This window comes from Canis aureus, chromosome 12 (assembly GCF_053574225.1).
Source record: "Canis aureus isolate CA01 chromosome 12, VMU_Caureus_v.1.0, whole genome shotgun sequence".
Classification (NCBI taxonomy): domain Eukaryota; kingdom Metazoa; phylum Chordata; class Mammalia; order Carnivora; family Canidae; genus Canis; species Canis aureus.
In genome coordinates this window covers 57,702,942-57,843,813 of record NC_135622.1, presented here as the reverse complement: position 1 = coordinate 57,843,813, position 140,872 = coordinate 57,702,942, and the positions used below count along the sequence as shown (strand labels likewise).

Genomic DNA, 140,872 nt, shown 5'->3' with positions numbered 1-140,872 from the left:
TGCCGACCAGAGGACGTCCCAGGGGGCTCCCCTGGGCCTGCATCTTCCCGAGCTGCCTGACTCATGAGGATTTCCAGATGACATGCCTAGTTTTGGGGCTCCCTGCCTGCTGGCACCGTACAGCTTATCTTGCCAGGTGTGGAGTCGCTGCCAAACAGAATTCCCCCCTGCGCAGGATGACACCAGCCTTGCCCCACAACAGCTGCCCTGCGTGCCCACCACCCCCTCGCTCCGCCCTCCATCTGCTCCCAGGAATGGGCCTTTGCGAGCTAGGGTTTCCTTAGCTGCCCGGGGAAAACCTGCCAGTGCCCTTTCTCCAACAGCTGAGGATTGGCTGCACGCCAGGTCTTGGGCTTGGAGGCTATACGCGTGGAAAAGATAGCCTCCCTCCCTCCTTCCCGGTGCCCACAGCCAGGTGGGGAGGCAGGCCCGTGCACAAACAGTGCAACAGCTTGTCCCCGGACCAGTCCACGGGTCCTGGAAGGAAGACCCGAGATCCACCTGGCCTCCCAGGGAGGCGGTGAGCCGAGGCTGGGCCCGACTGCTCCTCCTGCAGCCTGCAGGCTGGCCTCGTCGGGGCTCCGCCTCACCCCTGCCCCCAAGCCTGTCGCAGCTCTGGGCTGACATGAGCTGGCCCTCGGAGCCGTCTGCAGAGTCCCCCATCAGCGATCATTATAATCCAGTGTCCCTGACTCTAAAAGGCCACCTACTGAAAGTTGCACCTGCGATTACAAAAGAGCGTGGGGGGAGGGACAACCCAAATGTAGCTGGATTAGGATCAGGATTTTAGAAATAGCACCACAGTGGGGGCAGGGGAATGAAGCTCAGAATCAAGGAGATGTGGCGAAGGAAGATGAGGCATGAAGCAAACCATACCACGGAGAATGTAGTACAGCGGTTCTCAAAGTCTGGCCGAGGGGCACCCCTGGGGGGGCTCTAAACTGGCCTCAGGGACCTGCAAGTCAAAACTATTCCCGTAAAAAGAGCAAGACATTATTTGCTTTTATTGTTCTTGTTCTCTCCTGAATGTACAGTGGAGTTTAAATGCACAATCCTCTATCAAGCCGAACATTAAAGATTTGCCAAAATGTAAAAAATGACATTTTTCTCACTAAATTGTTTTGTTTTGAAAATATAGGTGCAGGAACCCTGGGTGGCGCAGCGGTTTAGCACCTGCCTTTGGCCCAGGGCGCGATCCTGGAGACCCGGGATCGAATCCCACGTCGGGCTCCCAGTGCATGGAGCCTGCTTCTCCCTCTGCCTGTGTCTCTGCCTCTCTCTCTCTCTCTCTCTGTGTGACTATCATAAATAAATAAAAATTAAAAAAAAAAGAAAATATAGGTGCTTTTTTTCATTTAAGATGTTACTATGCTAGCATGTAATGGGCCCATTTTAAAGTGGATCAACAAGAAATTTCCTGAAGTTGTTGTTCTAATTCCTAACATAATATCAATAAATATAACTCTACTTCACAAAGCATCTTTTGGGGTCCCCCAATAATTTTTAAGAGCATAGAGGGGCCCTGAGACCATACAGTTTGAGAATGCTAATCTCAAGCTAGCCCCAAAATACAAGCTATTGAGACATGACATGGGGAGGGGGGGCGGGGCAGGGGAGCTGAGTGGGAACTTAGAGCAGGATACGAGGGCTTGTGGGCTCTGGGCACGTGGTTCATCTCTCTGCCCATCCTTCTCCTCTGCCCGGGATGGTAATTCCACTCTACACTCAGAGGATACGTGTGTGTGTGTGTGTGTGTGTCAGTGAGGGGGGGACATGGCTTCAAGCTGAAATTCTGTGCAAATGACAACTTTATCACCTTTCCCATTGCTCCTTCTGCCTTCCCTGGGGATCAGGAGTACGTATGGCCAACTAGAAGCCCAACTACGGAAGCGGCATAAGCGGTAGACAGGGAGTGGTTTCCTTTTTTCTGTTATACACACACACACACCTCTGTGGGAGGTTGCTCAGGTGCTAGCCTGTTTCTGGCCTCCAAGCTTTGGCAAAGCCAGGTGAGCCAGGTAGCTGGCTCTGAGAGGTGTGGAGGGCAGGTAACGGTACAAGGAGCAGCAGCTGGCCAGTGGAGTGACTTGGGGCATGTCTTTCTTCTTCCATGGCCTCAGTCGGCCAGCTGTGAAATGGGGGGGGGGGTTGAAATCTGCTCTGGGATCTGGAGACTCTATGGGGGGGGGGCTTGCCAGGCTTCTACTGACTTGTCCAAGGGGAAGGTGCCCAGGGACCAAGCCCATAGGACTGCCTGGCTCCACCTGGCTGACCGGCCAAGGGTGTCAGCCAGGTCCTGTGAGCCATGCCAGCTGGCCTCTCTGGTGCCAATCCCCTTTCTTGGGCCAGTGCAGGAGCCTTATCAGGGTAGCCCTGCCCAAGACACCCAATCTAGAGCTTGTAGACCTGGCATCTCAGGCTGAGTGGAAAGCATGTGTGTGTGTATGTGCACGTTTACTCTCATGCTCTGCCTCTGTTTACGCCAGAAGGATTTCTCTAATTGGCTCTTCCTAGACCTCAGGAAAAGGCAGCGCCAGAGGCCTCCCAACATATCAGCTCCTGCCCCAAAGGGAGGGCTTGTCCCTGAGATGCTGTTGAGGGTGGGGGAAGGGAGGTGCTTTCTTAGAGCCCTGAATGCCAGGCAGGGGGTGTGGGCTATAGGGGTTGTGACCACACTCCCCTACAAGAAAGAGGTTTTGAGGAGTGCCTGAGTGGCTCAGTTGGCTAAGTGCCCGACTCAGTTTCAACTCAGGTCATGATTTCAGGATTGTGAGATTAAATCCCGCATCAGGTTCCTCTGCTCAATGGGGAGTCTGCTTGAAGATTCTCTCCCTCTGTCCCTCTGTGTTCTCTCTCTCATATAAATAAATAAATCTTAAAAATAGAAGTCTGAACCCAAAGAAAACAAAAAACACTAATTCAAAGTGCCCCTAAGTTTATAGCAGCATTACCTACAATAGCCATGATATGGAAGTAGCCCAAGTGTCCATCGACCAATGAATGCATAAAGGAGATGTGGTGTGGAATATTATTCAGCCATAAAAAAAGACCGAAATCTTGTCATTCTTGGCAAGGTTGAGTGCAGCTAGAGAATACAATGCTAAGTGAAACATCAGGCACAGAAAGACAAATGCCATACGATTTCGCTCATATGTGGAATTCAAGAAGCAAAAAAGCAAAGGAAAAATGAGAGTCAAAGCAAGAAACAGACGTTTAGTTATAGAGAACAATCTGATGGTTGCCAGAGGGGAGGTGGGTGGAGGGATGGGGGGAACAGGTGATGGGGATGAAGGCGGGCACTTGCGATGAGGCACCAGGTGATGCGTGGAAGTGTCAGTCACTATCTGTACACCTGAAATTATATAACATTCTTCATTAACTAAGTGGAATTAAAATAAAAACTTGGGGAGAAAAGAGAGGTTTTGAGCATGCCCCTTGCTGTGTTCACCTTTATTCATTTGTGTATTATACACGAGTGTTCCTGTATTAACATATATTACATAAATTATAAAACATTCCCCAAAGAGAAATGTAAAGGGCGAATCAAATCATGCAGAGAAGCTATATTTTCTAACGTGGGTGGTTCCCTACCCCCACCTCAGGGGGGTCTACATTGCGCTTCGGAGACCTTTGGAAGGATCCGTCCTTTTAGGACCCAAGCCTATTCTACTTGTGGACTCAGGCTTTGCCTCCCCCGACCAGGCAGCGTAACCCTTTCCAGACCCATATCCTGGCTGTCCCCTGAGGTTGGCATTTTGCCAGGAACACCCGACCCCTGAAAGAGCCCCCAACCTGGGAGCATTTCAGCCTGTTTGAAGCCCAGAGTCCGGCCCTGATGGTCAGGCTCTGTCCTGCCCCACTTTAGAAGCAGAGGCTGACCAGCTCTGTAGGACTCTGAACCCATTCTGGGAGTGTGTGTACACTCTGTGTGTGTGCGTGCGCGTGTGTGAGCGTGTACCCTCCCTCTGCTTCCTGTAAGGGCTTCCGTTGTGAGGTTTAGCTCGTGAGAAGGATCGCTTATAACCCGCCTTTTCCTTCCCAGATGCTGGAGTCAAACACCCACAGCAGAGCTGGCAAGAGGAGACAAATCGAAGTTTCTTTGGAAGGGCGACGCTGTCACACAGGGCCAGACTCCATATATGCGGCCAGGCCAGGCCAGGCTGACAGCCTCCAGGGAGGCAGCTACACGCACACACACACACACACACACACACACCCCTCCACCCACCCACCCACCCACCCACGCATGCACGCACACATCCCTCCCTGGGCTGGCAGGGGAGAGACTCACAGGGCCCTGCTTTACTCTTTTCTTCAGACTGTCTGGCCGATTCATATTTTCCTAAAGTCCTAGTGACCTCACCACCTCTTTATCGCGCCTGTGGTTGTGGCTGGGTTAAAATGTTTTTCCAACTTCCTTTTACTCTTTCCAGCTGACTTAACTTTCCACGCTCAAGGCCAAATTACACACCAGTTACTCCCAGTGAGGAGCAGCAGTATTGGTTCATGCCTCGATGCAAGGTGCCGGGTTCTGAGGGGGAACCCCCCCTCCCCAAGCCCTGTTCACAGAGGTGGGAGCTGAAGCCCTGAGAGGGGAGAGGCAGGGCTGGGTGGAGGGGACCCAGGGACCCAGGGACCCGTTCTAAATTAGGAGGGCTTCTGCTTGAGCCCACATTCCATGCTGATGGCCAGGATCCCTCCTTCCCCTCCTAGCCACACAGAGCTCAGCTCCACGCCCCGCCCTGCCCTTGCCCAGGACATATTCCATCTGTCAGGACCTGGTTGGGGCAGCGCCTGCTCTGAAGCCCACTCAGATCTCCCAGGTTGGATTTGCTGCCCTTCCCCCTCTGGTTAGGGTTGACTTCTGTCCCCTTCAAATTCATACCGTGAAGCCCTGAATACCCACCCCAACTATCTCAGAATATGGCTGCATTGGAGACAAGGTCTTTAAAGAGGTAATTAGGGTAAAATGAGGTCATATGAGTGGGCTCTGCTCCAACAAGACCAGTGTCCTTAGCAGAGGTGAGGACAAGAGAACACGCAGCGGGAAGACCGTGTGCGCACGGGGAGAAGGCGGCCCTCTGCAAGCCAAGGAGAGAGGCCTCGGGAGAAGCCTGCCCTGCTGGAGCCTTGACCTCAGACTTCCTGCCTCCTGGACCGTGAGAAAATAAATGTGTGTTGTTTAAGCACACCCCCTTCCCCCAACTGTGGTATTTTGTGGAGGCCCCAGACAAACTAATACCCTCCCTTGGGGTCTTGCACCTCCTGGCTTCCCTCCGCCCCACTCCCGGGAGCACCTGGCTGAAGTACTCCCTCTACCTTGATGTTCCCCTCCCCAGATGGCCACTTCCCTGGCGAATTCAGCTCCTGTGGTTACCTGGATCTTCAGGTGCTCAGGAAACACTTCTTGGAGTGAACTAACCTTTTTTGGGGCCCAAACACACAGCCTTCGTACCGCTCCCTGGTTCACCAAAGGAATAATGGGTGGACCTGGGATCAGAGACTTTCCAACCCTCTCAAGGGCTCCAGGGGCACCAGATGGTACATCTGGGTCTATTCATCTCTTTCTGACGAGGCCCAGAGCGCCTCCAGCTCTCCTTGGCCTGCCCGCGTCCCTGGGCAGCTACAGCTGGCTGTACCTGACCACCTGTCAGTTGATTATGGTCCCAAATCCATTTATGTTAGTTACGCTTATTATTATAATGACATTGTGTAATTCAATATACATAAAATGATAAAGTAGGAATTCAAATCGAGGGTTTTTTTATGAACACTAAATTAAATGCTTTGAAAAAGATTCATTAAGGGCGAGTTGCTTTAAAAAATATTGCTGCTGAATTAAGTTCTGTAGGACAGCCGGTCTCCATGCTGGGCCTCCCCCCTCCCCCTCCACCTGGGGCCGGTTGCCTCTGGGTATTTGCACCTTCTTGGAGCATCCCCCACACTGCGAGACCCCAAGGATACAGTGTCCACAGCACTGCGTGTCTCCCACGGTGGAGTGTAAGGCACTGCGGCGCCTGCCTGACTGTCCTAGGTCATGAGGTAATGAGGTCATGAGGCTGTCAATACCACGAGGACACTCCAGCCTCTTCGGAGAGACCCAGTGGGCCCAGGGCAGGGCCCATACCTACCTCCACCGTGGGAGGGAGCAGGTTTGCAAGCTGACCTGGTAGCCCCAGGCAATTCTTCTCTGGAGGGCAGCCCTGGGCACCAGCTGGGCGCAGCCCCTGGAGAAACCTTGAGCCAACCTGTTCAATTCACCCAGTACCGGGCCACTCAGTACCGGGGTAATTTGTTGCGTGGCCAGAGGTAACTGGCACACATAGGGGAGGCCTCTGTGAAAGAATCATAGAAGAACAGTAAACATCTAACTGGAGGGACGCCCGGGTGGCTCAGCGGTTGAGCGTCTGCCTTTGGCCCAGGGAGTGATCCTGGAGTTGGAGGATCGAGTCCCACATCGGGCTCCCTGCATAGAGCCTGCTTCTCCCTCTGCCTGTGTTTCTGCCTCTCTCTGAGTCTCTCACGAATAAATAAATAAAATCTTTAAAAAAAATCTAACTGGAGCCTGTATTTCAAAAAATGGTAAGTAGGAGTCAGGAGTATGGTGTGGAGTGCGCTGATGTTAAGAGGGTCTGCTCATGCTCCAACCATGGGACTTCCACTTAGAGAAGCCTTTGCCTCTATGTTGACTGGTGAAATACTTTTGTCAGATTTAAGTTAAAAATAAAAATCTTAGGGGCACCTGGGTGGTTTAGTGGTTGAGCGTCTGCCTTTGGCTCAGGGCATGATCTCAGGGGCCTGGGATCGAGTCCTGCATTGGGCTCCTTGCAGGGAGCCTGCTTCTCCCTCTGCCTGTGTCTCTGCCTCTCTCTCTGTGTCTCTCATGAATAAATAAACACGATCTAAAAAATAAATCAAAAAATAAAAAGATAAACATTTTAGAGGTGCCTGGGTGGCTCAGGCAGTTAAGTGTCCAACTCTTGGTTTCAACTTAGGTCATATCTCAGGGTCTCAAGATCCTGCCCCTAGTTGGCTCCACATGGACTCAGCAGGGAATCTGCTTGGCATTTTCTCTCCTTCTCCCCTTCCCAGGTCCTTTCTCTTTATCTCTCAAATGAATAAATACATCTTTAAAAAAATTTAAAAATACAAGTTTTAAGATATGTTTAAGTTTTTAAAAATCATTTTCCACTTCAGCCAACTTTTTGATGAATTAAAGCAACACCAGCCCCAGAAGCTTGGGACAAGCCCCTGTTTCTGTGGACTTCTGCAAATACAAGTAGCTATCTCTTTGTGCAGTGACCTGAAAGGCTACATGTCAATCAGCCTGGAAACACTTGAATTCTACTTCAAACATCCAATCAGATGCTTTGCACAGAAAGGCCCATAATTAATCCTTTGACCTAATTTGAGTGCAGGTCCCGAACACAAGTAGGCTTGGTGAGGAAGGAGGATTCCTGCAGAAAGCTGTTTTCTGCTGGTTCCCTTGTCCCTCCTGCCCTGCTCGCTTGAAGAGTTTCTTCCTCTATGTTTTCATGAACTGAAAGAGGGTTGAGAAAGGGCCTGGCACCTCCGCCAACCACTGGCTTTCTGCTTTCCGCTGGCATCTGCCCCACGCTGCTCCTCCCACACTCAGCCACCTCCTCCTGGCTGCCACCCCCAGCTGTCCCTGCCCCAGGCCCGGGGCCCATGCATCCAGCCACAGGCAGGGCATCTTGTGTGCGCCCACAGCTCTTGCCATGACCTTCTCTCCCTTACCCAACGCTTCACCCCTCTAGAGCCCTCTCCCAGACTGCTGCCGTCGGCCCCGTTTCTGAGCCAGGAGCCTGGGCTTGTCGCCTCTTCTCTTTCCTGCTCACCTCCAGTCACCAACCTTTCTGCTCTCATGGCCCAACGACCCACCAAGAGTAGCTGCCATGGGGATCAGCACCACCCTGATGTGCCAGCCAGGAAGAGGGCCCCCACCAAGAGCTAAATCTGCCAACACCATGACCTTGGACTTCCCAGCCTTTGGTACTGTGAGAGGTAGTTGCCTAAGTGATACCCCCACCCTGCGCTGCGATATGTTGTTCTAGTGGCCCAAGCGGACTACTTCAGAGACCAGCCCCAAGGTCTCAAGCTCCATCAGGAAAGAAGTTCAGAGACTGGCCATCCAGTGTGGGGACGAAGGTGATTCCCTCGTATCTGCCCTTCTGTGTGTCTCTCTCACACACAGTGTGGTAATACCACTGTCCCCTGACATCCGTCTCCTGGGTCTGCAGGATAGGGTCAGCATGTGTCTGAGCCCCAGCCCTGTAGAAAGGAAGCAAAGGTCAAAAAGCTGCTTCTTTCTTTGGAAAGCAGAAGCTCAGTGCTACAAGGGTGAGGACACACCAGAAGCAGGCAGTGAAAGGGGAATGCCAAGCCATGATGCAGGATGGACTGTGACCATGCCTGTGCCGACTGCTGCTTCCTCAGCGGGCAGCCAGGAGACACAGCAGGCTGCTCAGCGGGCATCCTGCACCCCCACATGGGAAGAAGGTCCGTGTCTGCCAATTCCAGCTGATCCGGGTCACCCCACAGGGAACACCCGTGGTCCAGGGTATGACGGCCTCTGGGAAGTGGATGGCAGGTTCTGCAGGTGCTTCAGCCAAGGTGAGCGTGCACCCGGCAAGGATAGTTGCCCCGAAAGACAGGGAAGCAGCTGGAGGCCCCAGAGCCTCGGAGGACGCAGGTGTTCTGGGCTGAATGGCCCCCCCACTCAGCTCCTCTGTTGAAACCCAACTTCAGAATGGCTCCTCCCAGGAGAATGGGCCTTGATGGGGGTAATCACAGCTAAGTGAGATCATGAGGTTGGTGCCTTGATTGGAGAGGACCGGGTCCTTAAAAGAAGAGACACTGGAGAGCCCTCTGTCTCTCCTCCCTCCCTTTCCTCGAGGACACAGCGGGAAGGCTGTCTCCCTGGAATCCTGGGAGAGCTTCCTCACCCGAAACCAAATCTGCCACCAACTTGATCACGGACTTTCAAGCCCCAAATCTGTGAGAAATAAGTGTGGGCTGCTGAAATCACCCACTCTGTGGTATTTTGTTACGGCAGCCTGTGATATTGTGATTTTTAATAAGGAATAGATATATTTGGTCTTCATTTCTCCCACCCCTCCCCACCCTACTTCCTGGCACAGAGCTCCTAAACCCTAGGAATTTCCTAAGTGATAAGAGAGATAAAGCCTCTTTCAACCACACCTGAGTTCATGTTGTTGAGGTGACTTTTAGAAAGCCCCTGAGGATGGGGGCTAGTTGCCAGGGAAACCAACCAAACCATTAGAGGCTTGGAACTCTGGGAGGGGATGGGGCTGGAGATTGAGTTCACTCACCAATGGCCAATGATCGAACCAATGATGCCTCTATAATGAAGCCTCCATAAACCCCCCAAAGGATGAGATTCAGAGAGTTCCAGGTTGGGGAACCTGTGGAGGTGCTGGGAGGGTGGTGCGTCTGGAGAGACCACGGGAGCTCCACACCCCTTCCCGCATCCTGGCCCTGGGCATCTCTTCCATCTCGCTGTTCTGAGTTGTATCCTTTTACAACGAACTGGTAATCTAGCAAGTGGACTATTTTCCTGAGTTCCATGAGCGGCTCTAGCAAATTCGTCAGCCATAAGAGAGGGTCATGGGAACTTCCAGCGGCTCGGTCAGAAGTGCAGGTGACAGCCTGAACCTGTGGCTGGTGTCTGAAGGGGGTGGGGGTGGTCTGGTGGAGCTGAGCCCTTAGCCGGGTGGGACCTGCCTCTGTCTCCAGGTAGATAATGCTGGGATTGACTTGTCGGTGCTGTAGAGGTGCTATAGAATTGCTTGATGCGGGGGAAACCCATAGGTCTGGGATTCTGGGATGCACAGTACTCTGTGAGCAGATGGAACCGAGGATTTTTTCTGAGACACAGCCAGGGTTGTGACCAATACCGTGAGCATGGGGTCAAATTCACCTCTGCTTCTTGCACAGTCCCTGACTGGGTGCAGGCCTGAAAGTGTCCAAAGGAGGAGATGAATGAGCTGTGTCCCCGCTCCTCCGTGGGGAGGAGCCCATCCATGTGCAATGAGGGCTCCAAGGCCTTCTCCCTGTGTGTTCTCACCCGGCACATCCCGGGGACAGGAGGGCCTCAGGCCGACATCAGCTTGTCAGAGGAGCTAGGAAAGGTAGGGAAAAGGTGGGGGGGTTACAGCCCCATGAAGCCAACAGAGCCTTGGGCTGCCCTCCAAGGGCCCCCACATCGCCTCTCTTCATCAGCCGTCCCCCACTAACTCAGCTGTCAGGAGGTGTCACCAAGCATCACCCAGCTAGAAGCCTGTCATCAGCCCAGGCCTGGCTGGCTGATATTCTGGGCCCTTCAGCGAGGCTTCCGTAAGAGCCAGTCTGCGGGGAAAGGTTTGTTCCTCACGGCCAGCTGCTGGACCCCCAATCTCAAGGCCCACTCATGGTCTCTTCCCCCACAAGAAGCTCCTCATCCCCACTCACCCCTCCAAAATGGGCAGCTGGAGGTGTGGCGCCTGTCTTGTCTTTCACCCTTGTCTGTTTTCTCTTTCCACCTTGAAGCCCTATTCTCTCCTTTTTCTTTCACCTCAGACCCTGAGAGCCTAGATCCGCCTCTCTACAAAGGCCAGGATGGCTTAACTTCCAGACACTTCCTGGATATAAGGGAAAATATTTGCATTTTCTCCTGGGTGGTGCATTCAACCCCGAAATGGGTTGGATCCTTTTTATGCAACAAAGAAAATGAAGAGGAAAAAAAAAATCATAGTTTCCATATCAAACTAGGTTGTACATTTATTTCCTGTCTCACGTCAGCCAGACATTTGTTGTCAGGGCCCTAACAATAAGCTGGGGCTACGAAGGAGAATAAGAGCAGTCCCTGCCCTCAGCTCTCCTTGGGCTGAGGCCGGCATCACAGCACAGGTAGTGCTGGCTGGAAGGTTCCTCTGGGCCCCAGCAGCTCTGGCTGGCCCAGCAGGGGAGGGGCGAGGGCTTCCCTGGCCCTGGGTGGGGGGTGGGGGGTGCCTCATGACCCCCGGCCTTGAAGCGCAGAGGCAGGAGGTGCTTCAGCCTTTCGGGAGGGGCAAGCAGGGCGAGCAGGGAGCCGAGGCCTGTGATGGGTTTGCTTTGTGAGAGCCTGGCACAGATGCCAGGGTGAGTACAAAGCCACATTGTGTCCTCTGGCAGGAGCTAATGGACCCCGTGCAGCCAGCCGAAAACAAGAATGGAGCTGAGGGGGGCTGGCACCGGTGGATGGATGCTTCCACCAGCTCCATTAGCAGCTAAGCAGCCTCCCTCCCCACCCCCCCCACCCGAGATCTGAGTACACCACCCCCCAACACACACACACACACACACACACACACACACACACATCCTGCCTGCACGCCTTGCAGCCACCACCAGCCCCCCGCCGCCGCCGCAGCAGCCTCAGGACCCAGATCCAGATTGTCCAGGATGAGCACCTTTTCCCACCATCAGTCTGGGTGTCCTGATTCGGGGTTTGGAAAACACAACCACCATTGTGCCCCAAGACCTGGACAGGGAAGCAGGTCACATGGGACCTGTGCAACCTATTTATCTCAACTGCACTAACCTTTGCAAGCTTCCCTCTCACAGAGAACCTTCCAAAAGGTGGACTCCTTTGCTCCCCACAACGCCCATGAGAGGAGGCCTGTGCAGTCAAAGCCGCCTTCTGAAGCCAGAGATGGACGGAAGTGAGGGCTCTGCCTCAGGGCATATGGCAAAAGCAGGAATTTATGTTTGAGTTTGAACTTCAGTGAGGGACCTGCAGGCCGTTGCTTTTCTTTTGCCACCACTGAGCCTGCCCTCTTGTAAGAAGGAAAACTTGCAGGGCGCCTTCCCTGGGCCCTCCGTGGGGACACGGCAGGGCAGGCACCCAGAGGGGCACCAGGGGATACCTAGGGGCTATAGGGAGAGGGTGCACAGTGCTGGGGAGCCACACCTCTGCTCGTGGGGACACAGGGTGCTGGGGAGGAAGGTTCTCAGGGACTCTCGCCGGATGGGCTGCCTGGAGAGGCCACAGCAGGAGCACCTCTGCAGAAGTAAGAGAGCATGGCACCTGCAGACAAGGGACAGGACATCCAGGGCAGAGGTCATGGTCACTTAATTCCTGAATCAGCTCCAGGAGGAATGCTAAGACCCAGTCCCTACTTCCCAGAAATGAGCAAACCCAGACCCAGAGAGGTTGTGCAACATGCCCAAGGCTACCCAGCTGCAAATGGTATGTTGGAAGCTCAAGTCTGGCCCCTGGTTGGGGGCTGGCAGCCCCAGGCCCTAGAAGGCATGAGAGCTCCCTGCTGGCTTGGCAGGAGGAAGTGGCCGGGGTTCTCAGCAGGAAGCCTGCCTCCAGTGCTGAGTCACTCTGGCCCCTGGCTGGTACGGGGGCAGGAGGAAGGGAGCTGCCCAGCAGCCCTGTGGGGCCTGTGCTGCTGTGTACAAGCCAACCCACGCACCCCTGCAGGGCCTCGGGAGGCCCGACCCGGCCTCCACTGCTGCATTTTTACTGGGTGAGGGCTGCTGCATGCGGATGAGGGAGCCCCCACCCCAGCGTGCTCTCAGGATGATGGTGGGGGTATAGCCAAGTCACCGGGTATCACAAAGCCCAGGCCAGGCAGCGCCCTGGCTGCAGGAGAGGTGCCTAGGGACGTGGCATCCAGCTCTGAGACAAATTCTGCGGGGTGAAAGGTGCTCGATAAGTAGGGAATGTGGGGACGGCGTTTCGGGCAGGGAGGGGTGGGGAAGGCTGGCGTGGGCCAGCACAGAAGGAATTCCAGGGTGGGCCTGAGCAGAAGGGCCTGCGGGGGGGGCAAGGGAGAGACGAGGCCAATTCTCTGGCCGCCCGCGCCTGCCGTGGTGGTGGGCCCTGAACCCTCAGCCACTCCACTCTTACCAGGGCTGGGTGGGCTCTCGAGCAAGGAAGGCCGGCAGGGCTCTGGGCAGGATCCGGACTTGGAAACGTCTGCAAATAGTTTCCTGAGCTCAGAAAACAGTCTTGGGTGCGAATCCCCTAGGGGCAGAGGGTTCCTACCTTGTAGGATCTTTCCTGGATGTACAGCTCTGGTGGGGAGTCCCTTCTGGAGAGGCCTGGGACAGGGCCCGGGCCCGGGACAGGGCAGGGAGAGTGCCAGGCCTTCCTGCCTCCCCGCGGGCAGGCCCTGCCCTCCACTTGCCTCTGCTCTCAGCTGGGGCAGTGAGGCCCGGGGCTTCAGCCGGTCCGTGGGCACAGTCTCCTGCTCTCTCTGGGCAGGTGCATTCTCTGATAAACCAGGCCCGTGGGGGCGTCCTGGGAAGGCCGTTGAAGCAGGAACAGCCCCTCGAATGCAAACCGGCAGATCACCTGTCACCAGGGCATTCCGAGCAGAGCCTGGCACCCTTCCCGCTGACCCAGCACAGTCTGCAGCCCTGAAAAGAGAAACAAAATGAGGTGTTCTATTGCCTGCAAAGCTTTTGAGTTCCTTCTCTTGCTGGTGTCTTGTCCACACTCCTACTCGAAGACAGTGATGGGGAGACAGCATCTGCCCTGGGCTTTGGGGCAAAGCAACAGAAGGAGGGCACAGCATCAGGTGGGGAGGACCAGCCGTAGGCTGGGTGGGATCCAGAGCCCCAGTCTCTCAGCTACAACCGTCACTGGCACAGGGAGGGGCCTGGGTACACTCATCCTCTTCCACCTGTGACAGACATAGGTGGAATATTCCAGACCCAGACTCCCTGGAGCCGCCTCCTGTGAGCCTCTCCACCACATGCCTGAGACGTTCACACTAATATCTCAAAGCTGGGGGTTCTGGTGGCACCTGCTCTGAATCCAGGGACACTGGGCATAGAAGGGGCTGTCTCCTCCCCGAGGCAAAACCCCCCGCTGCCCAGCCAGCCCAGGCCAGGCCGGAAGATATAGCCTGGCAGGGCCCACGATGCCTCTCAGCCTCCATGCAGCTTTCCCTGGGAGCTAAAAGGAACGTAGGTTACTTCTTTGTTTTACTTTCTAGGACGTGGGGAGGGCAGGCAGGGAGACTGGGTTTTCTGGCTCTGTTCTTTCAGTGTGGAAGGGAGGATTGGACAAGAGCGGGTTGGTCTGCGACAGCCTGCCGCTGGCACAGCCTGTATCCAGGCTCTAGGTATAGAAATGAACTTACAAGAAACGTCCTGCCCCCAGGGAGCTCACAGTTTGGTGGTGGAGACAGGCAGATGTTGAGCATGTGACAAAGCCGCGGGACAGACTCCCAGAGGAGCAGGGCAAGCGCAGAGGGAAGGCTTCCCACGGAGCCAGGGCCTGGGCAGGGAGAGGGAGACGCTCGGCTCACGCCCAAATGTGAACGGGCACCGAAGACTCACCAGGACAATTCCATTTTAACGTCATGTTTTGAAAACTCCAAATTGATGTAAAAAAAAAAAAAAATCCATGGTGAATAAAATGTCAAAAATTTAAACAGAGACCGACTGCTGCTTTTCGTACGAACCTACGCTATTGAACAATGGAATAAGTGTGTCCAATCCACCCAAGGTCACGGCCATGTCACCTTGTCCCCTGGACAGATTGACAGTGGCAGAAGGACTGAGCCACTCAAGGCTCTCCCCACAGCCATGGCTTCTGAGTGTAGAGCTTCTCTTCCCATAGGCATTCAGAAATGGGAGGGATCGTGATGAGTGTACAGGGGGACACACATCTTCCCTTCAGCCCGAGGCTGTGGTGTGGCTCAGGACTTCTGAGGAGCTTCTGGAGGCTAAATGGGTTTCTGGGTGGAGGGGGTACTGGGAGTGCCTCAGGCAGAGGGCACAGGGCCTGCAAAGGCCTGGGGACAGGAATGCCATTGCAGGGGACCTGCCAAGAGAATACAGGAACCTGAAATCATTTTTTTTTTGGTAACAGCTTTATTGAGATATAATACACAGTATGCAATTCACCCATTTAAGTGCACAATTCAATGGTTTCTGTTGTTCACAGAGTTGTGTACCATCACCACGACCAATTTTAGAACATGGTCATCACCCCAAGAATGAAACCCATCCCCTTTAGCAGTTAGCCTGCATTTCACTCTGATCACTGCCTCCAGCTCTAGGAAGCCAGAAGTTTATTAAGAAAATAAAGTGATTTTTACTTTGGATGTTTGATCTTTGCAGATCCTAAACCTGTCTCAGTGGTATAGATACGGAGTTATGCTGACATTTTGATCTTGCACCTTCATTGGGAGAGCCCTGAGACCTTCCCATGGTCAATTTTCTGGTTTGAAGCTTTCCCTTTTAAGCATGCAACATATTCTTTTATTTAAAGCATTTTGTCATGGAAATCTTCTAAGATATTGTGAAAATGGGCCCAACAGTGATTCCTCTTGTCCCTTAACAACAGGATCCCAAATTTATTTGGAACTGCAAAGACCCCTTTAAGAGCTACACATTTTCCGGCTTCCTTGCTGAGGTGTATGACTGCGTTCTGGCCAATGAGATGTGAGCAGAAGCATTGGTGGCACTTGCCTTCTCTTTAGAAGGAAGGGCTGGCCCTTTTCCCTTTCTTCTTCATTCTGCCTAGACAAAGGATATAAATGCTGGAGCTTTTGCAGCTGTTCTGAGCCATGAGGTGACTTTAAGACCAAAGATCAGGGAAGATGGAGAAAACAAGAAAAGAAGAATGAATTCCTGTCATCTGGGACCATTTTAAGCCCAGACATCCTGTTTCTGGACTACTTAGAAACAAAAAAAAAAAAAATCAACTTTAAAGTTTTCTTGTACCTCTTTACATTCCATCTTTGCTCCCCCAGATCTCCATACACCCGTCCTGGGCACCACCTATCTGCATTTTGTCTTATGGAACAGTTTTGCCTTGGGTTGCTTCTTCTTCTTCTTCCTCTTTTTTATGATTTTATTTATTTATTTGAGATAGTGAGTGCATGGTGAGGGGGGTGGGTGTAGTAGGGGCAGAGGGAGAGAGAGAAACTGAGCAGGGAGCCCAGTGTGGGGCTTGAGCCCCAAACTCTGGGATCATGATCCGAGCCAAAGGCAGATGCTTAACCAACTGAGCCACTCAGGTGCCCCACCCTGGCTGCTTCTAAACAAGGAAGAACTAAATATCTATTTGCCGAAGCCAATATTTTTGGGATCTTTGTGATTTGCAGCTGATTCTAACATAGAAGTGAACATAGATATATTACACGCAGCCTCAAAAAGAGGCTCCTAAACACATTGTAATATTGTCTTGACCCTTGTTAGAGATCCCATGTCCTAGATTGTTCCCTAGGAAACAGATTTGGAGATGAGATCTTCGAACCAGAGGTTTATTAGGGAGTGCTCTTGGGCACACACCCCTGCAAGAAGGGCCACAGGGTGAGGGCCGCTGCATCAGAGCCTCAGCTGTCCCCACAGGGAGCTCTGAGGCTGAGGGAGACCTTCAGAGATGTCCTGGGCTAGGTCCCCAAGTTGCCAGTCACTGGGTGGGGGCTGACCCTGGGGAGCAAGGAACCTTAGGCCAGGCAGCTCTTTTCACTCAAGGGCAATTTCCAGAGAAGAATCAGCCAAGAGCCATGAGCAGCCATCACTCCCAGCAGCTGAGGGGTGCATGTCTCAGCCCTGATGGGGAATCTGGGAGGCATGTCACGGCAGCCGTGACACCGTGAGTTGTCCTCAGGGGTTCCTTAGCTGTGTGGGAGCAGCCTGTACCTGCCTGCAAGACCTCATGCCATTGATGGGGCAGATGCCTGGCTCTGTCCCTCTGCAGGGACAGCTCTGAGGCTGTCCCTCCTGGCTTCCCTCTGCACAGAGTCCCCTCACACCTGGGAAGCTGTGGTGTCAGATGATTTCTCTCCCTGTCTCTCCAGCTGCCCCCTTGCTGGGCTGTCTCTCCACACATTGACTTTGGCAGTGCCTCCCTGTGTCCTGGCCCTTCCTTATTTTGAGCTGCACATTGATTTCACTGGTCTCTAGTCCAGAGACATGAGGTTTAGCATCCTTCTGAGCTACTGGCATTTCTCCGCTCTGAGAATAGCTCACCGTGTTCCATGATTCTGCCTCATTTTACCTACTAAGGCTGAGAGGCATCTACAGAATTCAGGACCTGGGCTGCATAATGAACTTCCCCTCCATGGCAAGAGCTCTTCCCTTTACTTGGTTTTCAGTGCTGAGTTCCCAAAGTCGGGGTTCCTGGCACTTTGACTTTTAAATTCGCTGGGCACGATCGTAAATTAGAATCCAGACTTCGAGACAGACAAAATGAGGGACAAGAGATACTGTTCGTGTTACTTTTTTTAAAATGAGAAATATTGTAAAACACAGATAAATATAGAGAATAATATCTCAGACACATACATATCTGCAACAGAGTTTCTATCTGAACAGATTGGCTTCATATTTTTAGAAATACTGCACGTCAGGTACCCTGGATTAGCACTGTACTGTACTGTACTCTCTTTCCCATCTTGCCCTGGGCCAGGAGCAATCACTAACAGGAATCAATGGGCTCCCTTTCAGTCCATTTTGATACTTTTGCTATGTTTGTACACATTTACACAAATGTACTTTGTATTGTTGTAGGTGAACATTAACAGTAACATGCCATTCTGTTTCCGTTCCTTATCTTTTTTTAAAAATCTGATTTTTTTTAAGATCTACCCATGTCGATTCAGACGTATTGAGCTGATTTTACTGCCATTTATAGTAAACCCTCGTATGAATATCCACCTGTTTTGTTCACTCCATCCCCCCCACAAGGCACATTGAGGCTGCTTCTCACTCCTCCTATGTTGTGATGTGTTCTTGCACATGGCTTTTTGGCTTACACACAGAAGTTTTCTTGGGGTGAGTAACCAGAGTGGCTGAAGGGTATTTGTCTCTCCACCTTCACCAGATATTGGCAAATCATTCTCCAAAGCAACCATTGCCACTTATCCTCTCCCCTAGAGCCTCTGAGGGCCCTTACCCCCTATCCTCTCCATTACTCTGTAGCTATTGTGAAGAGTGCTGCTATCAACATTCATGCCCAAGTTTTGGAGTGGAGATGTATTTTCCATCCTCTCCCGTATACACCTCGGGGTAGAACTGTCAGGTCACACTGTAAACTCTAAGTTTAACTTTTGGAAGAATTGCCAAGCTGTTCTTCACAGCCAGCACACTGTTTTATGTTACCACCAGCAATGGATGTGGGTGGGCTCCAGTTTCTCCAAATCTCTGCCGACATTTGTTATTGTTTGTCTTTTGGATTATGACAACCCTGGTGTATGTGAAGTCGTCTCCCGGAGTTTTTGCTTTGTATCTCCCTGGTAACTAATGATGTTGGCCATCTTTACACGTGCCTACTGGCCCTGTGTACATCTTCCTTAGAGAGACGTCTATCCAAATCCTTTTCCACTTTTAAATTGGGTCATTTGTCTTTTTATTGTTGAGTTGTAGGAGTTCATTATATATATGCAATAGAGGTTCCTTATTAGATAGTTTGCAAATATTTTTTCCCTTTCTGTGGATTGTCTTTCATTTTCTTGATGGTGCCCTTTGAAGCACCAAAGTTTTACATTTTGTCGACTTTTCCTTTGATTGCCTGTACACTTGCTGTCATAAGGAGCCGTTGCCTGATCCGAGGTCCCAAAGATTTATGCCTGTGTTTTCTTCTAAGACTTCATAGCTTTAGCTCTTACATTTAGGTCTTTGATCCATTTGGAGTTACTTTTTGTAAGTGGTGTGAGGTAGGGGCCCAACTTCATTCTTCTACAGGTGACCATCTGGGACCACCCAGTTGTTCCAAAATGACTTGTTCGAAAGCCTATGCTTTCTCTCACTGAATTGTTCTTGGCACACTTGTCAAAACGCCAGTTGATTATAAATGTGAGGGTTTATTTCTGGACTTTTAATTTATTCCATTCATCTATATATGTAACCTTATGCAAGTACCACACTCTCCTGATTACTATAGCTTTGTTGTAATGATATAGTTTTCCCAGATGTAAATTATAAAGCATGTTTCGTCTGCCTCAGAAGACTGCGGAGGCCAGTGGTTCTCAAAATGTGGATTCCTGACCAGCAACATGATCATCAGCTGGTAATTTGTTAGAAATGTAAATTCTCAGGCAACACCCCAGATTTTATGAATCATTAACTCTGGGGGTAGGACTTAGCAATCTGTTTTTTTGTGAGCTCTTCAGGGGATTCTGATTTACACTAAAGTTGGGGATCCATTGCTCTATATCTGCACCATCCAGATGACAGCCACTGGTCGCATATGGCTATTAAGCACTTGAATTGCGCTAGTTTGAATTGAGATGTGCTATAAATATAGAACACATACTGAATGTCAAAGACTTAACATGAAAAAAAAAGAAGGCAAATATCTTATTCATAATTTTTAGAGTGACTACATGTTGAATGACATTTCCTATACATTGAGTTAAAAGAATGTATCATTAAAATTAATTTTGCCTGTGTCTTTTTATGTTTAAAAATGTGCCTGCATATGTGGGTCACATTTTCTTTCTGTTGGAACTTGGACAGTTGGCTAGAAGGTGAAATGAGAGACAAGCAGGGCTGTGGGGGTGTTACTTCCACTCCACATTAGCCGCTGAACTGTTTCAGAGCGGATGCTCACCTACTGCCCTGCTCAGGTCATGTACCGATTTCTCAGGCTCCAGGAGCTCTAGTTCTCAGAAGAGAAGCCATCAGGAGCAGAGCTGGAAAGGCAAGAAGCCTTTTCCGGTTCAGACTGGTTGGAAACAGCGGTCAAAGCCACTGTTTGTGTTTGGCTTTGGGTTTCTTGCTTTAGCAGGAGTGTCAAGCAGCCAAAAAGACTCTTGGCTGCTTCCCTCATGGTTCACCAACATGGAAAAGATGTCAGGCCTGGTGTGCAGCTCCCCAGGTGGGGGGCTTTGGCTTTACATGCGGGGGGCGGGGGGGCCTGGCAAGCTGCTGCTGGGGTGTGCTCCTTTTACACCAGGTAATCGTGCAGGGCACGGACACAGGCCCCCATCGATCCAGTTGCACAAACCAGCAAGGTACCCCTGTCCCAGGGGCTCCAGTCCAACGCACCATGACCACTCCTGGTGGAGCCATGACTTCAAGATCAGCATTCACAGAACCAGGCAGGCAGGCAGGCAGGTACTTCAGCAGGGTACCAGGCCACCATCTGACCTCCTCTTTGCTCTGGTCACCTGAGGCAGTGCTGTCCTGAGGAAACAAGCTCCCGGGATTTAGGTGTCTTATTCAGGTGACATAGCCTGAACGTGTTAGAACCGGGACTAGACCGGGGGTCTCCTGAGATTCACTGGGATGCTTTCCTCTATACATTTGTACTGAGTCAGTCCGTCTTTGATGATGATGCTGACGATGTAAAGGGAAGGTCCTTATCACTTACTGGGTACCGATCGTGCCTTGGGGTCCTTTACACTCATTGCCTCTTCTAGTCCAAGGGAGACACGAATACCCACATTTTATAAATGAGGAAATTGGAACCCTGGGTTAGGACTCAGTTGGGATTGCTGGAGAGAATGTTCTGGATTTGCTAAAGTTGAAGGAGGAAGGAGCAGGAAATGAAGGAGGAAGGAAGTTATTTCCAAGGTCCCGATGGCGGTGACTGCAGGAACAGACCTGCCTCTTGGTCTGCCTGACCCGGAAGCCCCCTCACTGCCCCTGGACCTCAGCAGCAGGTGTGCCTTTGGTGATGCTGAGAGACAGCCCAGCTCCTGAGCCCTTACAGGCAAGCCGGGCTCCCTCCCACCTCACCCCCTTCCCCAGGGAGCAGGGGCAAGTGGAAGAGGCACTGCTCTAGGTACAAAACAAGGTCCTGAAAGACCCTGGTCCTGAGGACTGGATCCGGGGGACCCACCCTTGCAGCTAGAGGCAGGGGCAGCTGGGCAGCTGGGCAGGAAACAGAGGATGAGAAGATATATTGGCATGTCTTAGCTTGTGCTGCCATAACAAAATCCCAAGGCTGAGGGGCTTACCGAAGACATTTATCTCTCACAGCTCCAGAGGCTGGAAGTCCAAGATCAAGGTGTTGGCAGATTCAGAATCCGGGGAGGGCTCCTTTCCCGGCTTGCATATGGCTGCCTTCTCTCTGTGTCCTCACAAGGCCTCTGTGGGCGGAGGGAGAGATCTCATTCCCTCTTCCTCTTCTTACAAAGGTCCCAATCCTATTGGATTAGGGTCCCACCCTTATGACCTCATTTACCTTAATTACTTCTTAAAAGCCTTCTCTCCAAATACAGGTGCTCGGAGTGTGTCAGGGCTTGGGGTATGACTTTTGGAGGGACATGCCTCAGTCCATAGCAGGGGAGTTGCTCTAGGAGAAGGGTCAATCTAGTTTACCTTGACCCCTTGGAGCTTTGCAAGGAGGAAGGGGGAAGGGGGAGCCATCTGAAAATGCTCTGAGTCACGCTCCCTAGGTAAGCCATGGGTCACAGTATCTGCTTCAGGGCCCTCTGCGAACACTGGTGGACCTCAGGGAGAAGCAGGCTGGCCTCATCATCCAACTTCCCCACCTCTGATCCCTACTGACCTGAGGCATAATGCAGCGATTCCAGAAATTCTTGCTGTTGGTGCTGCTAGCAAGTTCTCCGGCCATTTCCTCCAGTATGAGGTTCTGGGGTGAGGGGAAGGGTGTGTAGCCAGTGGTGCTGCCTCTAGCCTAAGGGAACACGGCCCACTCCAGTCCCAGCAGCCACACTTCTCCCCTCTGTAGTTGTAAGGACACAAAGGGACAGAATCAAAAAGAGGACCTGGAGACAATGGGCCTTTACTTCCCGAAGCATTCAGGAGCAGGGGTTTGTGAGCTAGAACCATGTTTATTGGAAAGAACCTCCTTAGTAGGATGTGCATTCAAGTTCATCAAAGGACTGTGAATGTTTTTTTTTAAAATAGTTTTTTTTAACTATATTTTTAAATTATTTTTACTATTTTTATACTATTTTACCATTATTTTTAACTAGTATTTTTCCAAAGCCTGTATGGGCCCAGCCCAGTGACACTGAATCTGTCTTTTGGACTTGGCTGCCCCTGATGCTAATATGTGTCCTTGGACATTTCCTTTCTCCAAGAGTGTGATCTCATCTGTAAAATGTAGTAATAATCTCAAGAATGTTGGGAATAGCATATGTAAAAGTGCTTCGAGAACAGTAATGTCATAAAACTAAGTCAGATAGTATTAAGAATAGTCAGACTCACTCCTGACTTTTAGTGTTTACAGCCATATAACTGTAAATAGAAGGCACACTGTATATACAGCATGCCACCTGTTAGGTGTTGAACTGTTCCCCCATAAAGATGTTGAGGTCCTAATCTCCAGTACCTGTGAACCTGACCCTATTTGGAAACAGTGTCTTTGCACGTGACCAAGGCCATTAGAATGGGCTCTTGTCCAATAGGACTGGTGCCCTTATTGGGAAGAATTGGAAACAGAGGCAGACACACACAGAGGAAAGGTATTATGAAGGTATGGGGAGAAGACGGCCATCTCTAAGCCACGAAGCACCTGAGCCTACAGGAGCAGGGGACAGGCTCGGGAAAGATTCCCCACCAGGTCCCTCAGAAGGAATCAACCTTGCTGACACATTGATCTCGGATTTCCCAGCTTCCAGAACTCTGAGACAACACGTCTTGGTTTGAGCCAGCCAGCTTGTGGTACTCTGTCGTGGCAGCCCCAGGAACCTAACAGAACACCATACCCCGAATTTGTTTTTTGCTTTGCTCTAGTTCATGAAATTCAAAAGTACTTATCGAGTAACTACTATGTGCCCTTCCTCTGAAAGAATAAAAGGAAGAGGTCAGGTTGTATCTCACCTGAGGGAGACCCTGCTCCTTTAGAAGTTCAGGGAAGGGGGAAAAAAGTTCAGGGAAGGGAAATGCATAGGAGCTGAGAGGTCAGAGCAGGTGAAATCTGAGCGGAGCCCTGAGGGGTAGGTGGGTTCCAGATGGGTGGGAGAGAAGGGCCCAGGCAAAGGCCCCGAGGCCCACTGATAGGCGGGGTCCAGGATGTGCCTCTACCCACCTCTGTACTCCCTGAGATTCCTCTACCTGCCTCGCTCGGGATCTACTGAGCTTTCCCCTCCTCCTTATATTTCAAGACCCAGTGAAACCGTCACCTGCTCTGTGAACCATTCCTGACCCTCTCCCCCATGAGCTGATTTTGCGGCAGGGAGAGGGGGCACGGCGAGCTATAGCGCAGTCCTCGATGACGGTGTTATCATGCCCTATATGGATGTCTGTCTGTTGCCCTGTGACTGGGCTGGGGAGACCCGTGCTCTGAATCTGTGGCAGAGACACTGTGATGTGCTCACCCAAATGACCGTTTCCTCCTGGGCACAGAGGAAGGCTGTGATTGCCGGACCCCTTGCAGCCCGGTGGCACCAGTTCTGGTCATTGACTGCGGACCCATGTGATGTGTGCCTCCTCCAGGCCTGGCTCGCAGTGACCTCCCACCCCCACCCAGAGACCCCCAGCTCGCACTATCCCCTCCCTTGTGGCTGGCTGGGAGTCAAGGGGTTGGGGGAGACCTCAGAAGCCCTGAGGGAAGAATCTCTAGATGGGAGAGATTCTGGTGGAATCTCCAGATGGAAGCGGCTGGAGTTCCTGAACATCTGGAGTGTTCCCCGAGGAGTCTTCCCCGAGCCCTCTGACTTAGCCCTGAACCGCAGCCTGAGTGAGAAGTGGGTCTTACGCGTGACCCCAGCAGCACTAGCCTATGCCAATCAACCCAGTATCTGCAGTCCCCCTGCTGATGGGCCTGGGCTTGACACGTGACTGGGGGCCTCTCACCTGTAACCCCACCCTCTGCACCGACATACTCAGGGAAACCTGCTCAATGACCCTGGCCCCTGGTCTGCTGAGAAAAAAGGGTGCTGCCCCTGGGTACCAGAGCTGCTCTGTGTGACATCACCACAGCTCCATACCGGTGACGGTGAGGCGGGTGCTCACAGTCATTATTGTATTTAATCCCCACAGCAGGGCTGCCTAGGAGACTAACTCCCTCTGGGGTTGCCTTTGCCATTTGCTTGCTGAGAGAGGGGTCTGGGCTCAGACCACCTTGCCAGCCAGCAGAGCTCCCCCTCTCAAGCCACCCACCAGCATTGCTCCCTGCAGCCTCCTGTGTAGTGGGAGTTCACTCACCGTGTTTTTGTGGAGGAGGATTTGCAGGAGGATTTGAGTTTTCCCCTAGAGACGCCAGAAAGACAGGCTGTCTCAGCCTAACACTAACGCCCAGCTCCACATTCAGGGCTGTTTCTGTGGTTACCTTTCTTCGGGGATGTTTGGGGTGGGTGGGTGGTGGTAGTGGTGGGTGTGTGTATATATTTGCTTTTTCCAGGGCCCAGATTTTCAGGAGCTACTGGGGCGAGGGGTTCTGGGAAGCACAGTCCCTCATTCCTTCCCTCAGGGAGGTGCCTTCGGAGGGGGACAGAGGAAGTCTACAGGAAACACAGGTTTGTCTCTCCCTGCCACCCAGGCCGCCTGTGTCTGGGACCAGGATGTCAACCAAGGACCCGCAGCCCGTGAGGGAGGGAAGGGCCCCGGAAGAAGCCTGCTCCGCCGCCTGTGCATTTTATAGGTGGGGAAACCAAGGCCGCGGGAGCCTCAGGGACTTGCTGAAATCGCCCAGAATTGGCAAAGGCAAGCAGAACTGGAACTCAGGCGTCCCTCCTCCCGGTCCTCCGCTCCTTCCCCGAAAGAGGCAGGCGCGGTTGGTAGGGCGTGTCTGCGCAGGGGACTGGCGGTGAGGGTGCCAGAGGGCGCTGGGAGACAGCCTGGGGCGACTCCGGCCTCTTCCCTTTCTGGGCCACCCGGGCCGCACTTCCTGCAGAGGCCGGGGAGGGGGGGCGCGGAGCTGGCCCCTCCCGGTGCCGCCTCCCCGCCTCTCCCACGCCCGCAGGCCAGAGGCCAAGGGTTAGGGAGGCGGCACCGGTGCTCGGCTCCGCTCCGGCCCCGAGATCCGCCCGGACCGGGACCGGGCTGGGGCCCGGGCGGGGCGGAGGGTGCAGCGGGGAGCAGGCTCGGAAGCCCGCACCCCGGGGTCGGGAGGGGCGTGGCCAGGGCCGGGGGCGCGACCCACGCAGGCAGGTGGGCGGGGCCGAGCCCGGGGCGGGGCCGAGCCCGGGGGCGGGGCCTGGCGGGGCGGGGCCTGGCGGGGGCGGGGCCGCAGGGAACTCGAGCGCCGGCCCCGCCGCACGCCCTGCCCCCGGCCCCCGCCTCCGGGTCCCGCCTTCGAGTCCCTTCCTTCCCGGCGCTGGCAGGCGGGCCGCGGCGGCTGCAGGCGGCGGACGGGCGGGCCGGCGGACGGGCGGGCGCCTCCACCTCGCTCGCTCCCTCGCCGCCGGCTTCCTTTTGTCTTTCTGGGAGGCGATGAGCGCAGGGCCGGCGCGGAGGCTGCGGGCGCTCGGAGGCCCGCGCTCCTAGCCACCCCTCCCGGCCTCGGCGCGCTCGTCCCGGGCAGCGGCCCGCGCCCGCCCCAGCGCCAGCCGCGCCGAACTTGGGCTCGGGAAGCCTGCGGACCGCGTCCTGCGCCGGAGCAGGTAGGGCTGCGGGGAGTGCGGGCGTGTGCACCGGCGTGAGCTGCGACCCGGCTCTCTGCGTGTGCGCGCGCGCGTGTGTTGGGGTGCCTCTGTCTGCGTCGTGGAGTTGTGGATGACCGCGGACGGTGCTGTGTCCCCGGAATGGCGTGTCCTAGTGGGGATCCGTGTGTACAGTGGGTGTGCACATTTTGGGCTGCGTTTGTGGAATTGTGTGTCGGGGCGCAGTTGCTGGTGTGAGCGGCTGCGCGTGGGGCGCGGGTGGCGGGGTGGGCGTGGGCGGGCCAGCCCTGCCTGCGGAGCCCTCTGGCCCCCGCCGGCCGGCGCAGTGCGGAGCTTCAGGCCACCCCCCCCCCCCCCCGGATCCCGGGGAGCTAGCGCGGGCCTCTGGGCAGCCTGGGTTCGCCCCGCCGGGGGGCAGGTCCCGCAGCCCACGTGGGTGGCAGGTGCGCTCCCGCCAGGGTAGGGGGCGGCGGCCATCCTCTCCCTGCTCACTAGGCCCAGGGGCGACGGCCGAGCCCTGCTCCGCAGTTAGGAGCCCTGGCCTCGCCGTGACCCGCACTGCGACCTGAGCCAGGCACGCCACCTTCTCTGGTTGAGGTTTGCTTCTCTATCAAATGGGGACAGTTCCTCCCTCGGGGTCTCTCATGACATTTAAAACGAGAACGCGCTAAAGATAGCGCTTGGCCCAGCGCTTGGCACACAGTAGGTGCGTAAGTTAATTGCATTAGTGTCAAAGAGTGTCTCTTTTTTAATCCTTTTTTCCCCTCTTTATCGTGGGTGGTGCTATTACAGCCCCCTCCCGCGAATGTTGTGTGCCTCCCTCACGGCCCTAACTTAACCGCGAAGCACCGAGATTCGAGAAAGTTTGGGCTGCCGGGTGCGCCGCCAGCTCTGCGCACCTCCCGGGCGGCGCCGCCTCGGGTCTGCAGGAGCGCGCAGCGCCCAGCGCGCCCGAGCTGGGGGTCCCTCTCCTGGCCAACTGCGGCGGCGGCTGCTGGAATCGGGAGCCTTTTTGTTCAACAAGTGCCTAGTCCCTGGGGCTTGCAGCTCGCGGAGTCTGGCGGCAAGGGCGTGAAAGTGGCGCTCCCCGCAGAGACGGACCTTGGGCTCCCAGGGCATCCCGGCCGCCCGGTCAAGCAGAAGGCATCCCCTCCGCTCCCGGCCAACGCCGATTCCCCCTGGAGGGGGTTGTTTGCCAGAACCGCCAGTCCTGCATTGGGGCCTGGCGCTGGACACCCTCTGACCCTACCCCCACCCATCCAACTGCGGCTCTGTTGGATCAGCCTCGCGCAGAGGAGGCCAAGGGCCAGTGGGATCCTTCCTCCTAGTCAGTCCTACACCTTAATTTTTAAAATATTTAGTTTGAAGCCTACGGCCCTGTAACATTGAACTGCAGTGAATGTGCGCACCCTCTAAGCACGATTCACTCTCAGGGAGAGTCCTGCCAACCGCAGCATATCGCTTGCTCAGACCCAGCGGGGCCAGCTGGCCCTGGCTGCCCTGCTGCCTTCTGCCAAAGCTGGTGATTCCTTCCCTCCCTCGCTGTGGTTTTTTTCTTCCTCTCAGGACCCTTCCCAGTCGGAAACACAAATAACCTTTCACCAAGAGAGCTGTGGACCTCATGGTGCGTGCTGCTCTCAAAATGGAGCATCTGCATGGGATGGGGCTGGGGGCATGGAGATCATCAACTGGGCTGTGCGGAGGCGTGGGATGCATTTCCTGGGATCACCTGCTCCCGGTGGGTGTGCTCAGGGAGCTGGAATCCTTTGCAGGCTTTGATGACACAGGAGCAGAAACCTCTTGCTTGGTCTGTCTTTACCAGCACCTTCTGCTGAGGCCTCAGTGGTAATGGCAGGCCAGGGGATCAGGGGACCTGGATAAGCCAAATTTTCATCCGATTTGGTGTCAGGGCACACTTAGAATGCAAGCTGCTTTTTCTGTTTCATAAGATGATTTTATATCCAAGAGGAGAAAAGGGCTTTTCATCTGAATCCTACTCTCTTTCCCATAATCAGATTGAATAATATTGAAAAAAAAATCAGGCTGGCTTCGTCAGCTCAGAAGACAGATCAAAAGCTGGGGTATTTGTTGTTGTCGTTGTTGTTTTGTATTTTCCTGCTTAAAACCAGCCCTTTGTCTCAAGCAAAGCAGTGTTTTGGCCCTAGATCTATTTCTGTTTCACTTTTGAGAGCGCCTGTAATTACTGAGCTCTTGAGGTTTTATTGGATAATGTGCCAGAGGGAAGGCCCAGGGGCTCTGGCTCTCACTTGCCGTGGGATGTGGTGCGTTGTAGCCTTGCCTGCTCCCTTTGGGTTCCACTTTGATGCTTTTCATAAGGTGGAAAATAGATGTGAATGTGTGATAATAACTTGGGACACCTGGCATTGGGAATCAGATGCCTGGAAGCTCAGACTTGTGGAGACACAACAGGTCAAAACCCCAGAAGAACAGAGATTTGCCCAAACCCTAGCCAGTGATCCATTCATTTCCAATAAGCCTTCTAGAGGGAAACTCTGAGATATAAAGGAGCTTGGACTAATTCCTTCAGAATTTATCTTAATGCCCCTTTCTGGCCACTGGGTTGTGCAGAATTAGAAATACAAGCTATTGAATGACAGGAGTGGACTCACCTCTGCATACAGTCCCCATCCAGGCCTCCTCCTTACCGAGCTCTGTCTCTACCTGGAGCTGCTCTGGAGTTTCATCATGGTAAAGCAGTAGTGCTGTCTTTCTGGGCTCAGACCCACTGCCTTTGGGGCTCCACATGCATGGTTCCTAGGGTTGCCTTTTCGCAGAAAATACCCTATTGTGTATTTGTGTGTGAGGCAGTCTGTCTCCCCCTTATGCCTACCGTCCTTCCTTATACTTCTTCTAAGACCTAGTATTGCCACTCATAAGTGGTGAAGTGCCCAGGTCACTTAGGAACCAGTGTTAATCCGTGATACTACCAAGGAGCCCCAGAGTTTATTTGGCACCGGAGAGTAAGCTATTTGGCAGCTGAAATTTTATCTAGATCAGGATCAGGTTTGTGTTAGAATTTAGCATTCCAGCAAGCCTGAAACCAAGCTTGTTTGTTATGGGATAATGCTTCTAATTTGTGAGTCGCTGGCCCAGGCCTGATGGGGGATTATGTGTATTTTGCTAGTTTGTCAGCCCTGGATGTCATTGTATGTGGAGGGAGGGCACTTGTAAACTTTAATCATGCTCTGTCTACTTTGGGATTCACTATCCTCCCACAGTCTCAGTGGGTTTCTTTGGTGTTTTCATGCCCATGTGTAGGGCTGTGCATCTGTGCATCTCACGTGGCTTTTGTTCTCTTCCTTTGGGGTTGAGTTTCTAATCAGGGGACAACAGGTCGTGGTGTATGGAGATAGATGGCTTAGGGGCCATCTTGGTGATTCTTGCTCCATGGGGAAAAATGTTTCTTTCAAATCACTTGGTACCAAACAACAACAACAAAGAATGGAATCTGGTGACATGGGTTTTAATGTAACTTCTGGTAATCGATACAGTTTGACAGGTGAACAATTTCTTAGGCACTGATGAGCAAGGTGCAAGTCTAAAGAATTTTTTTTTTTTTTCCATCATCAGGAAAGCACAGTAAATCCTTTAGGAGAGCCCTGCCTTGGCCATGTCCTTTCAAGTATAATTGAATTTCAGAGGCAAAGCTTCATATCTCTGCATTTATGAGGTATGACTAACTGAAGACACTTTCCGAGAGATCTCAGGCTCTCTTCCTGTGGCAGCCCTCCCCTGCCAGCAGCAGGTGGGCAAAGATGCCTTCTTGGGGCTCTTTTCATTTACCTTTATAAGCCAAGCGCACCCCCGACACCTGCTAATCCAGCAGCTGTGTTTTCCGGATATTTGTTGCTTTTCAGCTCTTGAGGTGCAGTTCAGGTTGGCAGGAAGCCAGGAGCCGGGTCGGGGTGCTGGCATCCATCCCACCTGCCTCACTAGATGAGAAGTTTCTGAGGAGCCAGTGATGGGTCTGTGACCCTTGGCTGAGAAACACTTGGGATTGTTAAATTCGTACTCCCTGGAGGAAGCCGCCGTGATTCTGAAGACAGGGAGAAGGCTTTTGGGGGTGCGTGGTTCTCCTCGTGGAAGTCTCCCGAGATTGCCTCAGTACCCGGTGGCCCAGCTGAAATCCGTCCTTGCTGCGTGCCTCTTTTGGCCATGAGGGTGTCCCTTAGGTGCTCTTCTAGTGTTTTCCTTTCAGCTGGGCTCACGCTGTGCGTTGGCGGCCGAGCAAACCTGAGCTCTCCCTACACCCAGACCCATGGCCCTCATCATGCAGGCTCCATGCTACTGCACGTCAAAGCAGAGCCCAGAACTTCCTGCCACCCCCAAGCCGGTCCCTCTACCTGTTGTAGTGAATGACTTGCCTCCTCCATCATTACAGCTAGAAATCTCAGGAGTGTTTTTGGGCTCTTGCCCCCCTCTTCCTCTGTCCATAAATCATGATGCGGTCAGTCCTCTGTTGTCCTGGTTCCTTCTCTCTGTCCCCAGGGCCCCCCTGTTCCTGCAGAGCAGAGCTGTCTCATCCCTTATCCTGGGTCCTGGAGACCCACTTCCAGTCCAGTCATTGCTGTCATCAGGTCCATGCTGAAGACAGATTTTGTCATCTCACTCAGCTCTCTGGCCAACCACCCACTCCGAGTTCATGCTCTTGCTCAGTAAGTGTTCTTCTGAACACCTGCTGTGTGCCTTGCACTGAGCAGAACTCTGAAAGCCCCATACAGGCTTCCTGCCAGAGCTCAGCTTGGGCTGGGGGTTGGGAAGACCTCCAGAGGAGTCCTTAGAGCTTGACAGGGGCTCCAGGGAAGCTCCACCCCCTGGGCAGAGGGGGCATGATGTGGGCTTGGGAGCTAACCTTCCAAGCTGTGCTGGGAGGGGTGCAGGTGTCTGGCGGGTGGGGAGACCGCGAGGGTGAGGGTAGCCGGGTTGCCACAGCACCTGCCTTCTCTCCCACCCAGACTTCTCTATGTGCTAAACTCTTACTCATCCTTGAAAAAAAATTTTTTAACAGCTTTATTGAGATATAATTCATATACTGTGAAGTGTACCCATTTCAAATGTACAATTCAGGAATTTTCAGTAAACTTACAGAATTGTGAAACCGTCACCACAATCCGGTTTTAGAACCTTTGCATTACCCCCAGAAAGCTCCCTCCTGCCCATTTACTGTCACTCTCTGTCCCCGCTCCTACCCCCAGGCCACCAGCCAATGGGCTTTGTGCTTCTAGATTTGCCTTTTCTTCCTGCCTCTCATTTTATAGATACGGCTCCAGGGCCTCTTCCCTGAGGCTTTCCTGGGGTTTTCCAGTGAGAGTTGATTGCTCCATCAGGCTGATCAAATAGCCTGGGTGGTTGCCCACCTGTGGGATGGCCAGCTCTGTGACGCAGTGACTGTGTCCATCTGGCCCCCTTTCCTCCCCTAGCACAGCGCTGGGTGCCTGGGGTGCACACAGGGCCTGTTGGCTGCGCTCAGTGAAGTTGCTTCCCTCACATTTCTTTTGTCAGCTCCTGAGTATCCAGCAACGAGTTAAAATTTAAAGTACGAGGTGGGGGTGGGGGAGTAATGATGATGTGGGGCGAGAACATGTGAGGCAGAAGAGGTCAAACCCATTATTTTTTAAAAATATTTTATTTATTTATTCATAAGAGTCACACAGAGACAGGCAGAGACACAGGCAGAGGGAGAAGCAGGCTCCATGCAGGGAGCCCGATGCAGGACTCGATCCCAGAACTCCCAGATCACAACCTGAGCCAAAGGCAGATGCTCAACCACTGAGGCACCCAGGTGCCCCCAAACCCATTTTTAAAATTTTATCTATTTATTTATTTGTTTATTTAATTTATTTTTAAAGATTTTATTTATTTATGATAGACATAGAGAGAGAGAGGCAGAGACACGGGCAGGAGAAGCAGGCTCCATGCCGGGAGCCGGACGTGGGACTCGATCCCGGGTCTCCAGGATCACGCCCTGAGCCAAAGGCAGGCGCTAAACCGCTGAGCCACGCAGGGATCCCCCCAAACCCATTTTTTAAACAAAAAAATCCAGGATGCCCAGAGCACAACAGCTCACCCAAAGCCGTCGGCAAGAAGTAGAGGAACCAAGAATTAAGCCAGGTCACGTTCTCTCCCACCCCCGTTTGGTAGTAAGGATCTGCTCTTCTGGGGCTCTTCCTGGAGTGTTTAGTTTTTCTTGTCATAGCCTCCAAGCCACATAAATTCTGTGGAGGGCACAAGCGGTACGTAGCACATCTTCATTTGCCCCAGTGCTTGGCTCACAGCTGACCAGGTAGGAGTGACTTAAGTATGCGTGGGTGCAGGGTCTCCTGGGAGACAGATGGACAGAAGCCCTGGGAAGGGGGTGCACTTGCCCGGCTTGTACATTTCAGAAGACCTTCTCTTCTTGGGTTATTTTTGTAAAATAAATAGGAAAAAGCAGAGGAGGAGACCCCATTTTACAGATTGCAGATTGAGTCACAGAAATTGCCTATGCAGTGTAGACAGGTAGATCTGGGCCTGGTGTGTGGAGACCAGGTCACAAATGGTTGCTCTCCACTATATGTTAACTAACAAAATTAAAAAGACAACCCAAACAAAAAAGAAACACTCCTATAAGAGGCAAAACAAAACAAAACAAAACAGAAAACACAAATAGCCCCTCTCTCCTAGCGAGGCAGAGAACATTCACAGTGGGCAGCAAGAGTGTCTTGTTTCTTTCTGAAGATCAGGGGTGTTGGGGTCCAGCAGCCCTGGTTTGAGTCAGGCTCTGCTCTTGTCACTTATCAGCTGGGTGATGCTCTCTGGGCTCAAGTTTGCTCATGTGCAGGAAGGGGTTCCGGGGCCGCGTTAGACTATCACAAGGAACCTGGACGTAGCGAACCCATGGAGTCTTTGGCTGGTCACATGTGTGGTAAGTGGTGGTGGCCATTGTTGCTATTTAAACGTTCTTGGAGGGACCCCTGGGTGGCTCAGTGGTTTAGTGTCGGGCTCTCTGCAAGGAGCCTGCCTCTCCCTCAGCCTATGTGTGTCTCTCTCTCTGTCACTCATGAATAAATAAATAAATCTTAAGAAAAAATAACGTTCTTGGGTGGCAGTGCCTCCTCTGTCACTAAGGATTTCTTTTCATATTCAGGTTTATTAGGCATCTTTTTGACCCAGACTGTAGTAGCAAAGCGTTTGATGTGAGAGCCTGTGACTGTGTGAAGGCTCCCGGAGGGGAGCTGCTGTGGGCCGCGACTGGGGGCTAAGGAGCCGCCATTTTGGATTGCCCAGCTCATGCCTTCTGAGAAGCCTCTCTGAGGGTCGCCGACACAGCCGAGGTGACCCCAGTTCAGGGGGCTGCACGAAGACATAGAGGTGAAGTCATTCCTCAGACCCAGTGAGGTCCCGACCTCTTGACCCCCTGCCTTCTAGAACACTTGGAAGCATTTCTTGAGTTTGCTTGTGAGCGTGCTCATGTGCCTATGGCTGCCCGGGGACTCTTGGGAACCCCGGCAGAACCACGATTCTGTGCGGCCGTGTGTATGGATCACAGCACTTTTTCCCCCTCCGGCAGCAAAATGCTCAAGTCTCTGCTTCCTTCCTGTGCGTTTATTAGACACTTCCAGAAAACAGAATTGACGACAGCTCCCCACCCCTCCCTGTCACTCCCATCCTTTCTCTTTGCTGTGCTGTAATCCATTTTTGAAGGGAAGTGAGAACCTCTCAAGATCCATCACCTGGGTTTAAAAACAAATCATTCCCAACACCGTACAATTTTCCATATTTACGTGTGGGGCTGGGGGGTCAGTCCTGCCAGAGTGGTGTGCGATGTCTAGAAAAGCCTGTGCCCCAACCATGGGCCCGAGGCAGGGCTGTGGGTGGGCAGGACTGGTGGCTCTCTCTCTCTCTCTCTCTCTCTCTCTCAGCCCTCTCCAAAGCGTGGGGTGGCAGTGGCAGGAATAAGACTTTATTAAAAATCCTCAGTCATGCAGTGCCAATCCCATGCTTGGTGACGCAGCCTGGACAGTCTGGCTCAGCTTCCACGGGTGGGAGATGAAATGTGGTGGCTGCTTTGGCTTCTTTGGGTGTCTTTCTTTTCAGTGAGTGAAGGTAGAAAGAGGCCTCAGACAGATGTTGACGTTTGGCTTTCTTTCATGCTGGACCTTTGGCACTTATGATCCATTCTTATTCTCCGGGGAGTGTTTGTCCCTCTTCTTTCTCTCTGAAGATGGGATGAAAAATTGCTACTTTTATTAGCATATGTTCTTGATAATATGCTATTATCTGCCCTCAAAACAATATGGCCTCAGTGATTGTTTTCAGAGCTAGCTGTAAGGTGACAGCTTATGCATTTGGGAATGATTTTTACTATCACTGGAGGAAGTACGGGAGGCGAGTTGTAGTACAGGTGAAGTCCAGGTTTTCTCGGCCGGGGCCCCCCAAGCAGTGTGAAGATCTCACTGCGGCCCATTGCTCCTTCTCCCTGTGCTTTGTCCTGGGTCACATGCCGGCTTCTGAGTACATCCACATTATCATTTTCACCATCACCACCCCCATCATCACCACCATCACTATCATCCTCCTCCTCATCATAGCTATCCCCATCATCACCACCATTACCTCTATCACCATCTTTGTCCTCCTCCTCATCATCACCACTATCACTGTCATCCTCCTCATCATAGGCATCACCATTATTACCACCATCACCACCATTGCTGTCATCACCATTCTACTCCTCCTCACAATCAACACCATCACTATCATCCTCTTCCTCCTCACCATCATCACCATCACTGTCATCACCACCATCATCATCCTTCTCCTCATAGCCATCAGCATCATTACTACCATCACTATCATCACCATCCTCTTCACCATCACCACTATCACCATCACCACCATCACCATCATTTTCTTCCTCCTCCTCCTCCTCATCACCATCACTATTGTTACTATCACCATCCTCCTCCTTCTCCTCTTCATCACCATCATTACCACCATTACCATCATCACCATTACCATCACCACCACCATCACTGCCATCACCATTGTCATCTTCCTTATCATAATCATAACTATCAACCACCATCATCAGCATCACTGTAATCATCATCACCTTTACCACCACCATCACCACCACCATCCAGTCTCTACCTTTGGTTCACTGCTTCACATAGCCCATTTCTGTTGAATTAAGGGTTCTTTGCTGGCAGGTTGTGGGAGGACACCTACTGTGAGGAGGGTAATGAGGGGGAATTAGTACAAGATGATGGTAGGTATGGAGTGGATGATGGAATGTTACTCTAAAAGAGGCCTTATGAGACTCACTAATCTGGAGTAGTCTTGGAAAATCCCACCCGTGCTAGTTAATTTTATATGTCACTTTGACTTGGCTATGGGATGCCCAGATAACTGGTAAAACTTTATTTCTAGGTGTGTCTATGAGGGTGTTTCTAGAAGGGATTAGCATTTGAATTGATTGATTAAAGAAGACCCCCCACCCCCACCCCACTCCCAACAATGTGTGCAGGCATCATTCAATCCACTGAGGGCCTGAATGGAACAAAAAGGCAGTGGAAGGTGGGATTTACTTTGTCTGCTTGAGTTGGTGTGTCTGTCTTCCGTTGTCCTTGGATGTTAGTGCTCCTAGTTCTCAGGCCTTTAGACTCTAACTGGGACTTACACCATTGGCTGCCTTGATTCTCAGACCTTTGGACTTGGACTCAATAACACCAGCTTTCCTGGGTCTCTGGCTTGCAGATGACAGGTTGTGGGACTTCTCAGCCTCCAAAGTCACATGAGTTAATTCTGATAAGTATCCTCGTATATGAATCTCTTATTGGTTCTGTTTTTCTGGAGAACCTTGACTGATAAACCACCTATTCTGCAGGCCAAGGAGAGAGCCAGTGGTACCTATTCTGTTGAGCTCCCCATTGCCCTTCCAGGGAGGACAAATTTGGCTCCCTATTGTATTCTCCAGGCCCTTTGCTGCCCCTCTTCACCAGTGCTGGCTGGAGCCTGACCTTGCTCGCTGGACACTGTGCTTGTTTGCCTCTCCCAGGACGGTGGGCCTCTTTGCATGTAAGACCTTGTGATTTCTCCTCCGTGGCCCCCCCCATTCCTGGCACAGAGCCTGGAACAATGGATGTCCAGATGTGTGGCTAAACCACCACTCCCTTCCCTTGACTGTAGGATGGTGGGAGAATTGAAGTATTTATCCTTAACACCTTCGCCAGAGGGACTTGCTTTTGCAGGCCTGAATGTGTGATTGGCAGGTCATTGTTGTTTCCCATGCTCATCACCGAGTGGTGAATGTTTTACCTGTTTGCTAAAATTGCAACATGGTGGTATAGAAGCCATCGAGGCTTTCTGGGCTGACAGAACGATCCCCATCTGATTATCCATGTCTGGCTCTAACTTGGTGTGTGTGTAGTTTTTCTTCTCCAGATCTCAGTTTCCTTATCAGTTGGAGCTCAGGACTGGGTAACCTCTACATTGTCTGTCAGCTCTGTGGGCCAGGAGAAATGTTTAAAAATGTATACTTGAGGGGCTCCTGACTGGCTCCGTCCCTCGAGCATGTAACTCTTGATCTCGGGGTCATGAGTTTGAGCCCCATGTTGGGTGTAGAGATGACTTAAAATAACATCTTAAAAAAAATGTAAACTTGAATTTTAGGACACATCCAACATGAAGCAAAGAGAATTTTCTTAGCTAAACCGACTGCAAAAAAAAAAAAAAAAGAGAGAAACAGAACATTTTAGAACACACAGATACCTTAGCAACTGCCATCTCAATCTCAAGAGCCGGCACCATAATTCAGAAGAAGCTGAGCGTGTCAAGGAACAAATTTGTGGAGCACCAATGAGAAGGAAGGGGAAGGGTCAGAGATACTGAGGTTGAGGGGGTGAGCTCTGTGTGTTTCATCCACCCCTCCGTCCATTCAGCAGGTTCATATACATGTCCCAGGACCCGTGTTGTATGTGAAAGAAGCTGAGATGAAGAGGATGGGCTCGAGTACAGAGGAGGTGAGTGATGTCAAGGGGAGCACAGAAGGCTGGCAGCCGAGCTAAGTTCTTAGGCTCTGGATCTGGTGCCTGATTTAGAAGCTGTTCACTATCCCTTTGAGAGGACATGCCCAAGGAAAACCAGTGCAGAGGATGCAACCCTCCTCTTTGTCATGGTGCGACTCTCTTCTTTCTGGGAAGCCCACTGATGAGCAAGAAACTGGTGGACTGAACTTTTTATTGTTGTTTTTTAAAAGATTTTATTTATTTGAGAGAAAGAGAGAGAGAAAGAGAGAGCACAAGCAGGAGGGAGGGCAGAGGGAGAAGCAGACTCCCCGCTGAGCACGGAGCCTAATGCAGGATTCCATCCCAGAACCCTGGGATCCTGACCTGAGCCCAAGGCACATGCTTAACCGACTGAGCCACCCAGGCGCCCCTGAACTTTTTGTTTTGACTAACTGTGAGTTAGGGGGAATTAGGGAATATTATAGAAGACAGGGAATTGTGTTATAGACAAAAGTATGTATTAATGCAAACTCCTGAATTAATTGAGTTAATGAATTATTAAGAATTCTTTGAGGGGCGCCTGAGTGGCTCAATCGGTTAAGCATCCAACTCTTGGTTTTGGCTCAGGTCATGATCTCAGGTCGTGAGGTCGAGCCCTGTGTGGGGCTGTGAGTTCAGGGCAGAGTCTGCTTGAGATTCTCTTCTTCTTTCTCTGTCCCTCCCCTGCTCTATAAATAGATAGATAGATAAACAAACAAACAATAAATAAAATCTTAAAAAAGAGTTCTTTGAAATGAACACATTTGTGGTTATAGGCTGGTAGGTTTTTGCTAAAGGGGTTGAAAATGAGCAATTTAAACATTTCTCCTAAATATGTGACTGGGAAGCCAGGTATAGAACTATTTAGACAGTTTCATTCCAGTTATGTTTGGGAGGGGAAAAAAGTTAGAGAAAACAGATGAGAAGGGCATACACCAAACTTTTAACAGTGGTTGACTCTGATGGGATCATGAGCGGTTTTTCTTTCCTGGTTTCTCATATTTCTCTACATTCTGAATTTTTACCAATGGGTGTGTATTACTCTTGCACTGAGGAAAAAAAAAGGTTTTAAAAGGAACCCCAAGGACACATTCCTCTGATAACCTTGTTTACCTTATTATTTGCTTAGCAAACTTTCTTTTTAATATAGTCAGACTGGCTGGAACCCACAAATTCCATAGTTGTGATGGTTTGGATTAATGGAATTTATCATAATGCATCATTAGAATTTGCTAATTTCATCTAAATTCGATGCTGAGTAACTTTATTAACTAGAATATGAAAAAAAATATTCTGAGCCTTCCTAGAAACTTGCCATTTCAACATGGCAGAGGGTGGAGTTTGTTTATTGTCTAGAATATGTTTTTTCTTTTTTACTTGGCAGACCCTTCACCACTCCCTGTGCTGCTCCTGCCTTGGACCTTGCGTTGACTTGGGTTAATGTTGGGTTGGTGTTGGGTTGGTGTTGGGTTGACTCTTTATTTACTGGCTGAGAAGCAGGATCCTCTCAGTCCTTGTTAGGGCCATGCCTGACTTTTGGTGGTATCCTTCCAGAGGCTTCTTAGGCTGTTATTTTTTTGGAGGTTTGATCTGTCTGAGTCAGCAGTGGAAGAGTATGGAGTTGAGGCCAATCATCAGAGAACTTGGCTGATATGAATAATTAATTTCAGGGTGAATGAGGGAGAGACACTGGTGGCTGGGCTGGCTCTCCAGGCAAATAATACCGCTATATAATGTGAAAAACTAGAGGTTGCCTTTGCTCCTAGCTCAGTGTCTGCGTCTAGTTTCTTGGATTTGAAATTAAAAAAAAAATCCCATCTTTATAGTCTGCTGTCCATATTTCTGATCTTGAGCAAGAAAATACTTGTCAGCAAAATTCCACACACATCTGGTAAACTATTTCAGGATCTGAACCATAAGGAAACCATGTTAAAAAAAAATTAGGATGGCTACAGTGTTCAGAAATTATTATTTTTGAAAGCTGGGTCCTCAGTTTATTGTAGGATTCGGCACAGAAGCAGGAAGGAAACCCTCCAGTCACTGGAAACAGGTAGGTTACCATGGAGACTGGGTGTGTCCCTGTGGTTTCCTGGGTATCCCAGTTGTCCTGGAGAAGGAATAAGCCTGACTTCTATTTCTGAAATTGTGCGCGTGAACGAAATTTTTCTAAACAAAGGTTGCGTTTTGTGGACTTACACTGGTGATTTCTGACATAATTTTGCCCTCCTTTCTGGTTGCCTAATTATTAATGCTGTGTACCCTACCTTTCCTGCCAGAAACTTGAAAATGCATCAAGAGAACACCTACCTGAAACAATAACCAGAACAAAATCTTTTAATAAAGCTAAGGACTCTCTCTTTAGTGTGAACGATGACTACTCAGTACAATTCGGCAAATTAGTTCAACCCTTTTATATTGTGCGCCAAGCTGGGCTCCAGGCCCTGGGGAATGACAGTGAGTGGGATGTTGGGGGTCCTGCCCCTTGAGCTTATGCTATGGTTTTGACCCATAATAGAACAACATGAAGCCAAGGAGGGGTCCTGGGCCCATCCACTCCTGGCTCACACTGGCAGCTAGTCCCCCATAGCATCAGCAGCTGGAGGCTCGTGGCCGGCATCCCTGGCCTGTCTCTGTCTCTCTTGCCAAATGTTTCTTTGTGGCCACTTCAGCAGAGGAAGTCACGTCCACTCTTTGTCCTCCCTTCTGCAGGTCTGTGTCCCTCCCTTCTGGCAGGGACCTCAAGTGGGCTCGTCACAGCCTGAAGAGGCTACATGTGGGCACGGGGAAGAGCTGGTGGCCACACAGGACATTGGTGATGTTGAGGGCACGGCAGGCTCCAGCCTCTTTGCGTGCCGTGATTTGATCAGTGAGCTTGGTCTTCATGGCCGCAGAGGATGCTGTCATCTGAACAAGAAAACAATCCTCAGGCCCCCAGTGGCCTGGGCTTCGAGGAGACTTCCTGTCTCACCGAGCCACAGAGGGTGACTCCAGACTAGAGATGTTTCTTCTTGTTTTTTGTCTTTTTTTTTTTTTTTTTTTTAAAGTAGGCTCCACGCCCAGCATGGAGCCCAACGCGGGGCTTGAACCCATAACCCTGAGATCAAGACCTGAGCCGAAATCAATAGTTAGATGCTTAACCGACTGAGCCACCGTAGAGATAGCTGAGCGGCCCTAGAGATGTCTCTTCTTGACACTGGACTGACTTCTGTTCTAATGGAAGTAAACAGACTGTTGTTTTCAAAAAGAAAAAAGGCACCTGTATGGATTTGGTCAGCAGCCACCATCGTCTTCCCCACGCAGGTCCCTTGGGTCTGCTGGAGCACTTCCCAGTTCTTCATCTGAAATGGGAATTATAAAACCTCTCTCCCAGGATTGTTGTAAGAAATAGCCATTAGACTTCTTGTAAACTCTAGAGTGCTGTATTTGTGGAAGGGCTATTGCCATCATCATCATCATCATCGTCGTCATCATTATCATCATTGATCTTTTTATATTCACATCCTGCAGCCCCTGAATACCTGATGGTCTAACAGGACAGGTCTCCTTGCTGGGTCTTTATCCCCACCCCACCCCCACCCCCCATGGAAACTGAATTCTGAGTCTTCTGATCTTTTCTTTTCTCCTAGTCTGGGGTCAACCTGTGGTTCTCCTTTCCCTCCTGTGAGGTGTCAGCCCACAGAAGAGGCCCAGAGAACAGATTGTCCAAGACTCACAAAAGACATGGAAATTTGTACTTGCTCGCTCATCCTCTGGGACTGTCCGATCAGCTCCATCTTTCTGCCTGCCAGGCAGGGGAGTCACCGGCTGAGTGTGTGTCGGGCAGCCTGGAAACTTACTGGTCAGATTAAAAACACTTGTTCAAATACAGACAGTCCAGCGTGGCTCGTATCAGGGTATGCATTTAGCAAGCAGCTCTCCCATAAACCTGCTCCCGGCTTACAGCCAGCTCTGTGGTCACCTTTGTTGGGGACCAAGGGTAAGGGTGGGGGTGAGTGGGGCAAGGACTGGGGGTATAAGACTCTCAGGGATTTTTTTCACTCTGACTTTTGCCTGCTAAGTGGAGCTGGTCCTGGGGTGCAGAGTGCTCCCCGTCTTGGATCTTGGGTCTTGGTTCATGGGGAAAGAAAACACGCACCTTGACTCTCATCGTTCGCATCATTTGAGAAGAGAAACTCTCCTCCCGCAACCTGGCGAGCACCCACACATCCTTCAAGAAGCTAGTGGGGCTTCATGTGCTGGTTGATGCCTTTTCCCTGGCCTGTGCCCTGTGCCCCTGTACTCGACTGTCATTTTATCAGTGTCTTTTAGAGGCAATGACATTAAAAAATAAGTCTGTTTTCCCAGCAGACAGAGTCCCCTGGAGAGTGGGGAGACCAAACACGACCCCATTCATCTCCATTCCCCCTTAAGCTTTGCATTGCGGCTGTAACTGGCCCTTGCCATGGAGGGACAGTCAGTGGAGTTGTCGGTAGTGAGCTCCAGGTGAAGGCCCCCAGGTGAGCCCCCCACACTTGCACCCCTTATTCTTACAGCCCCAGAAACATGCCACCCTCTCCAGCCTGGAACTGCAGCTCACTCAGAATGAAAATAGTAGAAGCCCAGGTAACTGGCACCCCCTAAATGGCCCTTTGCCGCAGGCAGTGAGAATGAGCCCTCATTCATTCATTCAACATGCAGTTACCACGGGTGCCCGCTATATGCCAGGGATGCGAGGCACCAGGGACGTGTCTGTCCACGGCAAAAAGAAATCTCTTGGAACTCACGTATGCTTCCATCGTCGCCACTCCCGCACACCCTGAACTAACACACAGAGCATCCTAATCAGATTTATTTCTTAATGTGACACGAGGATGATCTAAAGGATGAAATTCAACGTGCAAAAGGTCCTCCCGTCTTCTCAGAAAAAAAAGAGAGAGAGAGAGAGAGGATTAAGCCAAAAGGTACTTTCAGAAAGTCAGTGAAGGATTTTTCCAAACAGGAAAATACGAAATTACTAGCTTCCTTCATGCTGCTGTAAGGGTCCCCTGATTTAAAAAAACTCACTCACCCTGTTGTTATTAAGGTTGAAACCAAGACGTTTAGTTATGTAAAAGCCAATTAAAATAAATTAAATGCAAATACGGTGTCATTGTAATGTAAATTCTGAGAACCGGATCAATCAAAGGTTGTGGAAATGCCAAAGTTGTTAAGACTTTGGTTGCCATGACAACAGTGCTCTGTCACGAGTGGTCTGTTCCCCGGGAATTCTTCTGGGCCTGGGCCTGGCTCTGGCAGTGACTGCATCCCTGGGGGCCAGCGCCGAGCTCTCTGGAGGCCGGCCAGGCTACCTGTCTCATGATCTTGGGAAGAAAGCCACTTGCCCCGGGCCTCAGTATCCTCCCCTTAGGGGCAGCCACTCGGTGGCTCCCAGTGTCACATAGTCCTGCAGCACCTCTCAGAAGTGACCGCGCTAGTTTTGGGGATTCCGAATTGGCATGCTGGTTTTCTGGCCGCCTTTTGGGGAGAGCCGAGGGAGGGTGGAGGAGCTGCATCCTGGTCCTGCTTTGTCTGTTTGCACTGACCTTGGCTGCGGGTGCCATCCTTTGTCATCTTGGCTACTGGTCAGCGAGAACCTACCTGCTCTGTTGCTCTGTTTTTGGGGTGTGTATGTAGGGGGGGCGGGAGTTGTTGGGATTTGACCCACCAGCCTCTGGGGCTATCATCATGTTTCAGGTGAGGGATTTACAGACGTATTGGGGTTCAGAGGGCTCCCTGTTGAAGGTGTCAGGGCCCTAAGGCGGCTGTGTCAGGATTTCTATGGGCTCCTGAGGACCAGGCAGAGAGGGTGCTGTGTCCCAGGGAGGCCCGGAGGGGTCCACACTTCTGGGCCTTTCCCCGTACCTGCTTCTGCAGAGGCTTGCCCAGAGCTGGTCCCAGCCACCCCTCCTTCTCCAGATTCCCACTGACCAGCTCTCTTAATCCCTAACACGGGGCCCAGAGTCACCATGATGTGTTTTTTGGGGTGTCCCTGCAAAGAAGCTTCCTCACATGGTATGTGCTTTTAGGACATCGAGATCCAGAACTGTGAATGCAGATGAAGCCTCTGCTCTCTTTGCTGGGAGGAGGGCCCAGAAGCATCTGCTCGGTGCCACCTGGCCGACTCACCATCCCGGCCCCACGCTCCGGCTCTGCGGCTAATTAGTGCCTCTGTCCAGGTCCTTATGGAATGGGACTCGACGGGGGACAATGGTTGGGAAATGATGTAGCAGCTGGGGATTTTTAAACTCTGTAGGAACTAGGTTGCTGCCCTGACAGTATTTTACCCTCCACAGAACAGTGTGACTGTTCACACCCAAAACAGAGCGACAGTGTGACCGTCCGGTGGAACGGGAGACCCCGGAGAAGGCAGAGGGCATGAGATCGAGGGCTGCGTGTGTGCCATGGGCCACGATGCGTCCCCTCTGTGCCCTGGCCAGAATTCCCCTGGGGGTGACTGCCTGCCAGGTGCCCACGGACCACCTTGGGGGAGCATGACCCCAGAAGGCAGCAGGTGGTGCTGGAGGAGACAGGTGCACTCCTAGCCTGGGGGGGGGACAGGGGGGCCTAAAGCTTAAGTAGCCACGTTTTCTTGGAGTTGCTTCTCAAAGTAAATACAGAGGGGATCTCTCTGCCTCACACGGCCACTAGCAGATGCTGCCCTGGCTCCCCTGTAGTCGATGGGGAGGTGGGAGGTTGGTTTTAGAGCACGTCGAAGGAGCCTGGCGTGTCCTCTTCATCATCCTCAGGCTCTGAAAGTAGGTGGTGGGAACCCTGTGGGTGATCCTGCTTTCGTGGACCCTTGACCTTTGAAACTCTTTTCCTTGACCTCCAGAACCTCAGGGAGGGGGTCAGGGGCTGTAGGTGGGACTCTTGGGCCAGGAGCCAGCGAGCTGGGGGTGCGCCGGCCCGTGTGCCTCCACCTCCACCCCAAGGCCCAGCGCTGTCGCCTGTGAGTTAGGCCCTGCCCGCTTTCTGTGACTCGGGGTGGGGGGGTGGGGGGTGAGGCTGGCTTCAAGCCCCTGGTGCCCCACGTGAGGGATCCTCTCTCCTTCTCAGCGGCGGTGCTGATAAATATATGAGACCAGTCGTTTCTCCCTTTGGGGAGAATTGGGGCAGTGTCACTTGACACATATTCCATCTTTTCGAGAACACTTGCCCCTCTTCCTCCTCCCGTGCATTTTGAAGTTGGCTGGTGCTTGCTAACAGATGCTCCGGGCTCTCAGCCTGGGCCGCTGGCCACCGTGTCCTCCCCCAGATCCACCCTGCGTTCCAGCTGGGTTGGACTGTTGCCATCCCGCAAACACACACATCGGTGTGTCCTTCTGGCCTCCAGCTCTTTTGTCTTCCCTTGTCCCTCCCCCACCAAGCTAGCGTGAGCTTTTTGTCCAGGTGGCCAGAGCACATGGGGCTGATCCCTACACTAGCCTGTGGGCCCCATACCTTAGAGGGTGATGGTGCCAGAGCCCCTCTGCTGCAGCGTCCCCAAGGACTGAGCCGAGCCCATCTGGGGCCCGAGCTGGGGCTCATCCTTGCCCCATCCAGCATGTGGAACGAAGGGCTCCTGTCGCCCGAGTCTACCTGGAATCCCACTTCACTTTCCCATCACTCCTGTGATTTGCAGCCATGGCTAAGAGCTGGAGAGACACCTGGCAGCGTTCTAAATTATGTTAGGATTGCAGTATGAGTGTTTTGTGGATAAGGGTCCTGTCACCCCAAAAGGTATGAAGCAGCTCCCCAGGGGGTATTGTGGGCCTGCTATAGGAGGGACCGCGCCCCTTGCTTTTCTTGATCCCTTGCGATGGCCAGTAGAGGGTTTAGACCTTGGCTCCGTTTCTGGGCCCTGTGAGGGCCCTGAGGCCTCAGTTTCCACACTTGGTGTGTAAATGGTACTGACCTGGAAAGGCTGCCTTGAGGACCAAATGCCCAGGTTTATATTAGGGTGCTCCGTTCCTGCTAGTTTATTCACATCAGGGCTCCGTTGATTTTCTGAAGCACTTTTAAGGCCGGCCCAGAACCAACTTGCCAGTCGTCAGTGGGTGTAAGTACTCTCACCTTCAGACAAGCCCTTGATTTTGGCCGAGAGCCTTGTCTGGTTCCGCTAGAGAATGGTTCAGAGCCCGGTTGTACGGGACTGAATTCTCTGGGTGGCATTCTCTGCAGGTGGCGTTAACTGAGCTAATGCCTTACTGTCTATGTATTCACAGGCGGGTAATTTATGGTTGACATCTGACCTGTAACTTCTCATTTCCTGACTGATGTATCAGAAGCTTTGTTCGTGGTGGCCTGTACGACTTAGTGAGTGTGAAAGACAGAAGTTGGGGCCATCTCTGTCCCCAGCTGTTTGTGTACTCCTGGAGCAGCCTGGCCCCCCCGTGCACTTGGCTGTGTGTGTGGGTTCAGGCACTCTCCACGGTAAGCAGGTGATGGCCAGGATCCCTCCTCACAGCGAGGACGCTCAGGCCCAGAGAGGTTAAACGACGCCTCTGAGGGTTCGTGGCTTGATAGTGACCGTATGCACTGGGGCTCGGGTACGTCCGACCCACTGCCTAGCTTGGACCAGGTGCTCGGTTAAATTTGTTGTCCACGATCTGGTTTACTGGCCCACCTGGACGCTCTGTACCCCAGACGTTTGTTCCTGTTGTGGGCTGCGGTGGGGGTGTTGGGGCAGATGATTGAAATGCAGCCTCCTGGCCCCAGCGCACCTCTCCAGCATCAGGGGTGATAGGAGTGAGCCTCCAAATGCCTCTGGGGCTTTCTGTGCCTCCAGAAGTGAAAAGCCACTGCTCTGGCTTTGGAGAATCCATCCCCTTAAGGGTCTCGTGGCAGGCAGGACCCCCCACCCCGGAAGGCTGACTGTACCCCCTTACATGGTAAAGGGCTTTGCAGTGTGATTAAGATTGGGGATCTTGGGACGCCTGGGTGGCTCATCAGTTGAGCATCTGCCTTTGGCTCAGAGCATGATCCCTGGATTCCAGGATCAAGCCCCACATCGGGCTCCCTGCATGGAGCCTGCTTCTCCCTCTGCCTATGTCTCTGCCTCTCTCTCTGTGTCTCTCATGAATAAATAAATAAAGTCTTTAAAAAAAAATTGGGGATCTTGGCTCAGGGACAGTAGCCCGGATAATCTGGGTGGGCCCAGTGGCGTCACCTGAGCCCTCGAGAGGGAGGAGCCTCCCCCAGCTGCAGTCAGAGTGACGGTGATGTGAGTAAGAACAGGCCACCACGACTGGCTTTGTGGAGGAGGACAGGGCCACCCGCCAAGGATGAGGGCGGCCCTTGGAGGCTGGGAAAGGCAGGGAAGCTGAGTCCCCTGGGAGCCTCCAGAGCAGAGGCAGCCCTGTGGTACCTCCGCCCCAGACCCGTCTCTTCCTCATCACTCCATACTTTCCCTCTGGTGTTAACCCTTCCCATCACCCCTGCCTGCTGGTTCCACCCCTGCCCCCTGGGTCTCACTTCTTGCCCACTGGGTCCTTCCCATGCCCTCTCGGCCCCACCTCTGCCCCCTGGGTCCCACCCCTGCCCCCTGGGTCTCACCCCTGCCCCCTGGGTCCCATCTCTGCCCCCTGGGTCCCACCCCTACCCCTGGGGTCCCACACCTGCCCCCTGGGTCTCAACCCTGCCCCCAGGTCCCACCCCTGCCCCCTTGGCCCCACCCCTGCCCCCTGGGTCCCACCCTGCCCCCTGGGTCCCACCCCTGCCCCCTGAGTCTCACTCCTGCCCTTCGGCCCCACCTCTGACCCCTGGGTCCCACCCCTGCCCCCTGGGTCCCACTCCTGCCCCCTTGGCCTCACCCCTGCCCCCCCCAGGTCCCACCCCAGCCCTCTGGGTCCCACCCCTGCCCATGCCGCCCAAATTCCAGCCACAGGAACTCGGAACTTAAAGATCTCACTGACAAAGTGCATTTGAAGTGGTGCTGGTCCCAACATCTTGGCCTCAGCCTGTCGCCTTTTTTCTGAACAAAGTGGTCCGACTGTGCGGGGGTGCGGCCCTGGCTGTGTCAGGCAGAGCAGGGTTCCAGGAGTCTGGCTCCTTCTCTGTAGCACACACTCTCCTTCTACCTGCACACATAGTCTGCAGCCCTCAGAACATTTCCTGTTATTTAAACCTTGGTCCTTTTGATTTTTTTTCCTTTTAAACTAAACACTTGACTACAATTTTTGTGGTAAGCCACACAGGTTTGCTTTTTCCAAGTGGCCCGGTGATCTCTGTGCGAGGAGGGCCTGCGGAAGGGGGGGGTGGGGGGGTGTCTGGTAGGCCCACTGGGTGGTCCCTGCGTAGACACCCCTGGTGAGGACAAAAGATGATCAGTCTTGAACTTTTGGGTGGATGTTAACTGGGTACAGAATATTCTCGCAGGATATAGTCTTAGTCCTTTGAGGACAGTGGTTGGGAGCATTAGCTTTGGAGAGGTTGGGAGGAGTGGGCTCTTGGGGTCCATGGTGTCCCTTCCTGCCTCTTACTGGTAAGTTCCTTGACCATGTCACTCGCTGGCCGGGGCTTCCACATCACAAAAGTCTTCTCATGGTCCTGGAGGCTCCAATCTGGAGGCCTCCTGAGCATTCTGAGCCCTCTGAGGCCTCCATCCTGGGCTTGTGGACAGCCGCCTCCTGACTGGGTCCTCACACGGTTTCCCTCTGTGTGTGGCTCTGCCCTGACTTCCTTTTTGGGTAAGGACACCTGTCAGATTGGATTAGGTTTTTTTTTTTTTTTTTAAAGATTTTATGTATTCATTCATGAGAGACAGGGAGAGAGAGAGGCAGAGACACAGGCAGAGGGAGAAGCAGGTTCCATGCAGGGAGCCCGATGCGGGACTTGATCCTGGGTCTCCAGGATCACGCCCTGGGCTGAAGGCGGCGCTAAACCGCTGAGCCACCCAGGCTGCCCGGGTTAGGTCATTTTAATCACTTCTGTACAGAACCGGTCTCCAAGCACAGTCACATTCTGAGGTCTCGGGCTTAGGGCGTCCCCATATGAATTTGGGGTGGGGGGATACATACACCTCACCTAATACGCTTGGTAAGAGATTGGTTTAGATGCTGATGCATTTAAGTGCTTAGCACACTCAAGAGGTGGCAGCCAGCGCTAGCTGTGGAAGATTTGAGGGATTCTTCTGGAGTGCCTCTTGCATGCCAGGGCTGGGTTCTTGCTAGACATTAACTTGCTTAATGCGCCGGCGGTGGCCGTCTGTGCTGTGTGTCTCAAAATGTGGGTCATGACCATCTATCAGAGATTATAGATTCCTGGGGTCCCACTAGGCTTTTGGAGTCAGAAGCCGCTGGGCCAGGGCCTGGGAACCTGCGTTGTGAGCACTCCCGGTCCGCTAACTGCAGTCTGAGAACCGCACTCCGTCCTCGGCCCTCTGGCCTGCTGCCTTGTCATCGTTTTGGTCCAGGCTTGTCCCTCTCCTGTGGCCTCTCCCGTGGGCCGGGCTGTGTCACGTCCCTGGCTGGCTCCATTTCCATCTCACACGCCTGTCTGTTCTCCTGGCTGCAGGGGTGACTTCTCAGAGCCACACGCGGCCTCCCTGCCCTCCTGCCACACGCTTCGAGGACTTGCCAGTAGTCTGCAGAGGGCAGCTCAAGCCCAGGGGACCACCCGGGCTCCTGCCCACCTCCCAGGCTTCGAGAGCCAAGTGCCATCTGCTGAGCCCGGCACTTCTCCTGCCTCCTCGACATCGCGTGTGCCCTTCCTTGCACCCAGCACCCCTCCCTGGCACCCCTCCCCAGCACCACTCCTCCCGCGTTTCCTCCCGCCTGTGTTCTCAAGCTCCGGGCTGGGCCCTCCTTCGTGTCCTTTATGGTCCTGAGCACCATTTCCGAACCTGGAGACACTCAGGAAACGTCTGTTGGCCGAGTGGATACAAGAAGGGATTTGCCGGGTAGGAAATGAACTCCCATCACTTTTTTGAGGCTGCGTCATGGCCAGTGGCCAAGCCGAGACGGACAGCCTGTCTTTTTTTAGGCGTGTTCTTCAGGCCAGGCTGGGCTTGCCTTCCACCGACGTCCCCAGACTTTTGTGAGTTCACAGATTTTGTACCATTTCTGTCTCCTTTGCTCACGGCTCTCGTGTTACCTCCAGCTGCTCCTTCCTCCCCATCTGACGTGTTGCTTCCCATCTCCTGTGAACTTGGAAGTACGCTGCCATCGGTTGCTTAGCCACACTGGCCACATGGTGGTGGCCCCTGACTGAGCTGGCTGCCGGTGTTGGTGAAGCGCCCTTGACAGGACTTGGTGAGTGAGCCCGGTGTCACCTGTTGTCATTTCACCAGGGAGACTCCGTGTCACTTGTCATTTCACAAGGGAGATCTATGTCACTTGTTGTCAATTCACCAGGGAGCCCAGTGTCACCTGTTGTCATTTTAGGAGGGAGCTCTGTGTCACCTGTGTCATCTCAGGAGGTAGCCCTGTGACACCTGTCGTCATTTCACACCCTTGGCTTCTTGCTGTGCTATAACCCGGCGCACACATGGGCCACCGGCCCCGAGCCTCAGCGTGAGTGCTGCTCCAGGCAGGCGTGGGGTCTGGTTGAGCTGTAGGTCACTGCTCTGCACAGCAGCCCCTGGGGATGCAGGAGGGTGGGGGTAGCTGGGGCGGAGTGAGGGGCGAGCAGCTCTACCTGCCTTACTAGCTCAGCCCCCCCAACCCCCCATGCATACATTTTATTTTGAGGTTCTGGGTGAAGTTTCATTTAAAAATCCTTAGCAAAGTGTCTGAAAAAACTAACCCAGGAAGTCTCTAAGGCCTTCCAGTGCTAACCTTCTTTGGCTTATAGAACAAATCCCTTCATAACTGTGGGTGGATTCAGTAGAGGTCACTAAGGTCAGGTAGGCCTGTCCCAGCTGTCCCTAAGAGCTGTCATGGCTGCCCAGAAAGGGCGGGTGAGCATGGCTGAGCGTGGGGCATGGTGGGGGGGCTGGCATTTGTACCAGCCTTGGGCATCCACAGTGTTCCCCCACTGGTCACACTTGGCAGAGGGGGCAGGCAGGGAGCTTGCTCTTGGCCAATGGCTGAGCCTCGGGCCTCAGCCTGATGGGGCTACAGCTTTGGGGAGCAAGGTGACACGTGGGGGTCCACTCCCCAGCTGGTGGGCTGTGGCAGGTGCCGGAGGCTTAGCGCCCTGGGCGTCTGTGGCTGGTCAGCAAGGGCCCCTGGTCATCCTGCCGACCAAGCCTGAGACAGAAATCGCAGCCTGCCAGTGAGCTGCGACGGGCTTTCCAAAGTGTGTTAAGTCTCATAAAGCCTGCTGACCTCAAAAGTTTAGTTCTGAGTGTGGATTTGCCCGGCGGTCGGTGGAGACAGGCAGCCCTACGTGGATTTCCTGTGTCATGCGGTGAGCATCCTGAGTGTGTCCCCCTCCTGGGGCAGATGAGGCCCCTCTGCCGGATGGATGAACGGATGGATGGACAGGAGAGTGGGGTGGCTCTCGTTGCCAGGATGGGAGTTCCTTATCTGGTGTCCTTTCCCTTCCTACTTCTGTGGAGGTGACAGAGTGCCATTCTGTGATAGTGACTTGCCCAAGGTCAGAGTTGAGACCGCGCGGGGACTGGAGCCCTGTCCTGTCACCACTTTTCCCCACGCCTCCTCCAGCTGGAGGATTCTCATTGAGCTTGTTGCTCAAGACAGACTAAGGAGTAAGAAAGCATCAAAGGTCGGGGTGGGGAATGCGGTTAGGCCACGGGTGGTCACATGGGGGAGGGTGCAGGCCCCTAACCTGGCCTTCCTAACCTGGCCCAGCTGGGCAGGTGGCAGCCAGGGGGGGCTCTGCGGGAGGGGTTGCGCTGGGCTCGCTCTTGCATCAGCCTCCTGGGCTTGTGGATGCAGACAATGGTATTTCTCTTTTTAAAGTCACTTGTTCCCCAGTGATGACAGCCATGTGTGTTCACCGTAGACTCAGGAAGTAGAGAGGGGCATAAACCAGGCGGTCATGGCTAATTGTCGCTGCCCGAGCCTGTGCTCAGGAAGGCGGTTTGGCGGTTCTCCTTTTGACTCCTTGCAAATCTGTGAGCCGTGGGCGTGGGGACAGGGATCCAGCCTGCGCTCGGGGCCCAGGAGCCAGCCCCCGGGTGTCAGCAGCCTCGGGTCTCCGGGCACCGGCAGCAGGGAGCCCTTCCCTCTGGGGTGGGAGGCGGGAGCTGGCCGGGGGCCTGACGTCAGGTGCCACGTCCCCGGGCCACCGCGGCGCAGGGCACCGCCGCCTAGGATGAGCTTCCCAGGCCCAGGGTCCTGTCTTCGCAGGAGGCAGGTGTTTTCTCCCCAAAGCCTCCCCTGCAAGCTGGAATTGCGTTACGCCCCCAGAACTCGTGGGCTCCGTATTCAGCTGTGTCCATTTTGCTTTTGTGCTTGACTTAATCTTTGAAGAAACGATTCATTTTCCTGCACAGAATTCTGCATCCGTTTTGGTAAGATGGGCAAACACAAAAAAACAAAGGGAAAAAAAAAATCCTGCATAAAATTGTAAACCTCCCCCCTCCCCGCCCCCCAGCCTTGTTAGGGTTCTGTGGTATACCCCCCAGGACGTGCTACTCTCTCCGGAAGGTGTCCATGGTGTCTGCAAATGTAGGCAGGTAGATACAGCGTCCTCTTCAGTCTGTAAAGGAATAGAAGAATGTCCTCTGTGTCCAGATGTTACAGATGTCCTGTACAGACATATAATTAAAATTGTATGGATTTTATGTTTTACAGATTGTATTTGTTCATTTCAGAGGGAGAGAGAGAGAGCACTAGCAGGGGTTGGGGGGAGAAGCAGACTCCCCACCGAGCAGGGAGCCCGATGTGGGGCTCCACCCCAGGACGCTGGGATCAGGACCTGAGCTGAAGGCAGATGCTTAACCAACTTAACCCACCCCCAAATTTTATGTATTTTAGCAAAATGAGATCATAATTTCATTTCATTCTGACTACTTGTTGTATAAAGACCTGGAAGCATGACGGAGCAGCCAAAGCCCAACCTCTCCTCCTCTCTGCTCGCCCCCCCACCAGGGCTCCCCTCTGCCCAGGGATTAGGGCTCTGTCCACCCGTGTTTTGTGTTCTTGCCACACGTGTGGTAAGAGCTTTAAACAAACATTCATTTTTAGGTGTTAGATATACTCATCCGTTCTAACTCTACTTATTATTCATACCGTTCCATAGCTTGGCCTTTGACAACATATCTAGCACTGTCTTTGGGGTTAATCATAGTGACACATAGATGTGGTTCGTGGTCTTCTTTTCCCTTTCGTTTGTGAATTGCAGCCTAGAGTTCCATTGTCTCAATAAAGCACACTTCCCCATTTCCCAGGTCATGTACAGTTAGGTTGTTTCTGGGGTTCTTTTTCTTACCATTCTGGAGAAGGCTGTAACGAGCTCTGTATTTTTCTCGAGTGCCTTGGAAGGCAGCGTTGGATGTGGCACCCAGTGACCCCTGCAATCCTGTGTGATCCCCTGCCTTCTGGTGTGGACTGGACTTAGGGATTTGATTCTAAGATGGAAAATAGCAGAGGGTTCCATATCACTTTATTAGGTTATAAAAGAGCTGTGGCTGCTTATGTGGTGGTTCTCTTGCCCTGGAGCAGACCAGCTGCCACACTGTGAGGGCTCCTTGTGGGGAGGCTGCCAACACCCATGTGAGTGGGCCTGGAGACAGAGCTCCACCCCAGCCAAACAGCCCTGGACAGAAACCCGGCTGGACCCACAGGGAAGACTTTCCACCAGAGGCCCCCAGCTATGCTGCAGCCAGATTCTTGCCCGAAGAACCTGTAAAGTAGGGATGTTTGTTTGGGCACCTGGGTGGCTCAGTTGGTTAAGCATCTGCCTTGGGCTTGGGTCATGATCCCGGGGTCCTGGGATTGAGTCCCATGTGGGCTCCCTGCTCCGTGGGGGGCCTGCTTCTCTCTCTGCCTCTGCCTCCTCTCTCTCTCTTTCTCTGTATCTCATGAATAAATAAAATCTTAAAAAAAAAACAGGAAAGAAAAGAAATAGGAATGTTTGTTTTAAATATTGCAAAGTTTGGGGGATACTTTGTTACATAGCAGCAACTAGCAAAGTATACTGTGAGAATTCCTGAAGCTGTATAGACTCTAGCAGTGGAATCGCTGGAGCCTGTGTTGGGTTCCTGCTCACTGTTACTGTTTCTATTAAATCAATCTTCACAGTGTTTGTGGCAGTTTATTGTCCCCACTACAAGGATAAGCAAGTTCCTTTCCCCACACCTCTCCAGCACTTGTGTTCTCCGATGTTAGTGTGTTGACTCATTTTTCTGATGGATGTACAACAGTATCTCATGGGCTTTTAATTTGTACATCCCGAGTTCTAGCGAGGTTGAACACTGTTTCAACATATATATATTTTTAAGATTTTATTTATTCATGAGAGACACAGCAAGAGAGCAGAGACATAGGCAGAGGGAGAAGCAGACTCCCTGTAGGGAGCCCGATGTGGGACTTGGTCCCAGAATCCTAGGATCATGATGCTCTGAGCTGAAGGCAGACGCTCAACCACTGAGCCACTCAGTCATTCCTCAACATATTTATTGCCCTTTCTGGTTTCCTCCGCTGTGCCTGGCATGTTTGTTTCCTTTGTCCAGTTTCTTTTTTGGGGGTAAATTATCTTTTTCCTATGGATTTGTAGATATTTTTATGTTTTGGAGACTAATCCTTGATCAGTTATACTATTTTATCCTCTGCCTTTTTAAGTTAACAGCATATTGAGAATGTTTTTCTATGCTGGTGAACACATTTTTGGCTATGAGCTATGAACATTTTATTGGCATCATATTGTAGAGATACATATGTATACACAGATACATAATAAGATAGAGTATATTTATATATAAACGTATATTGTATATAGCACGTATACAACATATATAAACATTGTATATATTGTACAACATATAGTGTGTTATTTGTTAGTACTTGTGTGTATTATGTTATTTAGCTGGTCATTTAGGTTCTTTTCAGTTTTGCATTAATGGGAACATGGGTGTGTATCAGCTAGATTATGCTCTGGTAACAAATGACCCCCTAAATCTTTTGGTTTGCAACAATGTAGGTTTTTTTCTTGCTCAAGTTACATGACCATTGACTCTTGGCTATGGCTCTGCTCTTTGCCCTCATCCCCCTGGGACCCAGACTGACAGAGCAGCCTGTGTGAGATGTTACTGGTCTCACGATGGAGAGAGAAAATGTGGTGGTACAAGGTGATGGTTAAACTTCTCAGAGTGGAAATTGCTTGTACTGCTTGTTGATCCCCCTCAACTAACTTACTTACTTACTTTCTTTCTTTCAAATTTCAGGGAGTTTCAGTGATTCATCACTTACATACAACCCCCGGTGCTCATAACAAGTGCCCTCCTCAATCCCCATCCCCTGTCTAGCCCCAACCCTTCTCCACATCCCTCCAGCAAATCTGTTTGTTCTCTGTTGTTGAGTCTCTTATGGATTGTTTCCCTCTTTCCTTTTTTTCCCCCCTCTTCCCATATATTCAGCTGTTTTCTTTCTTAAATTCCACATGTGAGTGAGATCATAGGTATTTGTCTTTCTCTAACTTATTTCACTTAGCATAATACACTCTAGCTCCATCTGTGTCGTTGCAAATGGTTAGATTTCATTTTTTTGATGGCTGAGTAATATTCCATTGTGTATAAATACACCACAACTTCTTTATCTATTCATCAATTGATGGACATTTGGGCTCTCTCCATAGTTTGGCTACTGTGGATAATGCTGCTCCAAACATACCCTTTTGAATCTGTATCTTTGTATCCTTTGGGTAAATACCTAGTAGTGCAGTTGCTGGATCATAGGATAGCTCTATTCCCTTTCATATTTCACTAGCTAAAGTAAGCCATATGGCAGGGCTTGATGTTAGTGGGCCAAAAAGTATCATCCCCCTGCCCCCCAATCGAGAGGGATGATGATGATTTTGAGTAATGAAGTTTTCCACATGCTGTGATGAACATTTCTATACCCTTTGCCCTCACTAGTTTGTGTAATTATGCCTCAGGATTAATTCTCAGAAGTAGAATTGCTAGGTTAGGAACATTCACATTTGTAAAGCTTTTGCTCTTTATTATGTTAGGTTTTAACTATTACTGCATTCCTGCTGTGAAATTAGAAATAATTATTAGTCCCGATGACTAATTTTTAAGGGAAAAAATACTATTGCTTGGAAATACTCCCCTGCACACACTCCCACCCCCATGACTGTAACAACTTACTTCTCATAGCTGCTTTGTGAGGTTTGGTGGTGCAGGTGTTTCTACAAGTGAGAAGCCTGAGGCTCAGAGAGGTTGAGAAATTTGCCCATGATTGCACAGTAGGTAATGATAAGAGGCTGTGACTTCTGCTCAGTCCTGGACTCTTTCTCTGTTACTCCAGTTTTTGGAGTCTGTAACTAAAATCCCCCAAACCCCATTGTTCCCACACCCCCAGCCCCTGCTCCTGTGTCCATTTCTAGATGTGCCTGGTGGCTGGTTGTGTGGTCCTCAGAGAAGCACCAGGCCCGGGCCCCGTGCTGAGGAAGCCCATCAGAGCCTGCTGTTTGAGGATGAGCCAACCACCACGGTATTGGCTTAATCTGCATTAAGGTATCACTGACCATCTTTGGACTTGGGGAGGGGATTTACTATTTTTAGAAAAATGTAAGGGAGCGTTGTAAATCCTGTTAGTCGGCGGAACTGAAGAGGCATGCTTGTTTATTGAGGAGGATGAGTCTTTCATAGGAATGGCACATTTTAGACTGGTGGGCTGGTTTCTGTGATGGGTGAGGGCTGAAATCTAGGTAATGCTCACAGCAGGGCCAATCTAAATGACAGGATTCCTTTCTTGGCCTCTTGTGGGACCTCAAGGGTCTGCTTGGTCTCTAGACCAGAGGAGAAGCTGATCTAGGAATAGTGCCTTGTGCTCTTGATTGCTTTGAGACTGATATGACATGCTGTTGTCTTTGAGTCAGGTTATTCATTGTCTTTGGGCCTGCAATTTGCTCATCTGTCAGATGTAAAATTTGGGGCACCTGGGTGGCTTGGATGGTTAAGCCTCTGCCTTCGGCTCAGGTCTTGATCCTGGGGATCTGGGATTGAGTCCTGTGTCAGGCTCCCTGTCAGCAGGGAGTCTGCTTCTCCCTCTCCCTCTGCCTCTCCCCCCTTCCCCACTCATACTCTCGCTTTCTCTCAAATGAATAAATAAAAATTCTTTTAAAAAAATGTAAAATTCTTTCCTGCCTCCTTTCCGTGCTTACTGTGGGAGCCTGTGAGATTTCACAGAAGTGCAGTGTGAGCTGTAAATGCCCAGACTATAAATGGATATACCCACTGGGATGGCCAGACCCAAAAGATGGACAATAACAAGTGTCGGTGAAGATGGGGAGAAATTAGAACTCTCATTGGTGGTGGGAGTGTACACTGGAGCACCACTTTGGGGAAACAATCTAGCAGCGTTCCTCAATTAAACATAGAGTTACCATATGACCCACAGCTCCATTCACAGATATGTGCCCAGGAGAATAGAAAGCACATGTCCACACAAAACGTGTACATGGCTGTTCACAGCAGCATTATTCATAACAGTTAATAGTGGAACAATCCAGATGTCCCTCAGCTGGTGAATGGATAAACAAAATGTAGTCTGTCCAGGCAATGGAATGTTAGTGAGCCATAAAAAGGAATGAAGTGCTGCTCATGCTTTGACATGGATGAGCCTGGAAGGCATGATGCGGTGTGGAAGATGCCAAAAGCAAAAGGCCTCATCTCGTATGACTTCATTTATATGAAACATCCAGAATAGGCAAGTCTAAAGCTTGGGAGTGGCTGGCACATGGTTTGGGGCGTTTTAGGCGTGGCGAGAACACTTCGAATTAGACAGTTGGTGATGCTGTGCAACCTTATAGATATGCGAGGAACCATGGAACTGTATCCTTTCAAAACAAAACAGGAAACAATAATGGACAATATTGTGATGAGTTATTGGAATCATACAAGCCTGGATATTAGTTGTGTGATTTTTGTCTTTTTGAGCCTCAGTCTTCCCACTTGTAAAGTGGGGGAGTTGCCACTTTGGGGTGGAGTACGGACTTGGCAGGGTGATGTTTGCATCGCTGGGCACTGGTGGGTGCTCAGTTCTGTGTGGGCAGCAGGTGCATGAAGACCATAAGGCACAGTCTCCACCTACGGAGCACACCCAGGCACTGAGTCAACTTGGTGAGACCTCTTGACACCATGTGCTCAGAGGGTACTGTTCAAAGAGCCCACCCCAGTATGATCTCTCTCCACCCACAATGAAGTTCTGTCCCTGATGAACCCATCTCAAGTTGAAAATGCTGTGAGTCGAAAATGCATTTAATACACCTAACCTACCAAACATCATCACTTAGCCTGGGCTCCCTGAAACACGCGCAGAACACTTCCATTAGTTTATAGTTGGCAAAGTCATTCCACACGGAGCCTATTTTAGTATAAAGGGTTAAACATCTCATGTAGTTATAGAGCCCTGTCCTGAAAGTGAAAAACAGAATGGTTGCGTGGGTGCAGCGTGGCTGTTAGCATTTGCCCTCGTGATCGTGGGCCTAAGTCAGGGTCTGGCTGTGTTCCATAGAGCTTTGATGCCTACCCATGAAGTGGCTGAGGCAGGTGACAGTGGCCGCCCTCCCTCCGTGGGAAAACCAGGGATGCATGGAGATCATAGTAGCCCAGACTGCCTGAAGTGTGGCCCGGATGGTGCAGTGCTCGTGTCGGCTCATTTATTTAATAATAGCAAGGAAGACGAGCTGCTGGTTCTTGAGTACTTACTAGGCAGGCTACTGGGGTCTGAGTGCATTATTTGTACCGTCTCTTTTAATTCTTAAAGCAGCCGGCTGAGACAGCTAGTGATGGATTGGGGATGTGCTTGCCGGGGAACGTGGGGTGTGGGCCTGGAGTGTTGCAGAAAGGGAGGGAACACCGTTCACCATGTGCTGGCATCTGAAGCCAGGTCATGGGTACCCGTCACTCATTATTCGAGTCTCTCTGTTTTGTATGTATTGGAAATTTTTTATAAGAAAAAGTTTAGGGACCCCTGGGTGGCTCAGCGGTTGAGCATCTGCCTTCAGCTCAGGGCGTGATCCTGGGGTCCTGGGATCGAGTCCCGCATCGGGCTCCCTGCAGGGAGCCTGCTTCTCCCTCTGCCTATGTCTCTGCCTCTCTTTCTGTGTCTCTCATGAATAAATAAAATCTTAAAGAAAAAAAAAAGTTTCAAAACCAACATGGTGAGGTAAGATGCCATGATCTTCCTTTTACAGAAGGGGAAATCGAGGTACAGGGTGTGCAACGTTGCACAGCGAGACTCCGCTCTTGTGGATGAAGTGAGGCTTAGCATCCAGGGGGGCGAAGCAGGTCCCCTGGGCCAGTGGTCCTCCTGGGGTTTACCTGAGACCGGTTCTTTCTCCTGCCAGATGCCTGGAGGGTTCCTGCATCCCCAGCCGGGCTGGTACTCTGCTCTCTTTTCCTGTCGTGAGAGATCTAGGCTGGGCACATGTGTGGGAGGGGCCGGAGAACCCAAATGCCTGAATTCGGGGATTCTTGGTTGTTCTGGACTTCACGATGTCGGGGGTTCATTCACTAGATTATATCAATCTGGGGGAACCCGTGGGCACACGACATCGCTTGGCTTCTCATACTGTGATTTTTCAAAAATATGAGCACTGAAGAGGAGGTGGGTGCGTACCTGCCCTGCCCTCTCCCCCGCCGTTCTCTTCCCCGCAGAGCAGAAGCAAGACATATTCATACCTCGGTGTGAAATTTAGTCCCTCATCTGCTGTGCGGCTTTGGAGAAGTAGCTTAACCTCTCTGAGCCGTTTCTTCTCTTGAACAGAAAGGCTTTTAATGCTTCCTTTACTGATATCTGGAGCTCCTCCGTGTAGGCTTCGAGACTGTTCTGACCACATAAAGAATAGAGCTGTTCTGTCGTAGGGGCCCTGTTGCTAAAAACTGCACAGTCTCGGTAAAGGATAATGTCTTGCAGAAGTTGGCAGAGAAATGTTCTGGTTATTAGCGTCTTTGCTGTTGGATACCCCAGAACGCCGCTTACGATAGAAGGGAGGTGAATTGGGAGAGACCAGCTGTAGGTGGGCACGGGATGCCCCTGGAGGGGTGGTGCCCCTTTGGTCCCAGGGAGGCTCCTCTGGGCCTTGGGCTGTTGGAGAAGACACCCTGCTTCCTACACGGCCCCGCACGGGTACGCCTTGCTGTGTCCCCGGCCACCCCGGTGCCTCCCTGTTGACTGTCCTCTGGGTAAGAAAGAGCTTTTATAATCCTGATGATTTTACTAAATTAACCCTCAGCCTTCTGTTCTCTGGGCTTAATCAGCCGTCCCACCCCAAACATCTGTTATAAATTCTAGATGCTGTATTGGAGTCGTAATAAACTGCAAATAAATTACATGTGATGGTCCGCTACACTGTAATGCATCCAGAGGCAGGATTTCAGCAGGGTCATCCTTTAAAAGGCCCGTCCTGGCAGTTTTTCTTACAGTCTGGGTTCACACCCGGGGGTCTAGCTCCATAACCGGAACCGTGGTGGAGACTGAACTACCCGCGTGCCGTCAGGCCCTCTCTGTCGGGCGTGGCTGGGACCGCGGGGTGAGGGCCTACAGGGCTGGGGTCCCGAAGCAGGAACTCCCCGGATACGCTGGCAGCTGCCCACAGGCCCAGAACCCTAAATGGGAGCCGTGAGCTTTGTTCGAATTGGGAAGTGATCCTGTGGCCGCCTGGTTGTGTTGTAACCCCCGAGGGAGGGTGGGGCCGGGTTGGGGCCCCCCTGCTTCCTGACAGATGCCACGGTTTTAGGGGCAGCACCCTCCGGATTGCCCTGGAGAGAATGCAGATATTTCAAAAAGATCCCGAGGTTTGGACTTTAAGGAAGGGGTCCTTCGTTTTTAAGTGGTGCTGTTTGATTTAGACAATGGTAAGATTCAAGATGGAATTTCATTGCCGGCGAGGAAAGCCTGACTCCACACGGATTGAGTGTGGTGGTGGTGGGGGTGTTGGTGGGGGCAGGGGCTGCGCTGCTTCTCCCCAGGGGGCCCACTGCATTCTCCCCAAGGTCAGGCTCCTGCATCCGAGTACAAGGCCGCACAGTTCTGGGCCCCAGGCTAGGGAGATAAAGAGCTACAGCCCCTGGCCTCCAGCCCTATGGCGGGGGGGGGGGGGGGGGGGGGGGGGACACATAAATAATACAGCCCACAGGGACAAGTGCCCAGAGAGCTCCAGGAGGGAGTAATTAACCCAGCCTGGGAGGGGCTCGGGAGGCCTCCCAGGGAGACACGCTTGCTGGGTCTTTTAAGGATGCTGGATTTTGGCATAGGAAGAAATTGGGGCAAGTACATTCCAGGCATAAGGAACAGCATGTGCTAAGGCATCTGGGCTGTAAAGAGCCAGATATGTTGAAGCCACTCAGGAAGCTCCTTTCCGTGGCACTCGTTCTCTACTTGAGTTTTGTTTTGTCACTGGTCAAGGAGAAGCACTATCTGTTTCTGGGCTGGGCCGGCTGCCCTCCAGGGGCTGGGCCAGAACGTTCTGGCCCGGCCTGTGATGATTCTGTCTGTCTGTCCTGTGGCCTGAATCCAAGGCTGTGGCGTAAAAGTGGCCATGTTTCTCCCCTCGTCCCCCTTCATCCCCCTCATGGGTGGGCTGATGCTCAAGCCAGGGTGTGGCTGAGCCACACTGCAGAGACGCAGGCTATCTAGATGGCCCACTCCTGACCAGGGTCCCACATGGGAAAGGAGGGAGAAGGAGGAACTGTTTCCTTCTCCCTCCCTAAGGTCATGGTTGAGGATGGCAGGGTTTTAGGACCACAGAGACAGTCATTCCTTTTTATCCCTCTTTGCACCTCCTCCCCCCAATTTGTGCATCCCGCCAAAGACTCTTCTACTCCAAGATGCTCACTGCAGCAACCCACAGAGGCCTGTCACACTCCCTAAAACATAGCACACTCGTTACTTGTCCCCCTGTCCCCTGATCCTTCACTAAGAAGGCCCATCCTCAGAGAGTGGCTCTCTTCTGGAGCAAGACGAATGCAACTTGCTGGTAATTCTCACTAGCATGTGAAGGGCCGATGGCGCCATATCTCCCCCACACGAATGTTTGAATGGTGGGCCGCCAGGCAGGCAGGTGAGCCAGCCTGGCATCTGCCCACGGACTTCCACGTAAACTACTCCTGCTGTTCCCAGGGTGGTTCTTTCTTTTGCTTCTGGATTTGGAGGTTTCTTGAAGTCTGTACCCTTTTCAGGGTGAGAGGTAGCTTGGGCTAGGGGATCTGGTGAACAGGTTTGCAAGCTGCAGCTGCCTTTGAGCGTAGACCCTGGCTTGAGTGAGGCCACCACTGGCTCAGAGTGATCCAGCTGGAAGCATCTAAAACCAAGTTTGAAGGCCAGGACCAAAACACATCCTTAGAGAGGGGCATTCAGATCGGCCTCGGTGGCACATGAGGTCTTGGTGCTGTTCTCCCGTTGGGAGGCGGGGAGAGGAGAGACCAGAGAAGAGAGTAGAAGGGTCAGTCTGCAGTCTCTCGGCGTGGCTGGTGCAGGCTGGACGAATGGCCCGTGGCCACACTCTTCCTAAGCAAGTAATTTGAGAGCCAGCCTCTGGCCAGAGAGGCCCGCTGCTCTCCGGCTTATTGAGAACATGAGCGCACCCGCTCTTTGAAGTGCAGAGCCAGCGAGCCCAGGGCCCCGGAGCCCATCTGCACCGAGCCCTGACCTGTTGTTGCTGGGTTTTGTTTTGTTTTTGTTTTTTTTTAAACTAGGTTATTGAGTTGTGAGGGACTGGGGATGAAGGGTCTCTTATTAAAAACTAAACAAGAAACAAAAAAGGCAAAACCAGCCGAGCGGGAGCCTGAGTGCTCCGGTGAACTCCTCGGCCCTGCGGCTTTGATCTTGGAGGGCGGGGAGGACGCGGGCTTTGATGTCGCCCCCTCCGAGGCCGTCACCGAGGCCGTCACCGTGCCGCCGGGAGTGTGCGCCTCCCAGCCGGGGATTAATTATGTAACGGAGCTCAGATCCTGGCCGGCAGCGCCGCGAAGGGGCCCTGGCAGGCTGGGCCCAAGTGCCCCGGGTGCCCCGGGATTAGCCCGCGGCCCGCTGACCTGGGCAGCAGGACGCACGCACATCTGTCAAGCAGGTGCACCGAACGGCCTTTCTTAAATTCTACGGTCATTGTCTTTGTGGAACTGCAGAATGGCTTCTTGGGTATCACCCTTCAGTCCCTGAAATGGAGCCCCGTGCAAAGACATTAAGAACAGGATTGGGGCATCCACGGCCGCTATTATACCATCTGGTGGCTCAGAAATATTTTATAATCAAATGAGTAAGATGGACAGGCATCTGGCTCGCCGTGCGTGCGTGGCTCCCCCCCTTCCCTCTCCTCCTGCGCACTCTCTGCTGGCTTTGGGAAACATTAGAGAAGCCTTTTCCCAGGCCTGAGGACACCGCTTTTTCCGCTTTGGCCGTGGGCTGGCCGGTGAACTTGGGCCCCTCTGTGGGCTCTCTCATCCCTGATCTCAGTCCCCTTGTGACGTGGAGGCACTTGTGCCCAGGGCTGTTAAGGGACTCCAGTCAAGGTGAGGTTAATGCGTGTGTCCTACTATGAGGCTGTACGTACTACTTGTGTTAGAAAGGCTTGTAAAAATTGTACACTTGAACTTTTTCTGAATATAAATGTGATATATGCCTGTTCACTGTAGAATATTTAGAAAATAGGGGCGCCTGGTGGCTCAGTCAGTTAAGTGTCTGTCTTTGGCTTGAGTCAGGTCCTGGGATCGAGTCCTGCTTCGGGCTCGCTGCTCAGTGGGGAATCTGTTTCTCCCTCTGCCTCTGTTCTCTCTCTCCCTCGAATAAATAAATAAAATCTTTATAAAAAAGAACATTTAGAAAATAAAGTAGAAAATGAATTCTGTATAATACCCCCTCCCTCCAAAGGGGTGACCACTGAGAACATTTGGCCACATTTGGGATGGTTTCTGTTGTAGCTTGCACACACACACACACACACACACACGGTCTGTCTCCTAAACCACAAGGAGTAATTGTGGACACAAATGGAAGTGTGAGTCTGAGTGTATGTCTGAGTGTGTGTGTGTGTGTGCACGTGTAGGGTCCTCGGAGCTCCCTGGGCCAGAGCAGGGCACTGGTGCGGTTCCATTTGTGCCTTTCTCTGAGAGAAAGTGGGGATGCCGGTGGTGCAGAGGGGCGCAGGGGGGCCAAGGCTGGCCTCCCCTGTTCTTTCTCAGCAGTGCTGCGGACGACGTGGTCAGACTCAGCAGAGGCCAGACAGGGAAGGAACCCTCACCCCGGGATTGCCGGTGGGTAGAAGGGGACAGACCCACACGTGCCCATGTGTCTTGTTCAGGACCAGCCTTTGGAGGAAGAGTTCCCTCATCCCCAAATGCTAACTTTGTCTGCCTGGCCCCCCACCACACACCACCCTTTGTGACTTCTATTTTTTTTTTTTTTTAAGATTTTATTTGTTCATCAGAGACACAGAGACACAGGTAGAGGGAGAAACAGGCTCCTTGCAGGGAGCTCGATGCAGGACTAGATCCCAGGACCCCAGGATCACGCCCTGGCCAAAGGCAGATGCTCAACCACTCAGCCACCCAGGTGCCCCTGACTTTTATTTTTGTGTCAAGAGGCAGATCTATCCTCTTGAGACAGTTAAACAAAACAAACTTCCTTATACCTGCTGAGGTTAAGTCCTGAGCCAGTTGTTGTGAATGATCCTCCTAGAAAGTCCCCCACATTGGGGTAACTGGGCACCTGACCTGTGGGGAGAGCGCTCAGGGTCATCATCAAGCAGAAGTTGGCCCTTGAACAGGACGGGTTTGCGCTGCACAGGAGCGAGTCCACTTGTAGGCGGGGGTTTTTCATAAATACAGCACTGTGTTGTCAAATGGATTTTCTCTTGTGATTTTCTTAATAACATTTTCTTCTCTCTAAGTGGCTTTATTGTAAGAATACGGGATCTAATACATACAGCATACGAAATATGTGTGAATCGACTGCTTATATTATCAGTAGGTTTTCCAGTCAACAGTAGGCAATTAGTAGTCAAGTTTTGGGGCAGGGGAGTCAAAGATTATACACAGATTTTTGACTCTTGTGAGGTGGAGGTCAGCCCTGCACACCCCTGCATTTTGCAAGGGTTGCCTACACTGTATTTCAACTGGATCATATAAAAGTGAGAAGATGACAGTGTATCACTTTCTCTCCTCCTCCCCTTTGTTAGAATATACCTATTAGGCTCCCACCCTTCCCCAATACACCCATAGGCACTGGCCCTGCTCCTCCCTCCACCTTGTCTCTCCTTCCCGTTGGAGACAGGACCACTCTGATATCATTCAATTTTAAGCATTTGTTTTTCTGGTGCTTGAGTGGCTCAGTCGGTTAAGCATCTGCCTTTGGCTCAGATCATGATCCCAGGGTACTGGGATCGAGTTCTGCATTGGGCTCCCTGCTCACAGGGAGTCTACTTCCTATGAGAAGTACCCTTCCTCCCTGCTCATGATCTCTCTCTCGCTCTCTTTCTTTCAAATAAATAAAATCTTTAAAAAAACAAAACAAAAAGCATTTGTTTCTCCCTCTCCGCCACCCCCACCCACCCACCCAGACCATTTTCTAAGACATTTATATCTGCTTGTAAAGTGGAGCAAAGTGTTTTCATCCTCATAGGAACAGAGCACTCCTAGAGAAACCCGAGTATTGCATTGCTGGAATTCACTCTCAGAAGTTTCTAGAACCCCTACCCCTGGGGCTGGCCAGCGGTGGAAGCTGTTTCCAGGAGTTCAGCCTGACACGCAAGCTAGCATCAACGAGAAGGAATGTGTCTGACCACCTGGCTCTGGGGGCTGAGTGGTGGGCCCTCCTCTTTAGGACCCCTTGCTTGGTGTTCTTTGGTTTGGTCTTGTTACTAGCAGCCTACCTCTCAGAGCAATGCCTCCGTGCCAGGCTCAGCTGCATCTGGACCGCAGCGGGCAGGACATCCAGAGAAAGCCTCCTCCCAAGCTGGTAGCTGGTTTGGATCACAATGATTTCATGTTTGGTATAAGATGTGCCTCTTGACACCTGAGAATGCTCCTTCCCCTGAAGCTCCAGCCGCAGGTGTGGATCGAGGGGAGACAGAGGTCGGGGAGGCACACCTTTTAAACGGCCACACCTACCACCCTCTTTTGGAAGCACCTCTTGCTACCTGGGGTTTCTGGATCTGATTTGGATGTGTCATTCCCAAACTACATCTTTCCTTTCCTTCAAGCCCCGCTTAGACTCTCTGGGTCCTGCTGGTCCTCGTTTCCCTACAGGTTTCAACACAGCTTGGTTATCACCTCTTTCCATAGCACTGGGGCCATTTCTTCGTGTCTCAGGGAGGTTGCGAGTTCCCAGAGGCCCCCTTCCTACCCTTGGGATCCACTGTGTGCCTGGCACAGGACATTGGCCACATCGACTTGCTTTCTGCTACCTAGACCCTTCATTTCTGTGTCCTCGGGGTTCAAACATAAGAGCTGGTAATTATAAGAATGTGGGGCTGTGGGCATGGGGTGGGGTGTGTGTGTATGTGTGTGCAAGCTCCAGCAGCCTCTGCTGTTGGAGAAGCCCCGGGCTGCAAGAGAAGGCCCAGCGTCCTGATAAACAATTCTTAGGTGCACATTCAGTCCATTCCGTTAATAAATATACGGTCAACCTAGCACGGCTCTAGGTTGGTGGTGGTGGAAGTATTTAGGTCCAGGAGATGCACCTCTCGGGCCCCTTATCCTGTGCATAGTGAAGCAGAAACACTGCATTTCTTTCTTTTTCTTTTTCTTTTTCTTTTTCTTTTTCTTTTTCTTTTTCTTTTTCTTTTTCTTTTTCTTTTTCTTTTTCTTTCTTTTTCTTTTTCTTTTTCTTTCTTTTCTTTTCTTTTCTTTTCTTTTCTTTTCTTTTCTTTCCTTTTCTTTTCTTTTCTTTTTTTCTTTTTCTTTCTTTCAGATTTTATTCATTCATTTGAGAGAGAGAGAGCGGCAGAGGGAGAGGGAGAAGGAGAATCCTGGAGCAGACTCCACGCTGAGCGAGGAGCCCAACACAGGGCTCAGTCCTGGGACCCCAGGATCATGACTTGAGCTAAAGGCAGTCGCTTCACTGACTGAGCCACCCAGGCACCCCAGAAATGCTGTGTTTCTGTAAAAAATACTCTGAATTCTCATCTCCCAGGAAACCGAGATTTGCCTGCTGTGGTGTTACTTGAACCTTCTTCTGAAAGCAAGCCTGCCTTTCAGCAGATGAACCAAAGGGCTCTGTGAAGGGGCCTGTCTCAGCTTTTGCCAAATTAAGGAGTCTGTTTCAGTGTTAATTAACTCTCAAAGAAAGTGGCAGTGCACTCAAGCCAAGGAGTCTTGATTAGTTTTGTGTTCTGTGTTGTTCCTTTTCCATATTTCTTGTTTACCTTCGTAGTGTAGGGATGCTTCATTGCCTCCAGGGATAATGCTGGCCAGGGCAGTGTGGGATTTCTAGATTCCTTCCCATCGTTAGCAGAAAGTAATAGAATCTGAATCTTAAAAAAGGTATTTTATTGTACATTTTCACTGCTGTAAAAGCAATACGTACTCATTAGAATGTCTTGAGAAGAAACCAAATGGTAAAAAGGAGGTAGGAAAAAAGTGACATCTTGTCACACCTGCCTGGGTAATCACCTTTGCATTTGTGTCCAGAAGAAGCCCTGTTCTGGTGCCATTGATCCCTGCAGTGAGTTGCTTGATTGAAAAAGATTAGTAAAGAGAGGATCATAAAAATAATGCAGACCTCCCTTGAACATTATATTTCAACATAAAACATGCATTCATTCCACCTGTCCCCTGATTTAAGACTGAAGCCTTTCTTGAATTATGGGTCTACTGGAGGATGTCCATATTATCTTTTTGGTATTATTCTTTAATGCCCCCCCACACTTTTTCTGATTCTCAGTTTCTGTTTCTATCAAGTGAAATAGGGACTGAGAACCCACTACTTGCAGATTTTCATACACTGCCTAATATCCAACAGTGATTTTATCCATGCCTAATTTAACAGTGATCTTCTCCAAATATTCAGCATTTGTTTCATAAAAACAATTCTTTTTAACTCCTATTCCAATGGTTTTCATAAAATTTAATTAAGTTATGTAATTACATAAGAACAGCCTATGCTGGCAGGTTTGAGAACAAGCACAGCTAAGTCTTGGTGAACTCAGAGAGCAGCCCACCCCAAGTATCCAGCAGGCCCTGTTTCTTACAGGGAATGCTGAGCATCCCTTAATCCAAGGGCAGTTTAGGGAAAACACCTATGCTCACTTTACACATAGAACATTTTGTGTGATACCTTCTCTTAACTGCTTAAGAGAAGTCTTATAATGTTATCAATTCCAGCCTGAAATTTTTACACTTAAACACATAACAGCTAATGTCATACTTAATGGTGAAATACTACAAGCTTTCTCCCTAAGATCAGGAATGAGATAAAATTGGCCACCATTCCCACTTTAATTCAACATTGTACTGGAAGTTCTAACCATAGATAGCAGTTAGGCAAACAAACAAAAACCAACCGCACAAAAAACCATAAATAAATAAAAGACATCTACATTGGGAAGTAAGAATTAAAACTATTTACAGACAAGGTGATTTTACAAATAGAAGATCCTAAGGAATCCACTAAAAACATTATCAGAGCTTATAAACAAGTTCAGTAAGGTTGTGTGGTAGAAGACCAGTATAAAAAATGAATTGCATTTTTATGCACTTGTAACGAACAACCTGAAAAATAAATGAAGAAAATAAATCCATTTGCATAGCATCAAAAAGAATAGAATACTTAGGCATACACTTAGCAAAAGAAGTGCAAGGCTCACTCTGAAACTGACAACATCCCTTGAAAGAAGTTAACAACCTAAGTAAATGGAAAGACATCCCATGTTCATGGATCAGAAGGCTTAGTATTGTGAAGATGGCATTGCTCCCAAATTAATTTACAGATTTAGCACAACTCCCTATGAAAATTCCAGCTGAATTCCTTGCAGAAATTGACAAGCTGATTCTAAAATTCATCTGGTAATTCAAGGAACCCAGAATAGCCAAAACCGTCTTGAAAAAGAGAAACTAAGTAGGAGGGCTTATACTTCCTGATTTCAAACCTTCTTACAAAGCAATAGTAATCAATACAGTTTGATGCTGGCACACAGAGAAACATACAAATCAATAGAATAGAATTCAGAGTCCAGAAATAAACCCTTATATTTTCGGTAAATTGATTTTCAAAGGTAGCAAATAATTCAATAGAGAAAGAATAGACTTTTCAACTGGTACAACTGAATAGTCCCATGTAAAAGAATGAAGTTGAACCCCTACCTCACACCACTTAGAAATATTAACTTGAAATGGATCAGAGACCTAAATGTAAGAGTGAAAACTATAAAACTCTTAGGAGATAAATAGGTGTAGATCTTCTTGACCTCTAATTAGGTAACTGTTTCTTGAATATGATACCAAGAGTGTAAATGACCAAAGGAAAAAATAGGTGAATTGGACTTCATCAAAATTAAAAACTTTTGGGACACCTGGGTGGCTCAGCGGTTGAGCGTCTGCCTTCAGCTCAGGGCATGATCCCGGAATCTGGGATCGAGTCCCACATTGGACTTCTTGCATGGAGCCTGCTTCTCCCTCTGCCTGTGTCTCTGCCTCTGTCTGTGTGTGTGTGTGTCTCTCATGAATAAATAAATAAAAATCTTTAAAAAAATTAAAAACTTTTGTGCTTCATAGGACACCACCAAAAAGTGAGAAGACAGCTTACAAAATGGAACACAATATTTGCAAGTCTTATGTATTCTACACTTGTATCTAGAATAGATAAAGAACTCTTAGAACTTAGTATTAAAAAAAAAAAAAACCCAACCAATTAAAAGTAAGGTAAAGACCTTGAATAGACATTCTCCAAAGGAGATATACAAGTCCATGAGAAGATGCTCAGCATCATTAGTCATCAGGGAGATGCAAATCAAAACCACAAGATACCAGTTCACACCCACAGAGATTTCTACAATCAACAAGTCAGATAAATCTAAGTGTTAGGGAGGATTTGGAGAAATTGGAACTCTTCAATACCCTTCGTGGGAATGTAAATGGTGCAGTTGGTTTGCACAATAGTCTGGTGGTTCCTCACAAGGTTGAACAGTGACGTAGCAATTCCACTCCCAGGTGTACGCCCCAAGGAAAGGAAAACTTACATCCACATGAAACGTGCACATACATGTGGAGACAACCCAAGTGTCCATGACCTGATGAATGAGTAAACAAAATGTGGTAGATCCATGCAGTGGAATATTATCTGGCAATGAAAAGGAAGTCCCGTCACATGCTATAACACAGAAGCTTGCATGCGATATGCTGAGTGAATGAAGTGAGCCACGAAAGAATCAGATTGTGTGATTTCATTTATATGCAGTGTCCAGAATGGCAAACCTGTAGAGACAGAAAGTAGGCTCGTGGTCACCCAGGGCTGGGGCTGGCGGTTTGGAGGGAAATGGGAGTGACTATTAATAGGTGTGGGGTTTCTTTTGGGGGAGACGAAAATGTCCCTAAAATTGATTGTGGTGATGGTTGCACAACTCGCAACAACTTATTTATGTACTTTAGATTTGTGACTTGCGTGCCTTGTGAATTATGTCTCAATAAAGCTACTATTTTAAAAATGAACAAAAAACCAGGAGCCCTGCTGCCTGTCCACACTATGTCCCCCACCTCCCCTCTCCGACCGCCCCCTTCCCAAACATCTCAGATTTCTAGTAGAGGGAGGTTTTGCATCAAGTTCCACTTGCGGTGTTTGGGACCCTCCCTCTCCCCTTCCCTAATCCCTTAAGCCCCTGAGGTTGTAGAATATACCCTGATCCCCACCCATGTGTTCCTGAAACTTCCCTATTCTGGTCTTGAATCTCTTTCTTAATGGACTGATTTCCCAGTAGGTTTGTGTCTGATTCTAAATTAATTATCTTGGAAGCAATTGACATCATACCCTGTTGGCAGCTGGTTCCGTTGGCACAGGTCATACGTGCCGGGGCAAGACCCAGGCATGTCCCTTTCTCTCTGGTCTCCTGGGGATCTGGTTTCAATCCTGGGGGGTCACGAGAGCTCCAGGCCTCCACAAGGAGGTGGGGAAGGAGCTCAAGGCCTGGCACTCCCAGTAGGAGCGCTGCGGAGTCACCCCTCGCTGCCAGGCCTTCTGCCCAGATGTGGAGCGTTCCACCTCTCTGCGCCCTCTGGAGCACAATTAAAAGAAACTTACAGTCTTTCTGGCCAGGTAGTAAGTTCTTTAAAGGCAGGTACCTTTCTTCACATTAAAAAAAAAAAATTGTGAGCAGGTTTGACTCTTTTCGATCCCAACTGGTCACTGAAAACACAGACTTCTCGAAGATTATGCTTTGTCAGTCTGCCAACAGAGGGGTCGTTGGGTGTGCGGTTGACCAGGTTACGATGAAAGCAGAGATACTCCCCACTGCCCTGGGCTGGTGGTCCCCTCACAACTACGCTTCTCTGCCTGCAGTAGGTTTTCTGGAGGACCAAGGAAAGGTCACTTGGCCTTTCTCTATTTCAGTTTTCTGCCTCACTAGCCTCAAAGGTTTATTTGAGAACCAACAAAGGCCTGTGTGCATGTTGGGTATGGGACCATGAGGTCGGGGTGGTATCCCATGGCAAGGCAGGTCCCCTACCCTCCCTTGCCTCCACCATGGGCGCCCACCATGGGGCTTCAGCCATCCTGAAGGCTAGCAGAGGACATAGGGGCATCACACAGGTGCTTCATGTGGGTGAGGGGTGAGGCTGGTGGGGTGGTGGTGAAGGGAAGACTGAAGAGAAGTTAATTTTTAAGACCCAAGGAGGGGGCAGGGGTTCCTGGGATTTAGGGTTCTGTGAATTGGCAACTCAGCCAATCAATCCATCAGTCAGGGCCAATATAGGGTTGCTACCTTTAACTTTTGTCAAATAAGGACATAGAACATTCTCACCATATTATTATTCTTTTGTGATAGAAGGGACATTTTCATAGCAACAATTATAAGGGGAAGCATGATCTCAGAAGGAAATATAGTCCTCTGAAAGGGTGCCCTCAATCGTAGTGGCATCATCATGCAAATCTTTTCCTTATTTTTCCTCAGCTCACAGGTCTTTGTTGGTAGCCCCTTGTGGGCCTCTGCAACCCCCTCCCCATGCACAGTCCTTCAGCCTACAGCTGTGCACTCATTCTCATTCTCCTCCGTTCCCTCCTTCATTCCACAGATGTTTTCTGAGTGCCTCCTACTGCCAGGCTGTTAAAAGGCATCTTGGGAGCCTTGTAATGCCTTTGTTCTCCCCTTCACTATAAGTGGCCACTCCACTGCACCTCTCACTTGAACAGGGCCTCAGATCTTCTCAGAAATTCCGAGGCTGACCTTGCCACGTTAAGGCGGGATCAGGGTCAGCTGCCTTACAGGTTCCATTGCCAAGGTGTTCTGGAGGCATCACTGTGCTCCTTGTGAGGAGGAGTAAACTGAGGCTCGCCAGCTCAGTGCACAGCCAGAGGCCGAGGCACCCCGGCTGCAAGCCAGGTCTTGGCTGCAAGCCTCACATGCTTTCCGTGGCTTCACAATGTCAGGGAGGGGATGGGCTTCTGACTACTCAGAACTCCTTTCTGCCTCTCTCTGGTTTCTTGCGTAGCTCCGGAGATGGAGATTGTGGATGGGGGCTTATTGTACAAGGGACCTAGATTTCCCAAGAGCTTCTGATACTATGTGCAGCACTGTGCATGGGCCCAGTGTAAGAACTTGTGATGTGACCTTTGTTTTGCAAACTCTCGTTGGCTCCTCCTAGCTCCTTTACCTGACAAACTCGCTGAGCCTCATCCGTGAACCAGGCACGGTGTTAAGTACTCCAGAGCACATGGTGGGACAGACGGTGTCCTTGTGGCCCAGGAGCTCACAGGCGAGGAAGGCCAGGAGGCAGACACACCTGTGCACTCAGCCTTCTGAAAGCCCCGGGGGCGGGGGTGGGGCGAGCCTCGGGACCTTCCTGGGGTGTGTGGTGGCAGCAAAGAGAGAGGCCTTTTGGATTGGGTGTTGAAGGGTGCGTAGGAATTTGTGGGACAGCCACACAGTGAACTGATCAGTAAAAAGTGGGGAGTGACAATGGGTGCTTGGTCATGACAACTTTTCATGGTGACTATTTGCAACTTTGTTAGTTTGTGCAGAAACATCCGCCGAATGCCTGGGAAAATCAGTAACGGTCTGACTTCCTTTATCTGCTTCCCACCACCCAGGGCTCAAGGAGATGGAGAAGCTAGTTTCCCAAAAGCCTGGGAACATTAAGTTCCACGTTAGACATATGCATTTTTTCTAAGTAGATAAATGACCTTATGCAGGTTGCTTTTGGCTCCATGTGGAGGAGGGGCCTGCCGGCATCACTCAGAGGGGCTCGGACATGGGTACCTGTTTTCTCTTATTGGGAGAGGGGAGTTCCTGGTTGAGGTGCTGGGCCATCTCGGAGAGTGCGTTCTCTTCCCCAGGAACATTAGTCATGAAACAGTAATTTATCCCAGGAACTGCACAGACTGGGATGATAGTGATTTGTGGGCCTTTCGGCAAAACATACTTGTTCATAACTGGCAAGAGGAGCAGCCTGGAGACGTTCTGCACAAAGCCTGACTGCATGGTCGCAGAGGAGGTCCTGCGGGGCTCTCCAAATAGGGGGGAGGGAGGTGGGGAGAGGGATGCTATTGGGGGGTGCGTGTGGGAGCCACAGAGAGAGGGGTAAGCAGAGAGGGAGACAGAGAGAAAGAAGGTGGGGAGGGGAGCTGAGGAGACAGAGGGAGATTGGCCGGTGCCCTGAGTTTGCCCCCACCTGCCTTTTCTATCTCCATGGGAAGCACCCTTTGGGGTAGGGGGGCCCCCAGGCCCTAGATCCCCAGCGTCCCTGCCTCACATCTGGGACGGGATAGTGGTTTCCCAGCTTCAGGGGCTGGCTCTCCCTCTCTCTGAGGAGGGGTCACCCTCCACTCTCCACCCTCCACCCTCCACCCTCCACCCTCCACCCTCCACCCTCCATGGTGGGACTCCCTGGCCATCTGCAGTTGCCAGCTCCCATGTTCCAGGCTTCCGCCGGGCTGGGAAGTCTGCTTTCCACTCCCGGGAGGGGCAGTTAAATCATGTGCATGGAGAGCTCCCTCCTGCATCCACATCACCGAGCAGTTGCCCTGCACCAAACGCTGCGACAGGAGCACCCCGTGCCCGCTTTCCATGCATGGCCGCGTTGGTGTGCCCCCAGCCCATGAGGGGCTCAGCCCTGATAATTGCTGACACCTCCCACGTGCTCTCTCAGTGCCAGGCCCTTTCCTTGTTTGTTTGTCCTTATTCACTCATTTGCTCTTCTGATTCCAGAAACAACCCTCCGAGGCAGGTATTATGGTCTTTGTTTTATGCATAAATTGATGCCCAGCAAGGTTAGGTAACTTCCCTAAAGACGCACAGTGCCTAAGTTCATGGTGGGATGCCCCTTCTAGCTTAGGGGGTTGGAAAGGATGGCTTGAATTAGGCCTTGAATTCAGCCGAAAAGCTGGAGGTGAGGAGGAGCACGTAGGGCAGTGGGGGGCGGCAGGAGGGCTGCTCTGTGCTGGCGCCCGGATGGGGCATCACACGCACTGTCCCCTTCGTCCTGCAGCCAGCCAGAAAGACTAAGTAACTGGTCCAAGGTGTAAAGGTAGAATGGGGGCCCAGCACTGTTTGGTGCCATGGCATGTCCGTGCCCTAGATGCCACACCACCCTGGGGCTTGGCCAGCAGGCAAGGGCCCTTCAGTGTTGGTGGCACAAAGTGAGCAGCAGGTGTCCAGAAAAACCCACACCTTTGTTCTCTGAGGTCTCCCATGGGGTTCTGGCCCCAGCCCCGGCCTTCCCCCAGGTCCAGCTCCTGCTCTGCCCCCATGCGGACCTCCCCACTACACACACCTCCGGCTGGACCACATTTGGGGGTTGGCACCTGCAACCATCCTGCAAACCCGAGCTGCATGTCCTCATCTGCAAAACTGTGTAAAATAGTAGTGATCTCTGTACTTGGGTGATAGGCACCTCCTGCTCCCCCGAAGTACCCGTGCCGTGCAGTCAGGGACTGCGTCCTGAGGTCCAGGTGGCAGACGGGGCTGAAGGTGGTGTGCTGGGGACACGGGAGAGCCCAGGCAGCGGGGGGTGGGGGAGGGGAGAGGAGGGAGAGCCGTGGCGGGTGAGGGCCCCGGGATGACATTCACAGCTCCCTGTGTAGCCCAGCTCTAGCCCGGGCTCTGCACGGTCAGGCTTGGCTCCTTTGCGTTCATGCATTTTCCTTATTATGTTGCAGCATTTGCTTGTCTTACTTCTGCGGCTTGAGCTGTGCGCCGTGAGGCCGAGTCTCGTACCTTCTGTGGCGCTGCCGTGGCTGGGAAGCTGCCACTGGTGCCAGTTCGACCCCAGATGGAGGCGGGCGGGAGGCCCCGCGTGGCGCGGTCCTGCCCTGATTGGTTCACGCCGTGGCCCGCGATGCGTTTCCTCCAAGGAGTGTATTAGGAAGAGCAGAAGCGCCTCTCGCATCGTTATTAGATCACCCTAGATCGAGATCGACACAGAACCAGCAGGTTCTTTGAAACCTCACGACCTTCCCTCCCCATGAGGTGTCTGCAGAGCAATGGTATTTGCGTCTGCTCTTTCCCCGCCTGCAGTGGAGAGGAGAAAATCCAGAAACAGTGTTTTTCTCCACCACACAATCCCATCCCCACCAGTAATAACAGCGGGGCCGTCTTCCTGTTACCACATGGTGCATCGGCTTCAGGCAGAGAAGTGTGTGTTGTGTTTGCCGAGGAGGGAGCCAGCCTAAGGAGCAGCTGGAGGTGGAGGGGCACGGCGGGGCCTCCCCGGGCCTGCACCCCTCACCCCCAGAGCTTCTGCCCCTTGGGGGCGGGGTACGTGGCTATGATTCGGAGCCGTAGCACCTGCCCATCACCTTCCCCCGAACCCGCTTCCTTTCACGTTTCAAACACAGGACGCCTCTCCAGGGCTTGCCTGTGCGGTCCTGAGTAACGGAGGCCTTCTCCTAGGCCCCGGGGGTTTGCTGCAAGAAAGAAGAGTGTTTGGCTCCAGTTTCCGGCTTACTCGAGGCCCTGATTGCAATGACTCTGGTCCCCCTTTATACATGGGGGACAGATGTGATGTCAGGGTGTTGGGATCACTGAGATGAGCCCTCTTTTTTTTACATAGAGAGCGTGGGGAGAGAAACAGGATGAAGCAGTACGGTGACTATCTAAAGTGGCTTTGGAATTACGGTCTTTGGAAAATTCCAGGTGGTGGACGGAGATGGTGGCCAGAGAGCAGCAGAGGTGCATACTGGCCACCAAGGGGGTTGGACCAGTGGCCCTTGGGATAGAGTCCAGCCTCCAGGCAATCTGGCGTCCCCGGCCTCGAACTTTTGAAGAGTCAGTGGGGCTGCTTCTTACCCGGCTTCTTCCACACCTGTTTTCCCTAGTAGATCCTGCAGGTGAGATACTGCAGAGCAGTGGCTGAGAAGCTGAAACCAGGCGGCTCTGTCCCCAGTGTCTCCTGTCCCCGTCCTGCAGCCTGCATGGCAGCCGCGAGTGCCCACATTGGCACAGGGGACTTTTCTTCTGCCCTCTGCTTCTTGGGAAGTCCCTAAGCCATGGGGCCGTGTCTCTCTGGCCCTCTCCCAAGGTCGAGGTGCCCTACAGCCCTGGGGCAGTGGAAAGAAGGTGTCAGACCATGAACGCCGACCCCACCTCCCAGGCCCACTGGGTGGCTGGGGCCTCACTCTCCACCCAGACAAACTGCAGCCCTGGCTTCCTTGCCTCCCGTGACCCTGACTTGAATCTGGCGCTGCGGGGTGTGGGACACTAGCAAAGGCCCCCTGGGGCCCTGGGGGGCAGGAGGGGGCAGGCAGGGAGGGCGTTTGGCCTTGGGAAGCCTCACCCAGGAGACCGAGGTCCCCAGACGCCCAGCACCCGTGAGCTGGACCTGTGAGCCCAGGGCGTTGCCTGTCCTGTTTCAAGAGAGACTTTTTCGCCAAGTTACTGAGTGGCCAGCTCCGAAAGAGGAACAATGGAAAGCAAAACCAAAAATAAAACAATCCTCTCATCAAAATTTCCTTTGGAAAACAAATCCTGTGTGACAGGAGGCCAGCCATCTTCCCCGTACCAGAGCCAAGGCCTGTGCATATTCTAGGAGAGTTCTTTGGGATTTTTTCCCTCTCCTCTCCTCTCCCCTCCTTCCTCCTTCCCTCTCTCTATTTCCCTTTGAACTTTCTTAATTGCACCCTTCAGCCCTTGTCCATCAGCATCAGTAGAGACGTCCGGGATCCTGGCGTGTGCCGCGCATGTGCCGAGTGCCAGGGATATGTGGGAACGAGGTGACCAGACGTGGGCCCTGCTCTCGAGGAGCTCACCGTGCAGCCTGTTGGCCGGGGGCCTCTAGTTCTAGAATACGAACTGAGGATGGGTGAGACTCCCCTGGAAAACCCGGCATGTAGGGCCACCCCAGGGCGCCGTCGCATCCCTGAAATTTGAGTCCGTTACCCTACTTGCCTTCAGATTATCAGAAGATGGGATCTCTAACCAAAGTCTCAGCTATCTGGATGTTTGTCGTGCCTCGTTGTCCTTGGTGCTGTGAAACCGTCGTGTTTGGGGACTTGAGATGAGTGAGTCACAGATTATTTTAAACCGATTCCTTACGCTGTGTCCACTGTGCTGACCATTACGATTAAAGCTCTTTCCATCTGGCCACGATTGCTCTAGTACGTCAGACGGCCAGGATCTCCGTTATGGTGACTGTTATCTTTTCATAATAACATCGATGACATTTCTGTAGGTCTTGAAAGCTTGCCGATCGCTTTCCTGTACTTCAGCTAACTTGATTCCCGTGAGGGTCCCATGCCCTGGAGTTACCATCTCTCTCGTACCAGGGAAACCGAGGCTCAGAGAGGGTAAGGAATGTGCTCAAGGTCACACAGCCAGCGAGTGGTGGAGAAGGGCCCAAGGCCGGTTCCACTTGACTTTGCCTCGTTGAATTTGAGTTGCTCAACCAGTGGGTCTTTATTGAGCACTTGCTGTATGCTAGCATTACAGTGGAGAGCGGGCACATGAGTGGGTGAGGCAGGAGCCAGCAGTGCTTGGGTGTGGCAGCAACAGAGGGAGGGTGACAGCTGTGGGTGAGGGACCCAGACGGCTGGGAGGAGCCCTTGGTGGCAGGGACATCCTAGGGAGGGTGACATGGGTCCTGGGTCCTGCTTCCCTGCGAGGTCAGGCCGGAGTTCTCAGGGGTTCTGTCTGCAGAGAGATGCTCAGGGGGGTGTGCGGGACGGAGCCTCTGGTAGTGGAGAGAACCCGGGAGGACCATTTCTGCTTCTCCCTCTGTTCCCTTATTTCGATGCATCTTTGTTCCTTCTGGAAAGAGAAGCGGGCCCTGGGGATGGATGGAGGGCGGCCGAGGCCTCCGCTGTGTCCCGTCCTTTGGCCAGCTGGCAGCCCGACGAGGGACATAGCAGTCCCGGGTGCCTGTCTGCAGATACGAGGTCCCGTTTCTGCTGCTGTGGGAGTGAAGGGAGGGCAGCCCGGAGGCCGTGCAGACTGCGCCCTTGTGTACCGAGGGGCTCGCCGGCCTTTCCCCCGGCCGCGCTCTGAAGGGCGACGCTGAGGTCCCTGGTGGTCCTGGGCCGGAGGGAAGTGCCCACTAATGGGAATGATTTGAACGGTGGCTTTTGCACAACCAGGGCCTGCATCAGGTCGGGTTATTCCTGAACAGAGAATCTCAGGCTCAGAGGGGGAAAGCGGTTTCCCCCGATTCACACAGCCCCAGTCTTACTCCAGCCCATGCTGTGTCTATTTTTTTTTCCCCCTGAAGTAGACTTGAAGATGAGAAGGTTTTTTAATTTTTTATAAATTCAGTGAAGGATCAGGGCAGCAGAGAAACAGATTTCTCCTAGCGCTGTTCGGAGGTCGCCGTGACACCGTGGTGTCTGACTCTGGAGACCTCTGCCGTGTGGAGCAAGCAATGCGCCCTGGCGTGGGGGTGCCCCGAGGTCTGTGCCCCAGCAGCCGCATTCCTGCTGCCCTGAAACTTAGGTGGTGCGAGAGATACCTGGGAATTTTTTTGACTGTTCGTAGGAGCTGCTAGGAGGGACCTTTCTGGATGTGCCAGCGCACGGTCAGGTGTGTAACCTCTACTTGTGGCATTCCAGTTCAGTGACATGTGGGGGTGTCCTTACGTTTCTGAAAGGTGTGGCCCACCTTCTACTGGAACCACCAGGCCACTGGCGGATCGTGATGCAGACTCCTGGGTCCTCTCAGGCCTCCTGATCAGAATCTCCAGGGCGGGACGAGGAATCTGCATTGTCAACAGGCTCTGAGGTCACTTAGAGTGAGCGGTTTCCCATCCCTGGGCCCTGGGCTTCTGGTCTGAAAGGTGGATATGCCACACCTACTGTTTGAGGTCACAGTCACCTAATGTGGAGACCGTGTTCAGTGCCCAGCGAGTGGTGGCCTTTAGGGTCTGCCAAGTGGGCAGGGTGTGGAGGGGGATGCAGGCACCTGGGTTGCGGGTCGTCCCTGCCGGGAGGGTGCCTGGCCAGGATTGGCAGGGGCCCTGCTGGGGGAGTGTGGGCCTGTGGGAGCGGGGAAGAGGCTGTAGTGATACGGGGAAATGGTATCTTCTTTGCCTCTGCCCCAGGGCATAGGCTTCAGAGCCCAGGTTCCAGGGGGCACCCAGAAGGTGTGTCGTGTTTGGGGTGGCCGTGTCAAAGCTGGGCCCAGAGCCCACATGCTTGCCTTCCGGATGGAGTGACAGGGTGTTGCCAGGAAGACAGAGGCTGGGAGTGGAAGGATGTGTGAGCAAGGGCCAGGGGTGGGGGACACTGGGGAGACGGATCTGGTAAGTCCCATGGGAGGCACCCTCAGGGCCGTCCGCTGATTACTGGAAGGAGATGCTCCCTTTGCTGTTGGCTGGTTTTCGAGAAACTTTCCTTTCCTCCCCGGACTTCTTACCGAGGAATCTCCTCCTGCCAGGTCAGTTCTCCCTCTCCTCTGGCTGCTGCCCTCCCCTGCCCCCCAGCAGGTGCAGCTCCCCCTGTAAGGAGGGGCTGTTTGAAGGAGAGGAGGCCCTTCTCACTCCCTCACCTGTGCTCAGTGCTTGTCTTTTTATGGCTGGGGCCCCAGGCACACGAAAGCCAGCCATAGCCCGAGCCACATGCTCCTATGTGAGGTCACCTGGGTGTCACCAGGTGTGTGCATCCTGCTCCTCTGACCCCTGGCCTGAAAATGACCCTGAGGCCTAGGGAGCTGGATGCAAGAGGTTTGTGGTTCCTTCCCGTACATGTGTGTGCACACACACACACGCCCAGCCCCCAGAGGCACTCGTGAGCAGGGCTGTCCCCACGCTCCAGAACTTGCTCATCCACATGGTTTCCAGGTGAGGAAACTGATGTCTTGAACCAGCACTCAGGTTCCCTAACCCTGCTCCTGCTCTTGTCAGATGATGCTCTAGGACAGTAGGATCCTGGTTATCTCAGTGGGTGGAGTGTGTGTGTGGGGAGGTATTTGCGAGGGACTGAGCCCCGACTCTGGGACATGCTTGGAAATAAACGTACCCTCCAGCACCGGGGTGCACAGGTGGGGTGTCTGCTATGTGAACAGACAGCTCATAGCCCATGAGGGAGACCGAGTGGAGCTGACGCTGGCCTGGGGAGGGACAGGCAGGTCTTCCTCAAGAGATGGCTATTTCTGGGGGTTGCTGCTGGGATCCATTCCTTCTCTTCCCACCCGATCTGGATGGTTCTTCATCCCTTCTATATCGACTACAGTGGATCCCACCTGGCCCCGTAGTCTTCACCTCCCTCCTCTGCCACCGTGTAAGTCGTCACAGCAGCTAACTGGCCCCAGGCTTTGCCGGGCATACCCGCCCTCACTCAGGCTCCCACTCATGTGAGTGACCTCTTGTCCTTGCCTCACAAACGGGCTCTCAGAAGGTAGAGAATGAGAACACTGAGCTGTTGGTCTGGACCAGCCCCAGGTCTTCTGCTTTCTGGAGAGGCGGCCTCACCTGCGGGATGTGAGTCTCCCTTGCTGTGTCCTGCAGGCCCTCCCCCTGGGCTCAAGCCAGACCCGAATGTGGACTGGGGAGGGGCGCTGCGTGTACCGCAGAAGCTCTCTGCACGGCTCCCATAAATAGCACAGCCTCCCAGTTCACTCTGAGATCTAGTTTTCCAAGAGCACATCTGCCCGGCACCAAGAAAAGCACCCATGCCGAGCTCGTGGCCTTGGCCCGTCCTGGCACGCTCCTCCCCAGCCCACCTGCAGCCCCATTCTGTCACATTAGGGCTCAGGTGTCCCCTCAGGAGGCCTCCGATGCCCACCCTGCCTGCTTCGGGCTCCCCACCTCGGCTGCTGTCCTGGTTTCCACTCCTAGATGTGGACACCGCTGCATCAGCCTCCAGCACCACAGGGAGCCCTCAGAGTGCCAAGAAAGCACCCCAGTTTGACTGTCAGAGGATATTGGAGGCCATGGGAGCCCCGAGTACATCTCATATGGTGCCCTTGTTTGAGGGGCTGCATCGTCCTGGGACTTTCCAGGGGGGCAGCCAGCTGCAGGGCAGACACTGGGCCCCTCAGTGTGTGAGGATGGGGTGTTCTGCCGGGCAAGGGGTGCTTGGAACCACACAGGGTGGCTTAGAGCCCCCCGAGTCGCAGTGGGGAGCCCAAAGGGCATGACTCTGTCTAGCTATTACCAGTTGTTTCTCTAGTTTATTGTCATCTGCCGGGGACCTAAGGAGAACTTCTTCCCGTTATATGAGATATTTAATCCACGGAGGGAGGGCAGATACGGGTATTGTTTTCAGGGGGCACTTTGTTGTCATAATTTAAACTAAAATTTTCATCTCTTTCCTATGGAAAATTCCTCAGCTTTAGAAAGAAACCAGTAAAGCAAAAAAATAATCACCATAATCTCACGTGTCAGTTCTGATGTAAATTGTAGGCTTCCTGGCATAAATGAGTCAAAGTGCCAGAAAAGCCCCTGTCCCCTCCCACAGCCCCCTGACTAAAGCTGCCACAGAAAACTGTGGAACTGTGGTCACAGTGAACCCTGTGCCGGGTGGGGCATGTCGACGCAGCCTCCCTGGAGCCGGCGCGGCCGTCTGCCACTCAGCCTGGGCCCTGTGCCGTGTGGGATCTTCATGCCTCATATGGTCCTTGCCCTCTGTACCGTGGGACCGTGTGTACGTGTGTGGTGTGTGCACATGTGTTTATGCGGGCATCTGTGTGCACAGGTGCGTGTGTGCATGTGTGGTTTATGTGCATGCTTGTGTGTCTACAGGTCACACATTCATGTCAGCATGTGTACGTATGCAGCTGTGTACAGGAGGGCATGCATATGTGTGTGTGTGCCTCTGTGCATGTGTGTGCATGTGCACGCGTGTCTGTGTGCACATCTGTGTCAGCGTGCGCATGTGGGTGGATGACAGACAGATGTGCATCCACATTTACTAGAGCTCCCTGAGGACGGGGCGGTGGAGTTTTGGTGATACCAGTGGCCTCTCTTGGGAGCCTCCTGACTCCCCCAGATATCCGGGAGCCCCCTTTCCTAGAGCTCAGTGTGGTCCTCAGCGTTTCCCCAGCGGCACACCTCTTGTGGCGTTGTCAGTGCTTCCCTGTGGCCGGGCCTTCGTCCCTGGGGACCGCGGTCCCTCGGGCCTTGCCGGCCGTGGCTTCCTCGGGCGCGGGCTCCAGCACAAGGCCCGGCACCGGGGCTGCGGGTCAGCGGGGGTGTTTGGGCTTGAACGATGATGTGTTTACTGAGCTTCTCTGCCGCCTGCGCCAGCAGCTCCAAATGACATTTCAGGAATTGAATTACATTTCAGTGCTTGCAGAATCCAGGAATAGATCATTTGATTGTATCTGTTGGAAGTCATCGCCACAACCGGCTTCATTTTCTTAGCCAACATCTATCCCGAGTGGGGAGACGTGGCAGAGGAATGCCATCATGTCCGGATTTTCCCCAAAGCACGTCTCCCGGGCTGGCGGCGGGCCATGCTCCCCCCCCAGACGGCACTGGGGCCGCCTCCAGGCAGGACCGAGACCGGCACTGCCCCGCGCACACGCCTGCCCGGCCTGCCTCAGTGGCAGGACCTGCCCAACACACGCCAGCCCAGTCCCACTGAAGGTGTCACTTCGCTGTGGCTGGGCCAGGGAGCTCCGTGGGGCCGGCCGGGGAGGGACCGTCTCTTCCGCCTGCCTGTGCCTGATTGCCCTGCCCCACCTGGCTTCTAGGGGTGTGTTTCTCGGGTCTCACACTTTGCCCAGGGCCCCCCGCAGCCATCGTGCCTCGCTGCTCTTCTCTCGACCCCTTGGAAATTCTCTCTGGGTTTTCCCAGCCTCACGGTATCGGGAGAATCTGTAGAAATCTCGGGATGCCCCTCCTGGCCCTGCAGGGCATCTGCCTTCCTGCGGCCCAGGTGCTTGGTGGCGGCAGAGCCAGGAGGCCGGGGGCTGGTGAATGTAGCCACTTGCCCTGTGCTCCCATTCGGGTTCTCCGTGGAGCTGCGCACGGGTCCAGGGTACGAATCCAGAGCTGTGTGCCGCTGCAGAGAGGTGGGAGCAGTGGGCAGGAAGTGGGTTTCAGCTCCTCCCGTGTGCCTGCTACCCCTGCTGCTTCCAGAGAGAAGTGAGCTTTCCCAAGGAGCTTCAGAGGGGAGGGCCGCTCCTCCAGAAAGCCACTGCCAGCCCTGTGCCGGCTCCTCTGCCCCTTCCCTTGCTCCAGCGTGGGGCTTCTCTATTACCACCCTTGCTGTCGGCCTGAGGAAGCCGGGTGGGATTCTGGGGTAATTCGTGTGTAGGGTCAGACTCCAAGAGATCAAGGCCAATGGCCAGGCCTCTGATTTGTCTCCCACCGGGGCCTCTGCCCGGTGTCACCCTAGGAAATGAGAATCAGGTCAGCAGTGAAGTCCGGTAGTTGATAAAAACATGCTTTTGTGTGTTGTGGTTTTAACAAGTAGTTCTAGATACATGTGCTAATGGATAGTTCTAGATGCATGTGCCCGTGCATAGTTCTAGATGCGTGTGCCCATGCATAGTTCTGGATGTGTGTATATGTGGATAGTTCAATGCGTGTACGTGTGGATAGTTCTAGATGCATGTGCCTGTGGCTAGTTCTGGATACATGTATGTGTGGATAGTTCTGGATGCGTGTGCCTGTGGTTAGTTCTGGATATGTGTACATGTGGATAGTTCTGGATGTGTGTATGTGTGGGTAGTTCTAGATGCGTGTGCCCGTGGGCCTCCTGGTCCCTTCAGCTCCACCTGGTGCCAGAGCTAGTTCTAGAACTGCAGGCCCTGCCCTGCCCCCTGGGGTTGGGGGCCCCAGTGTGGCGGGAACCCTCGAAGGGCCCCCAGGGTGAGGTGGCAACTGGGCAAGCCCATTTTATCCGTGGGAAACAATTCTCTATGAATCAAACAGTAATGAATATGCTGTGCTTGGATCCACCAGGGAAAGCGGAAGGTGAGCTAAAAGGCAACGTGAACTCATGCAGGCCAGAATTACTCAGACTTTAAGACGCTCAGTTTATGGTTTTGAGAAAGGAGAAGGCTCTGGCCTCATTAGGCCATCCCCCGTGTGTCCTTGAAACCTTTTCCCTCCTTGAAATGTGCTTCTTGCCGTTCTGGAAAAAACAACTTTCTCCTTCTATATATAGTCCTTATCTGGACGTGCAGATGCATACCTGGTCCACTTATCTTCAGCAAACTACTGGGTTGGGCCCCGGGGGGCGGTGGGGACACGGGTATTGGATTTGGCATGCTGCCCGGGCAGAGCTAAACACTTGCCTTTGGGCCCTTGCTGGAGAGGGCGAGGAGCCCTCTACGACTTCCATGCCCGAGTTTCTCCTTCCCCTTCGAGGGGACGACTTTCCCGGCTCCCTGCAGCCCTAGGGCCTGGCGGGGTGGGCGATGGAGGAGAGAGGGCCAGCTCGTGTCATCCCCGTGTGCTCGCGGGTGCACGCATGGCAGTTGGATGGGGGACCGGTCTTGGGGGTTGGGGTTTCGGCCTGGCAGGCTTCTGGCCTGTTTTGTGTCTTTTCCCCCACCTGTGGCATCCTAGGTCCTTGCGCAGAACTGGACTGTCTCCTCGAGAAAGGTTAGTTTGTTGCTGACAGGAAGAGGCTCCAAGGAGCGGCGGACGTGCTGGCCTCAGGTTGGGTGGTTCTGTCTGACTCCAAGCAGGGTCCCTGGTGTAGGACGGAGGGGTGGCTGTGAGCTGGCGCTTGGACAGGCTCCCCTGTGATGCTTGGACACTGAGGTCGGCCTCCGGACTTGAGGGGACCACTGGCACTGGCCCCTCGCAGGCCACAGGAGCCTGGCGGAGGATGTGATCCAGGGGTACCCAAGAGGCCCACCAGAGCCCCCTCAGCTGCTGAGAGGTCCCGAGGGTACATTCCCTTGTTCCTTTGCTTCTTGAAGGGCTTGCTGGTGGCGGCCATGTCCAGGGAGGACAGGGTTCCAATTCTGACCTCCATCCCTGTGGTCCTCAGTCTCCCCACCTGTAAGGCGAAGGGCCCATGTGAGGCCATTACCAAATTAGACATGTTATGGGGCTGAGCCCTTTGCCTGTGGGGGCCTGAGCTGGTGCCCCTGGGATACAGGAGCTGGTGGTGAGCGGGGCTGGTGGGCAGGGAGGGGTGTTACCCCGGGCCCTGGAGTGGCCCTTGTGTCATGCCGGAACCGGTAAGGCAGGTTTAGGCAACAGCACGGTGTGTGTGTGGCCCTGCTGTTTGCAGTTTGAGGGTTTGGGGGTGTGGCTGGCTACTGGGCTGGAAGGGAAAGCCAGTCTGAATATCCATCCGCCCCTGGAGCCGGGCAGACAGGTGGCACTGCCATCCGCATCTGCCTCCGGCGTGACCCGTTTCTTGGCTCTCCTCTGAGAAGAGCTTTTCTTAGCAAACTGTTCCCCTCGTTCGCTCTGTGGCTCTGCGTCCCCTGAACGCAGTTTCCCTGGGGCTTTGAGGCCCAGGCAGCTCGTCTGGTTCTGGGGCAGGCAGGGGTCATCTCGGACTGAATGGCCCGGCTGGGGAAGGCAGTCCCAGGGTGCTGGCCCACCTATGGCCCTCAAGCCATGGCCCTGGGGTCCCCAGCAGGGAGAGGGGACCGGGGAGGGACCGCGTCCTTCTTCCCGGGGCCAGTGGGTACTAGCCTTTGTTTTTGGGCGGCCTTCTGCTCCATCTCCTCTCCCCATGCTCCCCATTTTCCCTGGATGGCTTCTCTGTTCATCTGGAGACCCACCTGAGTGACTCAGGTGGGAGTGACCACCCACCTGAGTGCCTCTGCCCGGCCAGGCCTGTCTGACCCCCAGGAGGCAGCGTGCCGTGCAGGACAGAGGCCGGGCTTCCTGCGATGCTCCTTGGCTGCCCCAGGGCTGCCCCTGGTCCTGTTCAAGAAACTGACACAAGTACTCCTGGGTGACATGGGGACCTCAAGGTACAGGCCAGCCGCCCCCTCCTCGGGTCACGACGGGGCCTGCTGGCACTTTGCACTTTCCTCTCTCCCTCAGAGGCCTGTTTCACCTTCTTTGCTTCTTCCTGCCGAGCTTCAAAGAAGAAGGAACACGCGGTGGTGGCCTTTCTCTTGGGGCAAAGCAGCGGCAGTGCGCTGCTGAGATGGTGGCAGCGCCCCGAGGTCTTGGCCCAGTGTCACGAGTGGCTCTGATTTCACTTCTGCTTTGTCTCCACTTCTGGTCATTCCCCACCTGGGGCTACAAGCAGCAGCACTGCATGTCCCCGGCATGAGCCACACCAAGAGGGCCCAGTGGCCCCGAGGGTTGCACTGGCCGAGGAGAGGGGGAGAAATCGCGTGAGAGGCACTCGATTGGGCGCGGTGTGACGCCACTTGAGTGTGTGGAGCACCCACTCTGTTCTGCGTCCATCACTAAGCACCTGTTGTGTTCCAGACACCGTGTTCCAAGTGGGGGAAACATAATGGGTGAGGCTCAATGCCTGGGAGCCTCCAGTTGGGTGGCGGGGAGACAGGTCACTAGGGCAGCAGTGCAACTCCCTGGCCCGGAAGCCAAGGCTGGTCCTGAGAGGGTAGCCAGCTTTGGGGTCCCCCCCACCCTGCTTCAGGAAGCCTGCTGGGGCCCCCACTCATTCCCTCCCTTGGTGCCCTCCCCAGTGAGCAGGGCAGTGACATGGGCCCCCGACGAAGGGAGTGCCGCCTTGCTCTCTCCTCCGGGTCAGAAGGTCTTGAACAGATGTGACACAGGGCGCCCCAGAGCAACAGCCACAGACCAGGCCTATGAGGACAGCAGGTCTGAGTGGCCGAGGATGCCCTGGGAAGAATGGCCCATGGCCAATGGGGCCATGGACCCGAGGGGTCGGAGGGACAGGTGGGCAAGATTCCCTGATGAAGGGGAGGCAGGGACAGGAAACTGAGGCCCTGGCGGAGACGCTCGTCCAGGAAGGGGCAGAGTGGGGCCTGCGAGCAAGCTCACCCTTTTCCACTCTGTGCCTGCCTGTCCATGAATAAGACATGTGGTGGGCGGGGGCCTGGAAGTATCTTCGTTATCATCGGGCTGATAATAGGAAGATTAAAATTTAAAATGATCTACAGTGACAAGTGACAGGAGTGTTCCTAGAAACCGGAGATGAGATTGGGTGCCGGAGCGGATCTCAGTGTAGATGATCCCATCACAAAACCCCCTGCGGTCAGTGCGGTTTTAATGTTTTGGAATTTTTTTTTTTAAACCAAGAAAAATAAGGTCTCTTGATTTTGGAGGTGGTGGGAGTCCCTTAGTCTTCGCCACCTTGTGCCCTAGCTCAGGGATCAGAGTCACAGCACAGGGTTGCTTCTTGAGTGGAGTCTCTGCAGCCCTGGGCCCCTGGGCCCCTGGAGCTGGCACCCTGGGACCCCAGGCCCCTGGACCCCTGGAGCTGGCACCCTGGGACCCTGGGCCCCTGGACCCCTGGAGCTGGAGCCCTGGGACCCCAGACCCTGGACCCCTGGAGTTGGCACCCTGGGACCCCAGGCCCCTGGACCCCTGGAGCTGGAGCCCTGGGACCGTAAGCCCCTGGGCCCCTGGAGCTGGCACCCTAGGACCCCAGACCCTGGGCCCCTGGAGCTGGCACCCTGGGACCCCAGGCCCCTGGACCCCTGGAGCTGGACCCTGGGACCATAAGCCCCTGGGCCCCTGGAACTGGCACCCTAGGACCCCAGACCCTGGGCCCCTGGAGCTGGCACCCTGGGACCCCAGGCCCCCGGACCCCTGGAGCTGGTATCCTAGGACCCCAGGCCCCTGGGCCCCTGGAGCTGGTACCCTAGAACCTCAGGCCCCTGGGCCCCTGGAGCTGGAGCCCTGGGACCGTAAGCCCCTGGGCCCCTGGTCTTCCTGCAGCTGGTGCCCTGGGACCCCCGACCCTGGACCCCTGAAGCTGGCACATAGGACCTGAGGCCCTTCTTGCCTGTATTCCCCACCAGTCTTGAGAAGCTGGCTCTCTTCCCACTGGCCCTCAGCCTTATGGGACCAAAAAAGCCTCCCAGGCTGGGTGTGTCTGGGCCTTTGGGTGCGCTGGGAGCCCCGCTGGCCTGGCAGCAGAGCCTGGACAGGTCCTCAAGTCCCCAAGTCTCCTGACTGGCTATTCCAGGAGCTCGAGGCAACCGGGCCACCTGGTCAGCAAGGTTGCCTGCTCCCCATGATTCCAGGCTGGCCTGTCTGTCTTCTATCTGTCCTTCCTTCCCTCCCTCCTTCAGGTGTCCTAGTTCGTCCCCCTGACTCTGGGCCATGTGCTCAAGGCCAGTGGGCCAGAACACCAGAGCCCAGGGGACACTGGACTGCATATAACCCTTACTTTAATTAGAAAAGTTATGTAACAACGTATCAGAAAGTTAGCGAGATATAGGGCAAAAAAAATTCACCGATCGTGGCCTTCCAACACAGGTGCTCCCCTCTGTGTGGTCCCTTCTGGTCTTGTTTGTCATCATTATGATGGTGACCCCTGCCTTGTGGGGTTGCCCATTGACCCCTGACCTGACCGTTCTCGTGGTCCGAGGCGAGGTGGGCAGACCTTTCCGTCCGGTGGCATAGAGGTGGTGTCCTGGCCCCGTCTCCTCACCAGAGCAGAAGCTCCACAGGACAGGACTTTGTTGGTCTGTCCCTGGAACAAGGTACCTTGAAGTATTAAATGGAAAGGTGGGCAGACAGGCAGGTGCCCATGGGCTGGCCACACAAAGGTGGTGTTTGGGAGATCTGAGCCTACAGGGTCTTTGGGAGGGTTTGGGGGGCTCTGGGCCCAGAGGTCTTTGGGGGGCAGATCTTCCCTAATTAGCTGTCTTTAGAGAAGAAAATCCTACAAGAACAAAGAGGTAGTGGCAGAGGGTAGAGAACTCCTACCGGTAATCCCAGCACAAGAGGTAGCATTCTGGTGTATGTCCTCCCCCAGGTGCCCCTAGCAGGTACATGGTCCTATAGATGTAGTTTCGTACATGAGATCGTTCCTCATGTACTGTTTGAAAACCTGTTTTTTTTTTGTTTTGTTTTGTTTTTGTTTTTTAAAATTTATTCAGTGACACTTTGTTCTCTGTAGAAAGAACTCCCCAGGCTGGATGGGATCAACAAGGAGCATTTCTCTCCTGCCTGGACATTCCGCTGCTTGTCCTGGGGCAGGGGGTTGGGGGGCTCTCCAGGGCTTTTCTCATCCCCAGAGCTCTGTGTCGGAGACGTCAGGGTGAAGGAAGAAGTACAGAAGCAAATAGGGCAGAGGGCATGGGATCGACAGCCACCCTATTTCATGTGGTGCAGGAAACTCACGGCAAGGCAGTCTCATAAGATGCAGAAAGAACAGATTACAACCACCCCATCCGTTGTCATTCATGGTTATAGCGGTGACTCCTTCCTTGTTTGCTGGAACGAACGTGACTTCTGAAGTCAGAATCCACCTGATGGGTGGAAGTCCCAGATTGTCCTCTTCACGGCTCTGCAACCTTGGGCAGGATAGACCACTTTCCGACCGTGGTTTCCTTACTTGTACCTGGACGTAGCACCTCCCTCAGAAGATTCCAGGAGAAAATGGGACCCAGGAAAAAGTCTCCATGACAGCACCTTACACCTATGAGGCACTTAGCAAGCCTTGGCTTCCTTTCTTGCCCTTCTTTTGTATCCAGGGGAAAAAAAGAGAAGAATCAGTTGCAGAACTATCAATTAGTGAAATAATCAGGAGAGTAGTTGGAGAGAAGATAAATATTCCTATTAGCCGTGACTGCTTATGAATATAGAATTTTCAAGGATCCCATTCTTGTGCTGAAAATGTTAAGTTGGTGGTCACCCAACTATAGACATTTGTCAAAACTCACTGAACTGTGTACCTTAAAGGGATGAATTTTAGTATATGTAAATGATACCTTAAAGATCTTGCCTTTACGAAAAAAGATCCCGTTCTTAATGCCAACAAAGCATATGAAAAATACCCAGGTCTAGCATTAAGGGGAAACATGCTTGATCCAGATAAAGAAAAGAAAAAAACCCGATATTTAAATTTTTTTGACATTTAAATATTTTGCTATTGTTGTTTCTTCTCTTATTACAAAAGATAGACACGCGACTTGAACAGGTGTCTGTTGAATGCCTACTACGTGCCAGGCACCGTTTTAGGTTCCGAGGATGTTCATGAAAAAAAAATAACAAAGCTCTTGCCTCAAGGATGAGGCATCTAGTAGGCGGCCAACATGGTAATTGAGCAAATTCCATCATGTTGGGAGGGAGCTGAGCAAGGTAATGGGGAAATGGGGAGGGGGACTTTGGGGGTAGGGGCTTGCAATTTGAGATAAGTCGGTAGTGGCCGACCCGTTAAGAAGGTGATACTTGAGGGGTGTCTGGATGGTGCGGTTGGTTGAGCCTCTGACTCTTGATTTCAGCTCAGGTCTTGATCTCAGGGTCGTGGGATCGAGCCCCACGTGGGGCTCCACAGTCAGCTGGGAGTCTGCTTGTCCGTCTTCCCCTGCCCCTCCCTTCACTCATGCTCTTTCTCTGTCTCAAATAAATAAAATCTTCAAGAAAAAAAAAAAAGAAGGTGATATTTGACCAAATGTGGGGACACCTGCCTGGGAGGATGGTCCAGGCAGAGCCAGTGAAAGACCCAGGCTGAGAGTGGGCCTCCCAGCCTGACAGGGTAGCCCCGGATCACACTGCCTTATAGTTTCTAGTCTCATGAATGTCAGAAAATGCACATCTCGTTAAAGTTCAGTATAATGAGACTGTGTTTTTTTACATACTGCATTGTAACCTGTTTAGCATAACTTACTGAAAACATTCTTCCATTTTATTAAAATCATCCTTTGTGGCCCGATTCTGTAGGCTTTAGCTGTATTTCATTCCTGGGCACGTGCTGTTTACTTAACTAACACCCTCCTGCCGTTCAGCGCTTGGTCCTTCTAGAAGGAACCATGGAGAGGTGGGGTGAGCTGTAGAGCATAGGCCACACCCGCCCACCCTGGATGGCCGGTGGGAGGTGGTTGAGCTGAACCACAGCTGAAGCATGGTACCCTGTGTGTCCAGACCTGCTGGGCACTCGGGATTTATTCTGTTTTTTTTCCGCTGCTTTAGTGCTTCACCCGGAGAGGTGTATGGATAGGACTTGAGAATGTCACTGCCTATGGCTCATGGGTGGGTGTGGACTCTGGCACCTGAGTCCCCAGCCATGCCGGACTCCCCACACACACACATCCTGTCCCCTTCTGGTCCTGTCACGTGCGCTTCCCCCACCCTGAATGCTCTGCACTCCTCCTGGCCGGCCCACATGCAAGCCCACGTCCTGGAAGGTGCCCTTCGTCTCGGCTCACATCATCCCTCCGCCTACCTGAACGGTGTAGGCCAGGGCCAAGTTACCATCACACATGAACCAGGCCTGCCGGCCCCTCTCACTTCTTCCTTTCGGCCCAAGCATTGGGTTTGGCACCAAAATACAGTTATTAGGGTGTTTTCTTCTGCAGAACAGTCAGCCTGATGTGGAAGGTGAACAGATACACACATGAGCTCATCCATGGTCCTCCTGGGCACAGCAAGCTGCCCTGTGACGGGGCAGAGGAGGCCTGGTGTCTCAGAGGAGAGGACGTCTGAGCAGCGTGCAGAGACGGGGCTGCAGGAGGGGAGGCACAGGGCCTCGCTTTGGGCTGAAGGCCTTCATTGAGCCAAGTGCTCACTTCCAGGCCCTTGGCCTCCTGTCAGTGTGGATGCTGGCGGCCAGGATGACATCGGCTCTTGTTTGGTTTTGGGGCTCTCAGTGGGATTTGTGACTTAGTGGGATCCTGAGGGTGGATTCAGCTGTCTGAATTCCCCGGCATCTGCCAGTGTCGCTCTGTACCTGCCTTGTCCACGCCAAAGATACAATTTCATATTTGGGTTTTTTGTTGTTGTTTTTAGAGGCTGCTTTGAAAGGAGGTGTGGGACGCATTTGTGTGAATAATCAGCATTTCCAAGGTGCTCAGGGCCGGGGAAATTTGGTTGCAGCTGTGTGTTAAGCCCCTGCCCCCAAAGTAGAGTGCTGCCTGCCAGGACCCAGCGGCTGGGGGGAGGTTGCGGTCTGTTAGGCACCTGTGGTGGAGAACCGTGTCCTTCAAAGTATTTTTGGTCTGGTTATATATGTTAGACGCTCATTGTGAAAAAGGTGAAAAATGCAGAAAAAAAAAAAAAAAAGAAAGCCAATCTAGCCTGCAGTCCTGCAATTCAGAGAAATCACAGCCAACATCTGGGCCGCTTCCTCTGGTCAGTATTTAGTCGCATACAGGGCGGTGAAGGGACACAGAGGCACGTCGTGATTGATCCCATACTACTTATTCACTTCATATCCCACCGTTTCCAGTTGGCATCCTGTCCCATTTCCCCGTGTCAATAACAAGTATTTATAGACTTGACTTTTAATGGCAAATCACAGAAGGTTCTGGACATGGACATGATTCAGTTCAGCCTCTTGTTTCATGGGAGGCAAGCCTTGCGCCCGTGGTGGCCTCCTCGGAACATCAGGGGAGCGCGGGGTGTGGGCCTGGAGCCAAGGTTGGGAACTCCCCACCTGCCCGCCTGTCACCTCCCGCTGGAGCACCTTCGAGTCTCCAGTACATAGGCCGTGACTGCAGGCCACCTGCACAAGTCAGGCATTCCAGAGACCAGATTATCAGTCTAGCTGCTTCTCCCAAACCCTGCCTCCCGCTTTCTGTTTGCAAAACACTGTGTGTTTCTCAGAAATACTGTGGAGGTGGGCGAGGTGTTAGTTCTCGAGGTTACTCTGATGGTGCGCGGCCCCGGAGGGGGCCTGAGGGTGGCCGCCCAGGAGGGCACACGGACCGGGCTCCGTTCTTGGCTGGCTGGGCTGTGACCTTGCCCTCTCTCTCTAGGGGGGTGCAGAGGGGCCCCTGGCAGTGGCGGCTGAGCAGTGGGCCTCAGGGACAGTGGCATGACCCGCCCCTTAGGCCTTGAGCCATGGGACCCCGGGTGGCCCTGGACGTCTCTCACAGGTGCTCTGTGGCTCTGCCGCAACTGTGTCAACATGGTCACCCGCTGCTGTGCATGACGTGGTACCTACGTCATGGGGTCTGGGGGTAAAAACTGGGGGTGGGGGCATTACCCACCAGAACCTCTGCTGGGTTAAAGAGAGAGTGGCAAGTAAGATGAAATTTAACAGGGTCAAAGGCCAGCTTTGCACTTTGGTTTAAGTGTAGATTTGTTCATTCATGAGTGTACAGGTTTGAGAAGAAAATAAAAAGACGTGGGAGGCAAGTGCACGCCCCGGAGTCAGCAGCTCTTCCCCGTCAGGCTGCACAGGGTGCATCGCGGCCCCCACCCTGGAATCGGGAGTGGGCCCGGTGGCGTGTGTCCCTTGGGCAAGGTCTCTTTTATAATGTAAAATCTTTTAAGATTTTATTTATTTATTTGACTGAGAGAGAGAGCAGCAGGAGCCACAGAGGGAGGGGGAGAAACAGACTCCCTCGTGGAGCAGGGAGCCTGATGCAGAACTCGATCCTAGGACCCCAAGATCATGACCTGAACCACCCAGGGGCCCCTGGGCCAAGTCTCTTGTAAGGGAAGGTGGACTCCCTGCCCCGGGTCCACCTGGAGGTCCAGACAGGAATTGTAATCACCTCCGACAAGCTCTGCACAATGTTAGCTGCCCCGCAGCCCACCAGCCGAAGGGGTCTGTGGAAGCTGGGTGCGCTCCTCTGGCGCTGCTTTTCCCTGGGCCACAGTAAACTTGCAATTAAAAAGAAGCATCCAGCTCTCAGGACGTGCGTGAGGTGAGCTCCGGGTCTGGAGACACCAGGCTCCTTCGCTCCGGGGCTGGCAAGAAGGTGCGTGGGCAGGTGGGTGGAAAAGCCCCGGGTTTCAGCCTGCCCTCGTAGTGGGCGCAGCGGCCGTGAGAACCAGAGAGGATCTAGGCAGGGGTGCTGCTGCGGGCAGGGCGGGGGTGGAGGGCTGTTTGCGTCTTTAGCAGGCCAGCCCTGCTGGAACAAGCCTGCGGGCGCCTGGCTGTGAGCCTCCCTGACTGATCCACCCAGGTGCCTTTCACATGGGAGTTGGGGGCCCTGACCGCAGGGGCCCACTGGCCGTGGTCTGTCTGTGGAGTGCCTGGGCCTCTCGGGCCTGAGTTACCCCAGCCTGGGTGAGGGGCTTCCTACAGCCCACCCTTCTGCCTTTCCTCTCTCTGCATGGCTCTTTTTTTAGACAAGGTCTCTGTTTAGATGTCGCCACCTCCAAGAAGCCTTCCCAGATCCTTAGGTAGAGCTGCAGGCCTCTCAGTGCCCACGGCCGCCAGCATCCTGCACGTCCCCTGCTCATGGCACAGGTCACATTGCCCTATAATCTCCTGGGGCACTTTCGTGAGCACCTTCAAAGCAGGAATTGTTCTTGGTCACTCTTTGTTGCATTTGTAACACACAGGACAGTGCCTGGCCCCTGCTAGGATTTCCTTTAAATGTATTTCGAATAAGTGAACGAATGCTTAAAGGGGACTTCAGTTCCAGCTCAGAGACCAGCCCATCACCCTGACACCCTGGGCATCTTGTTTGGCCCAGGTCACCTGGGTCACGGCTTGTCCCTGACAGAGGCAGCCCCCGTCCTCTTGGGGGTTAATGGGCAGAACGAGAGGGCCAGGCAGGGGGGCTGCTGCCGTCTGTCTGAGGAGCCCGGGTGCTTCCAGCTGTGAAATTCCAGGTAGCCCTTGGCCCTAGCAAGAAGCCACGTGTGGCTCCTTAAAGACCAAATATTGCGCTTTGAACAACAGGGCAGGCCAGAGTCCTCTGAGCCCCAGGAGAAGTCTTGCGCAGGGACCTTGAATCTCCCCTCCCACTCAGACCTCTTCCAGCCGCCCACCTTCTCCGGCCCAGGCGTCCAGGTAGGGAGGGCCAAGTGACAGCGTGAACGTGACACTCTCTCTAGACTGCTGTGCATGCTGCATGGAGCGGATCGATCCGTCCATACTCGTGGTTCAATACCAGGTGTAGATTCTCTTGTTGGGCAGAACTAAGGTGTGGTGTCTAAATGGGGTGTCTCTCCCAATGACAGGACCTAATATCCCTAGAGCTCTCAAATAGAACATTTGAGACTTTGCAGAAAAGACCCCATCCTATATGATCTTTAACAAACAAACCGGGCTCAGAAAGAAATGACCACGTGCCAAGTCTTGCACTAAGGCTGAGCTTCCTCAAACGCGTCAGCTGGAGCAGAGGCCCCGGGCAGCATACAGACCCTGGCCCGTGGGGGATGAGCGTAAAGCGTGGGTACCTGCTGTTGCTGCTGAGCGTGGTCTGCGCCAACCGGCCGCAAAGGCTGCACACCTTCCTGTTCCTGCCCAGCCGCACAACGGGCCCTGCTGCAGCCGACGCCAGTCCTGAACGATCGAAACCCGGCTTCCGAGAGCATGGGGAGTGTGGGCTTGCTACTGCAAGACGTTCTAGAACAGTGGGCGTGTGGGGTGGCTCTGTGCCCTGCAGGGGAGTGTGTCTGCATCAGGGGCTCTGGCCCTCTGGTGCTGCTGAGGCTCTGGCTGCATCATTCTTTGTTGGGGCGGGAGAGCATTGTAGGGAGGTTCAGGGGCATCCTTGGCCCCCGCCTACTAGATGCCTGGAGATGACCCCCACACTCCAGCTGTAATAACCAAAAATGTCTGCAGACACTTCCAGATGCCCCAGGGGGGCAAAATCATGCATAGTTGAGAACCACTAAATTATGTATGTTGAGTGTGCAAGAGTGTGCACGTACACACACACAGACACACCCACACACGCCTCTTGGCAGGTAGCTGTGGATGGGCAAGCCTGCTCTATGGTCAAGTCAGCTTCCTGTTACTTGTCCACACTCTTTATTTATTATTATTATTTTTTAAGATTTTATTTATTTAGGGCAGCCCCGGTGGCTCAGTGGTTTAGCGCTGCCTGCAGCCTGGGGTGTGATCCAGGAGATCTGGGATCGAGTCCCACGTCAGGCTTTCCTGTATGGAGCCTGCTTCTCCCTCTGCCTGTGTCTCTGCCCCTCTCTCTCTTTCTCTGTCTCTATGAATAAATAAAACCTTTAAAAAATTTTTATTTATTTATTTATTTATTTATTCATGAGACACACACACACACACACACACACACACAGAGGCAGAGACACAGGCGGAGGGAGAAGCAGGCTCCATGCAGGGAGCCCGATGCGGGACTTGACCCCAGGACTCCAGGATCATGCCCTGGGCCTAAGGCAGGCGCTAAACCGCTGAGCCACCCAGGGATCCCCTTTGCCCATGCTCTTAAAAACGAATTTCCCTTTCATAGACAGCCGAGCAACTGCTGGCCTGCACCCTCTGGGGGCAGAGTAGAGGAGATGGGGACCCCAGGCTGGGATGTCATTTCTTCAGGCAGGTCAGAAAGCCACTTCTTCCCCCATGGAGGTGGGGGGCTAGAAACCTGCAAGGATGGTTCTTGCACAGATCTGTTGGGAAGGGACAAAGCCCATCTGCTCACATCACACGTGTCAACTCTGCAAAGAGAAAGTGGTTGGTTTTCACGCTCTACACTGACTCTGGAGCTGTGAGCCCTGGGGTAAGACCTCAGTCCTCTGCTGTCCCTTCCCTCGTGGGGCTACAGACGCAGGTCAGCAATCCCAGCAGAGTGTGGTGCTGTGAAAGTGAGCACCTGCCCGGAGCTCCAGGGCCTCTCTGGGGAGGGGTCCAAAGGGTTGTGGGGTTCTCTGGGCACACAGGGGGCATTCTAGGCAAGCACAATAGCTCATTTGGGAGGGGTGTTGGCACCCAGATAAACCTCACGGGCTCTTCCCGTCCCAGTTGTGACCCGACCTGAGGAGACGGGAATCACATAGAAAATTGGAAGCGTGAGGCTATGCAAAGACCCAGCTGGGAGTGGCCTCTGTGGAGCGCCAGTGCATGAAAGTGCTTTGCAAGTGTTCTTTCTTGCCATCCCCCCAAAAGCCATCAGAGCACCTGGGGCCCCAGAGGCAAGAACCCGACCCAGGGCTGCCTGGTGGTGCGAGGCTAGCTGGGCTGTGATTGATTGGGGTGATTCCTCCCGGGGGCCCCAGTTGGGAAATGCAGTGTCCCACCCAGCCAGAGCCCGGGAGGTGGTCTGGGCCCAGAAGTCTGCATGCGGGCCAGCAGGCCGCTCCAGGCTGGCGTCTCTGACCGGGACAGTGACTCGGCTCCCTGGGGCGTGGGAGCGGTCCTCAGGCTGTGCGTAACCGCCAGACACGCTCTGCACAGAAGCCCCGCATCTCCCAGGCCAGGCCGGGCCGGGCCAGGCTGTGATTTTCCATTTGACGCTGGACTGATGTCACTCGTGGCTGCAAAGTGGAAAGCGGTGTGGGCAGGTGTCGGGCAGGAGCTGTCTACATGCGGAATCCGGCGTCCGCCCCGCAGAGCGGTGTCACTAATAGGATTCGCTGAGCCTTTGGGGTGTTTGTGGTGCAGTGGCTGTTGCAGGAACCCAGGGGCTGCTCATTTGTGGGGAATGAATAATTTATTTGTGTTTTCAGATGACTTATTCCTTCATCACAGAGACGGCAGCCGAGCTCGGCATGCTCCGTCGGCTCCTGAGTAAGTGGCTTTCGCAGGAGAACTAGCCTTAATCCCAGGGCCCTGGGCGCCCATTTCCCGGCTGGCGGTCACCGCTGCGTTTCAGGGGAGTCAGTCTGCGCCCCTTCTGGGCACTTCCCTTCTGTCTGTGGGGCAGTTGTCCTTTCTCTGCTGGTCACCTGCTTCAGGAAGCACGGTCCCTGAGCACTGGCTGACCCCAGGGTCCTTGGAGTCCACCGGCAACTGGGACATTGAGACCAGCCATGCAGTGAGTTCTGTCTCGGTGGGGCTTTGTTTCCAGTTTGTGTGTGACCGGCTGCAAGCTGTGTGTGGTCACAGTCACCATTGAAAATGTCCATTTTTACAAATGCATGTGCCCCAGTGGCTCATCCCTACTTCCCCTGACAGTGGACTTTGTGCTGCCGTCCTTCCTGTCCAGCCTGCCAGGCTGCTCTTGCTCCAAATCCGTGCCCGCGAGCACCACCCCCGTGGCACCCTATTGCCAAAAGCGACGTGAAGCCCAGTATTCAAAGGCCTCCGTGTTCTGGCTTTTGTGGTTTCTCTGCAGCCCCATCTCACTTTTTCTCGGGGCTGCCAGCCTCCTGACCATTGGTTAGTTGATGGAGAGCCCCCCACGCCCCAGGTGCCATGCAGGGGGCTTGCTGGAAGACGTGGGAGCACAACCCTGCCCTCTGAGCAGGGACCAGAAGTCCAGCGGGGCCAGGAGCCCCAGCAGATGGGTCACAGGCAGGCCTCCCAGACCCCTGGGGCCCTGGAATGGTGGGGACCAAGCAGGCTTTGTGGGAGGGAGTCTCAAAATTTTTGGCATCTTTAATCTGCCACACATGGCAGAACTGGAGCCTCCAGTGCTAAACTGCAGAGGCTGGGGGGCATCTTGTGCCCCCCAGTGGCTTCTGTGGGACCCAGAGTCTGGCTCCTAGAGCTTGGCCTGAGGAGACCACCCTGCAGGCGGTGTGGCCCAGAACCCCTCCATCCATCCACCTCTGCACAGACCCCACCGCAGGCCTGCCCTTTGCACTGGCTTCCACTCTCATTGCTTAATTACACGTAGATACTGAATTGGGCTGCTTTCCTCATTCCTTTGTCGATCCCTGAGGGCAGAGTTTGGTCTCTGGCATCCCTGTGGCCTGTGGGGGAAGCATGGCCTGCAGGCCAGGTGGTCTCAGTTGGCGCAGTCTCCTGCCTGGCTGTGTGACCTTGGAGAAGTGGCTTCCTGTTTCTGAGCCTTGATTTCCCCATCCATAGTTGGGGGCGGTGACCCCAAGAGTGAGACAAGGTACGGTTTTGCCCAGAGGTCCTGAGCTTTAAACGCCACATTTAGACTCCAGTGTTAGGCGCAGGGACTGGTAGTGTCCATGTGATTCATTGCTTCCCGAGGGCCGCAGGCTCTCAAAAGCAGGAAGCAGCCCCAGAAGGAGAGGTCACTTGCCCCGGGCCACAGGGCAGTACATCAGAGTCCAAATCTGACATGCTTTGGGCCACTTGCACGTGAAGGGGTGCTTGGTGTCCCTCCACCCCCAGCACTCCTGGTGCTCTGAGCATCTGCTGTCCCAGAGGCATCCAGGCGGGCCCAGGGACAACCTGTCAGGGAGTAGGTTTCCCAACCTCTGCCACCTGGCCGTGGCCACCGTGGTTATGGGAGCATGGGACTTTGGCAGGTGCCCCTCATGCCCCCTCTGCACACCTGGGCCTCCATCTAGAGAGCAGAGATGCCCCCGTACTACAAGGCTTGGCTCACTGTCACCTGGTGACCTCTTCCTTGGATCCTGCTTAGAGTGACATACCCCCCTTTTTTTCCCCCCACAGCACCTGCAATATGTGGTATGAGCCACGCAGGAGGGCAGGGCACTGGGTCTGGGGCTGTCTGCACCTGGATGGCCACTGGCTCGTGGGCCATTGGGTGAGGGATGGAGGAATGCATGGCGGAGAGGGGCAGAGAGGCAGATGGACTGGCCGGAGGCAGCTCCCACCTCAAGTCTGGGACCAGACTCCGTCCTGGCAGGAGCAGCGCCTGGTGTGGGCAACCCCGGTTGGCCACCAGGTTGCCTCCTCTGGGGGTGGCAGCGCCTCATCACAGTTCCCTGGGTTGGAGTCGGGAGCCCACACTCTCCTCCTCTTCCTGGCCCTGTGGCCCCAGGCAGGACCTTGAACTTCTCTGGGCCTCAGCATCCTCAGGCATGATGCCGGGTCCCCGGGCTGTCACAGAGGCCACCTGGGGTCATGTGTGTGGACCCTTGGCTGCCACTCGCCCGTAGTGCACTTCCCGTGCTCTCCTGTGCCATGGGCTTTCACGGGCAGTACCGACAGCTTGTCCCCAACCCTTTCTCTCTCTCGTCCAACATCCTGATTAACGAAACTCTCAGGATGCTTAAGGGAGAGGCCCGTGGCCTGGCTCATGGGACGCATGACTGGCAGGAGACAGGTGACCCACAGCCTGCCCAGCAAACCAAAGTGCATGCATCCCTCCAGGAGTTTGGGGCAGCTCGTCCCTGGCTCTGTGCTCTGGGCCGAGACCCCTCTTGCTCAACTGCAGAATGAAGGGGATGGACAAGAAGCGTGGCTTTGCTCTTCTTTTTCTTCTTTGCCGCTGAACCTTTTCTCCCCCAAGCAGAATCATGGACGAGGTCAATGGGCAGGGCACATGAGGTGGCTCTGCAGGGTGGAGGGACGGTTGGGTGCTGGCCTGGGTCCCTGCACCCCAGACTTTCTGAAGGGTGAGGCCTGTTTTCCAGCTGAGCCGGCGAGACACAGGCCCCCAAATAGAAACCAGGGATCAGGTTGGGGTTTCTTGCTCTCCCCTCCCCAGGGCCCACTCGTGTTTCCCCTGTGGCTGCCTCATTGTTGTGATGTTGGCAAAGGCCCACTTTTTCTTCCTCTGTCCGGAACAGGACGCGCCATAGACGCCACCTGAGAAGAACACCAGGGCAGGGGTTCTTGGCCTCTGGTCCAGGGGTCAGTGGCATCGGGAGGCGCGGGAGTGGGGGTGGCAGCGGCTGGAACTCAGGAGGCTCCAAAAATTCTGTTAGTGGGCATTGAGCCATTTTATTTTCTTCCCTGGAGAGTTGAGAGTGAACAAACTTGAATTTTCCGTCTCAAGGAAATGCAGCTGGCGAAGGGACCTCACTTCCTTGCTGCCCTCGGTCCAGGGGCTCTTACAGTCCCTTCCCCAGTGCCTGGTATTTTAGCAGCACTCTCTGCTTTTCAAAAATTCTTCTGCCACAACTGTGCTTAAAATCAAATATTTAAAAAAAAAATTTTTTTTTTTAACTGAAAGGCTCAGGTGGGAACATCAAGAGACCCCTAAATGCTAAGCAGTTTGGAATTGAAAAAGTCTGGAATTCCAGCTGGATCCATTTTCTGAAATGTAGTTCATATCCTCTTGTCCCGTAGTTACTCCATGAAAGTAAGATTTCTACAGCTAAACACACGGCGGGAGGAGTCAGGCGTGCCGTTACACCCCCAGAAAGATTTAGCACAGAAATCTTAGTCACACAGACCACGAGAGACTCCTGACTCTGGGAAACGAACAAGGGGTGGTGGAAAAGGAGGTGGGCGGGGGGGTGGGGGTGACTGGGTGACGGGAGCTGATGGGGGCACTTGACAGGATGAGCACTGGGTGTTATGCTATATGTTGGCAAATTGAACTTCAGTAAAAAAAAAAGAAAGAAATCTTAGTCACAGAGATTGAAATGAAATAAATCGGCTGTACGTTAAAGGGTCTGAGAGGTCCTGCAGCATAGACACCAACGTAACTGCGGCAGGAAGTAATTTGCACGTTTCTGTGACCGTGGAGCATCTCTTACCTTCTGCGTCCTGTAGGGCACAACAGCCCAATCTCATTTTCCTTGGAAGATGTTTTTGGGGATACCGTGTGTAAACGGGAGCAGGGAGAGGAAGACATTTCAGCCTTCACAGGTCCTTCTGCAGAACAGCGAGCCTGGCGGAGACGAGGTGCGGTCGTACTTACCTTCTGAAGAGTGACAGGCATCTTACAGCGGCTCCGACGCTGTTGGAAGAGGTGGACAGACGGTCTCCCAGTGGGTTAAAGCCAACACGGGGGATTTAATACCGCACAGCGCTGAGGGGCCGGGGTCGATGGGTTCGGCCGCGCCGCACTGCTCCCGTGTGCAGAGCCCCTGTGCGCTGGCGCGGGCCCACCCTCCGTGTTGTGGGGACAGAGCCCCCTCTGTGGTGCAAAAGGCACGGGTCCCCATCAGGTGCAGTGAGTTGGGAATGCGGGCAGTGTGGACTCCTAAGAGGAACTGAGGATTGTGCTTTAGGAGGGAACGGGGCGGAAGGGTGGTGGGTGGCGGGGGGCACTGTCACAATGCCAGAACCATCATCTAGGGCATTTCCCTGGTTCCTTTTGGTGCCGTGCTGGCGGGGCTGGAGGGGGGCAGCTGGAGGAGCAGCTCTCAGAACTGCGCCAACCAACGCGCAGGACGCCGGCCTGAGCGGGAGGCAGGAGGAGTGGGCTGTGCACTGGCCCAGTTCCCCTGTTGCACTGGGCGAACTGGAGAGAGGCCCGTCGTCGCTGGGGGGACCAGAAGGCAGACGCTCTTGGAAGAAAGAGCGAGTAGTTTGCATTCGCAGGAGCGCCCCGAGGGTTACCCCAGCCCTCCTGGTCTTTGCTGGTCCTCCTTTTCCTTCCAGATCTCCGAGAATCCCAGTCTTTACGAATGATCGCACAGGACCCCTGGCCTCCGTGCCTTGGTTCTAAGACGCCCCTTATTTCTGGTGCCTGCTGAGAGGTGGCACACGAATTATGATTTATTATAAAGGGGGGAGATACTTGCCTTGCAATCCGAGGTGGTAGTCAGTGTAATTTCCCTCCTCCCCGCCGTGACAGTCATGGCAGTACGTATGTGTGTGTGCAGGTGCAGTCTGTGTGTGTAAATTTTTTTTTTTTTTTTACCTTTTGACCCCCTTTACACATTTTTCCTGCCCCCTCTCCATTTGCGTCTTGTTACTGGAAGGCAAGCCCTTTGAAGGCAGGGTGCTTGCCAATACTCAGGGATCCCCGGTGGCACAGAGTTGCTGTTCATGCATGGGCTGACAGTGCGGGGAGGGCAGGCTGGGTGCTGGTCCCACAGGGTCCTTACTTTGTGAAAATTCACATCCCCTAGAGCCTCCCCGGACAGATGTGGTGAGGAAGATGGGGTTTTACAAGTGACCCAAAGACACCCTCGGGCTTCCAGAAGTTACCACTGGGCATCAGCCAGGCTGGGGAGTGCTGGGACCTGCCCCAGGTGGGCAGGGGATGGATGCAGGAGTGACAGTGGCTGCTTCGCTATCTTTGCTTAGCTTTTCACTGAAGTTTCACCTGTCTGCATTAAAGTGTGCATTTTCACAAGAGGAGCAGACCTGAGTCCCCTCACGACTCTTTCTTCCTTTTTTTTTTTAATTTAAATTCATTTTTTTTAAATTTTTTTTTAATTTATTAATGATGGTCTCACAGAGAGAGAGAGAGAGAGAGAGGCAGAGACACAGGCAGAGGGAGAAGCAGGCTCCATGCACCGGGAGCCCGACGTGGGATTCGATCCCGGGTCTCCAGGATCGCGCCCTGGGCCAAAGGCAGGCGCCAAACCACTGCGCCACCCAGGGATCCCTAAATTCAATTTGCCAACATATAGTATAACACCCAGTGCTCATCCCATCACGTGCTCTCCTCAGAGCCTGTCACCGTTACCCCACCCCCACCCCATCTCCCCTTTCACAACCCTTTGTTTGTTCCCCAGAGTTAGGAGTCTCTCATGGTTTGTTTCCCTCTCTAATTTTTCCCCACTCAGTTTCCCCTCCTTCCCTTATGGTTTCTTACATCCCACATATGAGTGAGACCATAGGATAATTGTCTTTCTCCAATTGACTTATTTCTAATCAACACCCCCACCAAGACTAGCTGGTCTTGATTTCCACCACCGTGCATTCATTTTGTCTGTATTTATTCTTTTTTGTAAATGGAATCATACAGCGTGAAGTGTTTTGTGCTTGGCCGCTTCACGCAATGTTATGTTTGGAGATTCATCTGTGTTGTGTCACTGAGGTTCCTTCTGTTCCCTCTGTGGCCTTCCGTTGAATGGACACACTGTAGTTCATTAATCGATCTGCTGCAGATGGACGTGGGGAGTTTCCAGTGGAGGCTGTTACCAATCCTGCAGCTACGAGCACCCCTGCATGTTTTTTTGGTGGACATGTTCCAATCTTTCCGTCGGGGGTATAGCAAGAAGTTGAAATCTTAGTTTAATGGGATGTGTGTGGTCATCTTTAGCATGTAGGATGAACAGTTTTTTAGAGGGGTCAGAGATAGGCCCCTTTGGTTTTGTGGCACAATCACAAACACCTGGTCATGGGGACGGCCATGGGAGCTACAATCAAACATGGCACACACTCACCGGAAGTCAGGGATGGGGTGGGCCACCACCGGGTGGTCCAGGTAGCCAGGGAGGGTGCTGGGCAGCGGTCATGGTTGTGCGGGTCTCAGGGTTCACTTAGATGTTCCACTGGTATCTCCTCCAGCCCTGTTCCCTGTTGCGAAATTTGCAGCCTGGGCGACCTCACATCTGTAGGACATGCAGCCCCTTAGTACTTGAACTGAGCCGTGGAGGAACGTGCCTCTACGAAGTGGTGGTTGTGCGAAATGTCTCATGAAAGTATTCTGTGAGCATCTGCCCTGAGACCTGGGGACCGTGGTGGGATTAGTCACCTCCGAAATAGTCATAATCTGCAGTCATCTCCGAAATAGTCATAATCCAAAACCCATCCGTCTTGACTTGAGACCCCACTCTATTTTTCTCCCTCGAGGACTTTGCTCTCTAATTAAGTTAGATTTCAGGATATATTAAAATAATTTGTCAGCTCTGGAGCACACATCCGCCCCTGGTGGGAGCCGGCAGGAGAGGCGCAGAGCACAGTCAGGGCGGGGGAAGCCTGCGCCTGGGTGTGAGGAGGCATCGGGCATGGAAGGAAGATGCTTTTCTAGCTGTTTTCCCCAGGACTGGCCAGTGAGGACAGTGGGTGCTGAGTCCCTCAGTGCCTGGGTCCAGGAACTGGCCCCCGAGAGGCCCCAGAACTGTAATCCCTTCGGTGGTGCCCACAGTGCTCTGGGGTGGCCGCCTGGGCCATTTCAGGAGCTGAGTTGAGCAGCCAATGGAACCTCCATCCCTGAGTGTGTGTCCTAGGGACTCCCCCCACCCCGCCCCTCCCTGTGCTGGGCTGGATCACCCCCTTGGCTGCAGAGATAGCACTTGTGTCTGTGTGCCCAGCCCTGACATCTGGCGCATACCTGGGTGTACCCCACTGGCCGTGGGCTCCTCAAGAGAGGGGCTGTGGTCCCCACACCTGACACACGTGTTGGGTTCACAGCAAGCATCTGGAGCACATACTGTGTCAGTGGGTGGGGGGGGGGTGTCTCCATGGTGGTTTTGCACCTCCGCCTGCAGCGCGTTCCTAGGGGCCACATCCCCAGATCAGAGGCCACTGGGTTCTGGTGGCAAGCTGGGGTGATGAGAACTGAAGCACCAGCCCTGGGAAGCCCTACAGTTTGCCAGCCTGCTCTTTACCCTTCTGTCCAAAGACCCTGACTTAGATTCCTTTTTTGTCCCCCCAACAGCTTTTTTGAGATGTAACTCACACGCCGTGTAATTCATCCATTTAAAGTACACAAGGCAGTGGGTTTTAGTACATTTACACATATGTGCCACCATCACTACAATTTTAAAATTTTTCTATCACCCTGAAAGGAAACCCCATACCTTTTAGCTCTCATCTTCTATCTCCCCACCCCCCAGCCTAAACAACCATGAATCTACCTACTGTCTCTATAGATTGCTTATTCTGGATATTTTATATTTAATGAGATCATGTCGTATTTATCCTTTGGTGTCTGGTTTCTTTTTCTTTTTAAAGATTTTATTTATTTATTTTGAGAGAGAGAGTGAGTGAGAGAGAGAGCACGAGCAGAGGCAGAAGAAGAAGAAGCAGACTCCCCTGCTGAGCAGAGAACCTGACGTGGGGCTCGATCCCAGGACCCGAAGATCATGATCTGAGCCAAAGGCAGATGCTTAAACGACTGAGCCACCCAGGCGCCCCTGTGTATCTGGTTTCTTCACTTAGTGTAGTCTTTTCAAGGTTCATCTATGTTGGAACAGGTGTCAATACTTCATTTCTTTTTTATGGCTGAATAATACTCCACCATACAAATATACCACATTTTGTTCTCATTCATCTGTCGATGGACATTTCGGTTGTTTCCACCTTTTCATTGTTATGAACAATGCTGCTGTGAACATTGTGTATGAGTCTTTGTGTGGCCATATGTTTTCATATCTTGGGAATATACCAAGACATGAGTTTCTGGGTTACATGACAACTATATGTTTAATCACTTGAGGAACTCCCAGACTGTTTTCCACAGCAGCTCCACCATTAAATTCCCAACAGCAGTGTAGGAGGGTTGTGATTTTTCCAAATCATTGTCAACGCTTGTATCGCTCTTTTTGATTCTAGAAATCTTCGTGGGTGTAAAGTGGTATCTCATTGTGCTTTTGATTTGTGTCTCTCTAATAACTAATGATGTGGAGCATATTTTCATGGGTTTTATTGGTCTTTGCATATCTTCTTGAGAGGAATGTCTCTTCACATCCTTTGCCCATACTTAATTGGATTATAAGTCTTTCTATTGAATTGTAAGGGTTCCTTATGTATTCTAGATACAAGTCCTTTATCAGTTATAAGATATGCAAATATTTTCACCCATTTTGTGGGTGGTCTTCTCATTGTCTTGTCTGCATCCTCTGAAGCACAAGTCTTAAATTTTGATGAATCCCAATTTATTTATCTTATCTAGTTATTTGGGCTTTTGGTGTCATATCTAAGAATTCTTTGCCAAATCCAAAATTATGAAGATTTAGCCTATGTTTTTTTCTTCTTTTCTCATCTTGTACTTTTTTTCTTGCCTTTTTGGCCTGGTTAGAACTTCTAGTAGATTGTTGAATAGAAGTGGTGAGAGCAGGCGTCCTTGTCTCATTCCTGATCTGAGGTAGAAAGCATCTATCTCGGCTTTCACTATTAAGTGTGATGTTAGCTCTGAGTTTTTCACAGATACTCTCTGTCAGGTTGAAGAAGTTCCCTTCTACTCCGAGATTATGTAGTGTTTTTGTTATGAAACTGTTGGATTTTGTCAAGTACTGTTTCTGCATCAGTTGAGATAAGCATGTGACTTTTGCTTTTTATTTTTGTTGTTATGATGTACTACGTGCATTGATTTTCAGATGGTAAACCAATCTTGCATTCCTGAGATAAATTTCACCGGGTCAGGGTGTATAATTCTTTCTATTCTTTATGTTGCTGGATTTGGTATGCTAGTATTTTGTTGATTAATTTGTTTGCTTTTGCATCCATGTCCATTAGGGACACTGGTCTATGCCTTTCTTCTCTTGTGAAGTCCTTCTGATTTTGATATCAGGGTAGTACTGACAAGTTGGGAAGTGTTCCCTCCTCTATTTTCTTTTTTTTTTTTTTTTGGAAGAATTTATGAAAATTGGTATTGATTCTTTAAATGTTTGTAGGATTCAGCAGTGAAGCCGTCTGGTTCTGGGCTTTTTTGTATGTAATATATTGATTACTAATTCAATCTGTTGCCTTGTTATAGGCATTTCAGATTGTCTCTTTATTTCAGATTGTCTATTTTTCTTGAGTAAGGACTGGTAGTTTGTGTCTTTCTACTGGCTTAGATTTATTTGTTATTTATTTATTTATTTATTTATTTATTTATTTATTTTTGAGATTTTAAAAAATTTATTCATGAGAGACATACAGAGAGAGGCAGAGACATAGGTAGAGGGAGGAACAGGTTCCCTGTGGGAAGCCCAATGTGGGATTTGATCCCAGGACTCCGGGATCATGACCTGAGCCGAAGGCAGACGCTCAACCACTGAGCCACCCAGGAATCCCATAGTGGCTTAGATTCTTATAAGTCTGTTCCTTCTGCTCTTTCAGTCATTGTTGACATGTGAGTTCTTCCTATGTGCCAAGCATTTTGTGCATTAGCCCATTTAGATGTTACAAGAACTTGATGAACTAGGTAGGGCGATTATCATCTCCATTTTACATACCTAGGAACTGAGACAGAGAAGTTAAACCATGGGTCAGGGGCCCACAGCCAGGCAGTACTATTGCCTTCTACTATTGCCAATACTACTACTACTGCCAATACTGTTGCCTAATCTACTATTGTAGAGCTAGGGTTGGAGCCCCGGCAGTCTGGCCACACAGCCCTCTGTGCTGTCCTTCTCTCTGCTCTCCTGAGGCCTTGCTTTGTGCTCGGAGCTGGGAGAGTACAAGAACGGGTCAGACCTACTCTGACCTGTGCAGGTCACTCTCTGGAGGCCCCCAAACCTAAGAGAAGGAGCTGTCTTATGTCTAACATGAGCAAGGGGCTGGGGAAGTTGGGGTGTCAGAAAGGGCCCCATGGAGCAAGCGATGTGTGAAGCAGGCTTTGAAGGAGGGTCCTGTGCAGGGGTGCATGAGGCTGAGGTGTGAGTGTGCCCCCTCCCGGGCTTCTGTCTCTCACATCTCTCTCCCAAGGGCTCGGCCAAAGGGCCTCACAGACAACATTACCCTGGATGCTTATGCGCTCTCCCCGCCCTCAGGAGTTCGGAGCAGTGGGATTGTGTCCACTATGTCTATTGGAATCACCCAGGCCTCGGCAGTCAGCTCTTCTGGAGAGGAAGAAGCAGACCATTTGCAAGACAATTGCTAGACAGAAATCAGGAGCAACCAGACATAACTCAACATAATTATTTCTGCATAATGACTTCTGCTACTTGATTCAGTCTTGAGCAATGACTGTAATCTTTATCTGTCACAGGAAAGCTGGTGGCCGGGAAGCCCCTGTGGCTTAGCGATAGAACCAGAAGGAAATTTGCAATTTGAGTTAATGGAGTGTTCCCGAGCAGCCAGGGAGCCAGAGCCTTCAAGGCCTCTGCAATGATGGACCTCCTTCTGCTAGGAAGCCTGATGTCGGAGCTCATCCCCGAGGGGGGATGCAGCCCACGGGCTTTGTCCAAGAGGGGGAAACAGAATGGCAGAGATGACAGGGCATGCCCAAGTCACAGGGCCACTCAGCAGCAGACACACACCCAGAACCAGAGCTTCTCCTCCTCTGCTCTACTGCCACCCAGTACTTTCCCCGGAAGAGCTGATGTGCGTCTCAGTGAGACAGGAAGGGCTGTGGCCTCCCCAGAAGGTGTCTGTGTGGACTAGCAGTATTCTCACCTGGCACTCCTGACACTGAGCTGGTCACTGAGCATGTTGATTGTTGAGGACTGCCCCCAGGAGGCTGGAAATGGTAGGGCCTTATAGCAGATAGCCGGCTCACCTGCACCCGAGCGAGGTCCGGTGGCACTAGTCACGCAGTGTGGCGTGTCTGGGAGGGCAGGGTCCTGCTGATAGGGCTGAGGGCTGGGGGAGCACCTGCTCTGGCTCCAGAGCCCCCCTGGCCCGAGGGGGTGCTTGCTCACTGCGTTCCCACCGTCTCCTATAAGCTCCTGTAACTAATGGAAAGAACAAGAATAGGTTTAGGAGTTGGCATTTTTGGCATCCCTCTTAGCCACGTGTGACCATGGCAGGTGTCCCCAAGTATGTTTGCTCCTCTGGGAACTGGGCGTCAGAATAGGCCCTCTGTGCCAGGACCATGAAAAAGGTAGGATGATAACATTGTGCCCCGACACAAAACTTCCTGTACATTCTGCTGCTGGCTGCTACTGGGTTTGGCAAAGGCAACCCCGGGGACGACCCTTGACCCTATCTGGGCCTGATTTCCCCGAAAAAGCAGGGCTTACAGAGCTGCGGGATGGCTTAGCCAAGATCATTGACTTGAAAGTGCCTAAAAAAAATACAGGATGAGGGGAGCACGGAGCACTTTTAGGGCAGTAAAATGTCTCTCCGTGATACTGTAATGGTGGATACACATCATCATACCCTTGTCCAGACCCACAGAAGGTACGCCGCCAAGAGTGAACCATGTGAACTATGGATTTGGGGTGATAATGTGTGTGAGCATAGGTTCATCAACTGTGGTAAATGTGCCCTGGTCTCTAGTGGGGTGAGTTGATAATGGGGAAGGCTGGGCATGAGGGGGCAGGGGGGCAGGAGCTCTGTGCTTTCTGCCCAAGTTTGCTGTGAACATTAAACTGCTCTAAAAAGAAAGTCTATTTTTTAACATATACATTATATGATGAAATAAAATGTATACATAAAATATTTTATATATACACATATATATATGTGTGTGTGTATATGTACGTGTGTGTGTTTGTGTGTGTGTGTGGTGCTGTCTAAAAGTGCAGTGACCTTCCAGTGAGAATTTCTGGTGGGAAGATGTATGGCTTTTCTACTCGAGGTCTTAGATCCCAGCAGTGAGTCTAAATAATGTAGTTGGCTTATAAGTTCTATATTGGTGGAAAAGGACAGAATTTTCTAGTAATGTCCATGTGATGCATCTGGGGGCCTTCATTGGTCAAACATCGATTACTTATCGAGTGCCACTTGCGTACCTGCGGCACAGAGGCAGAGACGGTGCTGCCCCGCCGTCCTGGAGCTCAGAGGCCACTGGAGGAGATGCAGCACCTCGTTTTGCAGGAACAAAGGAGCGAGGGGAGCCCTGCTGGCATTTGCACCCTACCCTACAGAAAATCACCCTGTCAGATTTTTCTGGGTCAAATGAGCCACTCCAGCGAGTGGGTATAAATCATGATCATTGCAGGAGATCACCATGTGTTATAATAAAAGAGCTGGGACATACGTTTAGGAGGAAGAGTGGGCTCTCAGGTGAAGAGACCTGACAGGGGCCTGGGGGGTTGAGAAGGACCCAGCCAGAGGGGAAGGTGGGTAACCCTTCCGAGGTGTGAGAGCCCACACCGGCACTGTCCAGGCTCCATTCTGGCTCTGTCACTTGGAAGATGCATGCCCTTGAGCAAGTAGTTAGCTTCTCTAAGCCTCAGTCTCCACATGTGGCAAATGGGGTTCATCATTATGCCTGCCTCATAGGGCTGTTGGGAGGATTGAATTGGATAGTGACGTAAATGTATAGGAAGCTTTTGGGGGGCACCCGGTGGTGTAGGGACGGTGACCATGAGACTATTATAATTACACACCACATACACGGTGCAGCTCGTTCACAGAAGGGAGTGAAAGAGGCGGTCAGCCATCCATCAAGCATGCAGGCAGGGTGTGTGGAATGTGCGGAGCTGGCGGTGATGGTTGAAGATGGGGAAGGGGAGTGATCGGGGCACCCGGGATGCCCACTGTGTGTGGGTTTCTCTTCTCATAGTGACCGTGTGACTCTGTGAGCCGTTGCCTAGAGGTCGGTGATGCCTTCTGACCGTTTTTGCATGCAGAGCTGGGAACTTGGCTGGGGGAGCTCCCATGAGCCCGCCCTGGGCTGGGTTGTGGTGTGCACAATCCCCTGGGCCCTTACAGTGACCCTGTGGGGTCACTGTCACCAGCAGCCTGGTGACAGGCCACAGTGACTCAGTGATGCTGCCAGTGCTCAGGCTCTGGGTGTGAAGACCACAGAGGCCATGGGCTCCCGGCCAGGCCTGGCTTTTGCTCCGGCTCGTGATGGCTGGTGACCTCACACGGGGTGGCCAGGGTCTCCCTGGGAGATGTCCCCTATTGGTACTGTGGTAAGCTTTCCTTCCTCCCACTGCAGGGGGTACATGTGCTCATGGCCCCTGCCCTCGATGGCTGGCCGGGGGCCCAGGAGCCAGGGCTCTCCTGTACTTATTGTGGGGCTTGCAAAAGCCGTAGTCCCCACCGATAGGCACACAGAAGACACCAGAAAGGCAGTGAGCTCTGGTCCCAGAGAGTCCACATCCTAGGTGACCTGTTGTTTCTCTCTTCCAGGGCATGGTCTAGCAGCCCAGACAGGGACGTGGAACCAGCCCCCAGAGCTTCTGGTCCCAACTGTCTCCACCTCCACTCGGCCTTGGGTAAGTCGCTGTGGGAGGCCACCTGGGCCTGGAAGCAGGTGAGGGCCAGAGGGTGGGGGTGGGGTAGGGGACCTGGCTGTGGCTGGTGAGGATTTCACGCAGCTCAGTGGGAAAAGCAGGGAAATCCGGGAGTCGAGGGCCAGCCTACCCAGCACACCCAAGAGGTATCAGGAAACTGAGACTCTGGGATGTAAAGCACCCACCAACGTCCTGTGATCCTCTCGGTTCTCGGTTCTCTGTTCCCTGTTCTGGCCTGAAGCTGGCCAGGCCTTCCTGTAGGTCATTTGTCCTTGGGTGCTTTGATTTGGGAATTAGAACTTTCCTGAAAGTTCCTATCTCCCACCCCCGTAGAGGCAAAAGAGCTGTCTTCCCAGGGCCCCGGGGCTGAACCTACCCCCACACCTCTTGCTCCCCTCTCCTTCCCTCCCTCTTCCCCCAACCATCCCCCATGGCCTCACTAAGCTTGGGTTCAAACACCCCCCCACACACCTCTCTGGCCGCACCCCTGTCCTCCCAGACTTTTCTCTGGCCTCTCCACTTGTCCAACCTGTCTACTTTGCTTCCCTTCCTGCCTCCCAAGCAGACTGGCCATGGGACCGCTTCCTCGCTCACAACCTCAGGCCCCTCCTGCCTTCCCTGACAAGGCCTGGCCCCCAAACCTGGAACCAGCTGCTGTCGTCTCAGACAAGGGTTCAAGTCCACAGTAATTAGCATGATCCACAAGCCCTTGGTCTGGACCCACCACCCTCCTGACCCCGTCTCAAGCCCCACTGCCGGCTTTGGGTTCCAGGGAGGCTGTAGTGACAGCAATGTGCCTATGATGTTCGAATGCGCCGTCCATCCCCCAGGCCTTTGCTCCCCAGTGGCCTCTGCTCAGAACACTTTCCTCTTTCTTAGCCTGGCCCATTCCTGGCCATCCCATCCAGCCAAGCTCAGGGGGTTTCATCCTTTCTCAAAGCCTTCCTGACCCTGGGGCTGAGCCCAGTGCCTGTCCTCTGTCCCCGAGAGGCACTCCGTAGGGCTCCCTTGCCAGCAGATGGCTCTCCCACCAGGAAGTGCTGGCTGCGCACTGAACAAGCGCTCCTGGGGGCCCAGGACCCGGCTGCCTCTGCTGTGCGGCTGTTCCTCTTGCTGAGTTCAGTGCTGGGTTCTGTTCCCAAGTGAGGAAGTAGGTGGTGGTGGGAGAAAACCTCTGACCTCGGGTTTGTGCACACAGGATCCCGCTGGGCCCACTTCACAGCCTCCCCGTCTCGCCTGTAAGAGGGTCAGTCACACCTCCATCTTGGGGTGGTTGCAAGAGCTGAGGTGTGGGGAGGCCTCAGCTGCCCGATGGCCCTTCCTCTTCCTCCTCCTGCCCAATTTCTGGTAATCATCACAGTGGCTGTCATTAGTCATTGGCCCTGCCCTGCTTGGCCGGCCCACCCCAGAACTGCGAGCCCTGTTTGAGGCCGGGAGTGTGGGTCCTGTTGCCCACGACAGGAGGGAGCAGTGTGGGGTGGGGGCGCTTGGGGTTCAGCCCTGTGGGGCCAGGCCCAGCCCTGGAGAGCCCACCTCCGAGCCCTCACAGGAAGTCTGGGCGTTTCTAGGCCCTCGAGGCACATAATTCTCACCTTCCCACCCAGGAATCACCTTTAGGGCTCAGCTGTGGGGCTAAGATTTGGACCCAAAACCTACTGAAGTGTCACCACCTTAATTACCACCTTAATAAATGATCTTAAGGTTCCTGGGTGCCCAGCATAATAGCCCTCAGGGAGTCTGAAGGGGCTTGAAGGGTCTGAGGGGGTCGGAGTGGTTTGGGGGGTCTGAGGGGTTTGGGGAGGGGTCTGAGGGGGTCTTAGAGGCCTGAGGGGTCTCAGGGAGTCTCAGGGACCTGAGGGGTCTCAGGGGGTTAGAGGGGGTCTTGGTTCTGACAGGTTCTGAAGAACCTGAGGGGGTCTCTCGGGTCTGGGGGGGTCTGAGGGGGTTTGAGGGGCCTGTGGGGTCTGAGGGAGTCTCAGGAGTCTGGAGGTTCTGAGGGGTCTGAGGGGGCAGCAGGCGAGGAGGGCAGGTGCCGAGCTGCTGATTCCACGATCCCGCCAGCAGATGCAGGAGTCGGCAGGCGGGTCAGACCATCAGACCCCCAGCGGCAGCCCCCAAAGAGAATTGCTTTCAGGCCAGGCCCGGGCACTGTGGCACTCCTCCCTGCTGCCCGTCCCCCCAGGAAGTCTCCCTCACATGCAGGACCCACCCCCCCTTCATGTGGTTGTTGGGGATGTGCCCTCTGCCTCGCCCTGCCATCTCTCGTGTGACCTGTTCACCTTTGTGAAAGTCCCCCCCCCTCGGGTTGGGACACGAGCCTCAGGCAGGGCCTCTGCCTCGGGATAGTGGAGCGGGGAGGCCGCTGCTTTCACCAGGTCCATCTGCTTCCACCCGCCCCGTGGGGGCTGGGAATGGCAGAGAATCGGCTGTGTCGCGTGGACATCGCGGGCAGGCACACCTCGGCCCACACCATAGTTTCGGTTCCAGACCGCAGCAATAAAGCGAGTCGATGTATGCCCGGTTTCCCAGCACGTGTGTGCTATACTGTTTTTTTTTTTTTTTTTTATTGGTGTTCAATTTACTAACATACAGAATAACCCCCAGTGCCCGTCGGGGCGAGTGTCCCCAGGACAGGAGAGCCCCGTCCCGGAGACGCAGGAGCTGCACCGACCTTCCCCGGGCGGAAAGAGCCTCTGGGGAGTTGGAGCAGGACCCAGAAGGGCGAGGATGCCCTCGGGCTCCCGGGGACACTAACAGACACCTGCTCGCCCAGGAGAGTGCGCCGAGCTCCTTAAGGGCTGCAGCGCGCACGGCGGGACCCAGCGGGACCCGGAGCAGCTCGGAGGGGTTCGGGCGGCGGCTCCACGGAGGGGGCTGCACGGCCCCGGGAGCAGCTCGGAGGGGCTCGGGCAGAGGAAGAGGCTCCGTGCGAGGGGGCTGCGCGGTTCCAGGAGCACGAATCCACCAGTGCTATACTGTTAAGTGTGAAATAGCATCACGTCTAAAAAAACAACATAGGTGCCTTATTTTAAAAATATTCTGTTGTGGGCAGCCTGGGTGGCTCAGTGGTTGAGCGCCGCCTTCAGCCCAGGGCGTGACCCTGGAGACCCGGGATCGAGTCCCACTCGGGCTCCCTGCACGGAGCCTGCTTCTCCCTCTGCCTGTGTCTCTGCTTCTGTGTGTGTGTGTGTGTATCTCATGAATAAATAAATAAAATCTTTAAAAAAAAACAAAACAAAACTCCGTGGCTAAAAGAGGCTGATCACCATCCGAGCTTCCAGCGAGTCGTAATCGCTGATCAGAGATCACTGCCACAAATATGATCGTAATGAAGCAGTTTGAAATCTTGCAAGAATTACCAAAATGTGACACAGAGACACGAGGTGAACAAATGCTCTTGGGAAATGCCACCGATAGACTTAATTGATGCCGGGTTGCCACAAACCTTCAGCGTGTGAAAAATGGGTTATCCAGGAGGTGCAAGAAAGCAAAGCACAACCGAGGTATACCTGTACAGGTATCCCAGCTGAGGCTCGGGGGTTGGCACAGGTACACTGGGTTGGGGTTGGCAGGGATGCTCCTGGCCAGGTCAGGTCTTGCGGAGGCTAGGAGCCAGATGTCAGGATGCTGGAGCAGACACAGGGGCCCAGATGGGGTAGAGGAGTGCTGGGGGGAGAGAGACACTGAACTCAACAAAATATAGAGGAAAAAAATCAAGTAGGACAGGAGGATAAAGAATACGTGTTGGGGTTTGGGCTTGGACATGGTCCGAGGGAAGTCCTCAGCGGGAAGCGTGTTGGAAAAGACCTGAGGATTGTAAGGGAGCAGTTTGATATCTGGGGAACAGCCGGTGCAAAGGGCCTGTGGCAGAAATGCACCCAAGTCATTAAGGAGCAGCGAGATTAGCGTCGCATTGTGGGGATGGGCAAGTGCAGGATAGGAGTCGGGCCAGGCAGGTGGGAGCAGGTGTAGGTCAGACACGAGGGGCCGGACACTTGCAGTACTGACCCAATGAGGAATCGGGGTGATAAGCAGCATCTCAGTGCTTCCAACATGGGGCCAGAGAATGGACCTCCTCGTCCTTTACATAGTGACCCCCTCCTCAAAAATTTCATAATTGTTGCCCGCAGAGATCTATGTAGCCACAATTCTGCTGGAAGATGTTCTGGGACCAGGGGCACGGAGCTTTGGGGTCCTGCAGAGCTGGACAGGAAAGCATGATGCCGTGTTAGCCTCTCCTCTGGGCGCTGGGCTTGCAGCCCATTGAAGTGTCGCTGGCGTGCAGGTCCCGGGTGGGTCTCAGAGAGCCGTCCTCAGGCCCTTGTGAGGCGGCCCGCAAAGCAGAAAGGGCTACGGTTCTGAGGCAGGACATTGGAAGGGGGAAATCCTTCCTGTGTTGTAAGGGGAGGGTTATTTTTATAGTGACTTGCGATGACTTTGCAATATAGCTTCCTGTGGGCGTCCCCTTCGGGCCTCAGCCACAGGGGCGGATCCTGCACGGCAGGCCTTGTGGGCAGATGCCTGCACAGTGTGCACCTGTGTGCGCGCGTGCACACACACACACACACACACACACTGTGGGCATGCATGACTTGGCTTGACATTCTCAGCCGCTGGGGAATTGGTGGAGGGACTGCCAGCACCGGGCAAGGGAATCACTGCCCCTCAGCACCCCGGGGCGGAGGTTTCTGTGTTGTGTTGGGAAGATGAAAGGTGGAAATAAAAAGAAGGGTGTCTTAGCTTCCAAGTCCGCCCTTGCTCGGCAACGAAAGAGCAGGACACATCGAACAAATGAATGAATGATTGAAGACCCCAAGATCTCGTTGCTTCCTGGCTCCCTCCAGGCTGGCAGTCCGCGTCCACGCAGGCCCTCCCGCTCCATGATGCAGGCCTCTCAGGCCCTCCTGCACTGATCTTCTCACTTCCCAAAGCCCAGATTGCCAGGTCAACCCGGATTGCATGTTTTCTGTGCTGTGGACCCCTTGACTATATTCTTGGACCCGTCAGGCCGTATGTGCACATTTGTAGCTGAGAAGTCTGGGAACATAGTCAGCAAAGGTTTGCTCTGGCGCCTGCGCCTGGGATCTCCGGGGGGTCTCTGGGAGACTGGCTCTTTCCCTGAAGTTCTAGACTCTCTGGGTCGGAAAGTCTCGGATGGGAAATCCGGAGACCTAGAGTCCCAGGAAGATGGGCTCCATGGGGCCAGCCCTGCTGAGGTGCTGGGGGTCCTCAGCGCCCCCTCCCTTGGCTCCCTCGCTCCCTGACTTCCTTCTTCTTACCAAGGGCCACGCACTGGGGCCACCCTGGGTACCAGGCGCTGTGCTCACTGGCTACAGGCGTATTCCCAGCCGCGCTCTGCGTGAGTGCACCTCAGCTCCGCGTCCTTGGGGAAGGGCTCAGGAAAGGACATGGGCCTCCACCTGAAAGCCAGAATCTGGGGTCCCTCCTGGAGCCCTGCCCCTCCTTCCACCCAGGCCCAGAGCTCCCACAGCCAAGAAAGAACTCGTGCCTTGCCTCCCCGGTAGACCGTAAGCTGCCTACGAGCACCCTGTCCTGGTACTCGCAGCACCTGGCACCGCGTCTCTCACTCGCTCCTGGCTCTCTCTGCACAATCTCTGGCTTCTGATGTTGGGATTTAAAGAGGAAGAATGGCAAAGGGCCGCTTTTATGAGCCGCACGCGCTCCTGATTCTAAACACTGCCCCCGTCACGGCAGGCCAAGGCTGGGTCAGGAAGGGTGGCTGGCCCGTCACCGTTCGAGCGCCTTCGTGTTTTAGCCGGGCTGATGCCATTTATGTAGAGAAGGACCTACCGTTTTTGTTTCTTCCCAAAGACATTAAACATTAATCAAATAGCATATGATATGCTTCACTGGAAGTTTCCTTCCAAGTTTAAAAAAAAAAAAATGAAAAAAATTTCTGGATTAGTGAGCTGAGCCATAAGTAAGCGGCACCAAACCGGCCTTTGGCGGCGGCTGGCCCCCCGGGAGCTCTGCTGCGGGCAGCACCCCCTTGGGTGGACTTTCCTGCGGACAGAGCCACTTGTCGGCGCCCACAGAGCCCCCGGGGCCCACATGTGTCTTGAAAACGTGGAAATCTAACATCTATGATGACATTTCTTAACGACAGTTTCTATCCGAGATGTCTTAGAAGGTGGCGAGAGCTCCTTCATTTGGGGCACGTGAATTCAAAATTTGGGAGCCGTTCGTTTGGGGCCCATGAAAAGTGAATTCTGGTGTCACTCAAGCGGGAACCTGGCAGGAATTAGCTTTCCAACATCTACTAGGGAGGGAGCTAAGCCGATGGATCTGCCAACCAAGATCCTGGGGAGAAGGACATACATTCCAGCCAAGCGAGTGGACTTGCCAGGTCCTATAGAAGCTTCCACGGGGCTCAAACGTGCCTCGGGGCCATGTAGTCCAAAGTCATCATCCACAGACGAAGAAAGCAGTGCTTCGAGGCACAGGGCCTCCCCGGCCTCTGATCTGAGGTTGGGAATGACAGCTGTGCTCATAGCAACTAACTTCTCTCCTTGCTACACGTGCCCACTCATCTACCTCGCAGAGCTGTCGGGTCCAGCCCTTGCCCGTTACCTGAGGAAGAACTCAGAGACACTTTTTTGGTGTTTTTTGACTCGAACATGACAAATGTGAGCTACCCTTTGACTAATTAGTCTGAATTCCTAGGATTTGATGGTATTTTTTCTTCTGTCCCCTAGCTGCCCCTCTTCCCCATTCCCTACATTTGTTCATCTAACCATTTGTCCCATACTGTCCTATACCGTTCAGTACCGTTACATGCTGGGCCAGTCGTTGCTCATGAAGGTGCCCAAGAGGTAACAGCCCCAGGCCTGGGAGGTAGGGCCCAGGTGCTTGCTGGTGGTTCTCCCTGCACCCCCAGGATAAAGTCGCAAGGCTGGCCCTGCCCAGCTCTCGGCCACGTGCCCTGAGCCAGCCTTTCTCCAGCCGCAACGTGCTATTTCACGCTCTCACCCACACCTCTTCGAACACTGTGGGCTCCTCCTCGGACGCCGCCTTCAACCCTTCCCCATTGGGAGAATGTCTCCCCAGATGGCAGCTCCAAGGCCTGTCCCCCACCTGCCGCGGCATATGCTCCGGCCTGCTCTTCATGTTGGGCCCACAGCGGCTCCCTTTTTACAGCCTCAGGTCCTGGTGCGTAACGATTCTGTGCAAGTTCAGCGAGGGTCAGATGGCCATGGAGTGAATGAGTGAATGGTGAACGTGGCCCATCCTATTTTCTTTTCTTTTTAATTGTGTTTTTTAAAATTTTTATGTATTTATTTATTTGAGAGAGAGAGATACCGAGAGAGCACAGGCTTGGGGAGGGACAGAGGGAGAGGGAGAAGCAGAGTCCCCACTGGGCAGGGAGCCCCACACGGGGCTCGATCCCAGGACCCCAGGATCATGACCTGAGCCAAAGGCAGACACATAACCGACTGAGCCACCCAGGTGCCCCTACTATTTTCTCTAAGCTAAGAACATTCCCAGGAGTGAAATCCCACTGATTGTTGGAAAGGCCCTCGTCCTGGCAACAGCCTCCACCCGTGCCCACCCAGGCCTGGGTTCTCTTCCACTGGGAGCCAGTGAACAGACTGAGGCATTTGGACAGTCAGTAGTGGGGTACCACACCCAGTATGGACGGAGGGGGGGCGCATGTTGTGTGTGCTGTGTGCATTCATGATTATATATATGCGGGGTGTGTGTTGTGTGTATGTGTATATGTGTGTGTGGTGTATGTGCTGTGTGGCGTGGTGTGGTATGTGGTGTGGTTCGCGTGGTGTGCATGCATCAAAGATATGATCAGTGTGTGGGGGGGTGCCTGCGGTATGGCAGGGTGTGGTGTGTGCGTGTGTGTGTGTGGTATCTGGTGAGGGGCGTGTGCTGTGTGCGACCTGTGTGTGCACACCCCGTCCTCACAGATCGGAGCAGCTCAGCCTTCTCGGAATGCTGGGTTTTGCTCTGGGCGAGTTCCAGACCCGTGCCTCAGTATCTGCAAAGCTCCCTGACCCTCAGGACATTTGTCTTGTGAGGAAACAGGCCCCTCCGTGTACCTGCTTAAACGGGCCCAAACCACGGAGAAGCCACAGACTCCCCAGGAGACGTCTTGCCCTTAGAGAAGGGCCCATCCGCTCCCTGAGGGGCTCCCCCTGCCTCTCTCTCCCCCGGGGTGGGGTGGTTCACAGGGCCCCGAGGCCAGCTAGGGCAGAGAGCCCACCGGTCCTCAGGCGGCTTTGCCAGACTTGCACCTCGGGCAGCACGAGCTGGTTGGAGGCTCTGCTGTGCCATCAGAGGACGTCCCCTTCTTCTGTCCTTTCCCCTCACTTTCTCTGAAGAACAGGAATTAGATTTCACTGACCCTCACCCGCACTGGATGTGTCTGTGCCTCTGGGATCCCAGGTTTTCATGCTTGGTGCTGGTCATGCGGGCAAGAAGTGTCTGCGAGAAATGCAGGCGACCCACGAGCTCCAAGCTCTGGCCAGCCTCAGCCTCAGCCTCAGCCTCCAACTTCAGCCTCAGCCTCCAGCCTCAGCCTCACCCTCAGCCTCAGCCTCAGCCTCCAGCCTCAGTCTCAGCCTCAGCCTCAGCCTCTAGCCTCAGTCTCAGCCTCCAGCCTCAGTCTCAGCCTCAGCCTCAGCCTCCAGCCTGGCTCTTCTCAGTACTGCAATTAAACTCATTAAGTGCCTCACACATTTCTTGTTTCCTAAAAGCTGTGACGTAACCTCCAGATATTTGTGTGATGCTTTAAATTGGTCAGTCCCTTTACGCCCATCGTTTCCCTTTATCCTCACGGCTACATGGTGACACCAGCAGGCATGGGCTGTTCTTCCCATTTACAGTTCAGGAAACTGAGGCCCAGAGAAGTTAGGAGACAGCCAAGACTGTAAGGCCAGTTAGGGGAGCCTGGGAAGGGTTGGCTGTGCTCTTTGCACCTGCTGCCCTGTGTGGCCCCTTATGTGCAGCTGCCACCCGAGCAGGCATTCTGGTCCCATGACAGAAGAGCAAGCAGACGCTTGATCTGAGGTCCCTGAGGCTGGGAACCCCCGCACCCCAGGGTCTGGCCCAGTGCACCCTCTGCCCCCAAAGAGCTGCACCCCTGGCCAAGGTGTGTAAGCGCAGCCTACTAGGGTGCGTTTCCCTCCTGCAGGGGTGGAAGGACTGGGGTTCACATCCTGGCCGGGAGTGTCAGCGTAGAATCGCAGACTCGCTCTGCCACAGGCCACATGGGTCTGTCGCACGCAGGCTTGGTCACTGCTGGAGACCTTCTGCAGCTGGACACGAGGAACCTGGGGGATGTGTGGGGGCTGGTGTCTCAAATCCCCACGCGTGAGAAGCTCAGCTGAGCAGGGTGGGGACCCCTCCACCAGCTCTGTGCCCCCAGGCCTGGCTGAAGCGGGGTCAGATCTATGGAGGGGATGGTCAGGGGGCTTCTGAAATCTCAGACCAGCTGGGGCCTTCAGCCTGCTAGGGCAGCTTCCGTTGAAAGAGCAGTTAGCCCTGCTGGGCTCCGATCCCTGTAAGGGGCATTTTGGGGGGTTCGCTCGATCGTGTGGACGATCGAATAGTCATAGTCTCTGAGTCCTCGGCTGCTTGTCTCATCCTGAGCGCCTCATGGGGCTTGGGTATTCACTGGGGATGGTGAGGGGCGCTGCAAGCCTTGCCTGCCGGCGCTCTCCCGGCTCCCCCCCCACACACACACCCTGTCCTCAGGGCTGCCCTGTTCTACAGTCCTGCTCACCAAGCACGTCGCTGTGTGGCCTCGGCTGGGCTCTCTCCCGGCCTCCGCGCCCTGGCACACGCTGTTCCCTTCGTCCGCCCACCTGGAGAGCCCCTGGAGGCCTGGCTCAGACCTTGCCTATCAGACCTCCCAGCCGATGCTTGGGGACAGGCTGGCTCTGATCCCGCCCTGCACTCCGGGTCCCCCCTAAGTCAGCCTCATTGCACACGTTGCCCCCAGGGCTCATGGAGGGTAGGGGGCCAGAGGGGCTTCGGGCACTGAGAAGGGTCTTTGTTGTTCATCCAGGTGATCCCACACCTGGCACAGAAGGGAGATTCAGAGACTTCACTCCCACCCCAGCCTGGCAGTGGGGCTCTGCCCCCGGGAGCCTCAAACTCTGGATCTCACATACGGATGGTCGTATGTGGTGGTTTGGGTGTTAAGAAAAATCCCATGGTCTTGTTTTGGATCCTGCCTAGAGTTCTTTTCCTGTTGTGTTAACAGATTCTACAAGGAGAAGATCATTCTCCTGAGCATTTCCTCTTCCTCTCTCCTCCTCCTTTTCTCCCCAGAGGCTCATTTATGTCTATTCCACTAACCTATCTTCCTCCACTGGGCAAGCAGCTCGAAGAGCTCCTTCCCTGGAGACTCAAGTAGCAGTGATGTTGTTCTGGGTGAAAGATCCCAGCTGGAGGGGGCGGAGAGGACCCTGGCCAGGCCACGTAGCTGGGGGCGTGTTCATGGGGCCAGGAGGAGATGGCACCGGTTTGGTGAATGGACGCCCGGGTCTGACCTGCCCCAGGCAGGCCCTCTCCTCTGCTATGGCTGCTCTCGTGCCAGTAAATGGAGCTTTTCTTTCTTTTCTTTTCTTTTTTTTAAGATTTTATTTATTCATTAATGAGAGAGAGAAAGAGAGAGAGGCAGAGACACAGGCAGAAGGAGAAGCAGGCTCCATGCAGGAGTCCCGATGTGGGACTCAATCCCGGGTCTCTAGGATCACACCCCGGGCCGAAGGCGGTACAAAGCCGGTGCAAAGCCGCTGAGCCACCCGGGCTGCCCTAAATGGAGCTTTTCAAAATACCCAAGTCTGAATTACAGAACATTCCTTCTTGGAGCTTCAAAGCTGAGCAAGAGAGCGCTTTGCCATCCTGAGCCATGATGTTCCTTCCTGTATCCCTAATACTGGAGAAGTCACAAAATGTTAGAGCAAGAGGGTCCTGGAAGAAACGCATTCACTCATTCATCCACTCGTCCATCCAGGCCCAGTGCTAGGCCCCTGGAGCAGACAACCATTGCTTCAGATATATTAACCGAGCACTCATTGTGTGCCAGGCCTCGTTCTGGGCAATGTGGGGATACAGTGGTGAACAAAAGGAGGCAGGGTCAATAATTGTGTCGGTACAGTGCCAGGTAGTAGGAAATGCTATGACCAGGGGGCAGGGGGAGGGACTAGGGTGTGAGGGCTGATGCTATTTGAGATGAGTTCCTTGGATGAGGCAACCCCCAAGAGGATTCCAATAAAGATATAAACGTTGAGGGAATGTACCTTGAGACCAGGCAGAGGGAACAGCAGATGCAAAGGCCCTGAGGCTAGAACATGCTGTGGCATGAATGAGGCATTCTCTTTCCTCAATAAGCTGAGGCTTATTGAGGAAAGAGAGGGGGGAGAAAACACAAGTAAAAAATGTTACAAAAGTTGAGATCATGATAGAAATAGGTAAAAAAAAAAAAAAAAAAAAGTGGCATTAGATGCGGAGGAGAGCAATTGCTGGGGGCTGGGATGTACATCCTGAATAGATTGCATGTGAATTGGGCTTTGGTGGTTGAGTAGAAGTTTGCTGGACAGCTGAGGCGAGCAGCCGTATGGATGAGCCTGTGTTTTCAGAGGCACGAGGTGTATGGGGAGAGGCACGCACAGTTCCTCTTCCTGTTGTATTAGCTTCTGCGAGGGAAAGAACATTCTCTTGGGGGTTTTCTCTCCTTTTCTCCACCTTTTCCTTTCACCCAGGCTCATGTAGAGCATTTCAACCTCTGCTAAGTAGGAAGGAAGGGTCTAGGCGGGAAGGGGAGTTCTAGGTCTTGGCCAGCTTCCTCCCCTCCCTCCCTCCTTCTCTCCCTCCCTTCTTTTATGTATTATTTTTTTAAGCTTTGGGGAGCCCTGAGGATTTAAGCTGCTGGGATGGGTACAGAAGTCAAGAGGGTTTTCAGTTAGATTTCTCAACCAGAGGTCACTGGCCTGGAGCCCATCTGGCTGATAAAACTGGATGCAGCAGGTATTCAGGAAGCCGCCTGAAAACAGGCTCCTGGAAGTCAGTGGGCTGAATTTGGATCTGGGCGCACCCTATAACTGTCACTGACCTCCTGCCTCTTGGCGCAGATCTTGCTCGGGGTGGCGGGGGGTGGGGGGCTTCAGCTGTCCTCCCTCAGGGGACACTTTTTGCCACTCCTGACCGTCCACCGTACACCTTAGGGACCTGCACCATCATTGCAGCCGGCCTCCAGGAAAGTTCTTGAAGCTGCTGAAAATAGAAACTGGGAAATTGGGAAATGCAAATGCCGTGATCCTTCATTCATGGGCACCTCCCCCCGCAGGGCTGCCGTTAGCCAGGAGGGCCTGAAAACAGAGTGCTAATGAGCTTCCAGAGTCCGTGTTGGTGGCCCCAGATCCAGTGTCCCAAGGATCTACCCAGGGCTGAGCAGTCAGTAGAAATAGAGTACGGGCCACATTCATATGTAATTTTAACTTTTCTAGTAGCCACAAGAAGAAAGTTAAAAAAAAAAAAAAGAGAGAGAGAGAGAGAGAGAGATTAATGTTACCCACATGATCCACTTCCCTCACGATATCTCAAACGGTGTCACTTATCATTCCCCATGTAAGCAGGATAGGAAAATTACCATGAGATATTTTACATTATTTTTATGTACTAAGCTGTCGAAAGCCAGCATGTATTTTTACTCGTAGGGCACATACATGAAGTCAGACGGGCCACATTTTACGAGCTCCATGGCCACGTGGGGCTGGTGATTATGTATTGGACAAATCTGGTTTATGGACAGAGAAACTGAGGCACCTGTGGGGTGGAGGAGGCGTGGCGGGGCTGGGAAGCCTGGTATCTGCGCCCCTAGTGTCCGCCCCAAGCACGCGGCTCCCTCTGGGGGGGCCCTGGCCTCGTCCCAGACCCCATGGCATGGGACTGGCCCCTCCTCAAAGCAGCTGCACTAGAAGCCAAGGCCGCATGCCGCTTGCCTCTCACCCACTTACTTGCAGAAAATTCTCAGCATTTGCCCATTTGTTAATGGGTCACCAGGAGAAAGAACCGTGGGTCTTGTGACGCATGAGGAACAGCCCCAAAGGCCTGTTTCCCTCTTGTCCTTCCAGCCTCTACTCTGCTGTCCTACCCCGGGCAGGATAAGTGCTCGTCTCAGGAGAGCCCTCTGGTTCCCTGAAGGTCAGATTCCCCAGGGATGCGCCTCCAGCCTCATCCTGAGCTTTGGCCTTTATCTAAGGACTTGGTTCCTTCCATCTTTTCCATCACTTTCACTCCAAGTGTTTGGAAGTCGGCTTGGCCTGGTGAGCTCTGGAGATCGAACCTGATGGAAGCATTTTAAAGCAATGGATGAAATGTCGACCCACGCCAGCAGCCGGTGTGGAGCGGTGATTAATGACACATTCAAGTATTGGGTTCCCAGGAGCCTCACCGAGTGGTTGGGAGAATTACGCCATTAAACAAGCTTTAATTTGCAGGCAATACCTACTTCGGGTTAAATATTTTCATAAGGCTCCCCAGCTACACGTCCGCACTTTTTTTCCTTCTTTACAATTTAGCACATTAAGAACAAATAACCGAGTAACCAAGAGCCAGAGAGGTGGATGGATGTAAGCGCTACATTAACTCTCTCCCCATTCTTTCATTACTGGGAATTAAAATGTTATCTTTGACATGCTCAGAAGGCTGTTGCCTGTCTCATCCAAGCCCTGCGTGGTCACGAGGCTTTTCAAGCCAAGTGAGAGGTGGCTCTGATCCTGAATTGATCGCCCTTCCTGGCACGCCCCATTCTTCACTCCATCCATCAGTGGAGATGAAAGCAAGATTTTCTGGTCTACAGATGAAGGATGAGCCCTGACCACCAGGGCTGGGGGTGGGGGGTGCATTTCTGCTGAGAAACGGGGTGGTTGCTTTGTTTTTGCAGAAAGGCTGGCTTTTTATCATCCATCTTCCCAGCCAGCCAGTCGTCAATAACGGCTCCTTGACTTAATTAGTAAAGATAGGGGTCACCGTGCATGTAGCGTCCCACCATCCTGGGTCCCTGCGAGGCTGCGTGCTTTGGGCCGAGAGCCTCCAGGAGAGAGATAAAATGAGGCTCTTTGTATTAACTATTTCATCTGAGTCTTTGGTAAGCACATGTGAGCTGGCTCAGTTAGGGACTGGCAGTGTACATGGGGCTTTATTTCATATTCATGGGCTCCGCTTCATGATGGGGTAGATACCAGCTGGGAGCACCATAGTGGCCTCATCACTGCGCACTGACCTGGGCAATGAAGGGGGCCACAGGGAAGGTCACAGACCAGCATGTGTCCCCCCTGGAAACCTCACTTGTCACTAAGACAAGATAACTTGTCTCTAAGATGGAGATAATGTTGCACCCTCCTACCCTGGCCAAGCATGGCCCCCACCTTCCCAGTGCCTGGAACCTGCCTAGAGGTGGCCTTTGAGGGTTGACCTCCATGGCTTTTTGGTTTGGGTTTTGGGCTTGTTGTTGTTGTTTTGGTAGGCTCCGTTCCCAGCGTGGAGCCCACTGTGGGGCTTGAGCTCACAACCTTGTGATCAAGACCTGAGATGAGGTCAAGAGTTGGACTTTTAGCCGACTGAGCCACCCAGCTGCCTCAACCTCCAGTGCCTTTTAAAGTCCTCCTTGGGACAGCCCGGGTGGCTCAGCAGTTTGGCGCCGCCTTTAGTCCAGGGGGTGATCCTGGAGACCCGGGATCGAGTCCCACATCGGGCTCCCTGCATGGAGCCTGCTTCTCCCTCTGCCTGTGTCTCTGCCTCTCTCTCTCTCTCTGTCTCTCATGAGTAAATAAATAAAATCTTAAAAAAATAAAAATAAAAAAAATAAAGTCCTTGTTGTTCAGCTTTGATTCCTCATGCTGTCTTCCTAGGCAAACTACCTACACACCCCACGGGAATGAGGAATCACTCATTCCTCCCTGGAGCACCCCCCACCATGAGTCACTGTTTTGTGCCCCATTCATAGGCACCTGTGTCATAAGCAGCCCAGAGCACTGAGAACCAGGAGGTGCGTCCCTGGGCATTCAGATGACCCAGTGGGACTAGAGTAGACTGCACACCCACTATGCACCCAGCCTGGCGCCAGGCCCTGAGAACATGCTGAGGGCAAGGATGGCTTGCACTCCTGGGCTTGGGCTTTGCAGGAGCAGACCACTGGCAGGGGGACACATGTGGGCAAGCATTCCCATGGTTAAATGACTCAGGACACGGTACAGGACGTGGTGAGGCACACAGATTTGCACACCACATGTTTCCAAGTTTCTTCCAGGGAACGCTGTACCACCGTCCTGGACTCCTTTGACGTCATCACCTCTTGTATGAGATGCTCCCCCACCTCAAATGCAGATGCAGGAATCTTAGCCTGGGGCCTCCAGACCCAGGGATCTTAGGCTATCAGCCCAGGAAGGAACACAGGAGGCGACATTCTCAGTCTCGTGTATCACCTTCCAGGGACACACCACGTGGAAAGGAGTTGGGAAAGTGTGAAGCAGCTTCCCGGGCACACCCTCTGCCTGCTGTGACCTTCTAGCTTCAGGTTGACCTCGCTTGTCCCTCTTCCCAACCTGGTACTTTCCTTTCCATAAACATTTGCCATCTTGGGCAGAGGAGGCGTGAGGAGTTTGGCATTTCTATGGAATCTGGAAGAACCTAGGACACAGATATCAGTAGTTCTGAGGCTACTGATACATCATTCTGAGCTGTGATTTGGTCGCAGTCAGGTGAGTGGATTCTAAGGGGACCGGTCCTGAACTTCACAGAAGGCCGCTTGTCTCCATGGTGAAAAGGGCAGGACGCTAACCAGGCAAAGGATGTGCCGTTAAGGATCCAAGGCGGCCTGTTGGCGAGCACGCTGGCCTCCCCTGGACCGGCCTCCCCATGGGCCAGACAGACCTGGGCGGGGTGCTGGCCTGGCCTCCAGAGCCCCCGGGGCTGTTTCTTCTTCGCTGCTGAGGATGAACTGATCTATGTGGCATGTCTGACAAGAGGCCGAAGTGTCCCCCAGTCCACAGACCTTCTGGCTGTCCCTGCTGCTGGCGGGTCACATCGGGGCCTTGGGAACCTCCTCGGAGCCTGGCCGCCTGGCCCTGTCGTGACAAAGTAACGCAGCCCTGGCAGCTTCCAAAACAGGAATTGGTTTTTTCACTATTCCAAAGGCCAGAAATCTGAGATCAAGGTGTCGGCAGGTCTGGTTCCTTCGGAGGCCTCTCCTTGGCTCGCAGACGGCCGTCGTCTTGCTGTGACTTCACGGGGCCCTTCCCTCTGTGTCTGTGTCCCAGGCCACCAGTCAGGTTGGATGAGGACCCACCCCCATGACTTCGTTTTACCTCAGTTACCTCTTAAAGGCCCCTTCTCCACATCCAGCCACATTCCGAGGTGAATTTGGGGGGCCCGGTTCAGTGCAGAGCAGAGGAGAGGCAGCCCGCCCTGCTCACGCCGGTCCCCTCTGGCCGTGTGCCAGCAGCAGATGCGCCCCCTTGGAGGACACGGGGCCACACGCTGCTGTGCGCCTGGCTCTGGCGCCCTCGAAGCCTTGGATAGGAGGTCCAACGGGAGGCCTCAGGCCAGCTGTTCGTGTGCCCCCCGCCCCCCTAGATGCTGACTAGCACCCATCCACAGTGTTCGGGAGCAGTGTGGAAAATATGCAGCTTTGAGAACAACTGAACTGATTAAAGGATTGGAAGCACAGGCAACACTGGCCTGGAAGCGTGCAATGTTTTCAGGGTGTCCCAGGTCACATCCGGGAGCCCCGGGGCGGGTGCTGCTCGGGGCTCTGCAGACCATCACCCACCTGATTGCTCTGCAGACACAGAGACGTGGGGCTGCCCGCAAGAAGCCACACAGCAAGTCGCCCCGTGTAGGGGGGTCTCAGGCCCTAGTTTGACAGTCCGGACTGTTGTTCAAAAGTCCTAGGTGGCAGGACTCAGAGGAGGCCGGGAGGCTGTTGAAACAGAAGCGACAGGAGCAGGGGTGCAATTAGCAGGTTGATAAAGGGATCGTGGACTCTGAGGTTCCCCTGCTGTGTAGACGTGTGTGCGTGAGAACATGCCCCTGAGAGGCTGGCGTGGGCACAGGTGTCTCAGTGATGGGCCCAGCCTCCAGGAGCGGGTCTCGGGGTCTCGCCCAAAGCTGCCTGAATCTGGGTGGCACCTTGGAGTGTGGGTAGAGAGCCTGTGGATGGACAGATGGACGGGCAGAGGAGGATGGCACCTGGCCTCACGCCCCAGCAGCACCCAGCTGGCTTCCTCCGGTGCCCTCGGCTCCGGTCCTCGGGTTCGGCGGGCAAGGGGCTTCGGCTGTGGGCTGAGAGGCACCTGACCCAGCGAAGCCATGCACCTCCCTGCTGGCTGCTGTCGTACTTGGCTGCCCCGATGATGCCACAGACCTGGCGGCTTAAACGGCAGGAATGTTTTCCCTCGAAGCACCAGAGGCTGGAAGTGAGGAACGAAGGTGTGGGCAGGGTCCTTGAGGGCTGCGGGGAAGCATCTGTTCTAGCTCCTGAAGGCCCCTGGCCTTCCTTGGCTTGTACCTGGCTGTGTGTCTCTTCTCCCTGTCTCTTCGCATGTCTTCCTTCTGTGCGTGTCCAAATGTCCTCTTTCGATAAGGACACCCCAATAACCTCATCCTAATTTGATCATCTGCAGCCTCCATTTACAACTAATGTCCCGTTCACAGGTATTAGGGGTTAAACCTCAACATCTTTTTTTTTGTTTTTTTGGTTGTGGGGGCCACAGTTCAACCATAAGCTGACTGTGCCTGAGGAGACACACCTCCACACGGGGTCGTCCTGGACACCCTGCACTGCAGGGTCCTGGGACACATGGCCCTGTCCACCCAGAGGGGCTCTCTGGGCACAGAGCCATCCTGGAGTGCCGTCATCAGGTCCTCCATGGTGACACCTGGAAGGACCCGGGAGCTCATCTGGGTGGGCCCCTAAGAGCGATTGCAGAAAATGCAGGAGCTCCAACCTGGCCTAGAACTTTTCTTCCAATAGGACAGAGATCTTACCGCATCTTGGTGGTTTCAGCTCAGGTCATGATCTCAGGATCCTGAGATTGAGGCGACATTGAGTTTGGTGCTCAGTGGGGAGTCTGCTTGAGAGTCTCTCTCCCCAGCCCTCTGTCTCTCCCCCACCCCTGCTCGTGCACCCATGCGCTCACTCTCTCTCAAATAAATAAATAAAATCTTAAAAAAAAGTAAAGCCATAAAGATAAGTACAAACAGGGGTATGTATTATAAAGTTAATAAAACCCAGGAGGGGCCAATGGAGGAAGCGCCAGGGACAATAGACGAACCGCATCTGTTCCCTTTCCTAATGGGGGTGCGGCGGGGGAGAGCTTATAAGTAACAGAAGCGGTTCAAAGTGGACACCTCTGGGACGGGGGCAGGAGACACTTTACATTTATTGTCTGTTCTATACACTTGAAAAATGATGACTGTCCTGTGTTACTGTCGGAGCCGGAACGTGAAATGAGGCGGTGAAGTGAGATCCGCGTTAGCGTCTAGAGGTGCTGCCTCTCCAGGGTCAGTCCTCTGTCCAGCGGTGTGGGAAGCTGCTGTGGGGGGGCAGGTTCTGCGCTCCCAGGGGCACCTGGCCTTCCACTGCCAACATGCGAGACATCCTGGGCTGCCTGGTGCTAATTCTAGAGCCACCCCTCGGCCCTGGGGAGTCTCTCCGAGGCAAAATAGGAGGCTCCTTAAACGGTTCTGGACACCTGTTCTGGACACCGGTTCTGGACACCGGTTCTAAAAACAGAATGTGGTGCCTAAGAAAGGATTGTTCAGAACCCAGGGCTCTGGGGGTGCCCTCAGCTCAGCAGGCGCTGTGCCCGGAGCTGATGAGGCTCAGGAGAGTGAGGATTGGATCCTCCAATCTTGTACAGCCCCAGATAAAGCCCTCATTCCACCGATTTTAAGTTGCCCCCCCCCCACATCTTGCCCCGGTGCCGCACGATGGGCCCCTCTCCCTGCAGGGCGGCCCGGGCCGGCTGAGATACCCCGCGCACGGCTGGGGCGCTCTGGGCCCGGGTGCGGGACACCCAGGGCCCACCGCTCGGCCCCCCGCTGACGCCCCCCCCCCCCGTCCCGCAGGTGTAGCCGGCCGCCGCCATGGGCAAGCAGAACAGCAAGCTGCGGCCCGAGGTGCTGCAGGACCTGCGTGAGAACACGGAGTTCACGGACCACGAGCTGCAGGAGTGGTACAAGGGCTTCCTCAAGGACTGCCCCACCGGCCACCTGACCGTGGACGAGTTCAAGAAGATCTACGCCAACTTCTTCCCCTACGGCGACGCCTCCAAGTTCGCCGAGCACGTCTTCCGCACGTTCGACACCAACGGGGATGGCACCATCGACTTCCGGGAGTTCATCATCGCGCTGAGCGTCACGTCCCGGGGCAAGCTGGAGCAGAAGCTCAAGTGGGCCTTCAGCATGTACGACCTGGACGGCAACGGCTACATCAGCCGCAGCGAGATGCTGGAGATCGTGCAGGTAGGGCCCCGGGAGGGCTGGCGGCCTGGGGTCCCCCCACCCCGTCCCCTGGGTCCCCCCGCCCCCACCCTAGTCTTGAACCTTCACTGCCACATGGGCTCACTCCCCGCCCGGTGCCACCTGCTGCGCCTCATGCAGGTTTTTTTTTTTAAGATTTTATTTTTATTTATTTATTCATGAGAGACAGAGAGAGAGGCAGAGACACAGGCAGAGGGAGAAGCAGGCTCCATGCAGGGAGCCCGACGTGGGACTCGATCCCGGATCTCTAGGATCAGGCCCCGGGCTGAAGGAGGCACTGAACCACTGAGCCACTTGGGCCCAGGTTTTCTTATTTTTAAAGATTTTATTTACCTGTTAGAGAGCACCTGAGCAGGGCTGGGGAGAGGGAGAAGTACACACACCCCCGGCCCCAGCTGAGCAGAGAGCTTGATGTGGGGCTCCATCCCAGGACCCCGGGGTCATGACCTGAGCCAAAGGCAAATGCTTAACCAACTGAGCCACCCAGGGGTCCCCTCCCCATGTACCTTTGAAAGTGACCACCAGTCACCTGACCAGGAAGGTCCTTGCCATTGGAATGATGAGAGCCAGTGTTTCTGGATCAGGCCTGGCCTAAGGGCTTTGATCTGTCTTCTTCACACCCCTGGGGTGGGGGGCGGTCCCTCTCTGCATTTCACAAAGTCTGAGGCTCAGAGAGGTGCTGGAAAAAATTTTCAGCTAGAGCTGAAAATTATAACGGCAAGGTCCTTCGATACTTGCAGAAGGCACCTACTAGACCTTCTCGAATCCCCGTGTTTGAGAATGCAACACTCAGCTTGTCACGTCCCCAGGAACGTGCCCTTGTGAAGGAAGCCTGACACGCTAGCGCCCCAGAATAAGCTCTGACACTGGAGGAGCACCTCTTTGTGAGACCTTTTGTCCTCACCTTCACACCTGTCAGCAGCTCTGGTGGGTGAGGCTGTTCTTCGGAGAGAAACCAAGTTTTGTTCACTCCATCGGGTGCCTAGGCATGTGTTAGAGTGGAGGACCCCAGAGCTGCTGCCCTGGTGTCCCCCTTGCGCCCCCACTCCTGGAGTACATTCTCTACACGTAAGGGACTTAGCTCAGGGCTAAGTCTTGAGCAAAGAGCGTCAAACCCGTGAACTAAACCAGCCTCCGCTGGCCTGAACAGTGACCAACCCGTTGCCCTAATAGGTGGTTTTCATGCAGAATAAATCAACACAGGTTTGGGGAACTCTGCGGTTCAATGGTCACTTTGGTTCTTAGCTATAAGGGGATAGAAGTAAGAAATCTTTCTCCCTAGAACCCTAGCCTGCCCAGCAAACGGGCATGCCTGTCTGGCTGAGCAGACCGGCCTGGGCAAAACCGAACACACAAGTGGGATTGTTCAAAACAGCACGTACGGGGTGGGGCCGGGCACCATGCCTGTCCAAATAGGATCTGGCTGCTAGGCCCCGAAAGCCTGAGACCCTTCCGCTGGCCCCTTGCATGGCGCCTCAGCCTGCTGGCTGGGACACCCACCTCCTATACCTTTCTCAGCGTGGACTGTGTTTTAAGTACTTGAGAAGCCCACCAAGACCTTGGAGGAGCTTGGTGCTGCCCCTGGCTCTGCACTTGGGCATGCTGCATGGCCCGGTCCCAGAGGGATGTCCTGCCCCAGGGAGATGCACCTGGGTGCCACCAGGCCTGGAGACGCATGCTGCCTGTGCTTGAGGTGCTCTAAACAGGTTTTCCATCCTTCTGGAGACACCTGGTCACCCTGCTGCCTGGCCTTTCTGGGGCTCGTGATGTGGTTCTCCCTATGGGTCTCAGGGGTGAAATCTTTCTTGTTTTAAACGGAGGTACAACTCTGTGTACACCTGGGTGGCTCAGTGGTCGAGTGTCTGCCTTCAGCCCAGGGCGTGATCCTGGGGTCCTGGGGTCGAGTCCCGTATCGGGCTCCCCGCAGGGAGCCTGCTTCTCCCTCTGCCTGTGTCTCTGCCTTTCTCTGTGTCTCTGAGGAATAAATTAAATAAAATCTTTAAAAGGAGGTATAACAGTCAGAGTAAAATGCTCACAGCTAAGTGTGGAGTGGGTCATGTGCATATACGCCTGTATGACCGCCACCCTCGTGAGTTACAGACGTTCCCAGCCCCTCCCCACCAAAGGCTCCCTCAGGAACCTCCCTCTGCACTATCCCCTCCCACCTCCCCGCCCCCCCCGCCCCAGACAGCCCCCAGTCTCAGGGCCGTCACTGTGGTGGTGTTTTCCTTGCTCTCAAATTTCACATAAATGGGTCTGGCTTCCTTTGCCCAGCAGGCCATCTGTGATAGTCACCATGGAACATTCTAGAAATGTTCCTCTAGAAAGCTGAGGAAGGGTCCTGAAGGCCTCTCGCATCCCCATCTCTTTGTGCCTTGCTGTGGGCTGGGCAGAAGCTCACCCCTGCCCCATCGGCCCAGGAACATTCCAGAATCTTAGAGCACATGCTTCTGTGTGTCTCTTTGCAGGCTATATACAAAATGGTGTCCTCCGTGATGAAAATGCCCGAGGACGAGTCCACTCCGGAGAAACGAACGGACAAGATCTTCAGACAGATGGACACCAACAATGACGGTAAGGAGGGGCGGGGGCGGGCAGCCCGGGTGGCTCAGCGGTTTGGCGCCGCCTTCAGCCCAGGATGTGATCCTGGAGACCCAGGATCGAGTCCCGTGTCGGGCTCCCTGCATGGAGCCTGCTTCTCCCTCTGCCTGTGTCTCTGCCTCTCTTTCTCTCTGTGTCTCTCATGAATAAATAAATAAAATCTTAAAAAAAAAATAAAGTTTTAAAAAAAAAAAAAAGGAGGAGCAGGGGCCGCTGAGAGCCGCAGTGTGTTGGGGACCCTTCCCTCCCCGTCAGCACTTCCCAGGCCTCCCCCGGTCACCCCTGGCCTTGCGCAGCCAGGGCAGCTGGACGGCGGGAAGAGCTGGGATTCAGGGTCAGGGAGGGAGACACGGGCCTGCATCCTGGCTCTGTCCTCAAGCCATGGTCTGTCCACCCTGAGCCGGAGTGTCCCCGCTTCTAAAACGGGGGAGACTGTCACATATATCAGATCATTATATGCTCATGAAAATGATTTCTGTGTATCCCAGCAAGCTTTCCTGAGTTAATTAACTACTACTAAATTGGCTACGTTCTCTGGAAGTGGAGAAGCTGTTAAGAAGTTGCTAAGAGGGATCCCTGGGTGGCGCAGCGGTTCAGCGCCTGCCTTTGGCCCAGGGCGCGATCCTGGAGACCCGGGATCGAATCCCACATCAGGCTCCCGGTGCATGGAGCCTGCTTCTCCCTCTGCCTGTGTCTCTGCCTCTCTCTCTCTCTCTCTCTCTGTGACTATCATAAATAAATAAAAATTAAAAAAAAAAAAAAAAAAAAAAAAAAGTTGCTAAGAAAATTTAAAGAAAGATTGAGTAAAATGGAATTCATACCCCTTATAGGAAGGAAACAGGTCACTTCTTGATCCTCTCTATTAAAGAAAGGAGTTGAAAAGTTTTATTTTCAGTCTTTGGCTTGATATTTAGGGAGTGTTGTGTATATCATTGCATATATTGACTTTTTGTTCTTTGAAAGGGGCATCCCTGAAAACCAAAGGCTTTGTTGATCTAATAAATAACTTTCTGCAGGAAACTGACGCACCGTACGGGTGTGTCTCTGTCTCAGGGGAGGGAGGCAGGGGTCCCGGGGCACCTGGGCCCTGTTCAGGTCAGGGGGGTGGTGAAGGATCAAAGGTCGGATGGTGGGACCCTTGCTGTCATCCTGAGACTGCAGGCTCCCCGCTGGCCCCCGGGGGCTCTGCTGGGACACAGTGGCCTTCAGCAGTTGTGCCAGGACCCCCGGGGCCGCGCTGCCGCAGAACCGGCAGGTGCAGCACAGGCCGCGGTGGCCGCTGCTGGCGCAGGGATCACATGCCCCCATTTCTCCCTCTGCCGTAGCGGGGAGCTTCCGTGGGACCTGGGTAAGGGCAGGTGGCCGCGACACGACACAGCGGGTCCGTGCCTCGTGGGGCTCTGTCAAGTGCAGTCCCGGAGACAGGTCTGATTTGCTTTCAAACAGTAAAGAAGGGGGACATTTAGAGAAGAAAAGGAAATGCCCCCCGGCTGGTGCTGGAGATGCAAAGTAAGCTAATGCAGGAGGAAGTGCTCTGTAAACTCTCAAGTGCTTTCAGCAAACAGCCCAAGGACCGAGCCAGCCCGGGGATGGGTTCACTGTGTGACCACAGGCGACAGAAAGTACGCCGGACGCGGCACATGGCTTCACAAACGTGCTCACGTGTAAAACAAGACAGCCTTGTGCCCGGCATCGCTCTTGGGCGGATTTAAAACCTGTCCCCCCCTCCAGGGTAGCAAGGCACGGGCCCAGGTGCCCACAGGCCTGCCCCGAGCCTTGGCTCTCCTGAGCCTTGCTTTGCTCCTCTGTGAAAGGGGGTGACAAAGCCAGGCTCATGCGGTTGTGAGGATGCAGTGAGGTGCTGCCCAGAAAGTGTGAGCCCAGGGCCCTGGGCACTGCTCTCCGGCCCCCCCTTCCCCGGCCCGCTCCCCCGCCTGAGACCGCCCGCCCGCCCCTCCGAGAGCCAGCTGGGCCTGCACCTTCCCAGCTCCTTGTGAACCTGAGTCTGACGTAGTGAGTCGGGGCACCTGTGTGGGCCCCAGTGTCCGTCTGTCCCGCAGCTTGGGGACGGAAGGGAGACTCAATGGAGAGACAAGGGTGAAGGCAGGGGTGCGGGTGGGGCCCTGTGCTTTGTCTCACCTTCCCTGCCTCCCCCAGGGGTCGGGGCACCTGGCAGGTGTTCTCCAGCACAACCCTCTCCTGTTCACACCCGTCCTGGCCGTACCCGTGAGCTGAGACCAGCGAGCGCCGGGAACACCCTGACAGCCGCCGAACAGCCCCAGACCGTGCTCAGGAACCCCCAGAGCCGTTCGGGGCCCCCCTCGGTCCCTCACCCGCCCCTGCTGTCTGCCAGGAGGCGGGGGCTGTGCTTTCAGGAGCTCCTCGCCCTGAGTGGTCAGAGGGTGGGGGAGTAAATGTCCCCACCAACCATAGGAAAGCAGCAAAGCCCAATAGCCCCCCCTGCCCCCCAGCCGTGTAAGTAAGCAGAGGGTCCTGGAGAATTTCCCCGTTGAAGGGGGTGCTTCCCAGCCCATCCTTCAGCCTGGGTGTTGTTTCATCTCCCCTGGAGCCAGCCTGCCGGCCCCCTGCTGCTCGCCCCCCAACCTAGGAGGAGGGGGTGTACCTCTCGGGCAGTGGGCTGCTGGGAGGTCTCTGCCTGGGAGCCTGGATCCCCCTTCCAGATCCTGGATCCCTCACCTGGCTCCCTGGCAGCGGCTCGCTGAGTGCGTCCTCCGGGCCAGGTCGGGGCTGAAGATCCTGAGACGGGAGAGGGTGGTAGCTGGCCCCGGGGCGGCGTGGTGGGGGCCACGAGCTCCTTATTCCCTTTACTGCTGTCCTGTGGGATCCACGTCAGCACAGCTCACAGCCCCCAGAACAGAGCCAGCTTCAAGCCTAGGTCCTTCCCCGTGTGTGTCCTGGGAGAGGGGCCACCGAGGGGGACACCCATGTGTCCCCAGCATCGGCTCCTCCGGAACGCGCTTCAGTTTTAAAACCCGCTTTCCTGCTCTTGGTTCCAGCAGTCACGGGGTCGGTGGTGCAGGAAGGAGAGCAGGGAGGGAGCCCCAGCTGGACCCATAGCGCGCCAGCCTGCCCTAGTCCCTCACCCCAAAGGGCGATAGTACGCAGCACAGAGCGATCCTGCCCGCGAGCAGCCAGGGCCTGCTGCCTCCAGGGGAGACCAGGCGCTGGGCAGTGAGGGAGGGGGACCCCAGCTGTCCCCCCGCACCGCCCCCCCTTGAGCCATGGTCCCCTCAGCTGAATCAGTTATGGATGAGACACAGGCCTCTCATGTTCTTTCCGGGCAAGCCACGGCTTTCTTTTTCTTTTCAAGATTTTATTTATTTATTCATGAGAAACAGAGAGAGGCAAAGACACAGCAGAGGGAGAAGCAGGCTCCCTGCAGGGAGCCCAATGCAGGACTCGATCCCGGAACCCCGGGATCATGCCCTGAGCTGAAGGCAGACGCTCAACCTCTGAGCCCTCCAGGCTCCCCAAGCCACAGCTCTCTTGAGTAAAGCCTGGGGTGGCTTCTAACAGGATCGAAATTGTCCCACAAGCCACAGCCCCGGTCCAGCTAGGTGGGGTGTCCTTTAAGCCATCCAGTGCTTTGCTGTGAGCCGTGGGAGCCAAAAGGGATTTTCCAGAAACGCGTGCCAAGTGAGTGGAGGCTCACTGCCGTCCAGCTCCCGGAAGGTGCGACACTTAGACCAGACGGGGCGCCCCCGCCACGGGAGCAGCGTCCCTGACCTCGGGAAGCGAGAAGACCCCCGAGCACCAGCTCACCCCATCTCTCCTCTCTCCCCTGCCACAGGCAAGCTGTCCCTGGAAGAGTTCATTAAAGGTGCCAAGAGCGACCCGTCCATCGTCCGGTTGTTGCAGTGCGACCCCAGCAGCGCCAGTCAGTTCTGAGGGGCCGGGCGTCCGGACAGTGGCGGAGAAACACAGGCTTGTCTCGCCGTTTCAGCTTTGCTTGCAGAAGTGGATGCCTCCTCCACCATTCCTGCTCTCCGGCCGGGCCCGGGCGACACGGCACCTGCCCTGGCCTGGTGGCTGCGCCTCCCTCCTCCCCACTCGGGCCTCCTCCTGCCCCCCTGCCCCCCCCAGGGCGCCCCCCGGGGATGTGTTTACACGCAGGGCTCACAGATCTGGCTCCTGGGGCACCTCTCCTCCCCGGGAGCCCAGATGCCGCTGGGGACACTGATGGGACTTCCTAAGATCGAGACAAGGCCAGCTATTCTGTTTTGTGATCTCGCAGGTGACCGTGGGAAAGGTGGGGACAAGGATGGAGCGAGAGCAGACGGGCAAGCCCTCCCCGTGCATGGCTCCACCTCGCTCGTCCGTTTCCTCTGACCAAAGCTGCTTGCACGTACATATACTGTGGCCTCCTTTCTTCTCATGTGTAAATTATGCCTCTGGTGAAGTGAGATGTGCCCGTGTAGGTCCCGTATTTCATGCCTCCGTTGCCCGTGAAAGCGTGGTTCCCTCGTGGCCTGTGATCGCCCCCGAGCCTGGTTATGTTGTGGTATTTATGCGCTCTCAATCTGCCCGTTTCCAAGGAAATGCATGCGTGCCCAGTGCCGTGGAGACCGTCCCGTCCACGTAGTGAGCGCAGGCATCTGTGTAGGGTCTGTCCTCCCTGTTGATTGGTCTGGCATTTCCCGTATTAAAAATGATCAAATAAACGGAATTCTCTGAGTTTTGTGTTGGCCCGTGAGAGCCCCCGTTGCCGTCCGTGGTGCTCAGGACTCTGGGGTCAAGGTAGATGCAGCGGGTCGGGTTGCCGTTGGTAAACTCCGCTCCTCTCTCGTGTCCCTGTAGCTCTCCCTCTGTCTGTAAATCTCGGGCAGCCTGTTCTCCAGGATCCGCCCCATTCATGCCAAGAAATATTTGTGGAAATAACAGATGACCGTCCCTGGCAGGTTGGACAGTCAGGCTTCTGCGTGCCTCCCTCCCCAACTGTCCCACCCTGTGCCCATGTCATCAGCAAGGTCACAGGACAGCACATGCCCTCTGAGGACAGAGCGGGCACCAGGGGCTTCAGCGCGGGCCGGGAGGGAGACCTGGTGACTGGAAGGACACCTCTGGTCCCAGCAGCAGAAAACCTAGCAGGAGGTGCTTCCATCACAGGAATGTTTGATTCCTACGTCGAGAGGTCCAAAGGCAGCGCTCTGTAGGCTTGGCCAGTTCAGCAGCTGGCGAGAGCATCCCCGGGGCTCCCAGGTTCCCTCCACCTTCCCCACCGCCCTGCCTCCCCCCGCGCTGCCTCCCCCCGCCCCCTAGTCTCACATTTAGCTTTGGTCGTCACGCTTAGCTCCTGTGGGTCCCCACAGTACGGCTGACACAGCATTCCACAGGCTGGAAGAGGAGCAGCCCTCTTTTCTCTTCTTCCTGGAGAGGGAGAACTTTCCAGAATTCTCTCCCCCGCCCCCTCCTCACCAGCTTCACCTCTCAGTGGCTGAAACCCACATCAGTGCCTTAGGTGGGGGTGTGAGGTGACCGTGATGGGCCAGTCAAGATGCACCCTTGGCTGAGGAGGGCCTACCTTCCCCAAAGGGTGTGGCGGGGGGGAGGGGGAGGAGGATTGGCATTCCGTGTGTCTGTCACCCCTGCTGTGGGCTGCGGGACCTCTCAGAGCCTCAGGATCTTCACTAGTGGAAGGGGGTGCAACTCAGAGGCAGGTGGTCTAGGTACGTGGGCCGCACACGCAGCTCAGAGCCCGCCTCACAGGCTGTCAGGGACTGTGGCTATTTTGTTGAATTTAGTGATCTTTCAAGGCCCGCGCCCCCGAGCACAAACAACGAGCCATCTGTAAGTGCCCTCTGAGCCGGTGGCACTGCCAGGGCCTAGTTGGCGGTGCAGCTCCCCATGCAGCCACAGCTGTGGGCCTTGGTGGGCAGCACCCTCCGTTGCTACAAAATGGCAAGAGGGTGCCTTGGCAACTCCGCCTGGCCCAGGGGAATCTCCCCCCACTCAGGGAGGGACTTGAATTTTACAAAAATAGGTTAAATGCATATACTGCTTGTGGGGGAGGGCTTCCATGCTAGGCATGCGGAGGCATGAATGGAGGCGACTGGCCTCGCAGGATTCTCCAGAGACACAGAACCGATAGGAAATCAATAAGCTTTACACACACACACACAGAGTTATTCTAAGGAATTGGCTCCCGTGATTCTGGAGGCTGCACAGTCCCAAGATCCGTAAGCTGGAGCTCTGCCCCAGAGAGCCGAAGGCACAATTCCAGAACGAGCCTGAAGGCAAGAGGTCAACATCCCTGTTCAAGACCCTCAGAGCAGAATTTCCCTCCCTGACTCTTGTTCTATTCAACAGGCTGGATGAGGCCCACCCACACTGGGAAGGGCCACGCGCTTTACTGGACCCCCTGAAATGTTAATGTCATCCAGAAACACCCACGTGGACACACCCAGAATCATGTTTAACCCAATATCTGGGCACCCATGACCCAGTCAAAATGGCACATAAAGCTATGGAGGGGGGAGCCTGGGTGGCCCCGTCGGTTAAGTGACTCTTGCTTTCGGCTCAGGTCATGATCTCAGGGTCATGAGATCGAGCCTCACATCAGGCTCCACACTCAGCACAGGGTCTTCTTAAGTTTCTCTCTCCGTCTCCCGCTGCCCCTACCCCCTGCATGCCCTTTCCGTCTCTAAAATGAATAAACAAATCTTTAAAAAACAAAACAAAAACTGAGTATCACAAGTGCTTCTGCCGAAACTTGGTAGATATGGATCTGGGGGTCCTAGTTGACCCTGCCCCTGCGGGAGCTCACAGAGGTCAGTGTGGCCTAGGGAGTCCTGCTGCCTGAGAGGGAGACGAAGCAGCCCCAAAGGTGGTATCCATGTGCCAGGAAAGCTCAGCTCATCAGAGGAGGAAAGAACCCAGAACTGAACTCAAAACCGCCTGGTCCAAGCCAGCTTCCCAGCGGGAGTCCTCTTCTTGGAGCAGAGCTGCCCGGAGTCTCCTGCCCCTCCCTGGTCATTCGCAGTACAGGCCTGGGCCTGCCCCTTCCTCCCCGCTCCCCATCCTCCTACAAGGGTCTCATCTTGCCTTCTCCCTGCCCTGGGGAGCCCAGACCCTCTCCATCCTGCATGGGTGCCTCAAGTTGGCTAACGTTCTTAGGGGCTTCTTATGTATCCCTTAGACTCTAGACTGCACACCTAGTGACGTTTGTGTCTCAAGCAAATCTTCAAAAAAGTGACCCTGGGCTGGTCTGCATTTCCTAGGACTCTGCCCAGAAAATAGGATCCGAATGCACCCCTGGGTGGCGGGCCAGCAGTGAACAGAGCCCAGGTTGGCTTCGAGGAGCCCACTGGCCCGAGGGGAGACCCAGGCATCTAGAAGAGGCCTCGGCTCCGAACCGGGCTGACTGCCCCTCGGGCCAAGGGGAAGGGGGCCGCCGGGAGGGGCAGCGGCAGGCCTCGGCCTGTGAGGCGGACGGCCCCCCGAGATCACAACTGGGCCTCCCACCCGCCACCAGCCTCGGGCGGCCTGACCGTGCTGGTGCTGGGCTCGGACTTCAGTGGGCCCCGCGCGGGCAGGTGGAGGCGGGGTCCTGGATCCCTGGGGCTGCGGGCAGAGCAGGCCTGGCGCCTCGGGCTGGGTGCAGTGGGGGTTCGAAGTCCGAGTCCCGTGGCACGGCCTTCTCCTTGGCCTGGGAGGTATCCAGAAGGCCTCTCAGAGGAGAAGGGGTGAAGGTAGACTCAGTGGTGCAGGAGCCCTGTGAGCCTGGCCCTGGAGGGAGGCGTGTTTATGGAGCAGACAGTCCCAAGGGCGCGAGCCTGGGCCATGGCCCAGCAGGACACCACCCAGGACCAGGGGCCAGAGGAGCCACGGGGGGAGTGTGGGGCCGGGGTGGGGGCCGCCTGACCAGCGCGGGGTCCAGGGGAGGAAAGGCAGCTGCCCCTGGAGGGCAAAGAGTGGGCCTCTCCTCCTCCATCGGCTTGAGGCTCTTTCTAGCAGCTTCCAAGGCTGGGCTGGGGGTGGGCGTCCCTGGGCTCAGCCCCAAAGAGGAGCCATCTCTGAGGACCTGTGGGCCACCTGACCCTTGCAGTCCACGAAAGGGCTCCCTTGGG

General features: G+C 53.6%; 1 protein-coding gene and 1 long non-coding RNA gene across 4 annotated transcripts; both read left to right on the top strand.

Moving 5' to 3' along the window:
* Positions 1 to 12,787: 12,787 nt before the first annotated feature.
* LOC144324723 (uncharacterized) lies at positions 12,788 to 14,453 on the top strand. The gene is made up of 2 exons (XR_013390155.1): positions 12,788 to 13,983; positions 14,180 to 14,453. It is a non-coding gene; the product is annotated as an uncharacterized LOC144324723 (long non-coding RNA).
* A 9,831-nt stretch (positions 14,454 to 24,284) lies between these two features.
* On the top strand, positions 24,285 to 137,467 carry HPCAL1 (hippocalcin like 1). 3 transcript variants are annotated; one of them, XM_077844142.1, is made up of 5 exons: positions 24,285 to 24,407; positions 110,557 to 110,642; positions 129,771 to 130,166; positions 132,653 to 132,758; positions 136,597 to 137,467. In XM_077844142.1, the coding sequence occupies exons 3-5, from the start codon at positions 129,789 to 129,791 to the stop codon at positions 136,692 to 136,694; spliced, it is 582 nt and encodes a 193-aa protein (XP_077700268.1). In that variant the 5' UTR covers positions 24,285 to 24,407; positions 110,557 to 110,642; positions 129,771 to 129,788; the 3' UTR covers positions 136,695 to 137,467. The 3 variants fall into 3 exon arrangements, with proteins under 3 accessions (XP_077700268.1, XP_077700267.1, XP_077700269.1); XM_077844141.1 differs by lacking the exon at positions 24,285 to 24,407 and adding an exon at positions 25,215 to 25,493; XM_077844143.1 differs by lacking the exon at positions 24,285 to 24,407 and adding an exon at positions 36,474 to 36,517.
* The last annotated feature ends 3,405 nt before the right edge of the window (positions 137,468 to 140,872 follow it).

Excerpts from the sequence above, each read along its gene's own strand:
- HPCAL1 (XM_077844142.1), top strand. The coding sequence starts at position 129,789 with ATGGGCAAGCAGAACAGCAAGCTGCGGCCCGAGGTGCTGCAGGACCTG. Across the intron at positions 130,167-132,652 it reads AGATGCTGGAGATCGTGCAG|GCTATATACAAAATGGTGTC; the intron begins GTAGGGCCCCGG and ends GTCTCTTTGCAG. Across the intron at positions 132,759-136,596 it reads GATGGACACCAACAATGACG|GCAAGCTGTCCCTGGAAGAG; the intron begins GTAAGGAGGGGC and ends CCCCTGCCACAG.